Raw genomic sequence first — 115,858 nt, 5'->3', positions numbered from 1 at the left:
GTTCTAAGTATTTAATGGATAGGTCATTAACCTAGTATTTGATTCAGTTCTAAGTCTATTGTAAAATTTAATTCTAAGTTATTACTTCCTCCGTTTCACAATGTAAGTCATTCTACTATTTCTCACATTTATATTGGTGGTAATGAATCTAAATAGATATATATGTCTAGATTCATTAATATCAATATGAATGTGGGAAATGTTAGAATGACTTACATTATGAAACGGAGGAAGTAGTATATTTTATGATATGAGAAGTAATTAGTAATACGGAGTACATCTCACATTAAGCGATTCATTCTTTCTTATATATTTTTCGAGTGAAATGCTTTTTTTTTCACAAATCAAGTCGTCTAAGTGTAAACAAGTTGGAAGTAAGGTTTAAAAAAAGCAATTGTAGTTAAAGAAAGGGTATTTTTCATGTTGATAAAAGATAAGCCTTAGTTTTTTTTTTATTGCTTGAAAGACGCACACGTGCACATCACGCTCACACACTCACAAATGATATATGATGAAGAAAAAAAATAGAATTTTGTTGTCAAATGTAAAATATACTGGCAATGTTTATCATTAGTTACAAGATGCAGGGATGGCCGTGGGGTGATTGTGATCGAAATTTACGTGCATGGGTGGCATGATTAGTGAAATCCGGGCTGCATCATCAGCTCACGTGCTGTGATAGCTGGCTACTAGCTGCTTGCATATAATGGCAACCGAGATGCATGGTGATAAACTCATAATAATTGCTGGGGCAAGGAATATTAGCTAGCTAAAGTGCACCTGTTTTGTAATCTGAGCTTATTATTAAGAACAGTATTATCCGTTGCATATGCATGTTGACAGGGGTGGAGCCAGCTTGTATTATTTTATCCTAGTTCTCTAAAATTCAAGAAAAAATATGAAATTTATATGGAAACTTATTGTCCTACACATAAGACTCGAGGCCTAGCTACCCTAGGCATGGAGCCGTCACTACATATATCTTGACATAACATCTAATGTGTGCCTAACATTATATATCTTCGGACACAGAATGAATATCGCGCAATGTGTCAAACTGCAATGTGTATTTGCACTATGCTTGAAACTAAGTGCGGGAGAAAAAAAAATTCTAAATTTGCAACAGATTAGTTATTTGTCGAATGACTGCATGATATTATATATTTAATTGAGGGTAACAAAATATTTTATAATAAACTTAATTAGTAGTTTAAAACAAAATGTCTAAGCAATATAATAAATGAAAGTTCGTCAAGAAAACATATTTTTAAATGAAAATAAATAATCCACACTAATAATCATATAAGTTTCTGAAAATAATTGAATTGGGTGATTAAGCCTAGCGGAAAAACTAGCCCCCGGGTAGGGCAGGCAACCGTCCGAAGTTCGCGCGCTGCTAGTGTTTTTATTGTAGATTGTTGAAGGCTTGGTTTAGTTCCTAACTTTTTCTTCAAACTTCTAACTTTTCCATCACATTAAAACTTGTCTACACACATAAACTTCTAACTTTTCCGTCACATCAATCGTTCCAATTTTAATTAAATTTTTAATTTTGGCGTGAACTAAACACACCCTAAGAAAAAATTGATCAACCACCGAAAAATACTTTTAATCGCTCACGATTTACGAAACTGCTGGCTCTGCCACTGGTTGAGCTAACATATAAACATATGGAAGTAAGAGCAAGTTTAATAGTATAGCCCACTACTAACTCCAAATCATCTATAGCCAATGTAATAGCCAATTCATACAATAGTTGCTTGCTATACTATTAATATCTGGTCTCACCTATCATACATACATTACATTTTGGAGTCCGTACTGCAGCTGGCTACAGATCTGTAGCCCGCTGCTCTTCTCTCAATTTTTTTATCTCTTTAAAATATGTTTATAGCTGGCTTATAGCCTGCTATTGTACCTGCTCTAACGGAACAAACTAGCTAGTAAATCGATCATGAATTCATGATGACGATCGATCGATCGAGCAGCCTAGGCAGGGTGGTACGGTGGCCATGCATGCAACCAACACACCAAGAAAAAAAAAAGGCAGAGAGAGATGTGCATCATGCATGGCAATGGTATGATGGCGCTAGCCAGCTCCATCTCGCGATCGAGCAAAGTGCACTACTACTGTGGAAAAGGTGGTGGTGAATAGCTAGGCCGACCGTGCGTGCGTGCGCGCGCGAGAAGGAGTGCGAGATGGACGCGGAGCGCTTGACGAAAGTGGGTGCTAGCTAGCTAGCGAGTAGCTCGATTGATCCATCATCCATCGATCGATGGATGCACATGCACATGCGTGCTAGGCTAACTGATGGTTGTTTCGTTATCCTCTGCACGGATGGGGGATGGAGCTAGCTGCATGTGCATATGCATTCGTGCACGCCATGTCCCCGCTATAGTGTACTCCCTCCCTTTAAAAAAATTCTCAAATCCTAGCTATAAACTTTGTATTTGTATATATACATAGCTCTAGCTACATGCTCTCCCTCTTTTTCTCCATCCCATGTGTATATATGTCTTCTCCATAATTGAGTACTCATCTTGGGGGTATTTGGGAGAGAGGGACTAAACTTTAATCCTTCTCTCAAAAAAAAAATAAGTCCCTAGGATACCCCCTTAGTGTTTTATCTTTGGGCTAGCAAGCACTTCATGTCTCAGTTACCTCTTTAGAGCAGGTACAATAGCAGACTATAAGCTAGCTATAAACATATTTTAAGTGGATAAAAGAGGAGAGATAAGAGCAACGGGCTACATATTTGTAGCCAGTTGCAGCACGGACTCCAAGACGCACATGTGTATGACACCAGATATTGATTTTGTAGTATATATGCTTATATGTAATTATTGTATGAATTGGCTATTAAGTTGACTATAGATGATTTGTAGCCAGCGGTTGGCTATATTATTAAACTTGCTCTTATAACCGTGTCATGCACTCATGCGTCCTGTGTACATCCATGTCACCATGTGTATGTCCCTGTTTCTTAAAACAAGAAAAAAAATAGAGAAACTCAATGTGCGCCTATTTTTCGGCTTGAAATGTGTCAAATTAATTTCCTTGTCGCCCATTGAGCCATTGACAGATATTTCATTCATCAGAATATCAGATGTGTTGTGCATACAACAAAATAAGAGTAGTGGTGTACAGCCAAACTCCTTGTTAGAATTTAAATATTATTTCAAAACTCTGATTCGAAAATTCACCACTAATATATATCTGTGCATCCCGCACATTTACCATTTACACTGCTGCCTGCGAAGATTTGGAGCAATTTTGATCAACAGATCGATCGATCCAGCCATACTTCGTGATGATTTGCATATTCTAGTTTGCAGATCATCACAAAGTTTGCAAGTTTGCAGCCATTCATGCATATTCTAGTGCGAGTAGTTTGCCAACAAATGTGAACATTATGGTACTGATGATTCAAGTTAAGGGGATCAACCGATCAGATGTGTCCAAAAGACAAGGAATCATGTCTGGCTTTGCAAAAGGGTGTCTTTTACATCAGGTCAGCCTTTGCCATCGATGGCACTGTACATGTGGTGAGAATTATCCTAAAACATGTTAGATAATGTACTGTTCCTAGGTCCAGCCTGCCACTTTTTAACTCTTAACAGCACAGCTGAGTGCCAACCATATATGCATAGACAAAAGTGTCACAGACGTCAGCTTTCACCAAACCAAATTAAATTATCTGCGCAAACTGTATGAGCTAAATTAAATAAGAAGTTACATTCAATAAATAAATTTTTACTTATGGCCATATAGAAATATACGTGGTGTTTTCCCCCAAATACGGTATACACATAAAATACGCACACTCACCACTGTAAACATATACACATAATATCTTTATAAGCACCAACGAAGACAATTAGATGAATGCAAGCATCCGCCCAATTTTTTAGAGCTTGAAGCCGGTTGTCCAAGTGATGAGGTTCCACCACAATGAATCTAATTAACCAGTTGAGCTATGTTCAACTCGTACGTGTGTGTATATATATATATATATGAAAATGGTTCTATATTCCCAGGAGTACGTACACCTGCTCCCATCCACCGTTGATCAGTAGCCACCCACGATCAACCATGTTAGCGGATGCACTCACCGGACCCGTTTCCATTTTTTTAAAGAATATTCTCCTAATGTTTAATTATCCCGCACTAATCGGTTCTGAACAGGTCGTATAAATCCCTTGGTTCCCATCCCATCCGCGATGGTAACAGCTCGCTCTCTCCGCTGTATTCGGATCGAGCGCTAGCTACTGGCGACTCGAAGCGGAGGTACAGCACGATCCATTGGGGATCGAGCAACCACGCCGGCGGCAACATCCATCGGTGATTTGCTGGGATGTGGCGACAATATTCATCTGCAGCAACATGGCGTTCCCAGGCGGTGCCGACCCTTGTGGCGACGGTATCACGGCATCGATCCATCGGCTCTTCCTATCTAGCCGTCTGCCCGTGCGGTGACGCTGTCTACGCGGAGGGGGCGGTGGCTTCACCTTGGCTGACCGATCGAAACTAGCGCCGGTGACCTTAGCGCCCGTGCAACGATCAAGGCAAGCCCTTTCTTTCTTCTTCCAGTTTTGTTTGATTAATTTTTTCCTGTAGAATGATAATACATAATCTTCCTTTTTCTATTGGGTATATCTCTGTTATTGTTTGCAGACGAGGATGCAGACATGAAGTATGACGTTGATATATAGAATGATTAAGCCTATGATGAATGCATTTGTTTGGTGCATGCAGATGCGAGACACATCTATCGTGGGCATAGATGGTGCTGACAACAGAACACTCCAGCATGTATGGTCGTCTGGCGACGGCGCTGAGTCCGTGATTCCGTTGATCCAGCAAGCTGGCACATTAATACTCGTTTCCCTCTCCGGCGCGTGTTTGGCGTGATCCCATCGATGCTAACCGATTTGTTAGCCTGCATGTAGAATTGTCTATTCAGAATTCAGTGCACTTCTAGCGTATTTCATTCATTTAGCTTTATTCAGAATGCAGCAACCCGATACTTTGCCAATGATTGACGACACTTCTTTATCAATCATTGACTGATACAGTTTATTCAAAATTAGCAACCCTACACATACTAAATTTACGTATTGTTCTATTCTATAAGACAAAAATGGTACGTACTATTACGTGGAAAAAAAATACCTATACTACTCCCTTCATTTCATATTATAAGTTGTTTTGATTTTTTTCCTTATCAAACATCTTTATGTTTGTTCAAAAAATATATTCATCAAAAACTATATACTGGTACTAAGTTGAAAAATAGGTATGTACTGTTACTAAGTTAAAAAAGGTATATACTGCTACTAAGTTTAAAAACAGTGTGCACTCCTACTAATTAACTTACTATAAAAACATATGTACGGCTACTAATTAAGTTTAAGAACAGTATATACTCATAAAAAGTATATACTAGTAATTGAAAAGTATGTAGCATATACTGGTACTAATTAAAAGAAGTTATATACTTATACTAAGTTAAAACAAGTATATACTTCAACTAAGTTTAAAAACAGTATGTACTCCTACTGACTTACTAAAATAAAATAGCATGCACTGCTACTTAAAGACTACTACTCTCCCTGAAAAAAGGAAGAGCTATCGTACCTAAAAAAACAGTATTTGGTCTAATATATAGTGAATCCTACAAAGAAATTAAAGCGGTACGTAGTCCTACAACCAACCAGTACATGATCTAGTCCAGTATATACCGGATTAAAAAAAGTATATACTGCTCTCCTAATTTAAAAAGGTATATACTGTTACTAACATAAAAAAGTATATGCCATACTAAAAAAGATCAAGTATATACATACTGGATATTAAAAAAATGCATACAGTCCAACAACAAAAAATGTAATACGGTGTACATACTAAATCATACACATAAACACACAGTATATACCGGATACTAAAAAAGAAAAGGCATTTTCAACGTTGGTCGTGGTACATATATACCGAATATTATGAAGTAAAAAAAGGTGTAATGCAAACGTAACTACTTTGCATGCAACAGGCAGACTAATTTTCAAATTATTAGTTGCATGCATGCATCCCCGATTGTTAATTACATCATTTATTTATTAATCATTTTTTTGTTCAATCCGGTAAATTGGATCCTATTGGATGATCCACTGTCAGGGGAGGGTGTATGTACTCCCGGGAGTACAAAACAACCATACATATATATATGTATATATATATATATATATGTATATATATATATATGTATATACGTATATATATATACGTATATATATATATATATGTGTACGTATATATATATATATATATATATATATATATATATATATATATATATATATATATATATATATATATATATATATATATATATATATATATCACTGGTGGAGAAACCCTTTGTAGTCCCGGTTCCTAACCCCCCTTTAGTCCCGGTTTCCAAACCGGGAGTACCAACCGGGACTAAAGATCGCTATCTTTAGTCTCGGGTGAAAGGCTGAGCAATCTTTAGTCCCGGTTGGTGTTACCAACCGGGACTAAAGATCGTGACCTTTTTTTTTTTGCATGCCCCTGTTGCTGCATGGTTTATATATATATATATATATATAAACCATGCATATATATGTTTCAATACATATATATGCATACATATATATATGTATTTATACATATATATGTTATGCAAATGCATATGTATATAGATATATATATGAACAAAATATATTTACATTATAGAAAATGTGTACACATGCATATAGAAACATATGTAGTCATGTATTAATTACAATCCATTATATGTCCTAGCTAGCTACGATTTCGACGTAGTAGTACTCGCTGCTAGCTCAGAAGCTAAGGACCGGTGAATTGTGTTTCCGTCGTAGTAGAATTCACCCTTGGGATCAAGGATTTCTTCGTTGATGAATCCCATGAGTTGTTCTTGAACCGCCGCGATAAATTCCTTGTGTGTGGTCAGGTTATCCCTCATGCGAATAAACTATATGAATGTATGAAATTAATTAGTAATTAAACAAGAAATCGCTACGTAATGAAAATTTGAATTTATTTGTACGTACATCGAGCTCTCTTGTGGTGATGATTTGGTCTGCAAGGCAGTGGCAATACTCGCACATGTAATAGCCGCACAAGTTAGTTCCCTGCTTTTGCTTTGCGCACTACAAATAAATGACAAACAACGAGAGATCTAATTAATATACACTTGTATGTATTTGAATCGGAGAAATATAAATGTAGAGCATGTGTACTCACAGGAAATTTGAACTTCCGCCTAAGTCTTTCTCTCCATTTGCCGCGGACCAAATGACGGAACCGATACCAAGCCCTACATGGAGTTTAAAGCTATGATTCGTAGTAGCAATTAACTTAACAAGATTTTTCTTAATTAACAAAGGAACTTATGACGGTACCTGTCTATAAGTTCGAAAACCTTGTCAAACGTAGACTCTTTTTTATCCATTGAGTCATATACGTTGACGGTGCAGGCCTCCAGGTCGATGAGTAAAAGCACCCAGTGGAATCTGCAATGTGCGTGGGATGCATTACATATGAAACACTTAGCAAGTTCGTACGGGAATGAAATTTGGTATGTAGGAAGACAGTAAAATTAAACTAACTCTGTGTTGTATGGCAACAGTATGAACGTCTTGTAATGCTGCGCCTTCAGGAGATGGACGAGATTGTCCTCTGTTTCTTGTGGATATTGGTCGAGCATTGCGACGTTTACTTTCCGAGGGTCGATGAATCCAGTATCGAAAACCCTCCGCCGTCGGGCCCTTTGAATCTCCATTCTACAACGATAAAAGGGGGTATATTATTTTCTATGGTCTACTTATATACAAGGACCTAATTAATTAAAGGAGACGTATAGTAAGAAATCTAACTGAACGATATACTTACAAAATCCAGCAACTCATAATAGAGACGTCGAGGGCGTCCAGCTGGTATAGTTCATAGATTCCCCTGAAATTGATCCAGAGAATGTCATCTCCTTGCAAGAAGTCCGTGTCCCTGATCCTCGCTCCGATCATCTCTCTACCGGTGGCGCTCATCTCCATGTACAGCTGATGGAACTTGTACATTTGTGTGGGTAGGGACTGCAGCAGCTCAGACTTGACAAGCGGTTTACCGAGTTCGTACATGTATTTCACTTCCGCCTTTTCGATTGGTGCGACTCCTAGCAATTGATCCGTAGTTAGACCGGTGTCAGTAATAAATTGTTCTATCGTCATTTCTTTACCGGTCACCAACGGCTCGATCTCCTGGTTTGGTTGCTCTCCAAGCTGAGGGACTGGTTTGGACTTTCCAGAAGATGCTTTCTTCAGCGTTCGCTCATAGTCCGATAGCTTGATGGCCTCCTTGACAGATGCAGACATACCCCTGAAGAAGTTCCTGACACTGGGGTCTATAGGAATCTTCTTTTCTGGACTTCGAGGCTTGAATTGTCTCTTGACTTCTGATGCAACGTAAGCGTCAAGCTCCTCTTGCGTGCAATCGTACCCCGGGTCCTTGTTCTTGGCGGCGTCAACTTTCGCCTTCTTTGTTGCCCTTGTGTGGGCAAGCGGTGGAGCTGGGGGGGGCCCTTGACTTTGAAGGTGCCGGAAGAGGAGCTTGCGGGGGAGTAGGTGTAGGAGCACGAGGAGGAGTCGGTGCAGGATCCTGAGGAGTCGATGCTGGAGCCTGAGGTGGAGACGGTGCTGGCGGAGCATGAGGAGGAGACGGTGCAGGATCCTGAGGAGGAGATGGCGGAGCCGGAGGAGATGGTGCACGAGACGCCGCTTGTCGCCCAGGAAGGATGATGTACCGCCTGCGCCATAGAATAATGGCATGGCATGTGTCTCGTAGATGCGTCTCACCGTCTCCTCCAGGGTAATCCAGCTCGAGGTCCTCGTACGCGCCTTCGACCAACTCAACTTCGACCTTGGAGTATCCTGCTGGAATCGTCCTGCAGTGGTAAGTACCTGAAGGGTCCGTTGGGATGGCCATGCCCGACGCCACCTTCATGTTGTGAGAGATTATTTATTAGTAATCAACATATATAAGCAGCAACTAGCGGAATGGCTAAATCTTACCTTTATTGATAAGTTCTTGAAAGTAATATGCAGCTCACATGGTGTCCGCTGAGTGATGTCATCAACGGGACAGGTCGATTCGTCCTGTGTTTGCATGGCGTCCATGCTCTGTGATCCTACCTGCCCCGTTGAGGCGCAGCTGCTACGGTTTCCTGACGGGCTCACCATTGCAGGAGGAATGGTCGGCTGGGGATCATGGGACCGATGTGCGGCCATACGTTCATCAACCTTCCTTGCCACCTCCTCTTGCATGTTGAGTTCGTAGCTCGATACCCGGAACTCTAGGTCTGCAATCTTCGCCTCGGTATCTCTCTTGCTCCTCATCCGACTCCTGTACGTGTGGATGTCCTCCTTGAAACCAATCTTCCAAGGAATCACCCCTTTCCCTCGAGTTCGTCCTGGATGCTCTGGAGTCTGCAGGGCGAGTGTCAGCTCGTCCCTATCTCTGTCTGGTCGGAACGTGCCCTGAGAGGAGGCTTCCACTGCATCTGTTAGTCGTCGCGCAGCCTCTTGTATCTGATAGCCGAAGACCAGTGAGCCATCAGCTGGGTTGAGCGTTCCACCGTGAGCATAGTACCAGAACTTCGATCGTTCCGGCCAATTGGCTGTTGCCGGTTCGATACCCCTGTCAATCAAGCTAGCCTCCATCTGCTCCCACTTCGGCATCGCGACGCTATAGCCTCCTGACCCCAAGTGGTGATGGTACTTCTTCTTGGCGGCATTTTCTTTGTTTCTTTCCATCATCGCCTTCCCTTGTTCACCTGTCTTATATGCAACGAACTCGTCCCAGTGATCCCTTAGCTTTGGGAATGTGTCGAAGTTCGGTGTCTGCCCCTTCAGTATATACTTCTGGTACAGATCTCCCTTGAAGCTCTGAAACTGTTCTGCCATTTTCTTCAGAGTCCACCTTTTCACTTTGTCCTCTGTACCCGCAGGAAGGGTGAATGTCTCGAGCATTGTGGTCCACAGCATCTCTTTCTCCGAATCTGGGACAAAGCTCTCATGATCTCCGCGTGCCCTTGTTCTTCGCCAGTACACCGTACTGACAGGCACGTTATCCCGCACAACCCAACCGCTGTGACGTACATAGTTCTTGGCGGCTTCGGCCGGGGCACTAGGACGTCCATCTTCTTCCACTTCCGTTATGATGTGCCGACCCTCAAGCTTCTTCGCTGCACCTCGTTGCCCGCGTGCCCTCTTCTGTCCAACGGAGGGTTGACTACCACTAGCCTCCTCCTCCTGGTTCCCCTCCACATCCCTTTCCACGTGCCCCTGCTGGTTCCCCTCCGCATCCCTCTCCACGTTCCCTTCCTCGTTCAAGTACTGGTTTGGATCCTCGTTCCCCTCTTCTTCATTCCAGTACTGGCTGCTTCCCTCCGCGATTGTATCGTACAATATCTGTTCCTCATCGCGGTCAGCCATCTGTTGATACAAGAAACATCTGCTAAGTCACGAGACATTTATGTTTTAACAATCTAAGTCATGTATGCTAAGTGTAAATGTTGTACATTAGAACCCTACGCAACCTTACGTGATAAGTCTAATTACAGGTCTAATAATCTTAATTAATTGCATTACAAATATAACAATCATTTATATTATTACGTCACTTGTCTGCTCCAATTCCTTCTAGGGCTAGCTCTTCCACTCAGGCTTGACGGACGACTCCGACAACACGTCTTTTCTGCAAGATAAAAAAAATGTATTAGGATAAATGCGAAGTAACATATATATATATATATATATATATATATATATATATATATTGCATTTCACGTTAACGTTCGTCCTCGTTCGTTCGCTCGTTCACGTTCGTTCGATCGTTCTCGTTCTCGTTCACGTTGTCGCGGCAACGTACGTTGACGTGTTCGTTCTCGCTCTCGTTCGTTCGATCGTTCTCGTTCTCGTTCGTTAACGGCGGTGTGGCGGCATCGGGGCGGCGGTTGGCGCGGCGGCGTGGCGACGGCGGCGGCGGCGTGGCGTTGTGGGGCCGTGGCGGCGGCGGCGTGGCGTGGCGGCGGTGGCGTGGTGTGGCGTGGCGGCGGCGGCGTGGCGTGGCGGCGGCGGCATTGCGCGCACGGCGGCGAAGGCGGCGGCGGCGTGGCGACGGCGGCGGCGGCGTGGCGTTGGCATGCGGCGGCGGCGTTGCGCGGCGTCGAAGGCGGCGGCGTGGCGCGTCGTCGTCGTGGCGCGGCGTCTCGTGGCGGGCGGCGCGACAGAGAGAGATCGAGATCGGAGAGATCGAGATGCATGAAGGGAGATCTGGCGGCGGCGGCTCTCACCCCAGAGATGCGGCGGCAGCGGAGGAGGCGGAGGCGGCGGCGAGGACGACGAGCTCGAGACGACGGCGAGATACGGCGGCGTCGGCGCGGGGATTTGCCCTAGGCAGTGGCGGCGAAGGAGAGAGGCCGAGAGAGATCGATCGGCCGAAAACGTTTAAGTGTTGGTGAAGAAGACGAGGGCGCACCGGGAATATATATACCCCTGGATCTTTACTCCCGGTTGTTCTCAACAACCGGGACTAAAGATATCTTTAGTCCCGGTTGTTGAGAACAACCGGGAGTAAAGAAAAGATCTTTACTCCCGGTTGTTGAGAATAACCGGGACTAAAGATATCTTGATATCTTTAGTTTCGGTTGTTCTCAACAACCGGGAGTAAAGAAAAGATATTTACTTCCGGTTGTTCTCAACAACCGGGACTAAAGATATCTTTAGTTTCGGTTGTTCTCAACAACCGGGAGTAAATATCTTTTCCCGCTATTTCGAAATTCTTTTTAAACCCGGTTAGGGTTAAGAACCGGGACTAAAGATTATAGCACTGCATATGATTTTCGCTTACATATGTGTTTATAAAATAGAAGTTAATGCATTAACATTATTTAAAGTACAAAGATTAATGACAATTACTTCGAAAAAGTATTTTTGTCTATAATAAATTAAGTGGATAAATCGTAATAAGCAAATATATGACTTATAATTAATAAAAATTCCAATATATATATATACTTAGCATATATATGAATGATATTATTATATTGGTAAAAACTCTAATTAAGATATGTATGTACATACTGCATGATTTAAAATTAATAAAAATTGTAATCATCATATATACTTAGCGTAGGAATTATATTAAATTAAATGCTAAAAACTCTAATTAACATATGTAAATGCCACATGCATGATTTAAACCTTTTAAAAATTCGATGCGTCATATATAAGTAGCATATGAAAGATAGTAAATTAAATTGTGAAAAACTCTAATATATGAATGATAGTTTTAAAAATATATTAAATTTAATACTTTTAAAAATTCTCCAGTCAATTATAATTTGCATATGAATGATAGTAAATTAAATGTTAAAAACTCTAATTAACATATGAAATTGCCACTTGCGTGATTTAAAACTTTTAAAAATCCTCTAGTCAATTATAATTAGCATATGAATGCTAGTAAATTAAATGTTAAAAACTCTAATTAACATACATATGAAATTGCCACCTGTGTGATTTAAAACTTTTAAAAATTGTAAGTATCACATATAACTAGCATATACATGATTTAAACTTGTTGAAACCTCTAATAATCGTGCGTAATTAACATATGCCATACATCAATTGATTTATATGGATAATCAATACATCCAAAATAGTTTACATCGTGTACACAATAATTACGGCATTACATCGGCGGTGACGGTTGACCGCACGTACTTTCTCCTCACTATTGTTCCCTCTTTGTGATCGCTGCGTGAGTAAGGGGTGTCTTCATTTGATAGGAGGATGCTAGGGTCAATCGTCACCGTGAAAGGGGGTTGCCCATCCAACTGATCGTAATCCTCGTCAGTCTTGTCCTCAACTCCGACGATTTTTCTTTTGCCTGGGAGAACCACTTGACGCTTAGGCTCATCAGGCCCTCTGCCCTTCTTTCCTTTGCTAGACATGTCCTTCACGAAAAAGACTTGCGTTACATCATTGGCAAGGACAAAAGGTTCGTCCGAGTATCCAACCTTGTTAAGGTCAACAGTTGTCATCCCACTGTCATCAATCAATACGCCTCCACCAGTCAACCTAACCCATTGGCACCGGAACAGAGGAACCTTGAGAGGACCATAGTCAAGTTCCCATATGTCCTCGATGGCACCGTAATACGTGGCAGTTGTTCCATCGTGTCCCATGGCATCGACACGAACAGCGCTGTTTTGGTTCGTGCTCTTCATGTCTTGGGCTCTCGTGTAGAATGTGTACCCATTGATCTCATATCCCTGGAATGTCGTGATCGACCCAGACGGTCCCCTCGCCAGGAAGGCAAGTTGTTGGTTGATCGACTCGTTACCCATGAGATGTTGTCGTAGCCACGCGGGGAAAGTATCAATGTGATGCCGTGTAATCCATGCATCGGACTTACCGATGTTCCTGGCGCGAACTAGAGCCAAGTGCTCCTCGATGTAAGGAGCTACCAATGAAGAGTGTTGCAGAACAGTGAAATGGGCTTTACGGAATAAATTGTTGTCTACCGTCATTATTGCTTTCCTTCCGAGAGTTCCCTTTCCCCGTAGTCTCCCTTCATGGCGTGATTCAGGTACCCCGATTGGGCGAAGGTCTTCGATAAATTCTACGCAAAATTCGATGACCTCCTCTGTTCCATAACCCTTGGCGACGCTTGCCTCTGGATGAGCACGGTTACGAACATACTTCTTCAGAACGCCCATGTACCTCTCGAAAGGAAACATGTTGTGTAGGTACATAGGCCCGAGAATACGGATCTCTTTCACAAGGTGACAAAGCAGATGCGTCATTATATTGAAAAATGAAGGTGGAAATATCAACTCAAAACTGACGAGACATTGCACCACTTCATTCTGAAGGGCTTCTAATCTATCCGGATCGATGACCTTCTGCGAAATTGCGTTCATGAATGCACATAGCTTTGTTATTGTTGCACGGACATTGTCTGGAAGGATACCCCTTATTGCAACTGGTAGCAGTTGTGTCATCAACACGTGACAGTCATGAGACTTTAGGTTTGTGAACTTCTTCTCCTTCGTGCTTATTATTCGCTTGATATTCGTGGAGTATCCAGACGGTACCTTTATGCTCTCCAAGCATTCAAACATACTTTCCTTCTCTGCCTTGCTAAGAGTGTAGCTGGCTGGACTCAAGTAATGGCTTCCTTTCTCCTTTGGTTCCGGGTGAAGGTCGCCGCGTTGTTCCATATGCTTCAGATCATTACGTGCTTCCAGTGTATCTTTCGACTTTCCGTATACACCTAGGAAGCCAAGAAGGTTTACGCAAAGGTTCTTAGTGAGGTGCATCACGTCGATTGCGTGGCGTACGTCCAAGAATTCCCAATATGGTAACTCCCAAAATATAGAGTTCTTTTTCCACATCGCCGCGTGACCATCTTCGCTCTCTATATGCTGGCTTCCAGGCCCCTTTCCGAACACTACTTTAAGATCTTTAACCATAGCAAACACTGTTTTCCCGCTGCGATGTTTAGGCTTCGTACGGTGGTCGGCCTTATGTTCGAAGTGCTTGCCTTTCTTCCGTACCGGGTGGTTTGCTGCAAGGAATCGACGATGACCCATGTATACAACCTTCCTACAGTGCTTAAGATACGTACTTTCTGTTTCATCCATACAGTGAGTGCAAGCCTTGTACCCCTTGTTGGACTGTCCGGATAGGTTGCTAAGTGCAGGCCAATCGTTGATGGTTACGAACAGCAGCGCTCGTAGGTTAAACTCCTCCTGTTTGTCCTCGTCCCACACGGGGACACCTTCCTTCTTCCACAACTGTTTAAGATCTTCGACCAGTGGTCTTAGGTACACGTCGATGTCGTTACCAGGTTGCTTGGGGCCTTGAATAATAATCGGCATCATTATGTACTTCCTCTTCATGCATAGCCAGGGGGGAGGTTGTAGATACACATCGTAACGGGCCAAGTGCTATGGCCGCTGCTCATCTCTCCAAAAGGATTCATGCCATCCGTACTCAAACCAAATCGTATGTTTCGTGCGTCCTTTCCAAATTCTTTAAATTTTCTGTCGATGTTTCGCCACTGCGAACCATCGGCGGGGTGTCTCAGCATCCCGTCCTGTTGACGCTCTTCAGCGTGCCATCGCAACATTCTAGCATTCCCCTTGTTCCTGAACAAACGCCTTAGCCGTGGTATTATAGGGAAATACCACATCACCTTAGCAAGAATTCTCTTCTTTGTTAGCTGCCCGTCAACTTCTCCTGGATCGTCCCGTCTAATCTTGTATCGTAGTGCTTTGCAAACAGGGCATGCTTCTAGGTTCTCATACTCCTCACCGCGATATAGGATACAATCGTTCGGACATGCGTGAATCTTATGAACTTCCAGTCCTAACGGGCAGACTATCTTCTTAGCCTCGTACGTTGTCTCGGGCAATTTGTTTCCCCCCGGAAGAATGTTCTTAATGAGTTTCAATAAATCGCCAAATGCCTTGTCACTAACCCCATTTTTTGCCTTCCATTGCAACAACTCCAGAGTGGTATCCAACTTTTTGTGCCCCTGCTCGCAACCTGGGTACAACGAAGTTCTGTGGTCCTCCAACATCTTGTCCAATTTATGGGCCTCCTTTTCACTTTCGCAGTCCTCCCTAGCGTCCTGCAACATCTGACCAAGATCATCCGCAACGTCGTTACCATCAGCAGCTATTTCCTCCTCGCCCGTTTGATTTCCTTCAAATCCAACATACTGAGCAAAGTCCGGAATATTGTCGTCTTCCACTTCATCTTCTTCCATTTCAACACCTTGCTCTCCGTGGGATGTCCAACAATTATAGCTTGGCATGAACCCCGACTCAAACAAGTGGAAATGAATAGTCCTGGATGCAGAATACTCCTTCTGATTCTTACACTTATTGCATGGACAACAAATAAAACCCCTTTGCCTGTTAGCTTCGGCCACTCTCAAAAAATAGTGCACGCCGTCAATAAACTCTTTGGACCGCCGGTCAGCGTACATCCATTGCCGATCCATCTACATGAGTCAAAAAAACCGCACACAAATAATTATTCTTACAATAATGACAGTCATACAATAATTATAAGATATCTTTATTCATACAAAAATCATAAAATATTACACCAAATAATTCTTAAAAACTATTTGTAAAGTTTTAAACTAATTTTAATTTGTTTTACTTCTTTTAATTTTCATTTTAGTTTGTTTTCTATTATTTAAGATTAACTTTCACTAGAGTTTTCCTTCTCAACTATTTTATAAAACCTTGTTTAGCAAATTAACTAAATTTCTATATATTCTTTCTTCCCCACACACATTTTCTCTCTCATCAACTTACAACTAAATTTTGGAGACAAAAAAAGTGTGCAAAACATAGGTGCAAATGTAGTATGACAAAAAAAACATTGGAGGATGAAGTTGCAAACCTTTTAGGCACCTCCGATTTGTATGTAATCACCAAAATAAATTTAATAGAAATTTTGGCATGACCTCCCCTCTTTTTTGAAGAAATTTTGAAGCTTGCTCGGGCAGCTGGAGGAGGAAGAAGACATATATATAGGGGTGGGACTTTAGTCCCGGTTAATAGCACCAACCGGGGCTAAAGATCACCGGGATCATTAGTCCCGGTTGGTATTACCAACCGGGACTAAAGTTAAGATCTTTAGTCCCGGTTGGTAGCACCAACCGGGGCTAAAGATCACCGGGATTACCAACCGGGACTAAAGTTAAGATCTTTAGTCCCGGTTGGTGTTACCAACCGGGACTAAAGATCCCGGGGGGGCCTGACAGGTCCTGACAGCATTCGAACCGGGACTAAAGATGATCTTTAGTCCCGGTTTGTGTGGAACCGGGACTAAAGATGATCTTTAGTCCCGGTTGGTAACACAAACCGGGACTAAAGATCAAATATGCCCGTTACCCTTTTGAACCGGGACTAAAGATCATCTTTAGCCCCGGTTTTTATTGCATCCGGGACTATTGTGGAAATCGGCCGACCGACGAAAGATGGTTTCTCCACCAGTGTATGTATGTATGTATATGTATATGTATATGTATATGTATGTATGTATGTATCAATTTTCATGACCGATTATAATCATGATGGAGTAACTATAAGGTGTTGATAATTTTGTTCAGAATGCGTGTGATGTAAAAGTTCGAGAAGACTTTGTTTTTGTTTTGTCTTAATTTCCTCGATGATATATAATAATGCAATCCCTTGTCTCTCCCACACCCTATAAACATCCGGATATCACACACATTCACACTCACACCTCACAAAAAAGCAAACAAGACAGCGAAAATAATCAGAGAGAGAAACTGGAGAGAGAGAAGAGGGAGAGATGTTCCCATCACCAGGGAGGGCGGTGATGGCGCTAGGCCACCACGGCGCCGCCCGCCAACCGCCGACCACCATGGCGGCGGCGGCCTCCTCGTCGACGACCTCCGCCGCCGCCGCCCCGGCCACGGCCACCACCACCGTCGCCTTCTCCTTCCAGCATCCCACGCCCACGCCGTCTCACCACCACCACCACCATGGCGTCCTAGGTTACAGCCCCCTCGTCCTCGACCACCACCACCCAACCACCGCCGCCGCCTCCTCGCACGCGCCCTCTCCTCCCACCCTCCACCACCACCACGGCGGCGGCCTCCACGCCGCCGCGCCTCCTCCGAGATCGTCGCCGCCGCATCCATGGTAATTACGAGTAATTAAGTAACCGTAACAACCAATCGATCTCTCTCTCTCTCTCTCTCTCCCCCCTTTTCTCCCATGTCGACGACGTTATTGCCGTGCTAGGTCTTGCGAGGAAGGCGATCATCGAGGGAGGCCGCAGATGGGGAATAAGGGCGAGGCGGCGGCGGCGATGGGCGCCATGGGGATCAACGACGCCGGCAACAACACGGCGGCGGCGGCGGCGGCGCAGCATCATCTGGGGGTTGGCGCGGTGAGGATGAAGAAGGTTGGGGGAGGAGGAGGAGGAGGAGGGAAGGCGCGGCGGAAGGTGCGGGAGCCGAGATTCTGCTTCAAGACGATGAGCGACGTGGACGTGCTCGACGACGGCTACAAGTGGCGCAAGTACGGCCAGAAGGTCGTCAAGAACACCCAGCACCCAAGGTAAACTAACTAACTAACATCTCTACACATATTGATCGTTTTGCATTATGAATCAAAATCAATCACAACATGCATGCTTAATTACATCTGAATCAGACATTTATACGTGTGAAGATTTTTTTTCAACGACTCTGGTCTAGACGGTATGAGGTTCTATTGATAGAGCACTAAAAAATTATAAGATTACAACCCTGTAATATCGTAATCAGGAAAAATAAAAAATATATACCACCACCCACACACCGGCAACACCAACACATAAAACCAGGAGAAGGCTAGCATCGGACCGGCCGCCACTAAGCGTGACAGACCGCCACTAAGCCAACAATGGCACACAGCCGAGATCGTCTTAAACTCGACCCTTACAACCAACACAAAGTCCAACTCTAGTCAAGTCTTCAGGATTTAGGAAGAGAGGGTGAAGATCTCATGTGCGAATTGATTGATTAACTCCAATTTATCGCAAATAAAAATGCATATGGATGTTGCATGATCGTTTGCCTGACGTGTTTTGTGAGGAATTAAGGCTTCAGCTAGAGCTTCTGTAAATACTTCTACCTCCAAAGTTTTTCCCCCATCATAATGTTCTAAACTTTTGGATTGAGAAATAATAAATAGCTTAATTGGTTTTATATATCTCACTGGCTAGGGCTTTTGAACTGCCATTCTTCCCATGCATGGTGTGTGACACTTTTGCTAGATAGCTAGCCAATAATCAATGGTTCCTCGTAGAAAAATACTACCTCCTTCCCTAAATGTTTGACACCGTTGACTTTTTTAAACATGTTTGACCGTTCGTCTTATTTAAAAACTTTTATGAAATATATAAAACTATATGTATACATAAAAGTATATTTAACAATAAATCAAATAATAGGAAAGGAATTAATAATTACTTAAATTTTTTGAATAAGACAAACGGTCAAACATATTTTAAAAAGTCAACGGCGTCAAACATTCTGGGATGGAGGGAGTATATGCTAAGAATCATAAGCTCCTTAATTATGGTATGCTTTGCCAGGAGAGTTCTAACGTGTATAGCATATATATATATATATATATATATATATATATATATATATATATATATATATATATATATATATATACGACAGTCACTCTATGTGTGAATCTCCCGTATATATATAGTATCTCATTTATCTTCAGATTGTTCGTAATGAACTTATGAACTCCAAACTGAGTATGTTAATTTATATATGACAAAATAAATATTAATTCCGAATTCCGCGGTTTTGTAGTTGATTTTGTTTCTGATAGTTCCCTGTGAAATTAAATTTGAATTCATTTTTTTTATCATGTGTGATACTTTAAGGGAAAAATAATGGAGTGGAACTAATTAAAGCCAAGAATTCTCCTTCCATCATTGTTCGAGGTATTAGACAAGTGAATTAAGGTCGTCATTCTCTACTTCTAGCTGTACTTGAGGGTGAATTACTAACATGCATGAACTGTTTCAGAGCTCAGAACCCATATATAATATGGCCGTGTTTAGATCCATGGGTGAAAAGTTTTGCCGTGTCACATCGGATATACGGATACACATTTGAAGTATTAAACGTAGACGATAATAAAACAAGTTACAGATTCCGCTTGTAAACCGCGAGACAAATTTATTAAGCCTAATTAATCCATCATTAGCAGATGTTTACTCAGCACCACATTGTCAAATCATGAAGCAATTAGGCTTAAAAGATTCGTCTCACAATTTACACGCAAACTATGTACTTACTTATTTTTTCGTTCATATTTAATACTCTATGCATGTGTTCAAACATTTGATGGGACAGTATGAAAAATTTTGCCAGTGGATTTAAAACAGGCCCTATGTATCGTATCTTTATGTCTTATCACCAAATTCAAACTTGCACGTATGTACAAATTAACATGATTCCGAATGATGATAACATTTATTCACGTATATATTGCTTTTTTTAGTCTAGCAACCTAACCAAGTCCATAATAATTTATATATATGCATTGCATATTGCAGCTAATGCGCATATGTTTTGAGGAAGGAGCTAGTAGCTATATCCATGCTGTAAAATACATGTGTTGTTTATGAATCCCTCAATAAAATATTAAAGCAAGACCAGGAAAGTGATAAAAAAAAGATGGAACCAAAATATGTAAGGAGAATGTTTTTTTGCTGCAATGGAAAGACAAGGATTAATAACATAAATTGATTTGCTGCAAAACAATTAACGAGCGCAGATCAGATCAAACAATGAAATTATTCATGATTAACTTGCATAAAATTACATTAATTAGGAGTAGTTAATTAATGTCAAAACAGTCGTCTGGTTTGTTGTGTATTATTGTGCTATATCGATTGTTTGGGAAGATTTCACTGTCCAAAAATATACACTCCGATCCTAACTCTACTATTATAAAAATTTAAGATGTTTTTGCCGTTATTTTGGTACGTCATACATGTATGAGTCGGTTTTTAAGTTCGTTTGTTTTTGGAAATATATATCCGTATTTGAATCGGTTTTTAATATCGTTCACTTTTGGTAATACATAAGAAATCATACAAGAAGTCTATTTAAAAAAACTCACATGCTAACTTAAGATAATCGGACTTAACTGCAGCTCATGATTTTTTTTAAAAATATATATCCAAACGAACTCCCACAGTAAATTTCATCTTAACTAAACCATATAACATAACAGTAATAAGATTAAAATAGACTTCACCTGTTGTAACGCACGGACATTTGTTCTAGTTAAATAAATATATTCCCCTTGCCATCCAATATTTATCCGTATATAGGTCGACCGTAATTTAACTGTATAGGTTTTACTTTGCACTCAGTAATTTAGTAGTGGAATACATGAATAATTCTAAGATGAGCTTCTCTACAGAAACTCACTATACTCACTAAATTGGGCAAATATGCGGTGTAATTAAACCACAAATTAGGTGAAAACTCATGTAAACTCTGACTAAAAAGTTGTCTATATTCAAAAAAAAAATCACACATGTAGATGAGGTGATGTTACACACTTTGTTTATCATATATAAAAATAACATTTTTTTTGGACAAATCATCAAGACATTTTTCTTGTTCAAACTTTATTATTTTTATATCTCACAAACGAAGACAAGTTTAGACAAGATTTTATATATGGTTGTGTAGCATCGTATTATCTACATGTGTGGTTTTTAATATGTTTATACAATTTTTTTTATCGATCTTTACATGAGTTTTCATCTAGGTTTGGGGTTTGCATCACATATTTACCCCCACTAAGTTTATGAAACATTTCTGGCTCAGTGCGCTTTGGTCGCAACTAGGCAACCAGAGCCAAGTCTATCCCAACCTTTCTACTCCTACACAGTTACCTTTTTCTAAAGTGCTAGTCATTGGATCTCAAAAGGGTAAAGTGTTTGCAAAGCTGGTCCTGAGATGGCTTTTGTTATGTCTGGTCCCTTTGCCGTCTACACCTCTTAAATGGAACACTAATGTAATGTAATCCTGTCTATATCTACGTACCCAAGATAGACATATGTAACTAGTTTGCTTAATTAGGATATTGATGATTAATTATAAGGGTTATGTACTATCACGGATGGAGAAACGATCTTTACTCCCGGTTGAGAACCCCCTTTAACCCCGATTTTCCAACCGGGAGTAAGGATCCGGGACTAAAGATGTCCATCTTTAGTCCCGGTTAAAATAACCGGGACTAAAGATACATCTTTATTCCCGGTTGACTAAAGGGATCTGTTACCCAACCAGGACTAAAGAGACAATAGCGGCAGTGCAGATGGTTCCTTTTTCTTTTTCTTTTTTCATTTTTATTTTCTCCCGAATCAAGTAGGCAAATCCCCAAATCAATCCGCAAATCTAACTAACATCCCAAATTCACATCACCAAATCCACATCACAATCATAAAGTTACTTATGCACACAAATCAAATACATCATAATATCCTAAGAAATTTCTCAAATACATCACAGATCCAAACAATGAATCACAAATTTCTAACTTCTCAGTCAAATACATCACAGTGAATCATCACAAATTAAAAAAAAAAAGAAGCCGCTGCCGCCGCCGATCGCCACGAACAACGGGCGCAGTCTGGGCGCGGCCCCACCGGCCGCCGCCGCCCGAAGCCCCGCTGCCCGCCGCCGCGCGCGGCGCCGCCGCCCTCCGCCGGGCGCGACCCCGCCGGGCGCCACAGCCCTCCACCGGGCGCGACCCCGCCGGGCGCCGCAGCGCGCGGCCCCGCCGCCGGCCGCCCGCCGCCGCCGCGGCCCCGCCACCCGCCACGGCCGCCGCCGCCCGCCGCCGGGCGCCGCCCCGACGCCGGCCGGCCTGCTGGATAGGAAGGGGATGCCAGCCGGGAAGGGGAGAGAAGGGGAGGAGTTGGAGAAGAGAGTTAGAGAGGATAGATCTGAGGAGAGGTGTGAGATTCGATCTGTCTAAGTTGTAACTGTGGAGGAGAGGATAAGGGATAGAGATTATATACTACATGTTTAATTTTAGTCCCGGTTGGTACTACCAACCGGGTCTAAAGTGGTGATCTTTAGTCTCGGTTATTGACATCAACCAGGACTAAAGATCCTCGGCCCCCTGACATACATCTGACAGCGGATGAACCGGGACTAAAGATCATCTTTTGTCCTGGTTGGTGTTACCAACCGGGACTAAAGATCAAAATTTTTATAACCGGGACTAAAAACAATCTTTAGTCCCGGTTCTTTTTGGATCCGGGACTATTGTGGATTTTGCCGGACCGACCAAAGATGGTTTCTCCACCAGTGTATCTTTCTCGCTCATATATATCTATATTCCTTTGTTTCGTGGAATAACTTTGGCATTGATTGCTTGATTTTATACATAATATGCAACTATTTCCCCGGTTTTTAGTGATTACTAATATTCCAACTAACCACCAACAAATGATATTTTGCTTCAGGTAGATGATTAGATCACTCCAGAATAGCTAGATTGGGTCAGATTGCGCTACATTTGTTTCATTCTGTTCAAGAATGAAATTGATCGATCGACTAGTCCATTTCACGTAGGACCAACTGAGCTCCCATGTAGAGAATGACGTGCATCCTAACTTAGTAGGTTGAATGCTCATTGCACCATCTAACAGTCCCACTAACGTCCACTCATCCCATGTGTAGACAACAACTGTCGCAACAGAAGAAAAGCAAACTATCTTAGTAATTTGTAATCTTAATTGGTACTATCGGATAATTTTATGATACTGAATTAGCAAAGCATTTTTTTGTGCAGTTTAATTTATGAAACCTCCTAATCTACCTCTATGAATATACTTTTCCTTCGTTAAAAAAGAATTACCCATGGCTATAAATTTGGACACTCGGGAGTGCATTTTATTCTACATTTATTAATACCACCTCTATTTTGTTCTATAAATATGGACACTCGGAGGATGCATTTTATTCTACATTTTATTTTGTTTTGAACTGTTCATTTCCATTTATCTTATTTGATTTTTTTTTTATGATTAGTATTTTTATTGTTATTAGATGATAAAACATTAATAGTATTTTATGTGTGATTTTTTTAAAAAAAATTATAATATTTTAAAATAAGACAGACGTTAAATGTTGGACACAGATTCTTACGGCTGCACTTATTTTTGGACGGACGGAGAAAGTAGTAGCTTTTTTTTTTTCCAAAATTTGTTCTAAAATATTTGTCACTCTGAAGTACTACTCCTAATCATATTGACATCATTTAATAAGGCTGAATTGCCTACAATAACAAGTATTTTAACACGGAAGAAGTAATAATTAAAAAAATTACTCTATGTACCAAAGTTCATTTTTTACTCATTCCATATATACCAATACAAAATATAAAGACTAGAATACTCCCACTTTATCGAATCTTAATGTAATTATTTCCCTTTTATTTATTTTTAATATATTTATTATTCTCTATGTATTTTTATAAACTCTGATATGATATAATGATTACTTAAAATTAAATTTATTTTAGGATAATCAGAAGTAGCTAGTGACATCAACGAGGGAGTATAAAGTTTGCACCTAGGTTTTTGTTTATATTCCAACTTTTTTCTTAAAACTTTCAGCTTTTCCATCACATCAAACTTTTCTGCGCATACAAACTTCTAACTTTTTCGTGATATTGTTCTAATTTTTTCGAGCTTCTAAATTTAACGTGGAACTCGACACAGCCCTACTATTCATGCTACTATAAAATTGATGGAAATGACATGACAAGATCTATATCATCTCCTGGCAGACCACCTAGGAGCCTCTGTGCTTGTGTGAACATCTGTCTATGCGTGATGGTGATCATGACAGGTAGTGCCAAAGCATTGACCCACACCGCAGCAGACATGAGCCCAGCATCCAGTCCAATCTGATTAGCCCCTTGCAATGATGCCACTCAGAAACCCTCTCCTCCCATCCGGTCCTCTGGCTCACACACCACTACTACAACACACCCATGACTTTTCCAATCGATTGGCAATCATCCTCATTTTTCTTCTACTTTCTTGATTGTCAAAACTAATACTGCAGGGTAGTATTAGTAATGGATAATCTGGTGTATCGTATCATACAGTATTAATTAGCGTCGAGATTGTGTCAACGTAACGACGATCGAGCAAATTAAGTCTCACAAATACATCTGGTTATGAGACAACTTAATTTGATCGCAACCTGTACGTATATGTGTAAGCTGTTACTTCTTCCGTTCAAAAAAAACCCAATCAAACATTGAATGTGCCACTTTTTACTACAACGAATCTGGACATATAGAAGTATATTAGTAGGTTCATGCGAACAATTGTAGGTATTATATGTGGGTGTTGATATGCAGTAGAGAGACTTTAGACGGTTGAGGCCAACATATAATTAAGCATGCAAGTTCTTATGTAGAGCTGCGAGAGGATGAAAGTATAAGCGTGGTGATATATGCTACTCCGTTCCATAAAACTCAACCCTTAGCTACGAATTTGGACATATATGTGTCCAGGTTCATAGTTAGTATTAGACTTTTTTTTAGATGGAGGGGTATGTTCTTATTTCGAATGCTGATTTTTTTTCATGTTTTGCTTGAAAATTCTAGGAAAAAACAATTATGATATTGCCTTAAAGTGAATATATATTGGATGTGTGATATATCTGCTTTTTGTTGGCTGTGGGAGCTGATGGAGAATCTTTACTGTTGGGTAAAGGGCCATGAGATGATGAAAAGGTGGATTTGAGCTTTGCAAAGGGCCCAAGATTTTTGTACCCTGTAATTATTACCACATCTTTCTCAATATCTATGCCCCTTAGGTTTGAGATGAGGAATGATGCTACCAGCTGGGTAGCCTGGAATATTATCTCCATGGCCTAGCTAGTTGGTGTGTCAGCAGGGTCAGGCCATGATTGAGAATTTTCCAATATCTGTCTCTCCTTGTACTTTAACATACCAATTCCTAGAATACTTGTAATCTCTCTTTCACCTGGAAATCCGACTACATAAAAACTATACTCCATATTTGTAGAGTGTAGGTAGAATAGAGTAGCACGAGCAGTACCGGGTAGAAAGGTATATCTAAGCTTTAGGACGTGCGTAGATCTACTAGCTAGCAAAAGCATCCGTTGCCATAACGCTAAACAGAACTACTTGGAGTATGTTATACTCCGTACTAAAAAGTTGTTTGGATGTCATCCGAACATGTATTTACTAGCTAGGCTACTAGCGACGCGTATTAGTTAGTCCCTAATTCAATACTACTCCGTATTACTATACTATATTTTGATCTGTGCGTTGTGTTGCAAGAAAAGGCAAGATTAATCAAAATCGATTTTCTTGTTGATAAGTGATAACCTTAAAGCAAATTTACACACTCCTACGCATATACACACACACGTACTGAAGTATATATGTGGTTAACTGTGTGTGTGATTGTGGATATATATTTGCATATATATATATATATATATGCAGGAGCTATTACCGGTGCACGCAGGACAACTGCCGGGTGAAGAAGCGGGTGGAGCGGCTGGCGGAGGACCCCCGCATGGTGATCACCACCTACGAGGGCCGCCACGTCCACTCCCCCTCCCGCGACGACGACGACGCCGCCCGCGCCTCCGCCGAGATGACCTTCATCTGGTAGCTTGCTTCCTCTACCTAGCTCTCCCGTCGTCGTCGTCGTCGTCGTCCTTCGCCTTCTCCGACTCCGATCCACAAGCTGATGATCAGCTAGCTGGTCATATATCCATCGACGACTGCATTTCGATATCACATGCTTGTGTGTGTATTATTATTATTACTATTTGCTGTTACTGTTGTTTAATTTGTCACCGTTATCATAGTTATGTTAGTTAGTTAGGCTGGTGATAATTACTTATATATAGCGCTTGTTGTACGTAGCCGAGTAATATTATGGAGTACAGTTTTCTGTAGCCGGTGGGTTATTAAGCAAATGTTTGTAGCTCTTGAAGTAGATCTCAATATTCAAACGGTTTCAACTCAAACCTAAAAAAGAGAGCGAAACGGGTTAGAGTTCTCTCATGAAAATGAAATGGACTAGAGAGGTTGAGCGGTCTCATGAAATAGACTAGTGCGATGGAGCGGAGTTCAAGACACTAGTACTTTACAACTTTATTCTAAATCCGACTCTTAATTAAAGTTTAACTAGCATGGTGGCCCGTGCAAATTGTGCAGCTAGCATCATTATATTTTCTCTCATATAATAGCATATATGTTTTCTCATTATATTATTAAAATATATTACACTGACAACATAATTTTAAATTTTGCAATAACTTTTCAAAACTACTAATGTGTAATAACTACTCTAGTCTCCTCTTCTAATATTCCTTATTTTTTAATTCCGAATTTCAACTATTTCTAAAGTGTATTTCTATATGGACTCTAGTCTCCTCTTCTAATATTTTTTATTTTTTAATTCCGAATTTGAGCTATTTCTAAATTGTATTTCTATATGGACTCTGTTTTTTTCTTTTTCTCTGATTAATGTGAGAATTTCTAGGCTATAAGAGCGAACGTGGAGGCTCCTTTTCCTATTCCTTTAATTATATAATAGATTTAGAAGTTAGACCTCTGTCCTGTTTGTAGGTGATGGATGAATACAAGCAGCAGTTTAGGGATCCGGTGAAATAGTGATGAAAAAAAGCTGGACGCCCGCATGGATGGACAGCATAACTTGCGGGCTTCTCTCATGTCTCTTTCCCTCTCGATCTATGTCGATCGATCTGTCTGTACGTTGAGCTCTCTTTTCCATCGTCCAAACCCTTTATTCCTTTCTTGCGTGCATTTTATCAGTTAGCTGATCGGACCTTTTATCAGTTGATCATGAGCACGTAAGTATACTGTCTTCTGTATGACAATCATTATACGTTATTCATGCATGCATTAGTGTACTTATCTTATGTTAAGCCTGTATATATTCACTTTATTTTGGGGGGGGGGGTGGGGGTGTTCAAGGATATATTCCATATTCTTAAATCAGGGAAAGGGAAAATTGTACACGAAAAGAAAAGAAGGGGAAAAGAGGGGGATCTATCTGTAGAGCTTTGGGCTGGGCCCAATTGATATCCACGCTGAATCTCTTTTGGGCTGAGAAATGGCAACTTGAGTAGATTGAGATCCAACTGGGCCATACAGCAGACCGACCGATATGCGATCGATGCCTTTGGATAGCATATATTAAGCATTATCTTCTGATTAAATTTTTGAGGTTTCGACATGGGGGCAAAAAGTAGATTTCGATAAAAAAAATCGAATTTTTTTGAGAAATTTGTATTCCAAAAAGAAAATTCGAGTAAAAATTAAGGAAATCCGCGTTACCAGTTCATGGGAAAGGACGAAAGGTAAACCCGGGCGAGACTAACTAATCAAGTTGGGGAATGCAAAGGTCGATCGCGACATATGGATAGCATGATGTCCAGCAACAGTTTGTGATTCATGTTTATCATCTTTTGGTTGAGCGGACAGCGAACCTATCTGTTTGCGTTGGCTAATCTGAAGCAGCTATCCCCCATTGGCCATTGTACATTACAGTACCACCACTATCTCCCAGGTGTCAGCAAAACTTTGGCCCTGTTTGGGGAGACTAAAATTATAATAAGCAGCTGGTTGGTAACCAATTTTTTAAAATCCCTTTAATTTGAAAAAAAATCATACAAATTTTAGAGGATTTAATTCTTATAGGATTTTTCCTATATAGTCCTTTGAATCGAAGGAATGTACCCTATGGAGCCCTATTAAATTCCTATGGAATGCCTCATTTCATGTAAGTTTTGGAGAAAAACTCTGATTCAAATTTGTATGATTTTTTTTTCCTACATGTCCCTTTAATTCATAGGAAAGAAAGAAAAATTCTCATAGAATTGTATTCATGTGCTTCACATTTCAGAGGAAAAATAATGATAGATGTGATCTCTTTGTGAACTTTCCTTTATTTTTCTCATGGCACTATCAAATTACTCCCATTGTATTTCCTATGGTTTTTCATTCATATGGGAATTGAGAAACATACTATTTCAATTCATGTGTTTTTCCTATCCTGCGAACAAAGGGGCCCCGAGTCTTTATCTCTTCTCAAATTCCTTTTTTTTTGTGTTCCAATCAAACGGTCATTCTTGTGTTGTTTTCTGTGTTGTTTTGTAATATTTTGTTTTATATTTGCAATACTGTCATAATTCTATTTTTTTCTATTTCTCTATTTTTTTTTATTCTTGTGATTCAAGGGGACCCTAAGAATTTGGAGAAGTTTTTTTTCTATCTTTTGGCTTCTAGTTTATTTTTTGAATTCTAACTACATATTCTGATAATCTAAATTGTCTGGGAAGCTGGAGCTAATGGGAAAAGCTGCAGGAACTGGAAGCCCTCTCAATCAGGACCTTTGAGTCTTTGACAGGTTTACCCATGTTTGCCTCGGAGTAATACTATAGTTAGTCAGGTTATTATGGTGGAGTATTGTGATTTAGAGTACTAAATACTTTTCTCGTCTAAAAAAAATCTAATATGAAATGTTTCATATCTTAATATTATGAAATTAATATGGATATGCATGTTTTTTATGATACGGAGAGCACCTCAGTTAATTTCTTTTTTAATAATGGATTATATTAAACCTGTCCTCTACCACCTCAATTAATTTCTTGACACTTGACAGGATCATTGTTCAAATCGCATTCAGTACAATTTATGTCGTACTAGTATTACTAGTAGCAGTAACACACGGTTGGTAGCATCCAGGGGCGTTCCTACATGTATCTACCCGGTGTCCCCGGACACCGGATAGCTTATTTATTTCTAGGTGTTTTAGTTATATTAAGCATTATATTACTTAAAAATTAGTATATAAGCATATCAAGAACGCCTAGTAATTTTTATTCTGGCTTCGCCACTGGTGGCATCCAGTCACCTGAGTTGAGCATGCTGTTTCTGCACAATTTAGTGGCAAGTACTACATACTGTACTGCACGTTTCATATGCTTAAGTATTCAGTTTAATGTGTTCAGGGCCCACCAGTAGTCCACCTTTGCAGTCTTTCTGCTTGTATTGTACTCCCAAACTACCAATCTGCTTGCTGGTGTGTTATGCCGGCGCCCATGTTTTTCTCTCTTTGTTTGGACTGTTATTGAAGTTGACCTCGTTGGAGACAAACATTTTTTGTTCCATCGACAGTGGACAGTTCACTTCAAGGAGTATATTTTGGAGGTAATAGTTCTTCTGCTGCTGCTGCTGCTGCCAGCCAGATGTCGAACCAAATTTTGATTGAATTCAATCAAATCTACTATTTCAGATTTGAATTTCTCAAAAACCATTTGAACTCCTCCTTGATGTTGACCAATTTTGAGCTGGCTCGAAATCAAAAAACCAGTTCACAAATCTCAATGGGTTTTCCACGAAACTGCATATCCTGGCTAGATACTCTCTTGCAGTATGTGATCTTACAATTTTAAGTGATTGCAGATTTTAGGAACCAATTTATGTAATGATAATGCGTTTTTTTATTTATTTCAGTAACTAAACAAAGCGAAGAATCATAGGATCACAGGGGATGCAAGTAGTACCCCTCCGTCTCATAGATTGAGTTTTTTTTTTTCTGGGACGAAGAAAATAACATTTAAACTTCCTTCTTCCTAATAAAACCAACCCAGTATCTGATGCTGATATACTATAATAATACGAATCTAGACAGTTTTTTATTCAGGTTAGTCTTAGCACGAAAAAACCGGTGTGATGCCAATATCGCAGGGTAGAAGTAGTAGGGTGAAGGAGATACAGTAATCTCACAGGGACCAACATGACAAGTTGAGAGAGCTGGTGGGCCCCACCACGCCCATGCTACCCATCCGGGGCTAGGCATATCCATCCATCCATCCATGCATGCGCTGACAGGTGGGGCCGTCCCCTCCCCTCTCGGTTGGGTCTCCCCGCTTGCTTAAATTATTCGTGCGCGCCCCGGGTCGACACGCGGACGCGGGCTTGTCATCAGAGAGAAAATATCCTTTGCTCCCCTCCCATTGGCCATCATCCCCTTTCTCCGCGGGAGGAGGAGAAGCGAAGGCGGATTTGTGCTCCGTGCGCCTTCGCCTCCCGGACACGTCGCCCCGTGTTGTCCGTCTATGCCCAATGGCTTTTCAGCCTCATCTCTTGTGCGTATTCACCAATAGACCAAAACACAGATTATTAGAGAATAAAAAATAACTTATAGATAATTTTTTATATATTTGTTCGTAGCAGTTTAAATGTCAATGTCATAAAATCAACTTCAAAATCAAGTTCGAAATTTAAATTTTGACTTTTACTTTATTTTATTAGGCTAATTGATGGAGCTCTTTGATTTGGGCTGAGTAATTATTTGCGTGGCTGAGATAGATTTTCTCTTTTTCTTTTTTTTTTTTGCTTGGATTGAATTCCTTGCACCAAACACCGTCGGTTACTTGCCGCTCCGAATCAATCCTCGAGATAGTTATAAGCACACAGCCTTTGCACATGTGTGGCCTCACAAGTCACAGCAAAAACACTAGGTAGACAACTTCGCCTCATCGTTGCAAACATAACCAGACACTTGTCCTACTCACAACTCAGAGTAGTAAGATAGTATAATCCTCACTTGTTATAAAATATAGACCAGTTTAGTTGCACTGTAACACATACTTCCTTCGTTTCATAATGTAAGTTATTCTAGCATTATTCACATTTATATAGATGTTAATGAATCTAGACACACTATACATTTATATAGATGTTAATGAATCTAGACACATAGTGTGTGTCTAGATTTATTAACATCTATATAAATATGAATAATGCTAAAATGTCTTAAATTATGAAACGGATGGAGTACTAAATACGGCCGTTTGAATTGGCTGCGCTCTAGCCAGAATGAGTTCAGCCGAAATGCATTTCTGTTTATGTAGTGAAGGCAAAAAAGAAAGATAAAGTATTTCACAGAGAGAGTAGTGTCTAAATGTACCATCATCTCGTTTGGTGGACCGGTCTAAATTCTCATCTCACCAACTCACCTGTAATGATTTAGGCTAGCTCTCTCACATAGATAAAAATTTTTTATCCCAAAACAAACAAATATATTAGCACGAGATATGGCATAATTATTTTGCAAATCAAAGGTATGGTGGGACCCACGTTCCAACAGTGGCCACCTGGGCCATCCTTCTCTTCACACGTGGCACCGCCCCCGCGGGCCCACATCCCCAGGCCGTCGCCATCCACCCACGCATCCCACTTACCGCCGCGAGGTCAACTCGTGGCGAGCGTGGACGCCTGTGGGCCGTCCGATGCGGATCGGATATTCCCTCTCAGGTCCACTGCCCGCGAAACCCGGTTAGTAACTTGCGCCGTGGTAATTAAGCTAAGATTGATTAGGAGTAGTATATTTTTCTGCGAAGACGAGGAGTAAGCTAAAAGCTAGATGGTTCTAGAGAGTTCTAAAGCAGAAGGTGCTTGGATATTTGACTAGAGATTCTTAGCGTACGTAAGTTTTGGTGTGATGTCTTTGCTTTGTTTGTTTAATTATTGTTCCTTGAAAATATTTTAATGTGCCACTGGTGCTGCAACTTTGGCTTTTGCAAACGTGTGGAGAGGAGCAAGATGCATCGAACAATGTTACAGCTGGGATCTTATAAGATTTCTATGGCTTTTCTTCAGTGGTCTAATTAGATTAACTTGATTAGAAGATAGTTAGATACTACAACCATTCAGCCATGTATGTTAGTAATTACAAACTCATATATTCATTCAACAAGTGCATGCTTGAAAGTGTGCGCATTTTTCGTCCATTCATCCGTTAAGCAAAAAAGAGTCGGGCCTAAAGTCAGTGGTTTTTATACTACACTCATGTAATTTACAGTTTGATCAGCATACTTTGTATATATCCATACGATTACTGCTCCCGGTTTACATGTGAAAAATGAATTAATGATAACATTTCTGCCTCCATGATTGCAGGTCACGAGGAAATATCAATTCGAGTGATCTGATGGATCTATCAGCCATAGCTATAGCCCATTGCATTTCCACAAAACAACCTAATCACAAGGTGGGGGCATCACGAGAAAGAAAGAAAGAGAGATAGTGAGACACATGCATGCATCAAACCTAATACTACTACTACTCTGCTTTGTTAATTACTCCATTAAGCATCCAAATTTCGACCTAATCACAATTCACACAGATCTAAAGCGCAATTAGCCAATGGGTGGGGCCCACCACGACAATAATGGACGAGGACGAGCGAGCAATTAAAATATAAAAAATGGCAACGTCGCACCACCGTCCAGTGACCTCCCATCCGTGATCTACAGCCGTCCAGCTTCGTAGCGGTGACGTCACCCCGATTGCCGTTCCCGAGAAGGTAAAGCGAAGCGGATGCCTCCTCGTTGAGGCCGTCCGATGGCCACGTCCTTCCATCCAACGGTTGACATGCTAATCGGTCAAATATTCGGGGGTCTGACGCGTCATTAGCGATAATTATAATTAGGCCCTTCTTTCTGATGGCTTGGTTGACTCGGTGTTAGTAAAATTACATATATAGTGGTAGAACCTAGTATTGTGCACTTGTACTAAGCACTAGACTTTGTCGGCTACGCTTTATTATTGCTGGTAATTTTTTAAGGATCAAGCCTCGTACATCCTATAATATAGCAACATAATAATAACGGATGAGATAAATTCTACTACTATAAATTTGGACAATATTCGTCCAAAATTTTAGTACTAAAATGTGTTTCGTCCAATACTTAGATTAGCGAGTGATTAATTACCTATTACAATATAAAAATGATTTATTTAATATTTTGAATAAGCATTTTATGTAAATTCTTTAAATTAAACATGTTATTTACTAGTTTGAGAAACATGCCCGCTCAGCCAAGAAGTTGAATCAAGGCTTCATGTTGGTGTGGTGTTAAGATTTTAGTTCTTAACTAGTACTCCAACATGAAGATCTAAATGCAGGGAAAAATCAAAGAAGAAATATATCAAGTATAGTATAGCAGTGTTGCATTTTAAAGGACCATTGAGAATATGCATTTTACTTGTATCATTCTCTCAATTCCTAACAACGGTCGCAATTTATTTTCGAGACAAGATTCCTAACAGCCATTTTTTTCAAATAGTCCTAAAATGTCCTATAATAATCCTATTTTTTTTCCAAATGGCTATTGTCCTATCACCACTATCCCTATTCTTGCAAGCTAAATGGATGGATATTTTTGGGATAACTGTTCGAGGGCACCAATGAATAAATTAAATTTTACAATGCTGAAAATGGGTTTTAAAATGGTATTTTTATAAAGTTCATATGCAAATTTTTTCATACAAATCACATTGTTTAGAAGCTCAAGGAACATGCAATCTCACTATCATTTAAGAGCAAGTACACTATTTAGATATAAACCAACTATAAACATATACGGAGGAAAGAAATAAAAGAAAACGTGTATTGTTGCCTCTCGAACAAGAGCCATCTCTACGTATACTCCAACATAGAAACATTGAGGTTGTGTTTCGGGAGGTGAGATTGGAAACTCACCTCCTACGCACGTAAAATGGAGTGACACATTTTCTTATGATTAATAAACCATTTACTATTTTTTTTAAAAAAATAGATTAATATGATTTTTTAAGCAATTTTGTATATAAAATTTTTGCAAAAAAACATACTGTTTTTAGCAGTTTAAAAAACGTACGCGTGAAAAACGAGGAAAGTGAGTTGAAAAATTCGGAGAAAGAACTCAGCCTAAATTTGTAGAGAGAGAAAGAGAGATGAGAGGAAAATAGAACTAACCTTGTATTTTGGGACGCATGGAATAGGAGCTTATAGCAACTTGTTGACTTTACTATTAAATTTGCTCTTATCACTTTAACCGTGTAGATCCAGTTTGAATACAGAGGCTAAATTTTATAGCCCCATCGTTTGGCCTAAACAGCCAAAGAATAAGCCAAAATTTGAATTTTTGAACTTGATTTTGAAGTTGATTTTGAAATGCTTTTAACGTAATTTTTGTTAATGTTGGCTTTTAAGTCGCTACGAACAAATCTACAAAAGTTTTACTTATAAATTAATTTTAATTTTCTAATAAGCCAAATAAGTCATTTTGGGTAAAATGACAACCGATGGGAGCCTTAGTCAACTCTCTAAAAAAAGTAATCATTCACTTGCAAAAGAAAATGGATATATACCTCCACTTTAACCGCTTACCATGATAGTACCTCAAAAATCATAGGGACCATTTCGCAATAATCTCACAACACAAGGACTAGAACCACAAAATCCATGTCATTGGCCATGGCCATGGGGGGTCATGCATGACGATCACCAAGCATACATACATACATACATACATGCCATGCACCCCCGAAAATATCAAGGCCATGTCAGCAATCGCCAGGAGGCGATCCGCCAAGCCAAGCAAAGCCTTCCCACCCCCCCGCCGCACTCACGAATAAGTATCTCACCCCGCAGCTACCCCACCCGCCTATCACCGACACGTGGGCCCCACATCACCCGCCCCCACGTGTCGGCGACCCGGAACCGCCGCGTGGGCCCCCACCCCACGCGCGCGCGCGGGTGGGAAATAGCGCGGCCACTACCACCACCACCACCACCATCCCCGGAAAAAATCTTTTTCTCGCCTCTCCTTCCTCCGAGCCGTTTCTCTCCCTCTCTCTCTCCTCCTCCTTCCCCTGCGCCTCCTCCACCGCCCGTGTCGCCGCCGCGCGCGTCTATCCCCTCGCCGCCGCCGCCGTCTACGCCGCGTGAGGTCCGGATTGGTTGAAAGGCTGATCGAGGTAATGCTTTTTTATTTTTCCCGTGCGGTTTTAGTTTTTCTGTGCTGTGCTTGGTGGTTTTTTCTTTAAAACTATTTTTAGGCTGGTTTTGATGATGGCCTTTCTAAGGTTGTCGTGTATGGGGGGCGAGGTGGTTCGGGTGGATTTGTGGTGTTATGTTGAGGGGATTTTTGTTTGGGGGGAGAGAGTTTTGGTGGTAGATGCGGTTGGGATTTTGAAGACGTGAAAGGGAAATTAGTTTTGAAATTTGACGGCGAGGTTGAGCTGATTAGTATTGTAATAATTCGTGGCATCGGATAGATCAACGCGAGATGGATGCTTATTACTGCGAATTTCAGGAGGTTTTTGTGGTTTTTTTAGGCGAGTAGCGTTGATTCTAGCTGGATTTTGCTGCTTCGTGGAGGCGTTTAGATGTGGTGCATACGGCTGTGGATGTAATTTGTGCGGGGATAATTACTGAAAATTAATTCGCAGTAAGCTAGCTCTGCTTTAATATTTTTTCCCCTGAAACAGTAACAAGGGATCCCTTCCTCATTTCGTTAACAGTGGAAGTGAATACAGACACCAACCGATGAGCAGAGACACCTGTAATTAAACACCAAAAGAAGAACCTGTTTTGTTCCTATATATTTTCCATTTCTATGCTTTAGGTAATATACTTTCTGGTTCGGTGTCATAGTACCCGAAATAGAATCTTTGCTTGCCAAAAAAAGAAAGAATAACAAGATAGAACAACATCATTAAATTCTGTCTTAGACAATACATTTATAATCGACCAACAAAAACAGACCGATGAGTGACGTGGAATAACAAATGAAGTATAAATGTCACGAAAAACACATCTATTGATTTTGTGTGATAAGCCATAGGAGCCTACGAGGAACCAAGTGAATGGTTCTGTACACCACATCCATTAGCATTACCATAAATTTGCCTATTTCTATGATGCCTTCCTTAACATATTTATCGACATGTGAGCTTGCACCATAACTAAATGTTATGGTAAACTTTACCTTATAAATGATTGCAACATGTACCTTTTCATTTCGATAATTAAAAACGAGAAAGCTTCCACCTTTTTCCTAGATATATTTTTTCGTTTGATTATGAATTTAGTTGTACTTGACAATAAAATAATGCGCTTGTAAGATTATGCAATTTTCGTTGCATTACCTCCCTCTCTTTTCATTTGTCAGTTTTTTTCTACTCCCTCCGTTTCATATTTTAAGTCGTTTGACTTTTTTCCTAGTCAGACTTTGTTAAGTTTGACAAAGTTTATAGTAAAATTTAGCAATATCTAAAATATTAAATTGGTTTCATCAAATCTAACATTGAATATATTTTGATAATATGTTTTTTTTGTGTTGAAAATACTTCTATATTTTTCTATAAACTTAGTCAAACTTGGAAGAAATTTCAGTAAGAAAAAAGTCAAACGGCTTATAATATGAAACGGAGGGAGTAAATTTTTTTTTGCATTAATTAAAATTCATGTATTTTCCTCCTTTTTTGGTTTTTGTTGTGCGATATATTACAGTGTAGAGACTCTGAAGCTCATATGGTTGGCATTGGTTGATATGATAACGTGTCACGTTGTGAGATGCAGACCCCCGTTATGGGGGTTGATTGAATGAAGTGGATAGCACTCTTATAACTTTCTTGCTCGAAGTTTCTTGATACCAAGGCAAGTAGCTTATAAGAAGATTTGGACTTTGGTGGCATAAATGGATGAACTAACTGGCGGCTTCAACGTGGTGTTGATTACAGGTGCTTTTATTGCTAACTGGAGCAGTTTGTGTAGTTTCTTTCTTTCTCTTTGAGAATTCTCTCAGTTTCTTGGGCAGGCTCTTGAGCTACCAAGTATGTCAGCTTCAAATGAGAAGTGGATTGATGGGCTCCAGTTCTCATCACTGTTCTGGCCCCCACCACAGGATTCACAACAAAAACAGGTAACATTATTCCTATTTGATTCTTGTTAGAAATTCTATATGTTGAACATACTTGCCTCAATGGGAAACTTGGTTGCGTCTCCTCTCTGAAGGCACAAATTCTGGCCTATGTTGAGTACTTTGGCCAGTTTACAGCTGACAGTGAGCAATTCCCTGAAGATATAGCTCAGGTACTGTATCTCTAAGCATGTTTAGTATCTTCTGTGATAAAATCTTTCTCCAGTGTGTTAACTTTTGCATTCTTTTTCTTGCATGCTTGCAGCTAATTCAAAGTTGCTATCCATCAAAAGAAAAGCGCCTTGTAGATGAAGTATTAGGTAATTTGATCCAGTGATCAATACATGTTCCACAAACAATTGAAGAAAGAGTTTGACATATTTTTCTCATATTTCCAGCAACTTTTGTTCTTCATCATCCTGAGCATGGCCATGCAGTTGTGCATCCGATTCTGTCACGCATCATAGATGGGACACTCAGTTATGATAGAAATGGTTTCCCGTTCATGTCCTTCATCTCTTTATTTAGCCATACTTCTGAGGTAAGGCCCCTACTCTAATGGTTAGTTCCAATTTATTGGTTCATTTCTCTGTGTTTGATAAGATTTTGCCTCTGCTGTGCATTTCAATATTATATCTAAACTGTGCTGCTTATAGCTTATCAAACTACTCTTGCTCATAAAGATGCAACTTTTATGCAGAAAGAGTACTCGGAGCAGTGGGCCTTGGCCTGTGGAGAAATTCTTAGAGTTCTAACTCACTACAACAGGCCAATCTTCAAAGTTGATCACCAACATAGTGAAGCGGAATGTAGCAGCACATCTGATCAGGCCTCATCATGTGAGTCTATGGAGAAAAGGGCTAACGGTTCTCCAAGAAATGAACCTGACCGGAAGCCATTGAGGCCACTATCTCCTTGGATCACAGACATATTGCTTGCTGCACCTCTGGGTATTAGAAGTGACTATTTTAGATGGTGAGTCATAATAAATGATAACATATTATTGTTCTGTGGACTGAAAATCTGAAATCCTCCTTTCTTGAGAAATACAACCTCAATTTTATGGTGATATTGACAAGAAGGAAGAGCGCATATAATTTAAAGTTAAAACACGGAAAATAATAGAAGTATGTGAGCAGAACGCAGGAGCAAGGGGTGGAACTCATAACAAGTTCAAACTTCATGCATGTTCATAATTCCCCAATGCAAGTATGGCAAGAAAAATAGACAACTTTTAAAAGTATGCTAATGGAACTGCATGCATTGTGTAAACTTGCTTTTGTCAAGCATGTTGGAACATACTATATATTTGCTGCTGATGATGAAAAATTTGCTTGAGTACTCTTCTATTGCTAATGGACGCTTACCATTCCCTGTTTTGTCTTCAAATGCATCAGGTGTGGTGGAGTCATGGGAAAATACGCAGCTGGTGGAGAATTGAAGCCTCCAACAACTGGTTGGTAAAATCAGCAATGGAATTTTCTATCGTGAATTTTTTATAATTATTGTAACATTAATTACTCCCATGTCTTTTTATTCTGTTGAGATACCATGTGACAATGTCTACAATTGCATATTTTGCATTCTTTGGTAGATCAGTTCCCTTCTTAAGATCCCCAAAGGGAAACTGGAGTATCAATAACTTACTCCCTCAAATAAAAAAAAAGTGATACTTTAGGCATAAACACATTCTTCAAAACAAAACTTTGAATAGCAGTTTCTTTTGTAATATATTAATAAAGCATGGAAAAATTATAATGTGAAGAATGTACATTCAGGGACAAATATACTCATCATTTTTGCATGGTTGATCTTAATGTCCATAGAGAGATTGATCAGACCAAAAGTTTATTTTTGACAGGAGTGAGTATGGATTATAATAGGAGTGAATGGCAATATGCTGTGAAAGTGAGCATTTTATATTTGTTTACTACTAGCATTTGGTGACAAAGCAAATGATGTATATTGTAAATCAAAGTAAACAAGTAGAACATGTCCTGTGGCGACAAGACATAACCTACAAATTAAAGTTAGCCTGATTGTTTATTTTACTGGGAGCACATTTTTTCTAGATTCTAGAGTACATATTATTAAAAAAGGTGTGATATGTTTGCAAATTACTTTTTAATGGAAGTTTGTAAATTACTTTGAAACTTGCATTCAGTTTTTTTGCTTCTTAAAAAACATAGTGCATATGGGCTTTATGAGCTCATACTATGCATGTTTTTCTGCATTGGAGTGGGACCTTTATCTTTTTCTTGCAACTCGGATGCTAATGCTTATTATAAACACAAGTTACTAACATGTGCTTGGGTCATTCAGCTTACAGCCGAGGATCTGGGAAGCACCCACAACTTATGCCATCCACGCCCAGATGGGCTGTTGCCAATGGAGCTGGAGTTATACTAAGTGTCTGTGATGAGGAAGTAGCTCGTTATGAGACAGCAAATTTGACTGCGGCAGCTGTTCCTGCACTTCTATTACCTCCACCGACCACACCATTGGACGAACATTTGGTTGCGGGGCTCCCTCCTCTTGAACCATATGCTCGCTTGTTTCATAGGTAAGCTCTTATGATCCTGTCCACTGTTGTACCATGTGTACTTTCCAAATGATTGCTAACATGCTATTTTTCGTCAGATACTATGCAATTGCTACTCCAAGTGCTACCCAAAGGTTGCTTTTTGGTCTTCTCGAGGCACCACCATCATGGGCCCCAGATGCACTTGATGCAGCAGTACAGCTTGTTGAACTCCTTAGAGCAGCGGAAGATTACGATTCTGGCATGCGGGTATATCATACATCTCTCTGGCTGTTGTTTCAGTGCTATCAATCAAGATGACACATCATGCAATATTATCATAACAGCACATTATGTGTTTTGAATATTTTATTGATTGTCATAGCTTTGTTTTATGTTTTAGCTTCCAAAGAACTGGATGCATCTTCATTTCCTGCGTGCTATTGGAACTGCAATGTCAATGAGAGCTGGTATCGCTGCTGATACGTCTGCTGCTTTACTTTTCCGAATACTCTCCCAACCGACATTACTTTTTCCTCCACTGAGACATGCCGAAGGAGTTGAACTCCATCATGAGCCACTAGGTGGCTATGTATCATCGTACAAAAGGCAGGTATGCAGTGTTTCCTGCACCTACTTGCTACCTATTCTGTATTTGATGTATTCAATTTCCTTTTTATCAGTTTTCTCGAAATATATGCTAATAGGCTTGTCACTAAACGGCTACATTATCCAGACTCTGTTCTGAATTTTTTTTTCATTAAGTACTGTTAGCTGCCAGATTACATCATCATGACTAAAGTAGTTTAGCTACAATATTGCAAAGCTAGATTTGTCTAGCCTCTATTGTTTTGAATAGAAAAGGCAGGTATGCAGTGTTTCCTGCACCTACTTGCTACCTATTCTGTATTTGATGTATTCAATTTCCTTTTTATCAGTTTTCTCGAAATATATGCTAATAGGCTTGTCACTAAACGGCTACATTATCCAGACTCTGTTCTGAATTTTTTTTTCATTAAGTACTGTTAGCTGCCAGATTACATCATCATGACTAAAGTAGTTTAGCTACAATATTGCAAAGCTAGATTTGTCTAGCCTCTATTGTTTTGAATAGAAAATTAAATCTTTTGGTCATTTTTTTGTAACCTTTTAGGAGTCTCTGTATGCTTGTCGTCAACATGCTATGATAAGTTTATATCAGTTCTTTTGGAGCTATGATGTATTCTTGTATATTTTATGACTGCTAGGATATTATGTTAAAACTGTTTTAAAGGTATCATCAAACAAGTTAATATAGATATTGCTACCTACCAAAGTTGGAATTTGATTATGTCGTAAAATATATGCACCCTACATGTTTTAGCTTCATATTGACTTATATTTTCATATGTGCTCCTTCAACTGCACAAAGCTGGAAGTTCCTGCATCTGAAGCCACTATTGATGCCACTGCGCAAGGCATTGCTTCCATGCTATGTGCTCATGGTCCCGATGTTGAGTGGAGAATATGTACCATCTGGGAGGCTGCGTATGGTTTGCTACCTCTGAGTTCATCAGCAGTTGATTTGCCTGAAATTGTTGTAGCTGCTCCACTTCAGCCACCTACTTTGTCATGGAGCCTATACTTGCCATTGTTGAAAGTATTTGAGTATTTACCTCGTGGGAGTCCATCTGAAGCATGCCTTATGAGAATTTTTGTGGCAACAGTTGAAGCTATACTGAGAAGAACTTTTCCATCAGAAACCTCTGAACAATCCAGGAAACCAAGAAGTCAATCTAAGAACCTTGCTGTTGCTGAACTCCGAACAATGATACATTCACTCTTTGTGGAGTCCTGTGCTTCAATGGACCTTGCGTCCAGATTACTATTTGTAGTATTAACTGTTTGCGTCAGTCATCAAGCTTTGCCTGGGGGAAGTAAAAGGCCAACTGGTAGTGATAATCATTCCTCTGAGGAGGTCACAAATGATTCGAGATTAACCAATGGAAGAAACAGATGTAAGAAGAGACAAGGACCAGTTGCTACATTCGACTCATACGTTCTAGCAGCCGTTTGTGCCTTATCTTGTGAGCTCCAGCTGTTCCCTTTTATTTCCAAGAATGGGAACCATTCAAATCTGAAGGACTCCATAAAGATAGTCATACCTGGAAAAACCACTGGTATCAGTAACGAGCTACACAATAGCATTAGCTCAGCGATTCTTCATACTCGTAGAATACTTGGCATCTTGGAAGCTCTGTTCTCCTTGAAGCCATCATCTGTTGGTACTTCATGGAGTTATAGTTCAAATGAGATTGTTGCAGCAGCTATGGTTGCTGCTCATGTTTCTGAGTTATTTCGTCGATCCAGGCCATGCTTAAATGCACTGTCTGCGCTGAAGCAATGCAAGTGGGATGCTGAGATTTCTACCAGGGCATCATCCCTTTACCATTTGATTGACTTGCATGGTAAAACAGTGACCTCCATTGTGAACAAAGCTGAGCCTCTAGAAGCTCACCTGACCCTTACACCAGTAAAAAAGGATGAACCTCCCATTGAGGAAAAGAACATTAACTCATCAGATGGTGGTGCATTGGAAAAAAAGGATGCTTCAAGATCACACAGGAAAAATGGTTTTGCAAGACCACTCTTGAAATGTGCAGAAGATGTTATACTAAATGGTGATGTCGCAAGTACTTCTGGGAAAGCCATTGCAAGTTTACAGGTGGAAGCTTCTGATTTGGCAAACTTCCTCACCATGGACCGAAATGGGGGTTACAGAGGTTCTCAAACTCTCCTAAGATCTGTACTGTCAGAGAAGCAGGAGCTATGCTTCTCTGTTGTCTCATTGCTCTGGCAGAAGCTCATTGCATCTCCCGAAATGCAGATGTCTGCAGAAAGTACATCAGCTCATCAGGGTTGGAGAAAGGTATGGTCATTCCTGCTTATAAGATACCAGAATAATGCTATGAAGACCGTCCTTGGTTGTCAGCATTCTTATACACAATGATAATCTTTGTTTTTCATGGGTAGGTTGTGGATGCGCTTTGTGACATTGTTTCAGCCTCACCGACCAAGGCTTCAGCTGCTATCGTTCTGCAGGTCAAGATATTGTTATTGTTATATTTACATACTTGTTATCATATTTAAAAGCTTCATATTGTATGTACCTTTGAAAAAAAAAGTTCCATACTGTAGCTTCTTTTGTTCTCATTTCTTGGTTTCAAAGCATCAGCATCATTACCGATATAAAATATACCCATTTCCTCAGTCATCTTCCCCGACTCTTGTATCTTTCACAGGCCGAGAAGGACTTGCAGCCCTGGATTGCTCGAGATGATGAGCAAGGTCAGAAGATGTGGAGAGTCAACCAGCGAATAGTTAAGCTGATAGCAGAGCTTATGAGGAACCACGATAGCCCAGAAGCATTGGTGATCCTTGCTAGTGCTTCAGATCTTCTTCTTCGAGCAACTGATGGAATGCTTGTTGATGGTGAAGCTTGTACTTTACCACAATTAGAGGTAACACCTTCATTCATGAGGTCCTTAGGTGCAAATCCCAGTGAAGAATAATCAGTTCTACTTTGTATGGTTCATCTCGCTTACTGACCGGTTCATCTCGGGATCAATTACGAGCAGCTATTGGAAGTAACCGCCAGAGCAGTCCATCTCATCGTCGAATGGGGAGATTCAGGTGTATCCGTCGCTGATGGCCTCTCCAATCTGCTGAAGGCATGTCCTCTTCTCTGATCTCACTCACGTTCATGCCAAACTTACTCATCATCATCCATGATCCATCATCCTGACTGAATCTTGATATGCAGTGCCGTCTATCAACCACCATCCGCTGTCTTTCGCACCCCAGCGCGCATGTCCGTGCACTCAGCATGTCCGTCCTTCGCGACATCTTGAACAGCGGACAAATAAACTCCAGTAAGCTCATCCAAGGGGAACACCGGAATGGCATCCAGAGCCCAACCTACCAGTGCTTGGCAGCAAGCATCATCAACTGGCAAGCCGATGTGGAGAGATGCATAGAGTGGGAAGCCCACAGCCGCCGCGCCACCGGGCTGACGCTCGCCTTCCTCACCGCGGCGGCGAAGGAGCTCGGCTGCCCACTCACTTGCTGACAAGGCCACACCATGACTGTCACTGCAAGCAGCTGCTGTAGGATCAGCGAGTAGGAAAGGATGACTTGCCGGCCAGTTTCCTGAGATGTGATTTAAGACTGATATTAGCTGATGTTCCCAAGCATGATACGGGGCTTGCTCCCAAGATGTGATTTTTACTTTACTTTTGGTTAATGTGCTACCGCTGACATTAGATGTTCAAGCATATGAAAACTGCTTGTGCTGTAACTTGTATGTCTGTAACGTAAAAATCTTTCCATATGGTAACCGGGGAAGCAGAGGTATATCCTTTTCTGCTGTTGTATCTATTTCCAGTTTCCTGCTGAACTTGCAAATGAATATTCAGCAATTTCCGTTTTGCTCGTAGTTCGTGAACGTTCAGCGGTGGATCATCTGTAACTCTCATTTGTTTATAGTTCGTCACGAAAATATGGTTCCGACTTTCTCCTTTTTTTTTTTTTTTTGATTACGAGTGTTTTGCACTTTTGCAAAAAGCTCCACGCGTTTCGACGGAATATCGCATAGGTCCTCGGACCGTCTGACACCCTGTTATGTTTTTTACGTATAACCCCTCGTCCTCAAAAAAATACAATGCGAAGAAGAGAAAATTCCACTTATAGGGTGTTATGTTTCTTACGTATAACCCCTCGTCCTCAAAAAAATACAATGTGAAGAAGAGAAAATTCCGCTTATAGGGTAGCGCTGCAAATTAGAAACAATGAATATAAACGATGCATTTGATTCGGTAAATTCGTTAAATTATGCAATAACACAGCAGACAGACCCGAGTAATAATTGACAAGCGTGAGATCATACGTGTTCCATTTCCACCAAGCGCTCGGTTTTTTGAGAATTTGATTTGATGGAAAACTTACTCTAGCAGAAAAGTATCAATTATCAAAGGACACAGACTTCTCTGTTTACATTATCTATTATACAAGACTTTCTTCTAACCAATGTATGGTCTGAATATCTGTAAGGTTACAACACCTTTTAACTAGAAATCATTCACACACCAAAAGAGAGTGCAAAAAAAAAAAAGGGTGAAACAATGCTCTCAGGCTCTCTGAACCAATACAGCTTTAACAGATATACATGGAACACAGCAGTAAATTCATCAACAACTAATGCACCATCCTCGTCCTCCTGATCCTTGTTAACCAGAGCATGGTTTTTGCAAGCAACAGAAAAGAACTAATATTGCAAGCACAATTACGCTGAAGCAAAGGTTGCAGCTTCAATCTTTCAATCAACACGCGGGACCTGAAGGGGACTTTCTTGGTTGTAATGTACAAGATGTCAGAAAAAAGTGAAGATGATATCGACATCTTACAAGCTTTGCATTGCGATACCCAGATGGAGAGGAGCATATCTATCGGCAATCGATGGGACTTCTCCAGCAATTAAGGTGATATCAGATCTTGAAGGCTCCGGGGGAACTAAGCAAACAAGCTGCGGGTTTTCATATGGCTCACATCCTCAACAAGCATCATGACTCATCCATGGAGGGTTCATACGAGTTGCAGTGCATGAAATTCTGATGTTGGGGAGGATGGTTGCTTTGAGCTCCAATTCCATCTGGTAGGGAGTTGATAGTGCCATACGCTGAACAATGAATCGGATGATGATTTGAGTGTAAATTTTGCCGCAATGGGTTGGGCGGAGCATTTAACACGCCGGCAGTTTGTGTTTGGCCAGTTTGCGCTGTATGGGAGTTAAGTGCATCCGTTACATTCCCAAAAGAGAACGAATTGCTTTGAATATTTGCAGAAGGAAATTGACATGCTGGCTGTGCACTTGTATGCTGCAATGACCCCGGCACCTCCCCTGCTCTGTGCTCAATCTCAGTCTGTGCGTAGAAGAGAAGCATCAGGCAAGGATTTGAGCCGCATACACATACTGGAATAACAACAGAGCTAGGGGAAAAAAAGGAAAAAGGAAAGAAAAGGGAACGCTATGGCCTGCCTATTGTACTGAATGAATTCTCAAAAGGCAATGTGGTTTTGATTTCAGCACCTTCAGTGCTTCACTAAACATTTTCATGGCTCTTATGTACATACATCTGACGTAATACTTAACTAGTACAATTGTTTCATAGTATAATCTCCAGACCCTGGCTATACAAATTGTAGATGTGCTCGAAACTGAATCATTATTACACATTCATAAAGATTATACTCATCAGACAATTCACAGTTGTAGTAGAGTCACATTTGATCCTATTGGTTAGCCAGCAATGTGTGACATGATCCACATGCAAAAATCATTCTATAAATTGAACACTAGTAAGTCACCCTGACTCTCAATCTTTGCATATGACACAAGGCATTGGCTAGCATAAATGTCAAACAGGGATTAAACTAAAGAAAAAGATAAAGACAAACTGACCTGCAGGAAAGCAACTAGATCGGCAACAGACACCTCCAAACCTTCTTGATGCTTGCTGCAAATCCATCGATAGACATTCTCCTGCCAAAATTCAGAAACAGGATTGAATCAATTTGATAATAAAATCATAAGTTCACAATATGGAAGCACATCCAAGAACTCAGACTGATGGATTTCCAACAATTTACAACTGCAGAAGCTAATTTCAAGATCAGCCGCAGCATTTCACCGAGAAACTCTCCAATCCCACCATACCAAACCACACCCATAATTCTCAGCTAAAAATTCGTCCAGAACATAAATTCCCCTATCCCCAACGCACCAGCAACTCGAAAGAACTCGAAGCAGGATCCCATCCCCCTTCGCATCTCCGCGTAAAATCCCAAAACTAAACCGGACCCCAAGACTCAAGGCCCCAAGAACGCAGTTCTTCAGGCGACTCGGCCACCGATCGGTGGGGAGGGGAACGGGCAGGCGGAGGCCAAGGACGTACCATGGCGCGGCGCTCGCCGGCGCGGAACGACTTCTCCTGCGCGGCCACGGCCTGCCCGTACACCTGCGACAGCGCGTTGGCGGCGCCCCTGAACGCCAGGTGCATCTCCTCCTCCGCCCCCGCCGCCTCCTCCTCCTCCGGCCTCCGCTTCTTCGCCGCCGCCGCCATCCCGCCCTAGCGAGGAAGCTTCCAAACCCCCGTTACCCCCCACGTCGGCGACGCACGGAGACGAGGACGAGCCGTGCGCTGGCGCTGCCGCGGCGTGCGCGTGGCGTGGCGTGGCGTGACGCGGCGATGGCGGCGTCGTCTTATGGTGGTGGCAGTGGCAGCGGCGCACGAGGCCCCCGTGGACCGGGTGCAGGTGGGCCGGCCCAAACTGTTTGGGCCTAGGAATGGAGGCCCAAACTACATGGGCCACCAAATGGTGGCCCATTTAGAGTCGTAGCCCAACACGTCTGTCATACTGTACGGGTATAAATACGGGCGTACCATTTCGGAGGGGAGGCGGCAAGTGAACAAACCAGAGTTCAAAAATTTCCCAAAAAAAAATAAAAAATAAAAATCCGTCTCTTCCGCCTCCGACGATTCGCTGCTCGCCGGCCTCCGCCGCGGGCGCCGCGAAGCCTTCCGGTGAACTCCGGCGACGGGCGGGTGTGGGGATTCGCGGCCTTGAGGGTTCGTGCTCGCCTCCGACTCCTCGCTCGCTCTCTCTCTCTCTCCGCGGTTGCGGAGGTCGGGGGTCTTGCCGGCGGTGGGTGGGCTAGGGTTTCGCCGCCTCGGGTTCTCCGGGGTCCAGGAGATCTAGGGTTGTGAGATCAGGTACGCCTCTTATGGATGAATTCTTGCTACAGCGAGGTGACTGGTGGGTACGCGCGGCGTGATTTCGTGGTTGAATGAAATGTTGGGCTGCGGGAGAATTCGGGGATTAGGTTTAGGGGAGCGACTCGAGAAACTCAAAACTCGAATGCCAGTTTCTGAAAGGAACGTGAACGAATGAATGCTTCCGCTGGAAGTCTGCCTTTAGCACATTCGGTGCATCCCATTGAATTCCTGTGCATAAGAGTGATTTTGTTATAGTTATAATTCACAATTAGGGATCAGAACAATTATGCCCTAGAAACTTCAGAACTTAATCTTTCTAATGTTTGCTAGAATTTATGCTAGAATTCATAGATATAATTCTTTCATTAAAATCCATAGCTCGTTTTCATCATAAGAGATAGATCAGTGGGCTTTCCCATTGTGTGTAGGAACTTTGGTGCTGGTCCATTATACTAATGCTTGAATGATATGATATGTATCTGACTTTTTTATAATTGGATAAAAGGATTTATTTCTGTTGTTTGATTTTTATTTTTATGTACTAGTTGTCTGATTAGCACTATCGCTGCAAACTAAGGAATAATCTCAGAGCCGTAGCAGCTAGGTGTTAACTCTTCCCCTTGGTTAAAAAAAAAAGATTTAGCTCTTCCATTACCAAAAAAGTTGTCTGTCTTGTGATTTTGGGCAGACTGCTAAAAAGGTCCTGTCCTCCTGAGGTGATGCTATAACCGTGCTCTTTGCAGACAATTAATGGAACTATGGAGGTGTGGGGCAAACTAATGTTGGTTTTACAATTTTGCAGGAGTAGGATTACAAAATTGCACACCAGATAGTTTTGCTGCTGAATATCAGAAAACCATGAAACCTCTTCAGCAGCGCTGTAAACCAACTGATACAGGAACGGCGGCAAAACTTGGTGGCAGTACGATGCAAAGCCTGAAACCTGGAAAATATATCAACAAATCATCAGGTAATGTGTTGGAATCTTGTTCCCAATTTCCTTTACTGTATGGTGTACCTGCTGCACTTATCAAACAAAATTAAAATTTGAAGTAGAAAATAAATGTCTGTTGCTACAATTGAATCAAGACAGTTCCATGATGTCGTTAGGTGCCCATCCATATGCCATTGTTTTTTTCGGGAATACGCAAGGAGCGCATTTTTTCCATTAAGAGAAATAAAAGTTATTTATGGAGTAAAGTACATATGCCATTGTGTAAAGTACATCTACGAGTAAAACTGGTCTCAAACTCAACATGTGCTTTACTTTTCAGGCAATGCTAGCACAAAATACAGAAGAGCTGGTGCCTCATCACCTCAATTGTATACTGAAAAACAAAGTGCACCAAAGGATGGTAGCTTTATGGAAGCACTGTTCCATGATTCTAAGAATGTGTCTGCTCGACCACCCTGCCATTCTGGAAAGATCGCACTTCAACTGTTCCCAATAGATGAGGAGTTTCAGAAGTCCCTGCAGCAGGTGATTACTTCAGCTTTTGCAAGATTTCTATGTGTGATTATTGTATACGACCTCGTTCAGATTCCATAATGTGTGGCTTGCTCTGTATAATTAACAGAAAAACCACAATCCTTACCTGGAATTGACTGTGGCTCCTCGAAAGAAAATATCCTCAGTTCTGCAGCATCTCAACACAAAATGGGGCAATTCTCAGTGTGCAAGAGGTGAACTCATGCTCTTCCCTGACGGTACTAGGCTTGATAACATAAATGGCAGTGAGAGATGGACTCGTAGTGATTCTTGCACAGCAGCTGATGTGCATGTTGCTGTTGGCAGCCCTTCGACATTTCGCTTAAGGTTCGCTTTCTTCTCCAGACCTGGTTTACTTTACTTTTGTTTGCATCCATGCATATATTGAGCACAAAACTTATGGCTGAATATCACATCTTTTTTCTTAGATATGGTTGGTTTCCACCCAATTTTGGGGAACAAAACAGTGGAGTATCTTTAGGATTAGTGCACTCTGCAGGCAATATAATCGACAACGAGCCTTTAGATCCTGTTGTCAGGGAACAGAAACAGATGACTGCTTTGAGTGAATTCCCGAGTAACTTTGCTGCACCGTCCACTGAGGCCAACACAGTAAAGACTATGGTAAGTTCAAACGTTATAGTTTTCTTTCAATATCATCAATTATATTTTGACTTGACCTAACACTGATTACATGTTTTCAGAAACAGGATAATCAAAGCAAAGAGACACCACTTTCATGGATTGACTGCATATCTAATATAAGTTTTGGAGCACTATTAGCTGAAGCTGCGCCTTCTCAAGACAGCAAGCAGTTACTTCCACAAAACAACTCAAGTCTCCAACAGATACCTCTTACCGCTGATTCATTTGATGCTGCTATTGCTTCCCTGATTGCTCGGCAACAAGCAAGTAGCCAGCCGAAGGTGTCAACTCCATCCCTTTGGGATGCAGAAGAAACGTGCCATGCATTTCCTTCCCAGAATCGAATTTCACGCAGGACACCTGGTACAACTCCTAGCAGTTGTGGTGCTAGTACCTTGTCTGTCCTAGGCACAATTCTGGAATCTGGTACAGACGGTGAGAAGGTACCTCTATTAGCCACCATTCACTTGCTCTTCTAATACCTTTTTTCTTGCCAAGGACACTATGCATTTGCTTATCGGCTTGTCTCTGCAGCAATGTTCTACTGAAGATAGAAGAGAGGAACCGAACCCTCAGGCATCACTCTTGGCCAATGATGACAATAATGTGAAGCCAGACATCCCAGTGGTACTCACCAGAGCCTCTAATAAACATTGATATGTTCTATTTGATTCTTAAAGAGCTGATCTGATTCTTATGTATCGTCATCTACTTGGTTTCAGTCTGAATCTACTGGGGAGCCAAGACTGGGAGCATCTTGTTTTCAGTCTGAATCGACTGGGGAGCCAGAAGTCGGAGCATCTTGTTCAAGACTTTTGAGTGGCACCGACAGTTTAAGTGTGAGCGATTTACTTGCAAACAGCTTGGATGCATTCCAGAAATTCTCTGTTTTCTGAAGCGTAGCTTTTATATGGAAGAACTGAAATTGCACATCTTGTAAAGATCAGGAACTAGGGTGAAACGTCGTATGTGTTTCCCAGTTCATTAGGAGATCTTTTTTTTTTTGAGGGGGCTTGCTGATCTGAAGCCTCTTGTGTAGTATTTTTCCTTAAATATTTAGCGAAAAGCACCACCTTTGTCATGTAAACCTCTGCTAATTGCTACTAACAATAGCCATATTCATCTAAAATAATCAATGATAATATTGATTGTTACTGTGTTTGCAATTTTCTGTATCGCATATTCGTATGACTAACAATAATCATGTAAACCTCTGGTAATTGCAACTAACACGCGTAATATAATTGGGTTGCCACCAATAGTAGCGATCTGCTGGACTTGTTTCACTTGGGTTCCTTACTTAGGTACTGATGGTTAAGAGTGTAAGTGGTTAACCAATAAATTCAATTATAGATTAAAACATATGGGTTTCGTGGTTTATTTTGATCTATACATGGGTGTCAACCGAGCCGCCGTTGGAAGAGCGAAATCCTCCTGCCCTGCTTCCCGACGGCATGAGTCGGGAGGGATCGCCGCGAGAGAAATCTACCAGCGCAGAGTTGCATTCTCCCTTTCCTCCTTTTTTTTGGGTTGGGGGTTCTCATCTAATTCAGTGCTGGATTCGATACTGCGGCTTCATCCTGATGTTAGTTTCGCCAGTGACGTACAAATCTTTACTCCCTCTGTCCCAAAAAGGCCAACTCAGATGAGAATGTGAGGTTTCTTTTTAAAACGTAGGAGTACTTCATACTTCAAGGATGATGTAAATCCCGCATCATTTCTGTTACTACTCCAGACACCCATGACAATTGACAGTAACGGAATTTAGTGTACAGTAACATAACATATGTTATTACTTTCTTGACCAGAACAACGGCGGTTGTGATACAAATTTTCAGAGCTTGAATGATGTGCACAACTCCTCCACGAGTAGACTTGACAAAGGTGCTCACATTTACAGCTAATTATTCTTTTAGTGGTAGGCGATGTACCTGTCGAGATGCCCATGATCTCAAGATATGCTGCTTCAGTTTTTCGGAGGTGTTCAAAGGGATAGAATGTGCATGTGCGTGTTTGTAGAGGTGAGTGTGCGTGTACTGTGAGCACCTGCTTTTATACTTTGTTTCTTAAAAAAAACATTGCATTGTGAATATTGGTGGATTAATATAATTTATCATTTCATTCTGTCAACTAAAACTTGATTGTTCTAGCTTCTAGGCTGGCTGTCCAATTTCTCCCCTCCAGCGAAGTTCTTTGGCTTGCAGCAGATATGGTGTGCCGTGCTGATTTGTACACTACTGCAAAGTCGCAATCTCAAATTAACGTCTTGATGTCATCAATATCAGAGCTTTTCTGGTTGGATATTAATGGATATTGTTGGGAGTTGCAGATTCTTTTCAAATTTTTTTAGAAACGAGAACTGAACAGAAAAATACTACACTGAAAGGTTGGTGCCACCAGTTTAGCAGTTTAGCCTGTCCTGTTTGATAAAAGGAATTCTTCTGACTAAGAAGTCTGAACAACCATGAACTTTCCTCTCCTTCTTGTTTTTTTTTGGGTTCTTCTCTTGTGAATCCATGAGTTTATAGGATTCTTGAAATTTCAGGTCAAAGAAGTTTGAAAGGCTTTTGTGCAGATCCATGGACCTGGTTCGCTTTGTTTGACCATCTGATTCTTTCATTTATTGGATATGCATGCAGAGACAGAATCAATTTCAAAGAGAGTGATGCAATGTACGCAGCAACTTGCCTGGAGATCTGCATGCAACATGCTGATATCAATAGTCAAATTCGGTGTTCTGAACAACTATGGCTAATTAATACTGTTACTCTATCTTGTGCAGCTGCTGCCTGCTGGTGCCCTTCACATATTCACACATGGCCTGAATCTGATTCATCTCATCAAACTCCCCTGAAGATGATGGAATTGAATTGATCCAAATCAAGCAATATCACAAAATCAGTAAGCAAATCTTGACAGATTTACAGAGTTTCTGAACAGAATAATTTCACAAAAAAGTTACATTCTGTAATAATAAAAATGTTCATTTTATGCATAATTAGTACATGTATGGCTCCAGCTACATGAATAGCTCCGGCTAAACTGCCAAATGGTAGGGTTAACCGAAGGGGTTATAGTATGCCATTTGGCAAGAGAAAGATTAGCCAGAGAATTAAGAACTGCCGCCGCATATAAACAAACATATATATTAATGAATGAGGCTTTGGTTTTATGATCAACAGCACTTTTGGTAGGATTGGTGCTAGCCAGTAGCAATCATGATCAATGTCTTGATTCCAGAGTAATGGATCTCGATTAGCAATGATAAACATCAAGACAAACCGCCAATTGTGCCTAAGCATGCGCCAAAATGTGCTTTTTGTTGTTTAACAGAAAAGATTAAAGAATACTGGAATGATAGGAATGAGCACTCCTAATAAACTTATTTCAAGCAAAGCTTACTAATTTGACCCATTGATCCATCTCGACACTCAAATTTAAGCATATGGCATCTTTACTCAATGCGAGATGAGGTCTCCTTTGGAATATATGAATATATGAATTTACATCGGCTCGATATTATTCGCACTATACAACTAAAGCCTAATATTTTTCTTGTGAAAATATGCGATAATGCATTTTTTTCACCTTTAACACTAAATTGAAAAGCTTTTTTTTGTTCCCACAGTTTTTTTAGATGGTTTTGATCCTACAGTTGGTGGCACTTCCACATCGACTACGTAGGGTCTTCGACATTATGTCAACTTCCAACATATGGGCTGTGGTCCCAATTAAATCAACCCAAAAGTATTTCCTTTTTTTTTTCTTCAAATCCTTCATAGTTTAATCTTGGATTCTGTTTGATTATAAATGTCTCCAAAACCTTCAACAATAGGTGATAAGTCTCTCTATAAAGTTTTTTAAAATTCTTCTGCTGGGGAATTTTCTTGTTTGGGGGGTAGAAATTTCTACAAAGCATCCAAGAGTAGGAAATCTGGTATATGAAGCAGATATTATAAAGATTGAAAGATTGAATTGCACATGTGAATTTGTTGCAACTTTAGAATTGGGCTCTCCACTTGTGAATTTGTGATTCACTTTACACGGCGACATGAGCCCATCACCTACCCTACTACTTCATGCGCTTACCTCTAGGAGCACTAAGGAATTTTCGATCCAGTAACACTGAAAAGAAGATATGATGTTTCTTTATAGCAGAGCATAATCTTTTTTTGACAATAATTTATCCTTGCAAAACATGACTTAAAGTCTCAAAAAGTGCAAAACTTGTTGAGCAATGGAGCATTTAAAATGTTGATGGGCATACTGAGAGTCAACGATTAGGTTGTTCTGTACAAGTTACAACTTAGGAGTATACAACAGTATCTTCAAGAGCAGGAGCAGTACAGAAATGCTTCAGGTTCAATGGACTCGACTCTATATCATTTGCTTTGAAAAAAAAAATTTGTATCATTTCGTGACTAGCAAAAGTAAACTAATGTTTATTAAAAATATGTTTATAACCTTTCAGCTGGTCTTCTTTCTTTGAATAGCTGAGGTTGTCCCGTCACTCGTTTCTTTTTTTATCCAGTAATTATTCAATATTAACAAAATCTTATGTGTCAGGATAAACACCGGAGTCCATGGGTGCATGAGTGCATGACTCTGTTCACCACGATTCAAATCTCGATGCCTCACGAATATTACGCATGGATCAGGATCCTCTGCAGCCAACTGCACCATCCTGTCAATGTGGGCCCGATGGCCTCCGGGCCCACATGTCAGTACAAAGGCACGGTACAGTGACTACGGAGGATCTCAATCCTACTACGCATATATAGGTGGGTTTTTAACTATATTTTGATAAAATCATAGATGTAGATTTTAATGTGATCTGAGATGTGTAATAGTGTACGTGTGTCTGCCATGTAATCGAAAAGAAGAATATTTGTGAGGGAATATGAACCATTTCTAAGGTTAAAAGGGAAAATCTTTTGGTGTGAGAAAATACCCTCCAATTATGTACTCAACAAGGAGGGAAAAATATTAGTAGATAAAATAAATCCCCTTTGATTTGGTTAACAAAAATGGTTTTTTTTCCCAACAAAGCAAAGGAAAAACCACCCTCCCCCCTACAAATACACGACCGCGACGCCACTCCTCCCTTCTTCTTCTTCTTCTCCCTCACATTCTCTCACACTCCGATCGCTCTCGCCATGGACGCCGTCGGCGGCGGCGGCTACAGCCCGCGCTTCCAGCGCCAGGCCTCCTGCTCCTGCGCCCCCTCCATCTCCATGTCCCGCCGCTACGTCCGCGGCGGCTTCGACCTCGCGGGCGACTACGACGACGACGACGAGGAGGAGTACGGCTACCTCGGCGCCGGGGTGTTCGACGGTGTCCACCACGCCGACGGGAAGCCCGGCGCGGCGTCCCGCGGCGCGGGGGCTCCTGCGTCGGCGTCGGCGTCGTCGGGGCGCGGGTGCGGGACGAGGCTGAAGGGCCTGTGGCGGCGGATCCTGCGGGAGAACAAGAAGCGGATCCTGCTCTGCGCCACCGGCTGCGTTCCGGCGTCGTCGTCGGCGGCGGCGGCGGCGAGGGTGCCCTACGACGCCTACAGCTACGCGCAGAACTTCGACGACGGCGCGGCGTGGGTGGAGCCGGAGAACCTCTCGCGCTCCTTCTCCGCGCGCTTCGCCGTCCCGTCGAGGGTGCTGCAGCGGGTCGCCGTGTAGACGACGACGACGGCGACGGCAGCGGCGGCGGCGGCGGCGGCGGCGATCGTCGGAGAGAAAACCGGTGGCTTTCTCGTTCTTGATTTTCTTTTTCTCTCAATTTCTCTCCTTTTCTTCTCCTCCTCCTCCTCCTCCCAATTTTGGAGTCAAAAATTGTGAGAAATCATATCTGTCCCCATCTGTAAATGTCAACTCTTCCATGCATGATTCCCCGCAAAAAAAAAAAAAAAACTCTTCCATGCATGATCAGTAATTGCAGCAAAATTTATGAACATCTGCCAAATTTTGCACATACCAGCTATTAAAGCGTCTGTGTAGATATGTATGATCAGAGGCAAGCTTTAAATTTATTTGACAGCAGTAGACAGCATTTCCTAAATAACGTCAAAAATATATTTTTATAAACATGAGGATTAGTTTGCTAAGATCATCTGATTAGTTTGATGCACTAACATTTATTACCAGAAGATGGTTACTATCAGTTTTGCGTCTTCTTTAGTTTTTTTTTTTCAACGAGCTCGTCCAATTCAAAGTGAGCACATAATAATTTGCAATAAATAATGCAAGTTATTAGGTATAATAACCCAGCTTGGTCAAACATGTTTCTTGTAGATTAGGTGATGTGCCCTTGCATGTGAAGTTGATTGGACTACTCCCCTTTTCATTTTTCAATGTACCAAAATGCTTGCGAAATCGACCATATAAACTACTAGTATTTCATCAAGAGGCTGATAGTGAGGTATCCAATTTTTTTTTTAGAAATAACCTTTCACATGATCGAATACTCCATATTTCGTAAGGAGGCTGATAGTGAGATATATCTAACATTTTTTCCTGAAATAATTTTCACAGTGATCGAATACTGACAGTAGAAGCGATCCGAGCCATTGATTTGGCATGAAAAGAAACACATACTTTTCATTGGTCGAACTCTTGTTTAATTTCCCAGAAATCAGGTTGTAAATTAGTAAAAGAAGATAACAAATCTGATAAAAACAAATTTCGCAGAAATCGTTGACAAAAATGATACTATCAACTTGCGTATGAAAGATGAGGCTGGCATCACACTATAATTGCTGCCCAACCGATTGTTTGAAAGAGAAAGGTCCCAAAAAAATATATTCTTGGGGAAGCCATCTTGGTGTGCCCAAAATCAAATGCCTGTCATCTTAAAGAAAAGGCAAAGGAAGGAATCTTCAGCCTTCTGATCTTTTGCGGTTCTTTTCGTATGCTCATCATCTTGGTATGTTGGTACCATTAATTCTTCTTTTTTTTTCTTCTTGAAGAGTTATAAATTGGTATTTTGTTTTTGTTTCTTTGCAAGTTGGTCGATCATGCGTTGAGCATAATATAATTGATGAGAAAATAGCCATATATACAATCCCCAAAAATTCACCTATTCAGACTGTTGTGATCATGCTTGGTGATGTCAATAATCACATCGATCACTTGCCTATTTTTCAGCCAAAACCTATCACAATTGGCCACTAGACCAGTCGTGTGCTACAATTTGCTATGGTACTATTTGGTTAGGAACTTGGTATGGTAGGGAGTTGTTGTATTGTGAGCCAAAAGGTGTGTATTGCAGCTCTCAACCATACACCCTCATCCGTCTTAGAAAAAAAAAAAGCTCGAAGTTGTTTTTTTCTAGGACGGCTCTCCGGTCTATAATACTTGACACTTAGAATCAATGGTTGTTGTCCAACATCAAATATTACTGATCGGAGGAAGTAATAGCTAATGATTTTGGACATGGTGAGTGAAGTTATGAATCCACAACTCTGCCATCACCTCAATTGGTAGTTCGGTGCTTATCTAAAGATCGCTTTTTCTTGGTTTCATAATGACTACTACTCCATGTATTCATTGAGCCCACTATGTATCTCCATTGAGCCGAAAATGTTTGATATGGGCTTGAGCCCACTCTCGCTAACTCACAAGCACAATCCTAACACATTCTCATAAACACTTTTCACTCCGTCCAAAAAATACTCAACATAGGTTAATGAATCTGGGCAAAGAGTTGTCCAGATTTATTGTACTAGAAGGGATCAAATCCCCTCTTAGATTAAGTTTTTCTTTTGACGGAGAGAGCACACAAGAGCTCGAGCCTACACTGTTCGGCTCGATCGAGCCGAGGAAATGTCAATACTATTTTAAAAAACCCAACGTTTTACCTCGTATATGAGTTCACATTTTACAACTGATGATTGACTTATTATGCTATAATAATATGCTGAATGAATGAATTTATTTTTTCTCTTCTACTTCCAAGAAAATCCGTTGCCAAGCACCTTCTTTTTCCTAGTTTTCGATAATAAAATGATAAGCACAAAAATATTCGAGTAGTTTTTATTTTATTTTTTTAGCTGAAAAAAGGGGTAGGTGGTTAGGAGCGTAGCTATATCGATAGAAAGGCGCCGCGCGTGCTCCTCCTCCTCCTCCTCCGATTCCAATCCAATCCAATCCGATTCAGAAGTAGAGCGAGCGGCGGCTGCGGCGATGGCGGTGGCGGCGGTGCGGGCGGCGGCGGCGGACGCGGCGGTGACGTTCCTGTGGGTGCTGTGCGTGTCGACGCTGGGGGCGTCGACGGCGGCGGTGACGTCGTACCTCCGCATCCACGAGGGGATCCACTACGCGCTCCTCGTCACCGTCTCCCTCCTCTCCGTGCTCCTCTTCGCCTTCAACCTCCTCTGCGACGCCCTCGGCGGCGCCAGCTTCAACCCCACCGCCCTCGCCGCCTTCCACGCCGCCGGCCTCTCCTCCCCCCGCCACTCCTCCCTCTTCCCCCTCGCCCTCCGCTTCCCCGCCCAGGTATAAACTACTCAGTCTCCTCCCAATCCCCCTCGCTTTCTTCTCCTTCGATTGCTGATGAGAATTTGGTTTGGCTTGGCAGGCCGCGGGTGCGGTGGGTGGGGCGATGGCGATCTCGGAGCTGATGCCGGAGCAGTACAAGCACATGCTCGGGGGGCCATCGCTCAAGGTGGATCTCCACACGGGTGCCGCCGCCGAGCTGGTGCTCACCTTCGTCATCACCTTGGCCGTGCTCTGGATCATCGTCAAGGGGCCCCGTAATCCCATCGTCAAGACCTGGATGCTCTCCATCTCCACCGTTTGCCTCGTCCTCACCGGCGCTGCCTACACTGGCCCATCCATGAACCCTGCCAATGTGAGATTTCGGTTCTTCCTTTAGGTTTTTTTCTAGTTACTGATCTTGGTATATTATTATTATCAAAATATATCAACATCAATTGCTCTCACTTGCACGACGCTACTATTATGCAATTGGTTTTTCAAGACAACATGGAGCTAAGGATTAATTCGGCACGATGCTTACTACTATGCAATTGGTTTTTCAAGACAACACGGAGCTAGGATTAATTCAGGAGCACCCGCGATAGTTTGGTAGCTTGTTGATGAATTAATAGGAAACGGAGTCCCAAGTCATTTGTGCCAAAAACCTGAGTGATAAAAATGTTGATCGTGCATTATCTATCCCCTTTTATGGTGCTTATCAAACACGCCGTCAGGCTAAGCTCTTTTTATTTATGTTTTTTTTGCTCTTGTTTTAAATTACTAAGCAACAGGTCAAATGAAGCAACTAAATAGATGTAATTTTCAAAAAGTTCCACTCTTTCCTTAAATCTCCTTCATCAGGAAGGAGTCAGTATTATTATTGGACGTCCACAGTTTTGGTTGGAGTGTACACAATAGGCATAAAACCGTTGCCAGTGATCTCATTAATTAAAAACCTTGCGTGTTTATGAGGAAAAACTATGGAAAAATAGTGCCTGATTATACTTATATTCTGCAGAGGGTAACTCAGTTAATTTCTATTTGGTCACTCCTGTCCACTTCAATTAGGTAATTTAGTGGAAATTCCTTGTATACCTCTGAAATCGAGATCTTTGCAGAGTTGAGAATGCATTGCAAATTGTTCCTGTAATTTGAATTCATGCTACTGTATTCCATTTATACATCCAGTAGGATCTGATGTTAAGTTGCCGCTCTTCTCATTTGCCCTTTTTGGCTACTGTTCCTTGTTTTCTGGTAACTAATCTTGGTTAAATATTATCTACAATTCCACAGGCGTTTGGCTGGGCATATGTGAACAATCGCCACAACACATGGGAGCAATTCTACGTCTACTGGATATGCCCTTTTGTTGGCGCTGTTCTTGCTGCCTGGGTCTTCAGGGCCGTGTTCCCACCACCGGCACCTAAACCTAAGGCCAAGAAAGCATGAGGAAATCAAGCACAAACTTCAACTCAGGAGTTGGTACAGATGTTGGGTTTGAAGAACCCAACATTATTTATTAGCTAGAATGGTACAAGGAATAATCCTTTCCACCATATTTAATTCAAAGTAATTTAGGTAATTAGCTTCGGAACACTGACAAACCCAAGAGCATGCACATTAATTTGATTGGACGACCTGAATGTAATTTCAATCATTCATTGGTCTTGTTTGCTCTTGAACTGGTGGATGGTATGAATGGATATTATAAATTTATCAGTAATTAGTTTGTGTGTTCTTGTATTCTCTACAGTTCAAGGTATCAGTACTTGCTCAATCTCTCTCACTAGCACTGAGCTTGGTTTCCTTTTCGAAGAATAACTGGAGATTATTCTTGATGATATTTACCTAGAGACACCAAGTGTCAGTGCTATGCTTGTCTTCTAGAATACCTAGAATCCGAATGGCGAATGATTATGTGTTGCTAAGAAAATTTGTCTATGTAATTTACAGATTATCATAATGCCCATATGTGTATTTTGTAAATCTTTTCAACACGGACGGACACTTGGCCAGTGCACTCTTCAAATTTTCAGACCAGCTGCAGCCTACGAGTGTAATAACCATAATGAGATTTTAAAAAATCGATTGATTATGTTAGCCTGTAAGTATGTAAGTACTACTCCATTATTGAAATAAACATGTATGATGCATGTTCACAACCACTTCTATTAGAAGCTAAACAAAAGACTTGCATACTTGCTGGGAAGCTAGATTGAAGCACCATGTCACTAGCTTTGCCATGATCCATGATAGTACATTAGTACTGCACTACTGCCAGTTGACTGGAATGCATGTGGCACCAGTGATTAGAAAGAAACAAGTAGGAAATGCAGTGCATCTCTGTCACTAGGGAGGCATTGATTTGAGCTTTGAGGAGGATAATGTGCATGATTAGTTTAGTGGCTGGTCACTGGTCTGTCAGGCTGTCACATGGGGGCCACTTTCTGTTATTAGACTTTTGATTGTTTTGCATCAGAGTTGTGGTGGTGCCACCCATGATACCCTTTGGATCCAAGTATCCATGTCATTTCCAACTATCTGCTACTTTTTTCTATGTATATTTTTTTCTTCATCAACTAACTAATGCACCAATATGATCAGTTGCTAGCTTGATCTAGCAAGTAGAGGCACGGATTGAAATACAAAGCATATTTAACAAATTTCATTTTCTTTTCTGGAAGTTATATGTAAGAGTTTCGTGAAAAAAAAAAGTGGAAAGATTCGTGCGGTTTTTAAAATCTGCAAATTATGTTTTCATCCACGATGCTAGCTTGTCTTGGGTAAAGATACCATACCATATCATATATTCAACTTATGTTCCAAAAAGCTCCAATCCGGTCGTTCTGTATGAAGGCCCTAATTTAATGGAGGTTTGAGAATCTTGGCGTTTGGCCGGCTAATCCTGACGAAGTGTCGTCAAACCAGCGAGGAGGATGCAATTTGGATTAGCATTTAAGTAATGTTTCTGAAGGCGTGCTGCTGGAAGTGTGTGCTCACAGGTTGTGATCTAGCTTCTCTCATGTGATCATGTGAGAAGGCTGTAATCAATGGATCTCTGAATCATCATCATCATCATCTGCTGCTGCTAATGCTGCTTTGGATACCTTAAACTTGCTGGCTTTGCTTACTCGTGGGCAAGCAGGCAAGTGGCCTCTCTCTGCACGTTAATTCTCAATCATTTGGCAGCGGCATGTAGACTTGATTTGATCAGTTATAATCTAGTCTTCAGAGATGAGCACTTTTTTGTTGAACGAATCAGCAATCTCCTGAACAACTACACACATAACAAATAAGTTCTTTGACTGATGAGCTGAACCACACTTGCATGTACTCTGTTCTTTGTTTGTTTGTTTTTTTTAAAAAAATAAAAGTTATCTATTCATTTTTAGCATACTCTTTTTTTTAGAGGATTTTTAGCATACTCATGTGACAGCTGAACTGGAATTATTCTTCAACCCTTTTACCACCGCTTAAAGTTTCTGCTAATTTAGATGCAAACGAGTTACACTCACAACGCACACACACTCACCCCTATAAATGCACGCACGTAAACCCAACCCGCATCTTTGAAGACTGGGCCGGCAAATCTTGGAGATTGACGAAGTCGTGGCGCCCATCTTCGAAGACTAGGTTGGCAAATCCTGGAGATTGACGAATTTGTGGCGCCTCGCTGTCGACGGGTACATCGCCTACCACTGAAAGCACAAAGCCGTTAAATTCTGGAAAATTCGCTCTCATAGGGAGTTGAACTTAGGACCTAAGATACTACTTAGACTCTTGTAACCACTAGGCTACTGGCCTTTTCGCGCTGTAGATTCCAGTTCTGATTATGCATTGTTCAGAGATCAAGTGCAGATAACCCAATCACTACCTTTCTGAATGAAATCTAATCCAAATAGTGAAAGCTAAATCTGTTATGTCTGAACAGTTCTGAAAAGCTGGACCAGTCGAAGAGCTTCATTGATAGCCATAGATACAGCTCTGATCTGAGAGCATTTAGCCAGCTTAAGCTTGATCATTTGCTTCTCCGGGACCAAATTGATTGACAGGCTGAATTAGTCCCGGTCCCAAGCATGGCAGATGCATTTGTCCGTGGCATCTGAATCTCCTGGAGCCGACATGGAGGTTGCCTTTGTAGCAGAGATCATCTCAGTCACCAGCTAGATGATTTGTCGTGGATTATTATTGGCTTCACGTTTCAAAATAATATGATTTCTCAAAAAGTTTTTTTTTTCTGTTGTATTGTTTATTTCTTTAGATCACTGGGTCACTGGATAAGATATTTAATTTTGTTTGGTAAGATAAGATATTTAGCTGTTTACCACTCCTGCATGTGGCAATTAACTATTTGTCACTTGGATCTACATATCTTATACGTATAAAGGTCCACGCGTCATTGAGATATAAGTGATAAATAATTAAACTCCAGTGGCAAACAGTTAAATGCCCAAGATAAGATGCTACTACTATGCAATTGGTTTTTCAAGACAACATGGAGCTAGGATTAATTCGGCATGATGCTTACTAGTTCTATGCAATTGGTTTTTCAAGACAACATGGAGCTAGGATTAATTCAGGAGCACCCGCGATAGTTTGGTAGCTTGTTGATGAGTAGGAAACGGAGTCCCAAGTCATTTGGGCTGAAAACCTGAGCAATAAAAATGTTGATCATGCATTACCCATCCCCTTTTACATGTTCATCTATTTATGGTGCTTTACCAAACATGCTGCCAGGCTAAGCTCTTTTTATTTATGTTTTCTTTGCCCTTGTTTCAAAGTACTAAGCAACAGGTCAAATGAAGCAACTAAATAGGTGTAATTTTCATAAAGTTCCACTATTTCCTTAAATCTCCTTCATCAGGAAGGAGCCAGTATTATTATTGGACGTCCACAGTTTTGGTTGGAGTGTACACGATAAGCATAAAACCCTTGCCAGTGATCTCATTATTTCAAAACCTAGCTTGTTGTTTATGGGGAAAAACTATGGAAAAACAGTGCCTGGTTATACTTATATTCTGCAGAGGGTAACTCAGTTAATTTCTATTTGGTCACTCCTGTCCACTTCAATTAGGTAATTTAGTGGAAATTCCTTGTATACCTCTGAAATCGACATCTTTGCAGAGTTTAGAATGCATCGCAAACTGTTCCTGTAATTTGAATTCATGCTACTGTATTCCATTTATACATTCAGTAAGATCTGATGTAAGTTGCGGCTCTTCTCATTTGCCCCTTTTGGCTACTGTTCCTTGTTTTCTGGTAACTAATCTTGGTTAAATATTATCTACATTTCCATAGGCGTTTGGCTGGGCATATGTGAACAATCGCCACAACACATGGGAGCAATTCTACGTCTACTGGATATGCCCTTTTGTTGGTGCTGTTCTTGCTGCCTGGGTCTTCAGGGCCGTGTTCCCACCACCGGCCCCTAAACCTAAGGCCAAGAAAGCATGATGAAATCAAGCACAAACTTCAACTCAGGAGTTGGTACAATGTTGGATTTGAAGAGCCCAACACTATTAGTAGTATGACATAAATCCACGATGATTACACATACATACTGGTTACCATTCAGTTTAACTGCTAGGCTTAGTCATTAAAATAAGGTCTGGTAGTGACAAAATAAGCTCTGATGGTTAACCTAAACACATTTGACCTTACATCTCACAGTCACAGGATGTAAGCTAAAAAAAGCGATATGTTATGTGCATGATAAATAGCAGAAATATACTACATATCATTCAGTAGTACTCCATCTGCTTGCGCTTCCCCTTGGCGCTTGCTCCTACCTTGCCTGCTTCTTCAGCTCTCTACCAAAACAAAAATAAAGATGACTGTCAAAACAGTATGGTTTAAATCTGATCCCGTTGTTGTATATGCCCCAAATTAAGCTTGAACAATAAACTTTGAACATTTAAAAAGAGGGAAAGTGTGCACTCAGCAGTACTTCAAGGCATGTAGCTAATGAGGTTAGTGGCCATGGCATCAATGTAGTTAAAGGTAAATGTACAAAGGTTGCTACTGTTGCCAGCATCAGTTAAGATTCACGTTGCACTTCAGCATGCTGCATCTTTTAGAATCAACTTAGGCTTGTACCAATAATGTATTCGGTAATTGTTTTCAAGAACTCCCTATATTCATTCATTAGGCAATATAATTCACTCAGGTTTATATTGGAGAAAAAGACTCTCAAACTAATACCCAAGCTTAGGCTCTGCATAAATTTGTGCCTCTTCGAATAAACTTAGCTCATACCAATTCTTAATTTGAAAATTACTACTATCAAAGTTCAACATGAGCCAGGTAATTTTCAGTGGTTAAGACAAGAGAAGGAAGTTTGTATTGGATAAGTGAAACCAACTATGAAAAAATTCTACACTAAAGAGAACACAACATCAACCATGTGTCAACAAATCATTCGGAAATTGATTTCAAAACCTCTACAATCATTAATTAAGTAATTAATTAGACAATTCACTCAGGTTTGTATTGAAGAAGTGAAACTTAGCAAGCATTCCGCAAACTGGATATCTTAAGCTTGTCCCATATAGGAATAGTACATTGAAAGCATCATAGCGTATGGCTATAAAGTAAGAAAAAATCGATTAAAATAAGTATTGTGGCAAAACAGTAAGCCATAAATGCAAATGTGAGAATTAATAAGGGTATTGTACTTTTTGTCGACATAACAACAAAATGCTACGGAAGTTGCTGATTTTTTTAAAATTTCAGTTTAAATTTGAGCCTCTGCATAGTGCACACTCTACTAAATCATTGAATAGACTTAGGCTGATACCGATTCTTAATTTGAAAATTACTACTAGCAAAGTTCAACATGAGCCTTGTACTGCTCATTGGTTCCTGATGAGAAGACCGGAAGAGGGAAGCTGGCACACATATGACACACTAAACTGTGTTCAATACCTCAACATAAATGGCTGGCCAAATTAAGATGTCAATATTTTTTAATTAGTTGTGCAAGTGAAACTAACTTGATGTGACAAATATAAGCGTCCACATATCACTTACGTCTAAAACAAACAAGTATAGAACAGTAAAACAGTTAGGATATGAAGCTAGAAGTACACTGGGTGGCGCTGAGGGTAAGTAGCATGCAGTAGCAAGTAAACTAAGTACCTGGTGGTCCTGTAGGTATGCAGTGAAGTCAGTGGCAATGAGATTGGGTATAAGCCACTGCAATTCACCATGTTGAGATATCTTTGTGGAGGACAGGACCTTGTTTCGCCGAATGTCGAAGCGGATCATATAATTGGCAATGGGCACCAGGTCATCATCGACAACGACGATCCCAAATTCATCAACTTGTGCAGGTACCTGCTCGATGACATTCAGAATGGTATACATTACCCCATCTTGGGTCAGGCTGAGGACAGGGGAAACTGGTACAACACATGGCAACCCCATTTGCTTGAAGCTCTCACTTGCCCACATCTCTTCCACAGATAAGGACCTGCTATCCTCCTTCCACTCCTTGAAATCAGGGGACAGAACCCATGTCTTGAGCATCACCTCATTGGGGGGGCAATGAATATCTTCCAAGCCAACCAAGGCGACAAACTTGACGGCGCCAGAGACGCAGGCCATGGAACGCCGGGCTAGTGGCATCATCTGATGGCGGAGCCTGTGATGGACATCGATGCAATACCCAGTGGGCAACGGAATGAACCCCAACTTGGGGCCATCCGGTGCCAAGATGCGGTCGCAGAACAAGATGCCCTGTAGGAGATCAACCCAGCAGATGCGGCCGCTGTCCAGGGAGAAGGCGAGGTCGATCTGGAACAAGTGTTTTGGACCACATAGATGTGCAGGGAGAGGGAGGCGGGGAATGGAGGACTTGACCCACTCGCCGCCGCTCTTCTTCATGGTCAGCGATGACCATGCGAAGATGGTGGCTTCGGGGAGGCCCAGGCCGGAGTTGGTGACGATATCGGCGAGGATGTAATCATCGGCAGAGCGGGAGGCGTCGACGAGGACGGCGGTGCGGCCGAGGTGTAGCAAGGTGGGGAAGCGAGGCGAGTCGGGCAGCGGGGGGATGGCGGTGAGGGCGTTGGTGGGGGCGTCGTAGAGGAGGTAGCATCCCCCGAGGTCATCGGAGCAGCCTGGTCGGTAGAAGCCGGCGTAGATGACGACGATGCCCTTGTGGGTGCTGGCGATGTCGCCGTCGCGGATGGATCCCAGCTGCTGCGCGTGCGCGGGCGTCGGCGACATCATCCGCAGGGAGCTCACTTGCGGAGGATCGGCGAGGAAGGGATGGGGTTCCATCGCCTCCATCGCCTCTCGCCGACTCAGCAGCCGCGCTCTGCTCCATCCGATGACTATGCCTGCGGCATCTTTCCATGTGCCGTCGGGTAACTCGCGTCCTCCGAAAAACACTACTCTCTCCAGCAACACATAGGGAGGCCTAGGGTTTGCCATGGTTGCTGCTGCTAGCTAGGGTTTGGTCCAACAAGAAGAAGATTGCCACCAGCGGCAATGGACTGGTGGGAGAACGGGGAAAACCCTCTCTCGGTCTCGGCCAAGAGACACAGACGGACGGACGGAGATCTGACTGAGTCGGAGACGCGGATCGCGCCGTTGCTGGGGCTGGACGGTTAGATGTGCTACTCCTCTGCTCCCAACAAAAGACACGCAAAAAGGTCTTCCTTCGTGGACCAGGTGCAGCGTGAACCGACCTCCTCCTTATTTTTCTTCTCTAGTTCAACAATTTATTTATTTATTATTATTATTATTACTCATTAACTAAAAATGCATGTTCAGGTAAAGGCTATTTTAATCAATTATTGTTAGATTTTTTTAATCTAAAAAGTATATGGGATTTTTATTTTGATACTATTGATATATAATTTTGGACTCTTATTGGGATGATGGCCATATTTAGAAAAAAATATGGCTTGCCATCTCTGGGATTGAGGATAAATACTCGCCATTCCATGCTCCACTAGATCAATATGGCGTGGAGTTCACCGGTGCAAGCAAGGCCTGATTAACACTAGTAGGGTCTAACTCTTCACGATACATACCGATAGCTGGGTCTACTAAGTTTTTCTTAAAAATAATACGATGGTTTAGGCCAGTGATCTTGTTCCATCCAAGCTTTGCCCCAGGGAAAAATGTATCTGTGGGGTAGTTAAAGCTCTTCCAAAAAAACTTCTAAAGAGCTTGAGGGGTTTGTTAGGATGAGATTTCCACTATTTAAGAGCATAACAATGGTGTTGTTTGTGGTGATGTTAGCTTGGGTAGTCCAAAGGACGGCACTGGTTGAGCGGTTTAAGATGGCAAGATTTCCATTACGGAAGATTGTTAGCTCCAATGATGCGGGATCATCAATCGGCTTATCCCTATTTGCAACCCATGCAGAAGTTTTTTGGCAACCTGATTGAACCATATTCCTTAGGCTGTGTTTAGTTCAGCGCGAAGTTTGGATTTTGGTTGAAATTGAAGATGATGTGACTGAAAAGTTGTGTGTGTATGACAGGTTGATATGATGAAAAAGGACTAAAGTTTGGATCCAAACTTTGGATCCAAACTTTGGAACTAAACACAGCTTTAGTACCACTTGTTAGTTTTTCCAGACGCTTTTGTACCTGTGTTGAAGAAGCCGAGTGCGTACCTTGCATTTTTTGAGACAAGCTTGTCATCGTTGGCCAACGTTTGGCCAGCTGAGATGGTGTCCGTCGTGGCAGAACGTATCCAAAGATTCGATCTGATTTGAACTTGCTGCGATGCTACGAAAATGAGGAGAGCCATGGTGAAACTGTAGGATAGGTGGTCACTGCTCTTCACTTCTTCTTGCATTTTTATAGAAGGTAAATGAGGCCCATAGGGAATAACAAGTTAACAACGAATAGGCCTTGTTTAGTTGGCTAAAAGAAAATTTTTGGATGTCACATCGGACGTTTAACCGGATATCGGAAAGAGTTTTCGGGCACGAATAAAAATAACTAATTTTATAACTCATCAGGAAACCGCGAGATGAATCTTTTGAGCCTAATTAATCTATCATTAACACATGTGGGTTACTATAGCACTTTTTGGCTAATCATGAACTAATTAGTCTCAAAAGATTCGTCTCGCGATTTTCCTCCTAACTGTGCAATTAGTTTTTATTTTTATCTATATTTAATGCTCCATGCACGTATCCAACGATTTGATCTGATTTTTTGGAAAACATTTTAGGGAACGGGCCTTACTAATGTTGGAGGGCAAAATGGTACAGTGATGTCCATCAGTGTCAGTCACTGATCAGGCAGCCAATCCACACGATGCCCCACCAATCAATACGCCTGCACCATTTTATGACCAGGAATAAATGGGACCTGACCAGGGTTCAACTTACCGTTCATAACCGCACCGCACGGTTACCGCGGTTACCGATCTTACCGCGAGGTACAACCGCACGGTTACTGTGGTTACCGGCCTTACCGCGAGGTACAGTAATAGAAAAACCGCGGTAACCTCCTTAAATTCATATAAATTTAAAAAATAATTCAAATTTTTGATAAATTTTACACGGTTTCATACGGTTTTCACGATTACCGCGCAGTAACCGTGCTTATCGCCGGGGCGCGGTAACCCCGTCCTCTGCGGTTTGGGAAACGCTGGACCTGACCGCATGCCGTGGAAACTGAAAACAGACTTCTACCATTCTACCTACTCTCAACACGCAAAACGAGAAGTTTTATCCCTTTAATACCCTTTACCTATCTATCACTCTTACTATTTTTTTCAATAATTAAGGGTTTTTTTAGTCATTCTTACTCTCTACTAATTCCACCTCAGGATGCTAGGAATGAATTTTTTTTTGGACGGAGGGAGTAGTAAGGGGTGTGTTTGGTTGGGAGGTTTTGGGTGAACGGGAGATGGCGGCCCATTTTTTTTTTGCCTGTTTGGTTGGTGGGCGGAAGTGGGATTGGGCGGCCCAAAGAGGAATATACCTCGCAGATGCCGGATGCAACCGCCCGAGCGGCCGGGCGAGCAGGGCGAGCGCCCGAGGTCGGGTCGCTTCACCGCGCATCAGCGACAGCCACAGGTCAAGAGGCGAGAGCGCGGCGACGGAAGGCGAGGTCGGCGGCGGCGGCTGCAGCGGCGGAAGGCGGGGATGAGCGAGGTCGGCGGCGGCGCGAGATGCGGGCGGAGGCGGCGGAAGGCGAGGTTGCAGCGGCGGCGGGGAGGGCCGAGGTCGGCGGCGGTTGCGGCGGCGGAAGGCGAGGTCGGCGGCGGCTGCCGCGGGGAGGGGCGAGGTCAACGGCGGCGCGAGATGCGGGCGAAGGCGGCGGAAGGGGAGGTTGCAGCGGCGGTGGGGAGGGTCGAGGTCGGCGGCGGCTGCAGCGGCGGGGATGGGCGAGGTCGGCGGCGGCGTGAGATGCGGGCGGAGGCGGCGGAAGGCGAGGTTGCGGCGGCGGCGGGGAGGGTCGAGGTCGGCGGCAGCGGGGGGGAGGGATGAGGTTGGCGGCGGCGGCGAGGAGGGGCGAGGTCTGCAACGTCGGAGAGGCAGAGCCACGGCGGCGGATGCGAGGCATTTTTTTTCTTTTTCTTTTTTCTCATTTTCTTTTTTTTTCTCTATATGTGTATTTGTAGTATATATATATATATATATATATATATATATATATATATATATATATATATATATATATATATATATATATATATATATATATATATATATATATATATATATATATATATATATATATATATATATATATATATATAATTTGTGATTTGTTTGGGAATTTGTGATTTGTAGTATATATGAATTTGATGGGGGTATACTCACCTCTCAAAGTGAGAGGTGACTACACCTGCTCATCCACCCTACTCCCTCCAACCAAATAAAAAATTGAATCGCCAAATCCACCTTTATCCCTACAACCAAACAAAAAATTGTATCACCATATTCACCCAACCAAAAAACTGGATCGCCATATCTAACAAAATATGGACCGCCATATCCCATCCAGCCTTGATCGTAAACCAAACACACCCAAGATTTCACACCAGGTTCTCGTTCGTGCCGTTGCCGCTACAGCACTGCTAGCTTGCAATAACGCTGAAGATCAGTTCTAGATTCTGTGGTAACTTGTGCATATTGATTTTTATTTTTGTCTAGACCATCACGATCTTTGCATCACTATCCCCAGGGTCATTTTCCCAGTCAAGCCACCGTAATTCCACACAGTCTCCATGCCTTGGATGTTTTGCAAAGCATAACAAAAGATCTTATTAGAGATGACTATTGGAGGCGTTTGGTTGGAGAGAGGAAATGCAAAGGGTAACGGAATTAGAAAGTGGTGTGAATGGAATCAGATCGAACAAAATCCTCCTGTCCCTTTTTTTTATTGTGCGTGGTGTTTAAGTCAAGCACATCCGTCGAATTAACTGAGCAGAAAACATGTCCAATTGTGATGCAAGATCTTCAGACTTTACCAAAAAGTACGATGCCACCCTGAAATATCCCCGAGGCATGATGCCTTCTATCCTACTAGTAGTACGGATCTAGAACACCCTTTGCATACTCCGATCATAAATATTTGACAAGATTTGATCAAATTTGATTGCTAAAGCTTCAAATATCTGACCAAGTCAATGCCTAGTTTAAAATAAGAAAGAAAATATGCGTAGGTTTTCATTTAAAAGTACTGCTCATATCGTATACGAAATTTACAAACGTACTAAAATACAAAATTGATACTCAAAAAATTTTAAAAGTTTGGTCAAGTTCGAGCCTCCCTCTATGCTATCGTCGAACTTTATCGCACCCTCCACACCATTCCATCGCTATTCTGTTAGGATCTAACCGTTTGATAGCTCTGACATGTGGGCTCGGGTAAGAAAAATATCGCTATTGCCCTTTCAGTTACGGGCCCCACCTGTCATTCTCTCACCTCTCTATTTCCCCTCTTCTCCTCTTCATCTTTCTCTCGTGAGCAGCGGTGGCCGGCAGCCGGTGACGGGCGACCCATGGCGGCGGCGACCGAGGAGGCACCCTCAACCTCAACCTCACCATCGGCCCCTTCCCCCGAAGCCCCAGCCCTCGCGGCCGCCCGCGCGCGCGTCATCGTCGTCTCGACGCGCCACCTCCTAGCACCATCCAAACTGGCGGCGGCGAGGCCCACACGCCGGGGAGATGGGAGGGAGGCTCGGAGGGAGAGGGACGTCGCGCTCCATCGAGTCACATGGCGGAGGGAAGGGGTGCGATATAGGTTGTCGTCGTCGCACAGCACCACCCCGTCGTCGTCGTCGCAGCGCCGCCCTCGTCGTCGTCGTCGCAGCGCTGCCCCCGTCGTCGTCGTCGCAACGCCGTTCCCATCTTCGTCGTCATCGCAACTGCCGCCGCCGCAACAGCCGCGGCGTCAAGGTGGCAAGGCAGCCAAGCGGCGCCGGTGGCCAGCCGAGGCGGTGCTCGGTGGCGCGGCAGCAAGGCGGCCAAGCGGCGCTCGGCCTTCTCCTCGCTGGCTCGCTCCTGCGCCGCATCGCCGTGCTCGACCCTGCCACCGCCGCCGTCGACGTAGGTGACGCCGCACCCTCGCCACGCCCATCGGAATCTGGCAAGCTCCACGCCGGCGACCTTGCCACCGCCGCCGTCGACGCAGGTGAGTAGCGGGGTCGTCGTCGGGGATGCGCTGGATCCTCGCCGCCATGGGGGCCGCCGAGGAGGCCGCGGCGTCCGCGGCCGCCACCGCCGCCGTCCAGTGCTCTTCGTCGGTGGTGCCCTCCGTCCCGGCTCTCTCTCTCTTCTCTCTCAACCCTAAGGACAACAAAGTCATTTGACTGCGCTGTTTGACACTGTTAGGACTAAAAACAGATGGAATAGTGTGGAGGGCGCGATAAAGTTCGACGATGGTATAAAGGGAGGCTTGAACTTTTTAGTGACAGAAGGCAGGGGTCATCTTTTTTAACGCGCACAGGTAAAAATCTCCACCAATCACCATATCACCCGCGTATCCTTGAATTGAATTGCTTCCCTGTTGCAGGCAAAAGCAAAAGTAAAAGCAGCTGGACAGCTGGTTGCGTGTGGCTCGCTGGGTGTGTGTGTCCTGCAGTAATGTGTGCCTGTGAGGTGCAACTACTGTACAAGCTAGGGGTAGCTAGCTAGCGCCTAGGGTTAGCGCCCAGAGCCCCAGAGGAAGGCATAGGCTATCGATCTCTCCCTCTCTGCCCTGCCTTTCTTGTTCGCTCGCTTAGAGAGAGAAGCAGCATGGAGAGCGGAGGGCCGGGCGGGTAGCAGCTCCCCTCAGTTCCCCTCAGTTCTTCTTCCTCCCTCAGTTCTTTCTCCACCTCAGTGACTCCCACAGAGACCATGATTCACTCCGGCGGCCGCGGCCGCCGCCGCCGCCGTCGCCGTCGCCGCGGGAGCAAAGGGCCGTACGAGCGCGGCGGCGGCGGCGACGGGGACCAAGCTGCCAAGGGCTGCATGGACGCGGCGGCGACGGGCGCAAAGACAGTTCTCCGGCGACTCTACGCTGTGCAAGAAGAAGGTGATGATCCGAATAAAACTTTTCTTTTACGCTGGTGTTTTTTCGTTCTGTCGTGTGCGTGTGAGCGTGACTGCGTGAGCCCTTAGATCTTGCATTCTCACTTCATCTTTCCCCATCACACCCTAAACCTCAAACGCATCACGTACTCCATACACCACACTATCGATCGAGAAAGGATGAGAGGTACTGCTCCTAGCTAGCCTGAGCACCGCAGCATGTTCAACTGTTGTAAAACACATCTAAAAAATGGTTTGAAAAATCAGAAAAAGAAAAATCAGGTGCGCTTGACAAGATGCGAGCAATCTCTTTCTTGCTATCTGCCCTTGCTTATAATCTTTTCTTTGGGTTGTCTTGACTGCAGGACAACACGCTGGACGAGGTGAAGGAGGTCGTCCATGTGAAGCAAGATGCTCCTCCACCATCTTCTTTCTTGCCCAATTCCTCGGTAACACCCTCTAATTGTCGCATATATAATTTCGTGCACCGCTAGAGATTTGGATGAAACCGCCAGTTTAATTTATTTTCGTGTCGGTGTTCACCCCCCCCCCCCCAGGTTTAATCATTTTCATTACGGTGTTAAACCACAAGATTTATTATGCAATTTGGTGAGGGTGGAAACCTGACAGGTTTATCCATTTTTGAGTTATTGTAGCCGTCAAGGAAATAAGTTGGAACCGCCAGACAAAGCAAATAAAATTTTAACTGCAACCACTATTTCACAGCTCCGCTAATCAAATTGAACATGACCCATTCCACCTGCCAATCAAAATTACTAAACATCCAACAGTTCAATAGTTGAACCATTTAATTAATAAAACATCCATCAATCCATTACAGGTCTGCACTTATAAGCTACATTACCTTAGCACCACATGGGCACAAGGTAATAAAACAACATACTGCATCCCAAATACCAAACACATCACCAAGCAAAATGTTAGGCTCCTATCTATTTAGTTTCAACCATACCAAATGGTCTCGATGGAACTGATCAATGTTGCTCTTGTGTAGCTTTCGTTCGCAGCAATTTTCATTCGCTATCTTCATAGTCACCATCCAGATCACTGAAATTATTATCACAATCTATGTTGAATATGTTGTCACCACCTAGGTCAGTAAACCTATTGTTGTCATTATCGGAGTCAACGTTCCTGCATGTATCAGCATCTGATTCCTCATTGCAGTGCGTACCATCGCCCAAGTCATCATCGTAGTGCATGCCATCACCCAAGTCATCATCGCAGTGCATACCATCCCCAAGTCCTCATCGCTACCCATGCCATTTTAAGTCAGAGCAACAATGTGATAACCTCATTTTTAGCTTAGAGATCAATCTGTATACATTAAGTAATGTGTGCGCCATTTTTTTAATGCATTGCTGCACTTCATCTTACTAACAAGTTTTAATCAATCTCGCATTTGTTTTTGTTGTCATATGTTGATGTTTATATGCTCTTTTTGCTGATTCTTATTTGCAGGGGTTACAATCATTATTTGTCAAGGCATGTGGGGTTAATATATCTGTACAAGTGGATTTATCTAACACAAAAGTTGATTATCTAATCAACTCTGCTTGTCAAAAGATGAGAGTAAATGTTAAGGACACATATGCAGTATTATGTGGAAAGATTTTAGAGTACAATAAGTCAATAAGTCACTGTCAGACTATCCTTTATATCGGAATTCAACGATTGAAATCCGTTTTCGAGGAAGAGCCGGCCAGTGAGTGTTTTTTGTTTTTAAGTGATGTTAATTTCCTATATTTATACATGTCTCTAACATTGTAACATTGTGTGTCTTTTTTGTAGGCCCATGACATTTGATGAGAAGTTTGATGATATCCATGCGAACACATGGTTCTACACGGTTGATTTAGTACCTGCACTTCAACGTCAAACTCGTACAAATCCGCCGGTTCTACCATGGTTATCAGTAAGATACTTCTCGGACTTTGCATCATACAACATCCAAAAGGTTTTGAACCACATCACTGCAATGCACTGGGAAAACCTGAGCTACAATGGCGCTTTCAATAGCGACAACATCATATTTCACAATGGTGCTGTTACCATCCAGGGTGTTCTTACAGTACAATTTAATGGTGTGACATGTGCAAAAGATTTTGCAAAGCTTTATTCCATATTCATTGCAAAATTTACACCACATGGTATTCCATTGTACTTTAATGATCTGCTTGAGTACTTGAGGAATTGTCCAAATGGAGAGAATTCCAATGATGAGGCTATTGTGGCATTTATTATCAATCACCCCTGTCTCCAATCTTATTTAGAGAGGATGTCACAATTAGAGCATCTTGATAACATTTATCCTAGACATCCTGGACATTCTACAACAAATATATCTGCTCTGGGAACATTTTCTTGGCAAGACAAAGTCGTCAGGTCCCAGAATTACGTCGTGCTTTTATTTATGGTCCCAATGGAAGAGCATATTTGGTAAATGGAGTGTGGCATAATCTAAATCCTTTGTATACTAATGATCCAAAAGGATGCCTTCACTTTGCAAACAACTTCTTGAAACATGCACAAAACAGAGTGAGTTCAGTACTACTCCATTTCTACTGTTCAAAATTTTAACCATCTTACATGAAGTTAATATTTTCCTGTCCTATATAGTTCATGTTACATGAAGTTGAGGCTGCATTTTCAAATTGCCTGGAGGAATATCTACCCCATGTATTAAAAGCGATAGCGCGCCTTGCTCAACATAACCCCCAAGGCCGGCAGTATCTAGTTGACGTGTAAGTCGTGTAGTCTTTAGCATGTATTAATTGATTTCAAATACAAATTCTTTTGCACGTGAATTTAGAAAGTGGATTGTTATTTCTTTTTTGCAGGCTTTCGAACAAAAACGCAGATAAATCGTCAGGAAACTAGGTTGGAGAGATTTCGTGACAGGAAACTAGATTCATAGATGTAAGTAAGACAAATTGATCAAAATTGACTTATCATTATATTCTTCAGACCATCATTGCATTGTTATGTTGATATGTAGGAAGCAGCAATCTGGAGGTGCTGCGAATGAGTCGTATCTTGCTCGCCTCATGGAGGCATGTATCTTCTTTGTTTCTTTGGACCGGTGTTGTATGTGTTGCAGCATGGCGGGATGGCGGCATGCTGGAATACAAAGAAAAACAACCATAGTTGTTGTACCGTATGAACATCACTGCATTCGCTCTTAATTTAGTAGTACTAGTAACTTGTTGTGCTGCAGGAGTACTACTATTATCATTACTACATGTTTGTATGCCTGTCTTTTTGGATTGTTTTGGTTTGGTTTCTGTTTGAATTGGTAGCCGCTTGCTCAGCTCAACCGAGCCAGAGATAAGAGGCCCTGCCTGAGCGTGAGCGATCTGCTTGCTTGCATGAGCTGCATGCATATCTCGGCATGCATGGCTGTCGACCATGTCTCTCGGCATAGCGGTCGAGTCGTCCCGAGCTCGGCCGACCATCTGCGGTGACGAAGGAACAGGAAGCCCCACCATATCAGGCGCCTCCCGATTCGTCGCAATCGCCTCCCTCGCTGGATATGCCGGCCGCAAGCTCGCAGCCGCCGGATGCCCGTCCGCTCCGAGGCCACCCTCTTCCTCGGCGGCCTCCACTCCTCCTCCTCTTGGTCTTAGCTGGCCGCTACCGGCCTTTCCTTTTCTTTTTCTTCTACTAGTAATCGTGCACGTGTAATATACGTTTTCGACATATAAAAGTACTAAAATATCATTGCATTTTCCTGCAATGTCACGTAAAACACACAGAACCAGTGATTGATCGAAAAGGGGCACACTTGGTGCGGCCAGAGAATTTGTGATTGGGAACTCATGATCCCAACATATTCACCCCGATAAAATTTCACTAAATATTCTTTTGAGCTATTTTAAAAACAAAATTATTTTTTGTTCTTTGTATGTCTCTACCCTGCGACAATAAGTCGTTATGATCATTTGAAAATTGGATGGGCTGAATAGTCGAGCTGTTTGAGCATGACACAAGCATACAACTCCAAGGTAGTATAACAGGGAATTGATCTAATCATACTGAAAGGTTCTGTGCTCGTTAGAAATATGAGGTCCAACAGATAAAAATGTAATATATGACCAATCAGAGATATATTATTTTAATTTTTTGAACCTTTTCATTTTTAGTTTTAAAAATAAACCTTCCCAAAACTTAATTTCGAATATGAACCATTTTTGCCACGCGCAAGTGTGTATGGTGTGACTATTGTATAGCCAAGTGAGGCGAGGCGGAGTGGACAAGAAGGTTAAGGTTTAGAAATAAGTATCGAGATGGTTTATTTTTAAATTTAATATTTTAAAAAGTTCAAAAAATAATAAAAATTCCCAATCAGAAGCGCGTAACCATACTTCTGTTGTCTGTTGCATAATAACTTTTTACCTACCTAAGAGGGTGGCGCACAATCATTTATAGTTCTCTTCACAAGAATATGGCTGTGTTTAGTTTCTGAAATTGGGGAGAAGTTTGGGGAAAGTTGATAGTTTGGAAAAAAAAGTTGAAAATTTATGTATGTAGGAAAGTTTTGAATGTGATGTGATGTGATGGAAAGTTAGGAATTGGGGGGAAATATGTACTTTCAAAGTGCAAGTCACAGAGGCGGAAAGTCAGCTCCGGCCGCGGCGGTGGACCTCGGCGCCGGCGCCGGCGGATGGGGCCGAGGTCGGAATCGGCCAGCAGATGGGGCCGAGGTCGGAACCGGCCGCGGTGGCTCCGATGGCGGGGAAGAATCAGCGACTCCGGCGGCGGCAGTCCACGCAGGGAGGATTTCCAGCGAGGATGCGGCGGCGTGTGTTCCATAAGAAATATTAGCCAAATAAATGAAGCTCGATAAATTGTATGATGAAAGAATATACTATCTTTAGTCCGCAGAATCTCAGTATGCAGTATATCAGCTCAATCACTTGAAGCTGATGACCCTGGCACCTCCGCGAGCGCCGGCGTCCACAACCGCAGCCGCGCCTCCGCGAAACACGGCCTCCCCCGCTGCCGGCCGTGCCTCCGCGAGCGCCGGCCTCCACCGCCGTGGCCGCGCCTCCGCGAGAGCCGGCCTCCACCGCCGCGGCCGCACCTCCGCGAGCGCCAGCGTCCACAGCCGCCGGCCACCCCTCCATCTACGCTCTCCGGCCAGATCTGGCGGGGGCGGCGCCGGATCCGCCGCCTCTAAGCCGGGAGGAGTCAACACCGCCGTGTCCTAGCCGAAGACGACGCGCCACCCCATATACTAGCGCACGTGAATCAACTAATCAAAGCACCAAACACCACCCTGATATTGTTTACCATCTTCAACCTCCTCAATCTCACCCACTGGCCAGTTGGCCACTATAGCTAGGCTATATTTGGTTTTCTTCAATGCTAAATTTTGACAAGTACAAAATCCTAAGCAAGCTTTGGTAGTGTCAATTAATTTCTTTCACAATTTATATGTGTTGTTGGTATATTTTGGTAGCAAATCCTATCTTACTATAAAGTCATCCCCCACTAACTCCTTAAGCTTGACATGCAAAGATGTCACATCATCATCCACTAACAAGATGCCACATCATCATCCACTAACAAGATGCCACATCATCATCCACTAATCCACTAATTAACAAGATACCACATCATCATCCACTAACAATCATCACATTTAAACATCATGCAAACATGCTATATCTTTATAGTTATTATAATTTAAGAGCTTTTCAAATACAAACATGTTAAATTATCATCCAACATAATTCACATAATGTTTTAATGTATATCTTTATTATATAGTTCATCCTCACTTAGTTAGTGCTTAAATGATTAATCTATGGTTCAAATTATTTTTCTCATTTTTTCCTCTAACTAAGTCATATCACATCAATTGTTTTTAGCCTTTAGATGATTAATCTACGGTCCAAACTATCTCCCTACTTTTCTTCTTCTGTAAAGTCATACCAGCTTACTTTTTACGTTTGAATCATCATTCTACATACTATTTGAATTTAAATTATCATAAACCACATCAGTTTACTTAATCTGATGTTATCTAGCTATATTATACGTTATCTTTTTTTATCATACTAAATTCCTGCAGCAATGCGTGGGGTTTCACCTAGTTAAATACTAGTTTTAAAGCACCAACAATTTAATAGCGCATATTTTAGCTCCAGAACAAAATGGCTCCCCCAGCGCGTGCTCTCTCTTTTCTTTTTTCTTTAGTAGATTTGTGCTCCAAGATACCCTAACCCTATACCAGTCCAAAAATTAAAAGGAAATCGTGGTGCCCAAAATCTCGGTTCCAGTGACTTCACTTCCAACAACCGTGCAATTAAATATGTTCTCTATTTCTAGCATTAATATAATCTAAGTTTTCCTAAAAAAATCCTCTGTGCTATGTGTATTAGAGCGACTGCAATAGAATGAAATGAACGGATTATACAAGTTGTCACATCGTATTTGTGCTTATGTAGAGGAAGAATGAGATGAGAGAAAAAAAAACAGGTTAGTAGCCAGATGTAGCACTGGATTAGACTCCGATAAATAAATTATGTGAGATAGATTAAATATTAATTATTGTGTACAACTAATTTTAATTTTTGAAGCTAATGGTCGACTTGTATATTACTAGCTCCAATTTTAATGTATGACGCCGTTGACTTTTCGTCCAATGCTTGATCATTTGTTTTATTTAAAAAATTTATAAAATTATCATTTATTTTATTTTATTGTGACTTGATTAATCATCAAATATTCTTTAAAAATGACATAAATATTTTCATATTTTTATAAAAATTTTAAATAAAACGAATGGTCAAACGTTGGTAAAAAACTCAACGGCATCATTCATACATTAAAATACGGAGGGAGTAGTATAAGCTTTGCTGTCCGATCCGGGGGTTACACTCGTGTCAATCTGCAGCCTGAAGCCACCCTCCACGCAAATCTCGTTCGTGCTCCTGTACGTCAACCCAACCAGGGCGGCTGCATGCCAAAGGCGCCGGGTCGTCAACCCAACCCGGTGTTGGTGGAGCCCATGACCATGAAGGAGGTGCGGTGGCGTGTTACGTGCATGGTAAAAAAACCGGACCGGGGTCGACCCGCTCTGACCGCCGGGTCACCAGTCGAACCGCCGGTTTTTTATTTATTAATATTACTAGCAAAAATGTCTGTGCATTGCAACGGGTGAAAAAAATTCTAATGATAATATACGTTTTACATGCATAATCATGTCAATGACAATGTTTGTATTTTAATAAGCAACATGTTTTTTTATAAACAATGTTTTTTTCTCTTGCGCGATTTTCTCAAACCATTTTTCAAACATGGCGCATTTCTTTCTAACACTTTTTTCCTAGCATATTCATTTGCTTTTTTTACTGACGATGAAAACCATATTTTTCTCTTTTTTTTTCTTTTCTTTTCTCGTGTGTTTTTTGCATGTTTTTTCTGACAATTATTTTCTCGCGCGTTTTTTGCTTGTTTTTTCGAATGTTCTTTTTTGCTTTTTCCAATACAGGAGAATATATAACGAAATAAAAGCCGTGTAGTAGATGATAAAAAATCGATGGATCATATCTGGCTCAAGTGTCCATCAATTTAGCGTTTTTTCTGACAGTTTTTTCGGACCGATTTGTTTTTTTTAATAGATGATGTTTTTACACGATTTTTTCAAACCATTTTTTAGAAATGACGCGTTTTTTCTGATAGTTTTTCCTCACATGTTTTTCTAAAAAAAATTTACCGATGATGGAAATATTTTTTCTCGCGTGTTTTTTTATTTTTTATGGAAGATGGAAAACCTTTTTAGCGTGATTTTTTTGCGCTTTTTTCTGATTTTTCTCACACGTTTCTTTGAACCGTTTTTATTTTGTCGTGCATTTTATCCTTTTAAATAGTTAGATTAGATTATACATAGCGAAGAGATATATATTGGTTAGAAATCGGAAGTTGTTTCACCCCTTCCATTTTTTCCTCACGCGTATTTTTATTTTATGCAAACCATTTTTTTCTTCCTAGAGAACCGGTCGAACTTTTTAGATGTTTTTTTGAATTTTTTTCGCCTTTATAGGAATTAGACTTTTTTCTGTTTCTAAATGAATCAGATCTAGCATTTTTTTCACTTTTCTTTTGTTTTTTATAGGATCAGATCTACGGTTTTTTCGCCACTTAGGAGAAACGGAGTTTTGTTGTTGTTGTTTTTTTTTCTTTTTCTTTATTTTCTTTTTTGTTCGGTTTTTCTTTTTCTTTTTATGCAGCTTTCTGCCTTTGTTCTTTCCCTTTTATTATTTTTAACCAAAAACGACCTCAAGTATCTTATTGCAAGATTATAGGGACTTAAATGTAAATATAAAAATTACAGGGACTCAAATGCAAAAGTATAGATCCAAAAATTAAAATCATATAAAAATGGAATGCTCTCAACCGGTAGGTTCCGTTTTTGCAAACAGATCTTCAATCCGGCACATCAATTTTATTTTTCGTTTTTAAGGGTGAATCGGATCTAGAGTCGGACTTTTTTTTCCATTTCTAATAGGGAATCGGTAGGAGTCGGACTTTTTTTCGCTACTTTTTTTGTTTTGACGGACGGAGGAAACATCATTTTTTAAGTAGTAGAGATATTTGATTTGTATTATTTTTAATATAGAACCATCACAAATTGGTGAAAATATGCATAAATAAACCAGTATATCTTTTATTACATGGTCACAACATAAAAAAAATAAATATGGTGTGGTAACATAATATATTCATCACGTCATACTGCAATAGGAAAAATAAAAACGGGTTCGATACTTAAAACCCGCCACCGGTTCACCGGTTCAAGCAAAAACCGGCCGGTTTTTTACCGGATCGATTGCAGGGGCGGTCTTTTAGTTGAACCGAACCGTCAAGGTGGCCGGTTCTGGTTTTTTCCGGTTCAACCGCCCATTCAGTCCGGTTTTTTACTATGGTTACGTGGAGCTATGCTTTTATGCGTCGTGTCGTGCGGGTAGATAGATGCCACGCAGCGATAGATGGTGCATGATCAGCAGGAAGCGGTTGAGGGCACTCACAGTGTAAGCCATGGAGCCCGTACCCCTAGTCCAAAAACTTGGCCCAAAGACACCCATCCCATAGTGCAAGCACCCCTGGTTGTGTGGTTTAACTGGATCAAGTTACTGATGAGGTAACACAGCCCACAGTGCAGAACCCAACCCGTGCCCCAGCCAAACGAACACATATTAATTTTCCCCATCTACCCCTTCCTTCTGGATGCTTCGGTTCGAGGGCCTCTCCCCCGTGGCCGTCCCCTCTCTCCCATGGGCTGCCCCCCTCTCTAGGTCGTCTCCTCTCTCCGGTCCGACAAGCCGCGTTGGTGACACGATGCCTTCCCTCACCGTGGGCTCGTTGGCCGCCACTGTCCCTTTCACCACCGGCTCGTTCGTCGCCGCCGCTGGCTCGTCGGCCACCACTACTGGCTCACAGACAAGCTTATCGATCGCCGCGGCCGTCTGCTCCACCGGCAAGATAGTGACGCCACCAGCGGCGCACCGCCGTTGTCTTTGCCACCTCGGCCGTCATTAGGCCCCTTGTTGCCACCCGAGACTTCGCCGCCGGCCAAGCTCCGCAGTGGGCCACCTCCTGTGCTACCCCGCGCATCACCACTACCGTTGTGCTCTCCAACGCCTCCAGCCTCGTCTAGGCCGGTGGTGGTGGCCGCTGCGGTCTATGCGCCGTGCATGTTGCTGCCGCCGCTGGCGTGGCCGGGCCTCTCCTCGCCTTGGTCTATCTGTGCGCCTTGCACGTCGCCGCCGCCGCCACGATCTCTCCCATCACCGAGGTCGGTGGTGGCGCTTGACGTGGTCTTGCCGCCGCCGCCGCCTCGCTCTCCTCCGTAGCCGATGCCACTAGCCCTCTCCTTGTCGAGGCCAGTGGTAGCCGCTGCGGTATGTGCGCCCCTGTCTCCGCCGACTGCTGCAATCTGTGCGCCCTCGCCTTTGCCGGCCCTGTCCTCGCCAGGATGCGTGTCATCGCCCATGCCGCCGCGATCTCTCCCATCCAGTGTTTGAAATTTCTGTTCTTCGGAAATTTCGCCCCCCCCACCCCCACCGAAATGCTAACATCTCGCCCGAAAATTTTGGTTTTTTGCAATTTTTTGTGAATTTGGTCAATTTTTATTCAAATTTATTCAAAATCCGTCAAAAATTCAAAAAAAATCATACAAAATTTTTTCCGAAATTTTGGTTCTATCGCTCAGCTGCGGCAGAACTGCTGATTTTGAAATTTAAAACCCTGCTCCCATCATCGAGGTTGGTGGAGGCGGTCGCAGTTTCACCCTCCCCATTGGACGCCGACGATTTGATTGTGCCAGTAGTAGGGACAGCACCGGCTGCTCGGCTCTCCCCACCCCATCCCTGCCTGAAGGCACCGTCAAGACGGGTAGCCGCCACGGGGCGCTGGCCGTGGCGGGGTCACCTCCTCTCTCAAGCCAGGTCCCACTGGTCGGCTACTCTCGGCCACCGTCAACCTTGCCCTTGCCACCGACTATTCCCTTGGTCACGGGGGATACGGTTCTGTTCGACGTTCCGATGGTCGCCCTAGATCATGATGGTCGGCCGATGGCGCAGCTCCCGTTTTCGGTCGTCGAGAATGCCACGTTGCGCACCTTCCTTGCCAAATGCTCCAGGTCTATGCCTCCAAGTCTGGCCCCGCTACCCCTGCCTCCGGCGCCTGTTGTTGCCACCGTGGGGGTAGTGCCGAAGCGTAGCAAGAGGATTGCGGCCCCGAATGACTCGACCTCATGCGTGCAGCCCCTCCCTCGGATCACGCCATGGCCCTGTCTTCGCTCTTCTCCAGCTCCCTGCCTCCGGTGCAGGCCGGAGTGTAGTGGGACCCCCTACCCCACCCTTCCTTGTGATAGGAGTTTTTGTTTCTTTCTTAGTAGCTTATCTTCCTTATATTTGTTTTTTTTTCTTTTTTTTCCTTGACCCCTGTCAACGGCCTTTTGACTGTGTGCGTTGTGTAATCAAACTCTGCTCTCTTCTTCTAATATATTGACGTGCAATTCTTTTGCGCGTTCGAAAAAAGATAGCCCAAATGTACGCAAGATCGGTTAGGCTTCAAAAGACCACACAACTTTTAATCAAAGGTTAGATATTTTTTATTAACACAATAAAGCTAATAGAAAGTGCTCGATTAGTATAGTGCAATGGCAATGGGTGTATGATTTCAAGTCCGAGTTCTCGTATTCAATACTCAACTCACTCATAAATAGATATGAGTGAGCAAAGGATGGCGCTCCCATCCATGGTGTTTTTTCGTGTTTCACCTAGGGCAGCTAGCCGTAGCCGCGAAGCAAAGGATGGCGCTCCTATCCATGGTTTTCCAAAGATCTCTGCGGCCGTTATCAAGACGAACGTGGACTGGTGAGAGCGGTGAATCGGTGATCATCGCCAGGTTGGCTCTCGGTTCCTCATTGGTTCCTCCTCCTTTGCTCCTGATCCGTAGACAAAAGGGTGAGGAAGAGTTTTATCTAGGATTTGGTTTTCCACTGTTGTAAACTGATCATATCTTTATTCTGCTGATACTATGGTGGTGTTTGAATGTACTGAAGATGAAGATTAAGTGTTTCACGTAAAATGAGGTGTTAATAACGTATGGTTAATTGAGTTTTAATTATTACAAACTTGAAAAATGGATTAATCTGATATTTTAGAACAACTTTCATATAATAAGTTTTCACACGAAGCACACCATTTAGCCATTTAAAAAGCGTGTCACCATGTATACTTGGTTGATTAAAACTATCCGCTAGTACTTCGTCCTTCCGTACCGTGAAAGATATGAACAAATAAGAACGTTTGTAGCCCAATACTCATTAGACCTTGTTCGGTTGGGCCGGGAATGGCCGGGATCGGGGCCCAATCCCCGTGGATCATCCTGGCGAGGAAACAATCCCGGCCCATGCGAAATTGTGCCTTCGGTTAAGGAATAAGTCCACTTTGACTCCCTTAAAAGTAACCCGAATCTAATATGTGACCCTCAACCGCAAAACCGGATAGAATGACTCCCTAAACTATTGAAACCAGTGCAATTTGGTTTTGGAGGGTGGTTTTGCTGATGTGACGTTGACGTGGCAATGTTGACCTAATTTTCGTCCCACGTGGCGCTTACGTGGCATTAGAATTAAAAAAAACTATGGACCCACATGTGATTCACACATAAAAAGTATTGTGGGCCCCACTGACATGTGGGCCTACATGTCATTCTCTCTCCTTCCCCCTCCCTCTCTCCCCGTTCTCTCTCTTTATCTCCCCCCTTTCTCTTCACCTTCTCTCTCGTAGCGTAATCTGCAGGCAAGGGCGGCGACGGCAAGCGGGAGCCGGAGCGGCGGCGGCGGCGATGGCTGACGCGGCAGTCCCCATCGCCATCGACCTCGACCTCGGCGTATCCGCATGCGTGATGGCGGCGGTCTCCGAGGATGCAATCCACGAACCCAGCCCGGCAATCCGGCCAACCCCCACAATGCTCCACGGGTCAGCCTCGGCAGAGTCGAGCAGCAGTACAACAAACACACCAATGTAGCAGCATAGGAGAAGGCAAGCAAGCAAGAGGATGTGTATAGCTGTATAGCTCGATTACTTCCTGCTCATCAAAAATCATGTCGAGTAGGTGATGATATGCCTCGCCTTCGTCCCAAGGCAGGCATCGCTACATGGCCAAAGGCGAGGATCAGTGGTGAACCCAGAACAAAAATGACCCGGGGTCCTATGCATATCATAGCTCTAGACAACACACAATATTAATAACCAATATGACACATAGAGTAATATAATTAAGTGCCACACAGAGTTATAAAGTCATAGGAATGAAGTGCTTACTGAAATATTGATCCACCATCACAAAACGAGCAAAAAAGGATAAAAACCTCCAAAACCACATATTGTTTTGCCTAGAAAAGAGAAGAGATCACTTAGTAAAAACATCATGTAAACGTGCCTTTAAGGTCTCAAATCGGTGAATTACTGCACTGTTGGTAACTTTCATCAATTCTTGTTTCTCAACATAGCAAATAACACAATCACTCAAGTGTTCATCACTAATGCGATTGCGCAAATACGTCTTCACAATTTTCATGGCTGAAAAACATCTTTCAACTGTAGCAGTGGCAACAGGCAAAACCAATGCTAGCTTTAAAAGCCGGTAAACCAATGGATAGCAAATATGTTTTCTTGTGTCCACCATTTTTTGGGAAAGCTGACATATAGTTTCAATGTTAGCGAATCTATCATCTCCACGCACATCAGCGATATAAAGAGAAAGATGATGTCTAAGATCCATTAGTTCCCCATCATCAAAATCCTTTGGATAAAGTTTTGCTAAACTCATCAAATGCTCTAAATTGAAATCATGAAATGATTGCCTAGGACTTAAGGCAGCTGCACATATGAGTAACTGAGATGTTTTCTCATTAAAGCGATTGTCCAATTCTTGAAGCAACCAATCAACAATTTCGTTAAAACAATCAACTTCAAAATGATGCTTGTTTGTAATCCCAGTTTTTTGGCGTGGCCTCTTTGGATTTATGTATGCATCCTCCATCTCCAATTCTGAAATGTCATACTTCTCACAAAAGTTATGCACCTCAGCTAAAATAGATTCCCAACCACTCCTCCTAAACTCATCCAAGTGATTTCTAGTTGATTTTACACAATTAACAGCATTGACAATGTCTTGATCCTTTCTTTGTAAAGTTACGGAAAAGGTGTTTGTGATTGCCAAGATATTCAACATAAGCTGCAAATAAAACACAAACTGAAATAACTGAAAATAAACAAGGAGGCCAGCTGCTTGCCTACTATTTTTGTCATCCCTGTCATTCTCTTCCACATACTCTAGAACTTTAACAGTTGTAGGGAACAATTGAACCAAACTCTTCAGTGTCTTATAGTGAGAGCTCCAACGAGTATCTCCAGGCCTTTGAAGGGATATTTCCTGATTCAATCCTGAACCAGTTATAAGTAACCCACATTCTAAAGCATCATGCACATGTTCTGCATTTATATCTCGAATCATATCCCTTCTCTTGGAAGATCCACCAACCACATTTAATAAAAGAGAAATCATATCAAAAAAGTTTCCGATTCCTTTATGTTTCTTTACAATGGCCACAACTACTAGCTGAAGCTGGTGTGCAAAGCAGTGAATATAATATGCCGAGCTATTTTCTCTCATAATTAGTGATTGCAAACCATTGAACTCACCTCTCATGTTGCTAGCACCATCGTATCCTTGTCCTCTCACTTGTTTCAAACTTAGCTTATGCTCCGCAAATAAATCATCAATGGCAGACTTAAGGTACATAGATGTCGTCTCTTTAACATGAACAAGGCCAACTAGTCTCTCTTTAACACTGCCACATTTACCAACATAACGCAAGACCACTGCCATTTGTTCCTTGTAAGACACATCCCTTGACTCATCAACCAGCAAGCAGAAAACATCATTCCCAACTTCTTCAAGAATATAACGCAGTACCTCTTTTGCAAAGCAACGTATGATGTCATTTTGAATCTTTGAAGATGTATACTGACTGTTACCAGGAGCATTTTTACCTGCAACCTTGTGTAAAGCTGGATTTTGCTCTGCGGTATAAGCATGAAATTCCTTGAAATTTCCTTTATTGAGAGACTCCTCACTCTCATCATGGCCCCGAAAAGGCATACCTAGCTTCAGTAAGATTCTAGTAACATCAATTGAGCCATTTAACCGAGTATAATAAGCAATTTTCTCAGCATTACTTTGGTTGTTCAAAGAAACATCAATGTGCTGCTCTTTTTTCAGTAAAGCATCACAATCCCTCATTGCTTGGTTATGAACACTATCAATATCACCAACATGTTCCTTCAATCTGTGTTTTTTGTTCCAACTAGACCACCCACTTGTAACAAATGCATCATACCCTGCTGATTTCTTATTAGGGTCTCTGAACAAAAAGCAATAAAAGCAATAAACTTTATCTTTGGACTCACTATACTCAAGCCAACTGCCAAACTCATCATACCATTCAGGATTAAATTTTCTATCTCTACCACCAATATTTGTAACAGGGAGATCATCCGGACGAGGTTGACAAGGCCCATTGTCCAAGTATTTTCTTCTTACCATCTCCTTTTGATTGGGATGATAATCCTCAATTCTTTTCCTTTTGCCAGGATCAAATTGAATCTCCACTTCCCAATTGATATCTTCAGGAACATCTCTTCTATTAAATGTAGCAGCATTATGTCTGTGTGATGGCTGCGATGGGGCAACATCTTCTCCATGTGATGGAGATTTTCTCTTGTAATACTTTTCCATAAATTCCCATGTCAATCAGTTAGCTAACCACTTAGCTCACTGCCAACCAGTTATTCTAGTGCAAGCACCAATCAGTAAGCAGCGATACAGAATGTGGACAACTAAAAAATGATTGAATAAATTAAAATGTTTTGATGCTCCTACTCTGACAGCACTAAAGAATATTGAATGAACTAATGTCCTAATCCAATAATCTGAATTCTGGACTAATGGTAGAAAACAAACCTTGCAAGTTGCAACTGGTGGAAGACTGGAAGTCGAGCGTACGCGAATGCATGCTGTTGCCGCTCGCCGTGGCCTACACGCAGCGTGTCGTCGGCCGCGCGGGCGCGGTGCTTGATCTTGATCTTGATCTGAGTAGAGCAGCGATTGAGCGAAAAGAAGGATCGAGCAAGAGCAGCGATTCAGGGTGTGTTTGGTTGCAAGCCACACTTTGCCACAGTTTGCCACGCCTAAGGTTAGGCAAATTTGACAGGTGTTTGGTTGTAGCCACAGTTGTGGCAAGATTCTCCTCCAACAAATTGGGTCCCACGTGTCAATGGCTCAAAAAAGTGTGGCAAGATTCCCTTAGGCTTAGTAAGTTGTGGCTAACAATTTGATCACCTCACCTTAGACAAGATGTGGGAACTTTTGTTGGCAAGTAATGGTAAAGTGTGGCTGGGAACCAAACAGCCCCTCAGTGTCTCGAGTCTCGAAGAGTACCGACGACTGACGAGGAAAAGGAGCGGAGAGCCGGAGACGCAGTTAATTCAGTCTCGAGATACACGGCGTCGTTTCACCTTCCCACGAATAGTTGGGCTCTAGTTGGGCTAACGTGAGCTTTGATGGATTGTTTCTTTAGTTGGGCTTTAGTAAGTTATCTGGACAGGCCGGGGTCCAATCCAATTTTTTTTTGGGTGTCCCATGCTGTATATACCTATATACTATAACTTGACACAAAAAATTACCCGGTGTCCGGTGACACCTGTTAGGCCTACATAGGCCCGCCTCATGGAGCTCGGCCTCCTCCTGGCGCCTGGCCCGGGGGCTTTGACCTCTATGGCTGGGCGTACAGTGAGGGACTCCATCGGCACCACAGTGGGGATACTCTTTGGCGGGTGCGCTCCTTGGCGCCATCACCGCCGCTGCCGGCACTGAACGTGAGCAGGCAGATCACCGGGACGCTAACCGACTTGACGCTGCGCGCCATCATGGGGGAGTGCGGCTTCCGGTGGCGTGAGGAGTTCCTGGAGACACTGGGTGAGGCGCAGAAGAAGGCGACTAGGTTCGGCGTCGCTGACCTGTTCCCGTTGTCGAGGCTCCTCCCCGTCGTCAGGAGCCCGAGTGGTGACGGCCGGCGGGAGCTGACACGGGAGCTAGCTGGAGCGGCGGGCGGCGGAAGTGGGCTGGAGCTGACGGAGGCTAGGAATAATCCAGCGCGCTAGTCAGAGGCAGCTGCAGCCGCAGCCGCCTCGTTGGAGGTCTGTGGCGTGGGGCGGTTTCCACCGTCGCCGCCACTCAAGCCCCTCCTGTCGCCGCCTCCTTCTGCTCCGCCTCCACCCGCGTTAGCTCCAACCCGCCGCCGCTTCAGCTCCCGCCGGCCGCCAGTACTTCGGCCCCCGCCCCGCCGCCGCTCCAGCCGTGCTCCCGCGGACGGTGGAAGGGGAGAGAAAGAGAGAAGGGAGAAAGGGAGGGAGGAAGAAGAAAGAGAGAGGATGACATGTCAGTGGACTCCACTTTTTTTAATGACAAATGGATCCCACAAATATGTTTTTAATTAAATGTCACCTAAGCGCCACATCAAGACCAGACTAGATCAACACCGTCACGTAAGCACCACGTAGCGAAACCACCGTCCAAAATCGTTAAGGGAGTCAAATTGCACCGGTTTCAATAGTTTGGGGAGTCGTTCTATCCGGTTTTGCGGTTGAGGGTTACGGATTAGATTCATGTTACTTTTAAGGGAGTCACAGTGGACTTATTCCTTCGGTTAATCCCTAGCATGGATTTTAGCCCAGCCCACCACGGGATTTCCCTGTTCTGTAGGCCCAGGAAAAAATCACCTACTCGAGAGGAGCGGAAAAATTCCTCGAGAGGAGCGGCGGCGCTACGAAGACACGGACGCGACGGCGGGGGCGGAGCGCGGCGCGACCCAGAGGCGACGGCTACGGCGACGGCGACGGCATAGCTCTCTTCTCCGGCCGCCACCTTCTCTCCAGTGAGCACGCTTCCCTTCCCCCTCTCCCCTCCTCTTTCAAAGTTAGGGTAGGGTTTCCTTCTCTTCTCCCTTTCCGGCTTTCCCGTCGTCGCACGCACCGTGCCGTAGGGGCCGGCCGTCTGGTCGTGCTCCGGCGCCAATGCCGACCGCGTGTTCAGCTTCGGCTCTGGCTTGGGGCTTGGGCTTGGGTGGCTTCGGCTTCGGCAGCGCTTTGTCCTTGTTCGGCTCCGGCGGTGGCATTGCCGGGACACGGGAGGGTTCTTGGACGCCAGAGAGGAGAGGAGAGGAGGAGAAGGAGGAGGAGAGGGTTCTTGGTTCTTGGCCCGTAGCCTTCAAAGTGTCGGCACCCTCCACGTCGGAATCTGAGTCATGTAGTTGCAGTTGCAGGTTTGCGAAATCTGAAGGAATTCAGAGTCATCTAGTTGCAGGTGCAGTACAGAAGAGTTTCTTCTTTCTTTTACTTTCCAAAGTTGCAGGATTCGAACTTGATTCTTCTCAAGATTGCAAAATCTGAAGAAATTCAGAGTCATGTAGATATAGTTGCAGACTTGCAGTGCAGAGATTTTCCTTTTTTCCTTGTCTTTGATTCACCAAGAACTAGTTCTACCTGATTACCAAGATTGGTACTGTATGATAGATATGTATGTTTTATGGTTATAGATTTTTTGAGAACTCATGTTCAAGTCTTTTGTGCCAATGATAAGTTTAGCTGCAACTCATGGCCAAAATGAACATAACTGAAATTCCCAAAAAAAAAACAACAAGGCAAATTTTAGGGAGCCAGCAATTCAGTTTTCTGTATTTGAGTAAACTAGGTCTTCTTGGTATCTTCTATTGCACTTTGATACAGGAACGGCCAAAATTGTTGAAGCATATTCTAGTTATTGAAACAGATTCTATTTCATGTCATGTCCAACATGTTTAAGAATGCCAAAAGTTGACGATGATCCTAGTTCGTGTCTTGTGCATAACTTTGAGTTGTCACCAAGTTCTTTTTCTTCTCTAGATACCCTAAAATCACTTATATGTATCCTACACTGATGCAAATCCTAGTTTTTACATGCCATCCGCAAAGATTGTTCCTCAGCCATAGTTACCACTGTTTACTTTTCATTTGAATTTAATTACTGAAGTGTGTTCTTCATAAATGTTGACCATTCTTATCTATAGTAAATTACTAATTAGTACAGTATACATGTTGCTTTCCCTTTTTGACCTTTTGCCTGTAGCTGCTAGATAACATAGCAGTCTCCATTTCTCTGTACTGCAATACAAAGTCAAAAAAAGCATGTAGCCGTGCATTGACAATTATTATTTTATTGTATATCTATATAAGTTGTATATATGATCTCTGCATCTTCTGAAAATGCAGACAAGTCAAGATAAACATGATTTCTGCATTGGCCATATATATTTGTTATACATGATTTCTGCATCTTCTGAAAATTCAATCATCTCAAGTTTTGTTTCCTTTTATCTGTTTGTGAGATAGGAAAGCTAATGTTTACTCATTATGCTTTGTAGGTTCCATGAAATCGACTGGTAGGGAAATTCCAGATAATTTATTTGATGGTAGTAATTTTCTGAAGTTCCTGAAGATTTATTGCTTCAGACAGCATGACGAAAGTCAGGGCATCATTATAGTGTCTCCTGCTGCTCAGCTCATTCCACTCATAAACCTGTTTAGTTTGTGATGTATCTGAGTTACAAAAAATGTGTTTAAACTGAGTGCTCCCACACAGTGAAATGTGTGATATTTGATACTGTCGACATCATTTTTTTTCTTTGTACCCATCATTGTTTTTCCTGTGCTTCTAATCTGCAATACTGTCCTGACAAGCTTTGAAGCATCGCTGCTCATATTAGCTGCTCGTTACAGCCATTGCAAATGAAAACTTTGACGTAATTCTGGTCTGATTACAGTCGGCTGATAGAACAAAAGCAGGTCTGCTCGAAGGAGCAGCCATGAGATTTATCATATTTTGATAGCTAAAATCTCTGGCTAAAACGAACATGGGGTTTAAAAGAGGGAATAGGAGAGAGCAAGGGATTCCAACCCCCATAGGGATTGAGTCGAGTGACATATGGGAGGGATTCACTCAATCCCTCCCTGGATATATTCCACTTGGGGATTAAATCCTAAGGAACCGAACAAGGCCTTAAGTGCTATGAGAGCGCTTGTGCAGCCCATGTAGAGTTCGTTTTGTGCCCACCAGCCCAACATGAAGAATTCGGACAATCCAAATAGGAAGGAAAAAGTATACTTTGACCCCCCTCAACTATGACCCGAGTATGATTCATGACCTCCAACCACAAAACCGGGTATATCGACTCATCCAACTATCAAAACCGTGCAAACTATATCCCTCCCTAGGTGGTTTTAGAAGCGGTTTTGGCTGACATGGCGCCCACGTGGCGGTGTTGACCCGGTCTTCGTCCCTCGTATCGTCGACGTGTCGCTTATATGGCATCAGAGTAAAAAAAATTGTGGGACCGACGTGTCATTCGCACATTAAAAAAAAACCACCCACATGTGGGCCCCACATTTTCAATCCCCCCCTCCCTCATTTTTTCCTCTCTCACCTTCCATCAGCCGGCCGAAGCACGAAGCACAAGCTCCTCCCCGGCGCGCGGCGCGTGGACGGCCGGACGAGCTACTTAGCTTATCTGAAACCATATCCAGAACAGTGAAAGCATATGCAAGCATGCATTTGCATCGATGGATCGATATGTACGTATGCCCAAATTAAAGCACGGCTAGCTCCTTCCGGTCCTCCCCCTGAAGGCGAACGGCCGGCGAGCTCCACCCCCGCGCGCGGACGCCGGCGAGCTCCTCCCCCGGCGCGCGGACGGCCGGCGAGCTCCACCCCCGCGCGCGGACGCCGGCGCGCGGACGGCAGGCGAGCTCCACCCCCGCGCGCGGACGGCAGGCGAGCTCCTCCCCCGGCGCGCAGACGGCCGGCGAGCTCCACCCCCGCGCGCGGACGGCCGGCGGGCTCCTCCCCCGAGTGTGGACGGCCGGCGAGCTCCTCCCCCGTGCGTCGTCGCCGTCGCCGCCGCCCCGCTTCTACTATTGGAAGGTGAGAGGAGTGGAAAAGATGAAAGAGAGAGAGGGGGGAGAGGTGAGGATGACATGTGGGCCCACATGTCCGTGGGTCCCACTATTTTATTTTTGTGTGAATGACATGTCGGTCCCACAAGTTTTTTTATTACATGTAGATAAGCGACACGTCGACGACACGCGAGACGAAGACTGGGTCAACACTGCCACGTGGGTGCCACGTCAGCTAAAACCGCTTTCAAAACCACCCAAGGATATAGTTTGCATCGGTTTTGATAGTTGGAGGAGTCAATATACACAGTTTTGTGGTTGGAGGCCATGAATCATACTCGGATCATAGTTGAGGGAGTCAAAGACCTCCGAAATAAGTTCACTTTGGGTCCCTCTTTGGGTTCCTCTATTTGTTGCCCAGTCCGATTTTCATCCCTTGCTCGCAAAATCGGGTACAACAGGTCCCCCAACTTATGAAAACCAGGTAAACGAGGTCCCTCGGTGGTTTTGGCTGAGGTGGCACTAGGGATGAAAACGGAGCGGATACGGACGGATAATGCTCATACCATATTCGTTTTCATATTTTTTGCCGGATACGGAAACAAATACGGATAGCTCGAATACGGAAACAAATACGGACTATCTCGAATACGAATAAGAATCGAATATGATCGGACACGAATACGAAAACAAATTTTTCTCGGAATACGAAAACCAATTCAACTTCTAATAGAAACAAATATCAACATATATAATTAGATCATTTTATATAAAATATAGTATAATTTATAAATATTTTTAAAATTTTAAATAATATTAATAATGTGGACTAGTGTTAAGAGATGAACTATTATTAAAATCTAAAAAGGTATATTGAAGGTCATAGAGTTATAAAGAAATGGGGTATGTCTGGTGGCTTCTGCGGATATCCGAATAGCACTGTTCACCGGATATCCGAATTATTATCCGTATCCGACCTGATACCATATTCGTATTCGTATCCGAGAGAAAATATCCGTATTCGTATCCGTATCCGAACTATCCGAGAATTATCCGATCCGAGAGGTATCCGTATTCGTTTTTATCCGGAGCGGACGGAAACTATCCGCTCCGGTTTTATCCCTAGGTGGCACCTACGTGGCTCATTTTGACTAGGTCTTTGTCCAACGTGTCATTGACGTGGCGCTTATGTAGCAATTAGAACCGCAAAAAATAATATAACCCATGGGACCCACGTGTCAGTTGCACACACATAATAATAAATGGTGGGCCCATGTGGACCTCTACTTCTAGGGGAAGGACCCCTGGGCGGCGAGTCCACCGACGCCGGCTACCGCGGCTCGTTCCACGGCACGTGGGAGTTCGCCAGCGCCGGCAAGCTCGGCCTCGACCGCCCGTGCGTCAACTCGTTGGCGTGCCGGAGGAGTGGAGGCAGCTCAGGGCCAGCCGCGTCCTGGTCACCACGGCGGATCACTACTGGTTCGTGGAGAGGGCACGCTCGTACGCGGAGGGGATCAAGAAGTGCGAGTGGGACGGCGAGCTGGAGTTCCACGAGACCGAGGGCGAGGGCCATGTCTTCTTCTTGCCCAAGCCCAACTGCTACTAGGGTTGAAATCTTCTTCTTGCCCAAGCCCAACTGCTACTAGGGTTGAAAGTGATTCGGATAATTTCCGACCGACCGGACCATTTTTCGGATACAGATTGTTTCGGTTGGATATATTCGAAAATTTTCGGATACGGAAACAAATACAGATATTTTTTTGCAGATACAAAAATGAATATGATATAGGTGATATCCGTCGGAATCAGATAATAGTCGGAAACTATCCGGTTTTTTTCACCGGATATCTGACTTACAAGAAACCCTAGAAGTCTCCAATTCTCCATCCATTCAGATCCAGTCCACTCCCAGTCTCCCACTGTCCAGTCCCAGACAGAGTCCCACAGGCGCACTCCTCACCTCCTCATCGGCCGGCGCCGCCGCCGGCGTGCCCTGTCGGCGCCGCCGCGGGGCCAAGCCGTCGTCGCCTCCTCGCTGCGGGGCCAAGCCGCCGCCGCCGTCGGGACCAATCGCCTCCTCGCCCAGTCGCCACATCGCCGCCGTCGGAGCAACCAACGCCGGCTCTGCCGCGCCCCATCGCCTCCTCGCGCCGTCACGCGCCACATCACCGCCGCCGGGCCAAGCCAACGCCGCCGCCGCGGCGCCCCATCGCCTCCTCGCCTGCCGAGCCCTCTGGCTTGCCACATCGCCGCCGCAGGGGCAAGGCGACGCCGCCGCCGGGCCAAGCCAACGTCGCCGCCGTTTGTGTTAATGATTGTGTATTCATGTGTGATTATATCATAAATAGGCTTGTGCCTTGCGGTAGTTTGTTCTGCAGGCTGCAGCTGTGGCTTTACCATGCTCTATGAATTTTACATGTGTTTTCAGTTGAAAAAAAACTGTGGTTCAGACTTCAGAGTTTAGACTAAAAAGATTGGTTGACAGTATCTGGCATGCCTAGTAGTGCTTTGCCTTTTCACTTCACATGATGATGGATGGTATTTCATAATATCAGTGTGTGCAAGTTTGTAGTTGTTTATTATTAATTGCTAAATTTTGAAAATATTGATATGTCCTATTAGAAAAAATAATGAGTTATATTTCTTCGTTGATTTGTGATGCTTAGTTTGAGGGGTCTTTATATTCTGATTAATATTCGTCACCGTATTCGTTTCGTTTCGTATTTGCTCCATATTTGTATTCGATAATATTCGATTCCGTTTTCATATCCGGGTATCCGTATCCGATTTCGATTCCGAAAAAAAAAATGAAAACGAATATGATATAATTAGTTTCCGACCGTATTTGATCCGTTTTCATCCCTAACTGCGACAATGCCGTCAAGGAGCTCGCCGTCGTGACCGATTTCGTCCGGCGCTGTTGAAGCCAACCGCTTTGGTTATCCCTCATGTCGCCGCTGAGCGATTGTACTACTACTCGTAACTAGTAATAAAGGGAGGAATATACTGTCTATGATTTTGATTCTTATTGATGATTTGCAACATTGAAGTGGAAAAGAAAAGGAAAATTTTAGTTGATTATGAATTTCCTAAGTGGGTCAAGGTTCAGCATAGCTATGAAATCCCTTTTGTTCATTTCTAGTTCTTCGTTGTCTGACTTACCAAAAAAATGTGAAAGGTCGACGGCCGCTCCTCTACCACCCGGCAAGGTCGACGGCCGCGACGATGTCCGCTCACCCCCGCTTCGCCGCCCCTCTGGCCTGCTCGAGCGGTCGCCGGCGAGCGCGATAGATGTGCGCGGGGCGGTGGGTGTGCGAGGTCCGCGTGCTGGGGCGCCGCGGCTGCAGGCTCTGGCTCGGCAGTTCGACGGCGCCGACACCGTCACGCGCGCGCACGACGCCGCCATGCCCGCTCTCCGCGGCCGTGCAGCGTGCCTCAACTTCTCCAACTCCGCGTGGCTGCTCGCCTACGCCGCGCTGTACGCGGCGCTCCTGTCGGGGGGCGGCGCCGACCATGCCCGCCGCCGCTGCCGGAGCTCGCCTGCTGCGCCGCCCACCCGCGCCGTCCGCTGTCCAGGAAGGAGAGAGGGGAAAGGAAAGGAGAGAGGAGTGAGGCTGACATGGGGCCCGTGTGGGCCCCACCATTTTAAATTTTTTTTTTGTGTGCAGCGAACATATGGGGCCACGCTTTTTATTATTTTTCGTAGATATATTTGTCACGTAAGCTCCACATCAGTGCCACATGTGATGGAGACCTAGTCAAACAAGCCACGTAGGCACCATGTCAGCCAAAACCACTATCAAAACCGCCTATGGACCTCGTTTGTCTGGTTTTCGTAAGTTGGGGGACGGGTCATACCCGGTTTTGTGGTCAATGGTCGACAAATAGAGGGACCCAAAGTGAACTTATTACAAGACCTTCGTCTCCACCCACATCTGAGCCGCCCCGATTCAGTCCAAACCCAAACCTGCTTTGGTCCGTCTCACCACCAAGGCCCAAATAAAAATCCAACAGAAAGCCCATTAAATATTGCACAAGTCCATTATGGCCCAATTAAAACCCAATAGAAAGCCCACCTCCATCTCCACCCACATCTGAGCCGCCCCGATTCCAATCCAAACCCAACCTGCTTGCTCTCACCGCCATGGCCGCCACCGGCGATTCCGCCGCCGCCGCCGGCGAGGTCCGGCGCCTCCTCGCCCACCTCGACTCCCACCAGCAGCTCCTCGCCTCCTGCCACGACGCCTGGTCGCGCGCGCTCGCCCACTTCGCCTCGCTCGACGAGGACCTCGCCGCCCGCTCCGCGTCGCTCGACGACGCCCTAGCCGCCGCGGGCGCCTCCACCTCCGAGTCCCTCGCGGCGCTCGAGGCCCGCGAGGCCGCCGTCCCGGCGCGCCTCGCCGAGGCCGAGGCGGCGCTGTCCGCGGCCGTCGCGGAGGCCGGGTCCGCGGAGCCCCCGCCCGCCGACGTCCGCGGCGCGCTCCGGTGGATGTGCGGCCGCATGGACGCCCCCGCGCTGTGGCGCTTCATGGCGGCGCGGCGGCGGGAGCTCGCCGCCGTCCGGAAGGAGGTCGGCCCCGCCGTCGCCGCGTCGGTCGACCCGCCCCGCCTCGTGCTCGACGCCCTCGCCGACTTCTTGGCCGCGGAGGATGGTGCAGGTGAGGACCAGTTCTGGGTGCTCGGCATACTGCTGCGCTCGTTGTTTGATTCCGATGGCCGGAAGCCGCCGGAGATAGGAGATACGCTGGTTGAGAGGGCGGCCGGAGTTGCCAAGAATTGGTCAGAGAAATTTGGGATCAAGATGGAATTGTATGCACCGGATAACAATGAGGTGGAGATGACAGAAGCGCCTTTGGTGGAGAACGCAACAGCGACAGAGAAGAAAGAAGAGCATGTAGATGAGGAAGAAGAGGAGGAAGAGGAGGACCCAGAGGAAATGGTGCCCGCGTCGGAGGAAGAGGCAGATGCAGAGGAGGTAGAGAAGGAAGAAGAGGACCCAGAGGAAGTAGAGAAGGAAGGAGGAGAGGCGGAAGCCAAGGTGGCCAATGCGGCGAAGACAGGGGAAGTAGAGAAGAGGAAAGTCGAGGAAGATAAGAAGGCGTCGGGAAGAGAGGTGAAGGAGGGAGAGAAGGGTGGACAGGCAGAGGTGCAGATATTCCTGCAGATGGTTGCTGCATTTGGACTAAAAGATAGGTATGATGTAGATTTCTTGAGGCGGCTATTAGTTGATAATGGACGGAGGAGGGAACTTGCCAGAATCGCTTGCGTCCTTGGTTTCGAGGATAGCCTCAGAGGTAATGGTGTGTTGCTTTTATCTGTTGCTTTCGCTTTCATTGAACTGATTTAAGAACATATCCTAGGTTTGTTGAATCGAGATCATAGGGCAGGTTATGAACTATATCAATAAGAATTAAAAGTACTACTGCATATGAGGATTATAATAATCTTGAGTCAATACCTAGATTGAGAAATATTTGGGCTGTTACTTCAAATCGGCAACTTAAGCATCAATTTCTTTCTATTTAGATATTTGTTCTTGTGATACTTCAGTGGCTACCTCTTTAGTTAGGAGTCGAAAGGTCTTAGCATTGGTGCTCTGTAATGAATTGCCATTTCAAGTATTGTTTCTATTGGTCTTCTTATGGCAGGATATAACGCAAATAATAAATATTCCCTTTCAGGCAGTATACGAACCGCTGCTCAATCTATTAGTTATGAAATATCTTTTTGTGTGCTAGCAACTGATTCATTAAAACAGGCTACTTTTTCATCTAAAATTCATCTTCATTCACTACTATCCTTCTCCAGCAGAGGAAACTCCCCAAAAGTATAGGGCTCCATAGTCTCTGCTAAAAGAGTATGGACTTGAAATTTAGGTTACTGAAGAGATCAACTCATCATGGCTTTGTTTGATGTAGAGCTACAATTTGAATGATGAAGTTTCACAAGCGATATCTGCTATCGCTGTTGATACCGTGATCTTATCTTGAACTAAAAGCCATCACAACTGATTTCTGCTATTTTTATCGATGGGCTGCATTTGAATGCATTTTTTATTGATGCTTTGTTTACTGACCAATATCTACTTTCCAGTGATAAAGTGATTTCTGCAATTACTTTGAATTATATCAATCTTTTGTTGAGTTGATTTTGAACTTCGCACAATTTAATTACTAATTTTAGTCATTTCAATTCATCTATCACGGTTAGCATTATTTTAACCTGGAGAAAATAAAACATGACAAAACTAATATGGTTTTGTGTTTCAGATGTTATTGAGGAATTCATAAAGTCAGGAAATGAGATAGAAGCTATTCATATCGCCCATGAGGCTGGTTTGCTTGAGCGATTTCCACCTGTACCGCTTCTTAAGTCTTATATAAAGAGAATAACTAACAAGACTCAGGTTGCACTGAGAGGTGGAAGACATTCAAATTCTGTTGTGGTAAGACTCTCCATTCCATTTCCATCCCAATATATCTTCTTATTACTGTTTTGTGCATGATTCTGTTTAGGCAGAGGTATTTTTCGTTACTATGTTAGCACATGATTCTATTTAGTCAGAGGCCTTATGTATTACTGTTTAGCATATCTTTTTGCATGACTCATTTAGGCAGGTCCTTTTTTTCTCTACTTGAAGCCTCCACCTGCACGAGGAGTTCCTTTTTTATGGTCTATATGTGATTTAATATTACTACTATCGTTGTCAAACCACCTATGATTCTGTCAGTTTGTGACTTAATATTAGCAGGTTTAGCATGCTAGCAGTACCTGCATACCACTTTCTGCGAAACCCTGCCCGGTCTACCTTCAGTTCTTAACAGTTTATTCGAAATGTATTTTACCTGAGTTCTTAACAAATAACAGCCCAGTATAAGGCTGTTGAGAATTTTGGAGAGCTGTTGGCCTATATATCTCTAGTCCAGCCTGATCTCTAGTGTTGGATTTACTTGGCATTTCTTTTCATGGACTTCTACCGTATTTTGTCTCTTGCACCAAATCTTTTGTTATTTGTTCTGTCCTACATTAGTATACTCTCATACTAAAGAAGGGCTCATGTTTTCTTTCTCAGGAAGAGGCAAACAACTCGGAGTGCAACGCCTACAAGTCCATCATCAGGTGTGTCGAGACATGCCAGCTAACATCAGCATTTAACCTCGATGGCATAAGGAAGAAGGTCGCAAGGATGGAGAAAGAGAAGGCTGACAGGAGGAAGCCGAGTGGCATGAACAGATTCCAGAACAACAAGCGAGCTCGGGGAGCATCCGGGCCTCAGTCCTTCCCTCCCTCCAAGTACTCAAGGGGCTCGAACTCGAACTACGGGTCATCTTTTCGGAACCCGGCCTCCCACTCTTTCCCCTACACCGATCGTGCCGGTTTTGTCGGACCGGCACCAGGTGCTCGGCCGCACTTCGCACCGGGAAGCTCCATGGGCACGCGCCGTGCTGGGGTGCTGTACGGTGGACCTGGAGCGACATTTGGAGCCGGCCATGGCTATGGTGCTGGTGCTGGGCATCAATCTTACCATCACTAAAGATGGTTTAGACTTTGGACTGGATGTTGATGTTACTGAATGCTCACTGTTTTCCTGGGTAATACAATGGTTTATATATGAAGTCATGGACTGGTGAATTTTTAGGACATATATCCTGTGTGATTATTGTTTGGTCTGAAATTTGCTTTTTACTGATGGGTGGTATTGAAGGCTGCGTAGTACGTAGTGCGGTGATATGACGAGGTTGGGCTTGTCTAATGATCCGCACGATATATTCTGGTATACTCTCCTACCTGCTGTGTTGCACGGGGGTCCCTATGAGAAAAAAAAAAGTAATCACCACGGTTATTATCTACTATTTGATTCCTCAACCTACTACTCTTACTCCAGTGCGGAATGTGGTAAATCATATTATAGGCATTTTCATATGAAATACCTACTCCAGTGCGGAATGTGGTAAATCTTATTATAGGTATTTTTGTTCTGATTCATATATTTCATATCTTGTATTAGGTTAACTTATTTAAGATGGTTGGGGTTTTTTTTTATCTTATTACGATTAAATATTTAAAAGTACAATTGGCATCACTTCAATTATGTCGCTGATTTCAACCCTTTCAATTGTGTCAACTCAATCGTATATATAAGTCATATCGTATGTCCGTTCCATCGAAAGATTGCATCATTTAATTTTTGTCACTCATGCAACTACTCGATATTTCTAATAAACATTAAAGCATAAAAAATATCCTATAAATTATACTTCTTATTGTTTGTTATTGAAAGATCTTTTTGTCGCTCATAAATTAGGTCCCATATAATTTCTTGGAGGGGCAAAATTCTCAATATCGTGGCAAAACTGTTATATACCTCGTCAAGCTGGAAGGGTTGCAGCATTCGCTTACTTAGCTTCTGCACTTAAGGTTGTCTTTGGAATCATATGTTTGCAATATGCACAGTGCGCATGGAAAACGGAGCAGTCCATTAGTGCGTAATTAATTAAGTATTAGCTACTTTTTTTCAAAAATAGATCAATATGATTTTTTAAAACACAGCCTTAGCTACTAGTTAAATGTACAGATGCTTCGGTTTACGCATCAAATAAACTAAAACTAACCCAAGAAATCAAACCAACGGCCTAAAAATTAACCAAGCACAGGTCTAGGTTATTCATTCTTGGCTGTCAATCGCCTCAGTTTGCAGAAGGTTTTAAACCAATATATACCTAGGTTCACACAAACAAACATAAAAAATGCTGGTAATTAAATTTGGTATTTCATAGCATCCAATACATAAAGACATGTTACTCATTGTCCAGAATTCATAACATACTGGTGCTCGCGGAGCAACACGGACCGGTTGGCTCCAACAGTTATTTAAGATTTAAGGAGCAGCTTCGTCCTATATATCCACTTATAGATATACGAGCAACAATTTCAAAATGGTACTCAAGCTGACTAGCTATAGCTACCTGTAATAACATTCAAAAAATAAAATACTTGAGCTTTCCAACTTGAATAGAGAAGCGTGTGTAAATTTATTATCCTACCAATGTAAATATATACTTAAAATATCATATATGTAATAATGGAATATGAGTATTGACGTAAAAATAAAACATTTTGGCCTAAAACCTGCGATAATTTGAAACAAATCACAATATATGGGGTTTTATGTCACGTGTACCCTAAAATTTAGGGTTTTATGAAATTTGTGTGTGTGTAGAGAGAGAGAGTTTCTGCACAAAACTTTCACATGAAAGGTATAAAATTTGTACTCAAATTTCAGAAGATATTCAAAATAACTCCAAAACAAATTAATAATTAATAAAAAAGATAGTGCACTTAGTCCCGTACGCTCAAGGCCTAGCTGAAAATAATGCTTAAGTCAAATAGCACGTGGATTCACAAGTACATGGGCAGTGTTCGTACGGTGTGGGTAGTTAACTAAATCACTGACTTATAAAAAGGGAAAGGACTAGTGCCTAAATGGGTAAGCGAAACCGTTATGCTAAAAAAGGAGCACCCAGTGTTAGCATACGAGCAATTTCATCCACTCTACATGTCATCTCGCTTGTCCATGCCATTAAAAGATTGCTTCAATCTTTTTTGTCGCTTATAAATTAGGGCAACCGCAACTCCTTGATATATCCAGTAACCAATAAAGCAACAAAACTATCCTATAAATGTACCTCTCAATATCCCACAAATCAATAAAACGACAAAACAATCCCATAAATTTACACCTACATCTTGTTTGTTTGCGCCATCGGAAGATTGCACCTTTTATCACTCATAATCTAGGTATCATGTCATTTCATGGAGGGGCAAATTTTTTAATAGCGCGGCAAAACAGTTCTCTCTTGTCAATCTTGAAGTGGTTGTTGACTTAGTTTCGGTCGTAAAATATGGGTATTCTCACCCTTTTTCACCCAAATCGAATTCTCCTCCTGTGGCTACTCCTTAGATCTAGAGCAACAAGCAACTCAACAGCCGCTCTCCACTATACACCAAATAAACTAAAAATAACCCAAGAAATCAAACCAACAACCTGAAAATTAACCAAACACAACCTGAAAATTAACCAAGCATAGGCTCTAACCGGCTAAGTTGTTTAATCCTGAGCTCCAATCGAGTCAGTTGCAGCAAGTTTTCAATGAACCAGTAGCTAGGTTCATACAAACATACATTGAAAACACTAGTAAATTCGGTATAGCATGCAATACATAACAACATGTTCTTAATTATTCACTGTTCACTGTTCATAATTGTTCAGGAACTGGTTGGCCGGCCAACTCGATCGGACAGATATTAATTAAGGAGTTTCGTCTTCTGACTCCTGTCCGCTGATAGAGATACGAGCCTGCATATTTCAAGTGATCATAAACGATTTCAGAATGGTAGTAGTCAAGCTGGTTAGCTATATATAGGTACTAACTGTAATGTAACAGTTTCATATGAAAAATAAAATATTTAAGCCTTGCAACTTGAATAGAGAAGCAAAGGTAAAAGATCATGCTATCTTATGATGGCCAATATATTAATGGAAATTAAGTGGGGTGTTACAAAAATCCTAGCAAGGCTATACTGAAATAAAGCGAGTATATAAGATTAAATTGATTCCAGTGTGTTTATCAATATTTATCCTGATTAAATGTTTCATGTACTCGCTATTATTGGTTTTCCAACTTCAGGGGAGTTGGCAGAAATTAAATGGCATCTGCATGCTTGCAATTTACTGAATATTCATGTATATATGTATCGCTTCTACTTTTCTATATATTGGAGTTGGGTTAAGTAACAAACCGTCAATTCCTGAAGATGTTGCACCTGTCTTGCCGTCCTCTGAAACTGGCACTCGCAACAAAACCCAGAAAAATCAGTCATGAATTTCTTCATCTCCCTGAACACTGAGCTGTATATACAAGAAACACTACTTCAGCTACAGATCGATAAATTGAGGTGATACTAGGGTTTTTCATGCATGTATGATTCCAGATCAGCCCAGAAATTAACAACAGCCAATTCAATCAGGTTAATTAAATTTACAAGAAAGCTGGTATTTCTCATGGAATCTCACCTTTATTAGAAGTGTTGGAAACTAAGGGACATGATTTTACATGGACATACTACTATATGAATTCCTATATTGATTAATTCACCTAAACAAAGTAGCCAACATACTGTACATACAAGAAAAATATAGGTAAAAATATTACATTGAGTGTTACCTTTTGCACCACATGACCATGTTAACCCTCCGTCCAGATGTTACTGAGAAGACACCATGCCTGTGACTACCATGATGCAGCAGGACTTGTCCGGGCACGTTGGGATGTACAAAATACTCCTGAATCGTATAAGTATTGAAGGGCAAAAATAAGATGTCAAATGTTAATTTGCATAATCATGCATTAACAGTAACAAAATTAAAGGAAATGAGCACAAAAACACATCTGCAAACTAGAATAATGCAATTTTGAAACCTATTAGATGTAGATATGATCTCTTTTAACATGACTTTTCCTACAGAAGATTTACGGAAATATTTCCTACTTATAGATAAATAAAAACCTACTTTCAGATTTACAGAAATTTTTCAGACATCCAAATTCCATGTGTTAATTAATCTGATAAAAATCTGCTATACAAGTGCTAAAAGAATTAAATAGTAGACATTCAATCCTCTAGCCAGGGATAAATATCACACATAGCTAGAATTTCTATACAATTCTAGCTATGTACATTTTTTGCTAATTTGTTCATCGGTTTATATGGCCCCCACTATACACCAGTAGACAAAGAACAAAGTGTTTAACAATTGTCTTTGTGTTGTAGAAATCGGTTGATTCGTACGCATGTGTTAATTTGGAATGTGGGATGCAGTATGTTCTTATTATGTTTGTCTACTATTTTAGTGATAAGATAAAGTAAAGTATAATGCTCTCCATTTAAAAAACAATAATAATAGTAAGAAAGTCCGAAATCCATTTATTGCTTAAACCAATGAACGAAGGGGAAAACCATGTTCCCTATTGGTTGATCTTGGCTAACCCGAGAATCACGTTTGGGAAGTGGCCCACCCCACGATTATGTGCACTTCCCTAACAAGATCTTGCATGAATAACCAAAGCCGTATGATCACTTCCCTTACGTACGCCCCATGATCGGAGTCAAGTTTCATTCTTTGTGAATATGCCCTCAAGCCCCGCAAGGCCTTTTTAAATGGGGGAAACCGGCCCTGTGCGTGAAGCGACAATCTCTCACACGGCAAGCCCACTTTCGGAAAACCTAATGAAACCCTATCCTCACTAGCACTGGAGGAGACCCAAACAGCCATTTCAAGCAATGTAGGTGATGCCCTGGAGGGACATTGACACCTACAAGATTAATTATCACTGCCACTAGCGACGATGGTCATCAAGCTAGCAACCATATTTGCGAGAGACTGCTTCTACTTCAATGGCAAAACCAAAAGAGGCAATTGACTACACAGAGGTTCTAATGGCTTTGAAGATTACCCCCCCCCCTCCCCAAGCTAGTGCTGACATGGCATTTTGAGAAGGTGTGCTCGCCTCTTGCGCTATCAACATTGCCCCATGCACGGAGGCAGGATTCCGAGCACGCATCAGCTATTGGTCGTCGTATCAACTGGAAACGATAGCTCGATTGGGTCACCTCTCATGCACTTGGTGCCCGCTACCTCCTACTCCCTCCTTGACCTCTCCTTCCCCAAACCCAAACCCTAGCATGCGTGCCCACTGTCATCATCCCTCCCTCACGCTCTCTCGTGATTCTGTCTCATCCATCCCTCTTCTGCGAGACAGCCACCGCCTTTCTCGTATACCAAATTCCGCACAAGAAATTATGAATTACATGATCATGTTATAGGTTAAGCATTAGATCATAAAGATTAGCTCCGAACAACCTCTTCTTTGCATTCATTATTCACTGATCTGTAATGATTTGCAAATTAGGAGATATTAAAGATCGTTTGTGGCGGGTTCAATATTGGGCGACCCATTCCAGATTAATTTTTAGTGATTTGACATCTAGTTAGAACCATCTCAAATGGATTTCTTTTTCATGGAGCTGTTAGAGATCTCTGTATTTGTGATAGTGTTGACATTTCTACTCGCTCTAAATGTCTTCCAGCCAACCATTACTGGATCATCATGGCCGTCAATACAGTCAAGCTTTAGTCAACACCTTTGTCGATATTCATAGCCATGCATGCATCCTCTCATTCAAATGTTATTGTTTGACTGATGGATTAGAAAAAGAAACAAAGCTAAGTTCAAGGAAGGTGAGGATGTAGATGACTTGTGGGGTTCAACCCCTGAAGCAATAGAAAAGTTAAGGCTAAAGGAGAAATGCTCAAAGGAATAAAAAGGTTTGGATGATATGATCAGCATTAACACTAAAAGAAAATAGTTTTTTTATTTACTAAAAACTTGCATTGCTCCATGGCAATTAATGGGCATCTAAATAAAATGGGTGCATAATTAATTTAATTTACAAATTATACATCAATCAGTACCTCATCATGTGTTCCTGAATTAACATGATTTCCACAACGTATACCACGGAAGTACATGTCAGCGCCAGTGAAGTGTTTGCCAAGGCAGATATTTAGTGTTACCTCACTATCATCCACATGGAAACCTGCAATCTCCATCAATTGTTGTTTAGAATATATAAGAAAAAGCTGATCATGTTAATATGTTACCTCAGGACAGCAATTTTAATTTCTACATGCATAGCTTGATAGCTTCCCCTATATATGTCCCAGAAAAAAAAAAGATTTCCAAAAGCCCGATGCAAATTTAGTGCTAACAACAAAAGACCAAAATGTCCTCGATCGTGTGTGCGGCACAGTTTCCGATAGCTACAGGAGACACAGATATAGAATTAATTATTGATGTATTTTTATCACGTAGTACTGCACTAGTTTTTTTTTTTCCATAGTACTTGGATGTGGCAGAAGTAGTTGGTTTTTTCAAAAAATAAAAACAGAGAGAGTACATAGCTACTGTGAAAATGATGGTAAAACATTACTTCCTAGCTATATATGCGCTTGCATCAAAAGTGTGTGTAATATGTCATGTACACAAATGGTTTGAGTGTCGACATGTAATATATATCTCTATAAGTACATATTTAGGGTACTCCCTAATTAAAAATTTAAAATATTATTAAGGTTATTTCACACTTTAAATCTATTGATATAGTTTTTATATCATCAATCTAGCTAGATATATAGTGTAGAGCGTAGATATGATGATCAAAGTATGGCAACACATATTCTAAAACTTAAATGTAAAATGAACTAAGGGAGTTATGTAGCACAATTATATATAGTTCTAGTCATTAATTCATAGATGCGTGGTTACATGTTTATAGCATACCTCTAGCACCATCAGCCTCACCATACTCAAGAACGAATGTATGGTGGGAGTCCAGTGTATTGCCGCCAACTTCAGGGAAAAGAACTGCATGATCAAGGAGTTAAGTCATTAATCGTTTCATTTTAAAGAAAGGAAAATTTTGATACATGAATATCATAATCTTAATCTACTTTCCTATCCTACAAGAAAATCAAGTTGTGAGACAAGTAATTGACCTGTAGACATTGGTGAGATGAAATCCTTCATCAGATTGTCTAACATCTCTTGCAAGCCAAAATCAGAGAGGGCAGCACCTCTCCCATGCCTATCTAAGGATGTTGGTCTCATTATCCTTTGATTCGCTGATTGTGCCCACCTCAAAAAATTGTTCACCTGCGAGAATAAACACCACACGAGCATTACCGATATTGCTTAACCTTATATATATACGTTTACAAAGCTAATTAATTAGTGTCCACAATTAGCAGCAAAATAATACTACATGATATATCCAAAATGATATTCCATGCTGCAATATAATCACATACCTCTGACATTAACATCTGGCAGAATGAGGGCTTCAGCATAGGAAATGCAAACACTCCCGGTGCTGGCTCCATCATTATGCTTGTGATGCTTTCTTCGGTGTTGCCATTTATGGCTTGAAGAAATGCCGGTAGGATGAAAGTTGATGGATCATTTGTGTACAGCTCCGGATGTAATGGCTTGAAAATATCCAATAAGAAAAAAAAAATCTGTAAGTGTACATATTATAGGGTAAATGATATACCTATGAGTTTGTGTGTTCACCTATATATAAAATGTGCAAATAGTGTGGCTCACACTTTTTAATTCAAATGTGTCTATGGCACATTTCAAGCAATAATACTTTCTTAGCTAGCTAGCTAGGCAAATAGCATGTAATTAAGGAGTAGCATTTTTACATGTACAAAAAAAAAAGAGTTCCTATCTACATATTCATAATATATTATCTAATACGTGTATACATTTTGATTATAGTGCAAGAGTGCATTTTTTAAAAAAAAATGAATGCTTAAGAAAATACGTACCTGGTATGCGGACAAGATCCTTTCCCTGTACTCCCTCTGATTCTGCGTCTGCAAACGAGTTTCCAGATTATACATAAGTTACGACGTGATTAATTCATCTTAATTAATTAACAACACACACTACGTATGTACTTACACTAACACTATATATCCAACTCATCATATGCATGCAATAGCAAGACACACTACTCATGGTTAATTAAACTTAAAACAGTTGTAAATAAGCAAAACTGACTACTACGTACATGAAGCCAAATTAAACTGCATTTATGACTATAGCTGCTAGAGAATCAAAAATTAATGAAGCTTGATTTGATGAAATGAATTAATTAATGAGACGCCTAAATAGTAAAAGCGCGTATACTAGCTACACTTACCCTGATCCGCTGCGACGGCGAGGGGACGTAGTTGCGGAGGACGCTGCGCATGAAGTAGCGCTTCACCTCGGCGGGGGCGCCGGCGAGATCCGGCGGCAGGTGGCGCTCCAGCGCCTGGTACACCGCCGGCGTGATCCCGAGCTCGTCGGGGCCGTCGCCGTAGTTGTCGGGGACGTGGTCCTCGTTGGGGACGGCCTGCAGCCGCACCAGCGGCCTACGGTACCTCGCCTCCCCCTGCGGCTGCGGCGGCGCGGGCACCGCCGCCGGCGCCGGTGGAGCGGGCGGCGGGTGGTTCGGCGCCACCACCTCCGGCTGCAGCAGCAGTTGCAGCCCGGCCGGCTCCGGGGCTTGCTGCGGCGGCGGTGGCATGGCGGTGACGCGGTGGATCTGGCCGCGGCGGATCCTCACGGTGGCGGCGCGGCGGGGAAGAGGCATCTTGGCTTGCGCGGGCGCGGTGGTTGCTAGGGTTTCGTGCGGCGGGGAGGGGAGAGGAGAGGGGATCGAGAGGAGGAGGGGATGATTCGGGAGAGGGGAATCGATTCGATCGATCGAGAGAGCGAGAGCGAGGAGGAGAGCGAGAGCGCGAGCGCGGCGCGGTGTGGTTTTGGAGGCGAGCGGAGTGACGCGGAAGCGGGGGTTGGTGGTGGGTGGGGTCACGTTGGTCATGAGGAGGCGCGCGCGCGCTAGGGGGCGCGGCGCGGCGCGGCGGGCGGCGCACACTTGGCATGCGAGGCGAGAGACGCGAGCGCGCGCGGGCGGCGAGCGGCGAGACGCGGACGCGGACGCGGTGGTGGAGTGTAACTGACGTAGTAGTAGTAGTAGTGGAGTATACGTTGGGCTGGCTGCTGCTGGTGGTGATGGTGAGGGAGGCCATGCACACACGTAGTAACGCATGCGGTGATGGCTGCTGGTTTGGTGGGGGAAAGAGGGGAGAAAAAGGAGGGACCTTGCCCTTGCCCTTGCACCTTAATTTGGGCATGCTTGGTTTAATTTATGCTTTGAGAGTTTCATTTTTGGAGTTAATTATTTGTGTGGGTGGAAAATGTGTGCAAAGCATGCTTGTGGGTTTCACACAAACCATAAGGTATCAAAATTCGCATTTTTAGTTGTGTTCTCTGTATAAGTGTATTTTTAAGTTATACTAAATGCATCGCAATTAGAAGTGTACGTAGTTTTACAAGATCTGTCTCTATACACGTGTAATATACACGTGTAAGATGACAGCGACTATACATGACCCTAAAAATAAGAATAAACTGAATTGATGTGTAGGTAGGTGAGCTTCTTTGACATAGCTCTAAGTGTTATGGTTGTGAACAATTCTTGTTCGTTTGATAGTAGGATATATCTAAAGAAAAGAGTATTATTTGATCGTAGCTTTTATGGAGGGACACTGGTTGCATGCGTAGTAGAGACCCATCCCAATGTTTTGTAAAAAAAATATTTAGGCTTGATCTATTATATATGCGATTAGTATTTTCTAAAGATAAAGTCTTATTTAACATTTTACACATATATAATCCTCAAATTGTTAGGGGTCGCTCTGAGTTTTATGTAGACACACGTTAAAACTTGAAAGTGTACTACTCCCTCTATCCCATAATACAAGGCGCACATGCATTTTCAAGATTCAACATTTAAAACATTTGACCAACGCTTAGTATAATATGAAATGAATTTTATTTGTTAAAAATTATATCATTAGATTGAGATTTAAAATTACTTTCATACGGTTATAATTTTGTTGCTACAAACCTTATAGCATACGAGAAATTATAAGCTAAATATTAGTTTTGGAGACCGTGCCAACTTTGACCGCGCCTTATATTATAGGATAGAGGGAGTACTCAAAAAAAATCATTTATAACCGTTATAGGAAAAATTAGTATGAAGAGAAAAATGTCTCTATTAATAAAAAAAAGTTATTGTTTAGGAAGGTAATTGAGAGGTATTGAATGGATAATGCTCGTTAATTTAATACTACTTTGGTTTGTACTTTGTGCAGTAGACCAATACTCCAGTAGATAAAAGGATCTTTTTTTTTTACAGATTTTGAATGCTAAAAATCAACTCTTTACATGTATACTCAAGCCTTGCTCAGATCGATCGTGCCAAGGTGCCATGGCCTTGCTTCAAAATAATTTATGAAACGTAACTGCTATTTTCATTTCTAACCATAAGCAATGCATTTATATTATTCCCTCTATTACAATTTACATATGTCGTTCTAACAAATCTCACACTGTATTACTCCCTTCATTTCATTTAAGTGTAGTTTTAGGCTTTTAGCTAGCAAAGACATACTCACTTCGTCTCAAAAATAAGGGATTTTAATCTGATGTGACATATGTTCTGTCTAGATTCGTATTACTAGGATGTGTAACACATCCGGTCAAAATCCCTTATATTTTTTTAACGAATGGATTATTAAGTAAGGGGTTAAAAGATATAGAAAGAAAATGAGATTATGAGAAGAAAGAGGAGTATTATTAGTTCAACGACTAAAAATGAGAAGAAAACATAGTATTAAAAAAAAGTCTAGTGGACTGTGGACCACTGCACATTCTTTTAGGGACACATTTTTGGGCTAAATTGAACTAATTTTATTTATTTAAGGACGGAGATAGTAAAAGACATGGCAAATTACATTGCTGCCCTCATTGATTACCTCCTAGTCATCTTTTCCAAAGCAAGCATTTAAATTTCTTGTGATGAGTACTAGTACTAAGAGCAAGTTCAATAGTATAGCCAACTACTAGCTCCAATTCATCTATAGCCAATCTAATAGCTCATTCATACAATAGTTATATACTACACTATTAGTACCTGGTCCCACCTGTCATACACACACTGTGTCTTGGAGTCCGTGCTACAGCTGGCTACAAATCTGTAGCCCGCTGCCCTTCTCTCTCCTCATTTATCTCCTTAAAATATGTTTGCAGCTGGCTTATAGTCTGCTATTGTACCTGCTCTAATATAGTTGCATTGATAAAAACATCTGAGTAGGGGGAGGAAGACCAGACCTCGTGGAAACTCACGGACCATGCCCCATACACAACTACCATGCCCCGTACACACAAATTGCCTCGGCATACAATGCATAGTTTTTTGGGTTGGTCCGAACCAACTTTGGCATGCTTATCTGGAAGCTGTGGGCACCAAGAAAATACAAATGCTTTGCTTGGCTAGTAATCCAAACCAAAGTATGGGCCCCAGATAGACTACCGGTTCGAGGATAATCCAACAACTCCATATACCCCCTATGTCGAGTTGTTGACAAGTGTAGGAGATATATAGTCTTCCACTTTACAGTGCAATTAATGTCGATACACAAGGAGAGTTTAGAGGATGCTCACTACTACATGGATGTGCAAAAATTCAGACCCAACAGAGTGGCGGGCTGGCGGCACACCACTTCAGTGCACGAACGGTTGGAAACGATGGCAAACACATACGATGTGCCAAAACATAGTCTTCACTCGTTCATCCCCCTCGTTTCCTAGGAGATATGAAAGGAAAAGAATGAGAAAATTTTCTATCACAAGGAATTTTATCTATAGCTTTGGGGCGAAAAAATGAGGAGCTAAAACGTGGGTGCTCGCATGAGCCAAGCGCCTATATGCTGTGTTCTGGAGGAGGGGGTGGGAACCCTCCTCCCGGCACGTAAAACTGCTCGTATTGTTATATAATTAATTAAGTATTAATTATTTTTTAAAAAAATAGATTAATATGATTCTTTTAAAAAAACAGTTTTCATATAGAAAGTTTTTTAATAAATTACACCGTTTCAGTTTGAAAAACGTGCACGCGAAAAACGAGATATGTGGGTTAGTAAAATAGGGGGAAGAAAACAGCCATATCGATTAGACCTTGTACAGTTTTTCTTAACACATGTACAGAACTTTACTCTATATATATTCAACGTATCTCATATGATATGTGACTCGTGCAACGCACACTCTCTCAATAACATTTACACCCACGCGGCGCCCAACACATACAAAACATGCCTAAGAAAAAATAGTTAATTATTCCAAGAAAATATGCACATATACATCCTCGATAGGGTTCTATCTACATATCGGTTAATTAAGCTACACTCTCTAACTATTTAAAGCGTCTATTAATTTTTAGCCCCGCTGTAATTCGCCATGAGGTTGTCTAGCATTCGTTACAATTTAACACTGAAGTATTTGGCGAATACTTCCGTGCAACTAGGAATGAAAACTAACGGATAATCATGCAATACTGTTTTCATATTATTTTGTAATATACGGAAACAAATATGAATTATCTCGAATACAAATAAAGATCGAATATAATCAAACACGAATATGGAAACATTTTTTTCTGAAAACACGAAAATCACCTCAATTTATAATAGAAATAAATATCATCATATATAATTAGCTTGTTTTATATAAAATATAATATAATTTATAAAATAATAAAATTTTAAATAATATTAATAGTGTGGACTAGTGTTGAAAGATAGACTACTATTAAATATAAAAAGATGTAGATCGAAGGTCGTAGGGTTATTAAGAAATTGAGTATATCTCATTGCTTGAACGGATACCCGAATAGTATTGTTCACAGGATTCCAAATCTATATTGTCGGAAACCCCAGTATCATACCCGTATTTGTATTCGTTTTCTTCGGAACGAACGAAAACTATCCTTTCCGTTTTCATCCATACTTGCTTTGCACGACAGGACTAGTGGGCCGGCTGGAGCCTCGTACAACAAATGCGAGCAGCCACAGCACACAAGGCTCCCTTTGCACCAATGGGCCCTTGTATCACAGTTGCAACTTGACCTTGATCAGTAACTGATGATGTTTAGTGCCCTTCCAGCCTCTTGATTTCTCTAGGTCTACGGTCTACCCTGTCCTAATGGAGAAAATGTCGTCCAGATGAGCGCAAGCAGAAGCAACGAGCCACCGGTTAAAACTTAAAACACCCAAGACCAAGGCCAGCAGCAAAAGAATGCACACTAGCAGGCCATTAAACCCAGGCCAGCACATTAACACATGCAAAAGTAAGTCCAGAAGAGCGTGCAAATCCCATGGAACAAGAATCAGTTGATACATCGGACTTAAAAATTTGAGTTCCATTGTAAGTCCCGCTATAACACCCACCCCGTAGGACACCAAATCTGAAACGTGCCCTTATATCTCGAATTGAAAGAAAACCCCTTGGCAGAAAAATTAAAAAGGGAAAGCCGATTTTAACAACACATTGGTACAGTAGGATATAAACCTAAACGTACGTTCACGCAGATGATCCTCACGAAGTATGGTGAATCACAAATCCATCCCTAGCGAACCTCTACTGAACTTCGGTGTCGGAATCTGATAACGAATGCAGACCGAGCAGCAGCAACTTGCAGGAAACTGAAAAACGTTTCCGCAGCTGCAGCCTAGGCAGCTTCAGTTCCCTCCGGTTTGTCCGTCTCCATTTGCTCGCCGGTAGATTCGCTGGCGCCGCCCTCGCTGGCCTCGCCAGCCGCTTCAGCTCCCTGAGGTTGCTGCTCTGGTGTTTGGGCTCCGCCAGCCGGGGTCTCGGTCGGTGGCGTTTGTGGGGGCGTCTGTGGCTTAGGAGCTGGTTTCGGCTTCATCATTATCGGTTTGCAGAACCTGTAAAAAGAATGGGCGTTAGAAGTATGCTTAAACATAGGATACAGGAACAGCAAGTGGCGTCAAGAGAGATTTATCTACGGACCTGTCAACCGTTTCGGCCTTTTTCTTTAAATCAGAAGAGAGTAGGACAGGGTTAGCATGCTTCGGCAGAGCATCTTGCTGCTGTATTTTCTCTCTCAGCCAGACTTCTGCTTCGGAACACTGGTTAATCACCTGCATGTGACAAGCAAATGAATTTAATACCGTCTATCGGTGGGATCAACTAAGACGAGTGAAAAGTCTATCTAAAATTATTCTGAAAAATCAAGCTTTACAATTCATTCAAAATTGCTATAATCCAATGTAGGGCCAAGCAGGGCGTATGTCAATTACTTTGTAACCCTAATAAAAGGATTTTATTTCTGTTACCATTCACTAGCAGAACGTAGTTCGTGAACTAGCATTGCAATCAGTGTATAGAGAAAAGATATTGTGCTAATTTTGTAGTTGATGCATTGAATACCTTCTGTTTCTCCTCCATCTCAATGTGATCAAACTTCGGATCTTTGGACAAGGCAGCATCTCTGAAACTGTTGATACAGTAAGCAAGTTGGTCGATGGAAGGGCCTCTGTCCATCCATTCCTTGTACCTTGCCTCAATGGGACCCCCCACCTGTGACCAAAAATCATAGCTTTTTTTTAATATACAAACTAACAAGATGTAAGGAGCAAAATAAATGAAAGAGACAAACCTTTTTAAGTTCTTCAAGCTTAGCAACATACACTCCTTTGGTCTCATCCTCACCATCTTCGTACAACCAATCCTCAACCTCTTGAAGCTTAGCAATGAATGCTTCCTTGTCTTCAGCAGTCACAAAATCATTGTACTTGTCATACAGCTGAAAAAT

At 42.5% G+C, this 115,858-nt stretch overlaps 11 protein-coding genes, 2 long non-coding RNA genes and 1 other non-coding gene across 27 annotated transcripts in view; 9 read left to right on the top strand and 5 right to left on the bottom strand.

Moving 5' to 3' along the window:
- Positions 1-4,229: 4,229 nt before the first annotated feature.
- Positions 4,230-5,063, top strand: LOC136354209 (uncharacterized). Its single transcript, XR_010737905.1, has 2 exons — positions 4,230-4,566; positions 4,757-5,063. It is a non-coding gene; the product is annotated as an uncharacterized lncRNA (long non-coding RNA).
- A 12,266-nt stretch (positions 5,064-17,329) lies between these two features.
- LOC4325330 (probable WRKY transcription factor 13) lies at positions 17,330-32,998 on the top strand. Of its 4 annotated transcripts, XM_015776740.3 has the most exons (8): positions 17,330-17,609; positions 17,892-18,209; positions 26,187-26,354; positions 28,435-28,500; positions 29,386-29,453; positions 29,901-30,156; positions 31,941-32,066; positions 32,691-32,998. In XM_015776740.3, the coding sequence occupies exons 1-8, from the start codon at positions 17,437-17,439 to the stop codon at positions 32,815-32,817; spliced, it is 1,302 nt and encodes a 433-aa protein (XP_015632226.1). In that variant the 5' UTR covers positions 17,330-17,436; the 3' UTR covers positions 32,818-32,998. The 4 variants fall into 4 exon arrangements, with proteins under 4 accessions (XP_015632226.1, XP_066162947.1, XP_066162948.1 ...); XM_066306850.1 differs by lacking the exons at positions 26,187-26,354; positions 28,435-28,500; positions 29,386-29,453; ... (1 more) ...; positions 31,941-32,066; positions 32,691-32,998 and adding an exon at positions 24,486-25,419 and having other exon boundaries at positions 17,330-17,789; XM_066306851.1 differs by lacking the exons at positions 28,435-28,500; positions 29,386-29,453; positions 29,901-30,156; positions 31,941-32,066; positions 32,691-32,998 and having other exon boundaries at positions 17,332-17,789; positions 25,426-26,203.
- Positions 32,999-35,346: 2,348 nt separating this feature from the next.
- LOC4325329 (protein GIGANTEA-like) lies at positions 35,347-44,472 on the top strand. 7 transcript variants are annotated; one of them, XM_066311788.1, is made up of 16 exons: positions 35,347-35,534; positions 37,204-37,301; positions 37,367-37,483; positions 37,576-37,653; positions 37,746-37,800; positions 37,879-38,021; positions 38,181-38,455; positions 38,878-38,936; positions 39,803-40,043; positions 40,121-40,271; positions 40,405-40,614; positions 41,413-42,909; positions 43,014-43,082; positions 43,283-43,501; positions 43,619-43,711; positions 43,804-44,417. In XM_066311788.1, the coding sequence occupies exons 3-16, from the start codon at positions 37,397-37,399 to the stop codon at positions 44,107-44,109; spliced, it is 3,483 nt and encodes a 1,160-aa protein (XP_066167885.1). In that variant the 5' UTR covers positions 35,347-35,534; positions 37,204-37,301; positions 37,367-37,396; the 3' UTR covers positions 44,110-44,417. The 7 variants fall into 7 exon arrangements, with proteins under 7 accessions (XP_066167885.1, XP_015649590.1, XP_015649603.1 ...); XM_015794104.2 differs by having other exon boundaries at positions 37,072-37,218; positions 37,302-37,483; NM_001409426.1 differs by having other exon boundaries at positions 35,348-35,534; positions 37,072-37,301; positions 37,379-37,483; positions 43,804-44,472.
- A 498-nt stretch (positions 44,473-44,970) lies between these two features.
- Positions 44,971-47,256, bottom strand: LOC9272136 (uncharacterized). The gene is made up of 3 exons (NM_001409425.1): positions 46,991-47,256; positions 46,498-46,578; positions 44,971-45,958 (listed from the first exon to the last, which is right to left on the bottom strand). Exons 1-3 carry the CDS (start codon positions 47,156-47,158, stop codon positions 45,599-45,601), a joined length of 609 nt encoding a protein of 202 aa, NP_001396354.1. The 5' UTR covers positions 47,159-47,256; the 3' UTR covers positions 44,971-45,598.
- Positions 47,257-47,496: 240 nt separating this feature from the next.
- On the top strand, positions 47,497-51,100 carry LOC4325363 (TSL-kinase interacting protein 1). Its single transcript, XM_015770797.3, has 8 exons — positions 47,497-47,809; positions 48,615-48,782; positions 49,087-49,292; positions 49,390-49,628; positions 49,730-49,925; positions 50,006-50,389; positions 50,481-50,573; positions 50,669-51,100. Exons 2-8 carry the CDS (start codon positions 48,671-48,673, stop codon positions 50,840-50,842), a joined length of 1,404 nt encoding a protein of 467 aa, XP_015626283.1. The 5' UTR covers positions 47,497-47,809; positions 48,615-48,670; the 3' UTR covers positions 50,843-51,100.
- Positions 51,101-55,050: 3,950 nt separating this feature from the next.
- Positions 55,051-55,818, top strand: LOC4325362 (uncharacterized). Its single transcript, XM_015766408.3, has one exon. The coding sequence runs from the start codon at positions 55,103-55,105 to the stop codon at positions 55,616-55,618; it is 516 nt and encodes a 171-aa protein (XP_015621894.1). The 5' UTR covers positions 55,051-55,102; the 3' UTR covers positions 55,619-55,818.
- A 2,181-nt stretch (positions 55,819-57,999) lies between these two features.
- LOC4325361 (aquaporin SIP1-1-like) lies at positions 58,000-60,187 on the top strand. The gene is made up of 3 exons (NM_001406242.1): positions 58,000-58,432; positions 58,515-58,787; positions 59,708-60,187. Exons 1-3 carry the CDS (start codon positions 58,121-58,123, stop codon positions 59,861-59,863), a joined length of 741 nt encoding a protein of 246 aa, NP_001393171.1. The 5' UTR covers positions 58,000-58,120; the 3' UTR covers positions 59,864-60,187.
- Positions 60,188-63,898: 3,711 nt separating this feature from the next.
- Positions 63,899-66,925, bottom strand: LOC4325360 (uncharacterized). Its single transcript, XM_015769341.3, has 2 exons — positions 65,552-66,925; positions 63,899-64,224 (listed from the first exon to the last, which is right to left on the bottom strand). The coding sequence occupies exons 1-2, from the start codon at positions 66,848-66,850 to the stop codon at positions 64,156-64,158; spliced, it is 1,368 nt and encodes a 455-aa protein (XP_015624827.1). The 5' UTR covers positions 66,851-66,925; the 3' UTR covers positions 63,899-64,155.
- Positions 66,926-71,222: 4,297 nt separating this feature from the next.
- Positions 71,223-76,186, top strand: LOC9271473 (uncharacterized). Of its 4 annotated transcripts, none has more exons than XR_001544797.3 (9): positions 71,223-72,030; positions 72,231-72,345; positions 72,412-72,915; positions 73,277-73,360; positions 74,394-74,637; positions 74,724-75,470; positions 75,552-75,676; positions 75,773-75,851; positions 75,931-76,186. It is a non-coding gene; the product is annotated as an uncharacterized lncRNA (long non-coding RNA). The 4 variants fall into 4 exon arrangements; XR_001544796.3 differs by having other exon boundaries at positions 71,223-72,142; XR_010740054.1 differs by having other exon boundaries at positions 71,223-72,145.
- Positions 76,187-85,862: 9,676 nt separating this feature from the next.
- On the bottom strand, positions 85,863-88,253 carry LOC112937644 (uncharacterized). The gene has a single exon (XM_026022538.2). The coding sequence runs from the start codon at positions 88,251-88,253 to the stop codon at positions 85,863-85,865; it is 2,391 nt and encodes a 796-aa protein (XP_025878323.1).
- A 2,070-nt stretch (positions 88,254-90,323) lies between these two features.
- Positions 90,324-92,240, top strand: LOC107280643 (uncharacterized). The gene is made up of 2 exons (XR_001545173.3): positions 90,324-90,450; positions 91,975-92,240. It is a non-coding gene; the product is annotated as an uncharacterized protein (transcript).
- Positions 92,241-97,598: 5,358 nt separating this feature from the next.
- On the top strand, positions 97,599-101,147 carry LOC9267183 (FRIGIDA-like protein 4a). Its single transcript, XM_015761780.3, has 3 exons — positions 97,599-98,796; positions 99,772-99,947; positions 100,575-101,147. Exons 1-3 carry the CDS (start codon positions 97,647-97,649, stop codon positions 101,034-101,036), a joined length of 1,788 nt encoding a protein of 595 aa, XP_015617266.1. The 5' UTR covers positions 97,599-97,646; the 3' UTR covers positions 101,037-101,147.
- A 2,429-nt stretch (positions 101,148-103,576) lies between these two features.
- Positions 103,577-110,007, bottom strand: LOC9271331 (2-oxoglutarate and iron-dependent oxygenase domain-containing protein ICU11). Of its 2 annotated transcripts, none has more exons than XM_015786474.3 (9): positions 109,331-110,002; positions 108,954-109,001; positions 108,432-108,608; positions 108,120-108,276; positions 107,905-107,988; positions 107,037-107,161; positions 104,728-104,846; positions 104,303-104,411; positions 103,577-103,859 (listed from the first exon to the last, which is right to left on the bottom strand). In XM_015786474.3, the coding sequence occupies exons 1-9, from the start codon at positions 109,994-109,996 to the stop codon at positions 103,812-103,814; spliced, it is 1,533 nt and encodes a 510-aa protein (XP_015641960.2). In that variant the 5' UTR covers positions 109,997-110,002; the 3' UTR covers positions 103,577-103,811. The 2 variants fall into 2 exon arrangements, with proteins under 2 accessions (XP_015641960.2, XP_015641967.2); XM_015786481.3 differs by having other exon boundaries at positions 103,633-103,859; positions 104,303-104,347; positions 109,331-110,007.
- Positions 110,008-114,371: 4,364 nt separating this feature from the next.
- LOC4325355 (heat shock 70 kDa protein 15) overlaps positions 114,372-115,858 on the bottom strand; it is a 5,677-nt gene continuing 4,190 nt past the window's right edge. The window contains exons 7-10 of the mRNA XM_015761062.2: positions 115,703-115,849; positions 115,474-115,623; positions 115,054-115,184; positions 114,372-114,968 (exon numbers count right to left, since the gene is read on the bottom strand). Of these exons, the coding sequence (XP_015616548.1) occupies positions 114,752-114,968; positions 115,054-115,184; positions 115,474-115,623; positions 115,703-115,849 (645 nt within the window). The 3' untranslated portion in view covers positions 114,372-114,751. The remainder of the gene's footprint in view (positions 114,969-115,053; positions 115,185-115,473; positions 115,624-115,702; positions 115,850-115,858) is intronic.

The sequence above is a fragment of the Oryza sativa genome, chromosome 1, assembly GCF_034140825.1.
Source record: "Oryza sativa Japonica Group chromosome 1, ASM3414082v1".
Classification (NCBI taxonomy): Eukaryota; Viridiplantae; Streptophyta; class Magnoliopsida; order Poales; family Poaceae; genus Oryza; species Oryza sativa.
This window is presented reverse-complemented; position numbering and strand designations above follow the sequence as displayed.

What these genes read in the sequence shown, in the direction of transcription:
- LOC4325363 (XM_015770797.3), top strand. Translation starts at nt 48,671, where the DNA reads ATGAAACCTCTTCAGCAGCGCTGTAAACCAACTGATACAGGAACGGCG. An exon ending in ATATATCAACAAATCATCAG is followed by an intron (nt 48,783 to 49,086) that starts GTAATGTGTTGG and finishes TTTACTTTTCAG; the next exon opens with GCAATGCTAGCACAAAATAC. An exon ending in TTCAGAAGTCCCTGCAGCAG is followed by an intron (nt 49,293 to 49,389) that starts GTGATTACTTCA and finishes TATAATTAACAG; the next exon opens with AAAAACCACAATCCTTACCT.
- LOC4325362 (XM_015766408.3), top strand. Translation starts at nt 55,103, where the DNA reads ATGGACGCCGTCGGCGGCGGCGGCTACAGCCCGCGCTTCCAGCGCCAG.
- LOC4325360 (XM_015769341.3), bottom strand. Translation starts at nt 66,850, where the DNA reads ATGGCAAACCCTAGGCCTCCCTATGTGTTGCTGGAGAGAGTAGTGTTT. An exon ending in CATACCTACAGGACCACCAG is followed by an intron (nt 64,225 to 65,551) that starts GTACTTAGTTTA and finishes TTGTTTTGGTAG; the next exon opens with AGAGCTGAAGAAGCAGGCAA.
- LOC4325329 (NM_001409426.1), top strand. Translation starts at nt 37,397, where the DNA reads ATGTCAGCTTCAAATGAGAAGTGGATTGATGGGCTCCAGTTCTCATCA. An exon ending in ATTGAAGCCTCCAACAACTG is followed by an intron (nt 38,937 to 39,802) that starts GTTGGTAAAATC and finishes TGGGTCATTCAG; the next exon opens with CTTACAGCCGAGGATCTGGG. An exon ending in CAGCTGCTATCGTTCTGCAG is followed by an intron (nt 43,083 to 43,282) that starts GTCAAGATATTG and finishes TATCTTTCACAG; the next exon opens with GCCGAGAAGGACTTGCAGCC.
- LOC4325330 (XM_015776740.3), top strand. Translation starts at nt 17,437, where the DNA reads ATGTTCCCATCACCAGGGAGGGCGGTGATGGCGCTAGGCCACCACGGC. An exon ending in TATGGAATGCCTCATTTCAT is followed by an intron (nt 28,501 to 29,385) that starts GTAAGTTTTGGA and finishes GACACTTGACAG; the next exon opens with GATCATTGTTCAAATCGCAT. An exon ending in TGGCTAGATACTCTCTTGCA is followed by an intron (nt 30,157 to 31,940) that starts GTATGTGATCTT and finishes CCACATCCCCAG; the next exon opens with GCCGTCGCCATCCACCCACG.
- LOC4325361 (NM_001406242.1), top strand. Translation starts at nt 58,121, where the DNA reads ATGGCGGTGGCGGCGGTGCGGGCGGCGGCGGCGGACGCGGCGGTGACG. An exon ending in CCCTCCGCTTCCCCGCCCAG is followed by an intron (nt 58,433 to 58,514) that starts GTATAAACTACT and finishes TTGGCTTGGCAG; the next exon opens with GCCGCGGGTGCGGTGGGTGG. An exon ending in CATCCATGAACCCTGCCAAT is followed by an intron (nt 58,788 to 59,707) that starts GTGAGATTTCGG and finishes ACAATTCCACAG; the next exon opens with GCGTTTGGCTGGGCATATGT.
- LOC112937644 (XM_026022538.2), bottom strand. Translation starts at nt 88,253, where the DNA reads ATGGAAAAGTATTACAAGAGAAAATCTCCATCACATGGAGAAGATGTT.
- LOC9272136 (NM_001409425.1), bottom strand. Translation starts at nt 47,158, where the DNA reads ATGGCGGCGGCGGCGAAGAAGCGGAGGCCGGAGGAGGAGGAGGCGGCG. An exon ending in CCGGCGAGCGCCGCGCCATG is followed by an intron (nt 46,579 to 46,990) that starts GTACGTCCTTGG and finishes GAATTTTGGCAG; the next exon opens with GAGAATGTCTATCGATGGAT. An exon ending in ATCTAGTTGCTTTCCTGCAG is followed by an intron (nt 45,959 to 46,497) that starts GTCAGTTTGTCT and finishes TTCTACGCACAG; the next exon opens with ACTGAGATTGAGCACAGAGC.
- LOC9271331 (XM_015786474.3), bottom strand. Translation starts at nt 109,996, where the DNA reads ATGACCAACGTGACCCCACCCACCACCAACCCCCGCTTCCGCGTCACT. An exon ending in ATTCAGGAACACATGATGAG is followed by an intron (nt 104,847 to 107,036) that starts GTACTGATTGAT and finishes TATACGATTCAG; the next exon opens with GAGTATTTTGTACATCCCAA. An exon ending in AACATCTTCAGGAATTGACG is followed by an intron (nt 103,860 to 104,302) that starts GTTTGTTACTTA and finishes TGAAATATGCAG; the next exon opens with GCTCGTATCTCTATCAGCGG.
- LOC9267183 (XM_015761780.3), top strand. Translation starts at nt 97,647, where the DNA reads ATGGCCGCCACCGGCGATTCCGCCGCCGCCGCCGGCGAGGTCCGGCGC. An exon ending in TTTCGAGGATAGCCTCAGAG is followed by an intron (nt 98,797 to 99,771) that starts GTAATGGTGTGT and finishes TTTGTGTTTCAG; the next exon opens with ATGTTATTGAGGAATTCATA. An exon ending in GACATTCAAATTCTGTTGTG is followed by an intron (nt 99,948 to 100,574) that starts GTAAGACTCTCC and finishes TTTCTTTCTCAG; the next exon opens with GAAGAGGCAAACAACTCGGA.